Genomic DNA, 144,179 nt, shown 5'->3' with positions numbered 1-144,179 from the left:
ACTTACTCCCCAGTCTCCCTCATGTTCTCACCCCCAGCCCTCAAGGACTCTTCTGTCTCTCTCAGCTACACTCCGACCGTCTCCAGATTTCACCTGGAGTCAGCTTCCCGCACCCAGGAATCACCTACAAACTCACGGACCTTACTGCAACCCTCCCCCATTTCTTTCACCTCTTCACCCCCTGCCTTCAGGGACTCTCCTGGGTCTCCCAGCTTCTCTCCAGCCTTCCCCAGATTTCTGCCACAGTCAGCCCCAGGCACCCAGGACAACCCTAGACACTCACAGGCCTCACGAGACTATCTCCCTATGACCTGTACCTATACAGGGATGGCTCCCACGCATCCCTCAGTGACCCCAAACCCATCTCCACTTACACTCAGACACTCCCAGGGCCTGACAGCTACTCCCCGTTATTGTCCTTCAGTTCGAAGCCCTGGCCAATCTACTAGCCCACATGACGCAGTTACCTGGCCATTTCTCCACGGTTCCCGTGAGGGCCCCACACCCAGCCGCACAAGAGCCCCTCCTGCATTCCGTCCTCACACGCAGGCTTGTCCATCTACTTGCTACTGTCACACTCTTGCCAGCAGAAGAGGCCCCTGTAATGGGCGATATCACCACCCAGTCTATCCTCACCCCACAGCTGTGCAGCGGGACCCTCCTGCTGGCCCACGTGGCTGCCAGAGCCCATGCTGGCACGACGCTCCAGCAGGTCGGCGTCCCTGCGGGCCACACTACCGGTGACATGGCTAGCATGACCCTCCTTCCTGGCAGTGACACTGTTGATGTGAACCCCGGTTTCACATCTGTCATTTGTAAATAGGACCATTTTCCCTTTTCGCTCTCCCTTCCATTCACAGGGCTTCTCATTCTCTCTCTTTCTGCCTCCGTTTCAGATATTTACTCACCTTTTTCTCTCTCACTATGTCTGCCGTGGTCTCCATGAGAGTGCGCCACAGAAGATTCCCCCATTAAAAGTCATGAATTGAGTGGCTTTTAGTATACCTGTGGTGGTGCACATTCAATTTTAATTCGCAATCCATTGTAGAACGTCTTATCACCCCCGACCAGAGAAAAACCCTGTAGACATTAGTCACTCCTCATTCTGTCTCAAACCCTCTCCCTGACCCTCAGCCCTAGGTAGCAACTACCTAGTGCGATCAATCCCATATGCATAGATTTCCATATTGTGGACATTTCCTATCAACGGAATTGCACAATAGGTGAGCTGTTATGACTGACACAACACGTAGCACAATATTTTCAAGATTCATCCACATTGTAGGCTTACCCACAGGGGGAAACCATTTTTTGGGGGGTTTTAGTAACACCGGGTGTTTTCTCCTTCCTTTCGTCCTTCCTTCCTTCCTTCCTTCCTTCCTTCCTTCCTTCCTTCCTACCTTCCTTCTTTCTTTCCTTCCTTCCTTCCTTCCTCCTATTTCTCTCTTACTCCTTCTGCCCTCTCTCTTTCATATGCCTTAGGTGCATCCCACATTCTGCGTTTTTTGGGAGAAATCCTCCACAGGTGCAGGAAAATTGTGTTATTGTAACTATTTACCGCTATCTCTCTTTCACGGCTCTCCATCAGTTGTGAACATCTATTGGTTTATCCCAAGTCACTAAGCATATTTTTATTAGGTACACCTGTTTTTCCTTATACAGCTGTTTCTGGACTATAGGGTCGCATACTCATAAACCCACTGTAACTCAGAAACGCATCTAATATTCCAATAATCCCATCATAACGTTGAAAAATCATAAATCAAACCACCGTAAGTCACGGTGTGTCCGTGGATATGGGCGTCATCAATTCCATTGTATTCAGTAATGCTGTACACCATTAACAATGGCAGACTGATTGGGAGTGGATATTGATAGCATTATAAGTGTCAGTTATTAGAGGGATACTTCTTTAACCTGACTGAAGAACTGATCTAATGGCTTTAGTACAGTGCATGATTATGTGAGATGTTTTGAGACAGAGTAGTACATTTGTGAATGAAGTTTTTTCACTTAGTAGGAACCATTGTGTGTGGAAAAGTGAGAAAATTGCTTTCTGCTGTAGAGTCTGGCATTCATTGTAGACTTAAGCTTATTTTTCTGTGAGCAAATCTTATTCAATAAAATACTACTCTTTATACTAAAAAACAGAAACAGTGGTGATGTGTGGTCATTATGCTCAGCAAACTAATCCAGGGAAAGAAAACCAAACGCCACATTCTCACTTATAATGAGAGCTGAAAAATGAGATCACATGGACACAGGAAGGGGAACAACACTCACTGGGGCCTTTCGGGAGGCAGAGCGTTAAGAAAAACAGCTACTGCATGCTGGGCTTAATACCTAGGTGATGGGTTGACAGGTGCAGCGAACCACCATGGCACACGTTTACCTTAGTAACAAATCTGCACATCCTGCACATATACCCCAGAACTTAGAAACGAAACGAAACAAAAGAAAACGAAAAAGCAATAGCAAAACGCTAAAGGCAAAATAAAGTTTCAAACTCAGAACGTGACAGACCAATGTTTGGTTCAAATCATGGTTCTCAACCCAGGTGCCATAAGGCCAGGATAAAGAATTTGATTACATATTGTAAATAAGACATGCAGCAAATGACCAGAAAGATTATTCTCAACATATGTGTGTCTTCTAATTCAATGGTGACGCTATCTACCGGGACATAGCTTTAGATTCCAAAGGGCCGAGTCCCGCCAGACAGGCCTCCCACACTAATAACAATGGGAAGCCCCACGTTGTTTTACCTGTGCTTCTCAGCAACTGGCTATAAATCAGGTTGCCACCACTCCCAGATTTAGTTGCATTCATTGGCTGGAAGAGCTCACAGCACGCAGGGAAACACTTACATTTGCCGTTGTATTTTAGCGGACTTTGCCAAAAGTTCAGAAATAAATGCGGGGCCCGGCGTGTGGGGAGGGGTGCACTACCTTCCAGGAAGTGTTATCCACAAGCTCTCTGAACCCAGTCCTTTTGGGTTTTTATGGAGACCTCATTCTATAGGCATGACGGGTTAAACCATAGGCTATTGGTGATCAACTCCACCTGAGGCTCTCAACCCTCCCTGGAAATTGGGGTTGAGGCTTTGCCATTCTCAGTCTGACTAAAAGAATTTACCCAAACGGAATTTTAAAACAGATGAGCATAACTGGAATCTTAATTAGATGATTGGATTATCTGGAGCCACACCTTGATATTCCTAACCCGAGCACCCTCATCCAACGAATGCTCCTCCCAACTGGCTCCCAAGTCTCTACGTGGTTCCAGAGCAAAAGAATGTTTCTACAACGCATATCTCCACCTTTTCTTCAAAGTCTTTTCCCTTACACGGAAAGACTCCTTAAATTGCCATGCATCCGGATCAGGGGGAGGTATTGTTACACCGCAGATCTGTGGATCTCCGGGGTTTGATTGTGGCAAGGATGCTGCTGGTGTCAAAACCACAACGTGGGAACCACAGAACCACTAGTTGGTTTTCAGTGTTTCAGTGCATACAATTCCTAATATATCTGGCCAAGAAAACTTGTAAGTTCTTAGATTGTCCCAAAGGTGGCGCATGAAATCAAAGCAGGAGAACAGTTTCCTAGGAGGTGTAGCCTGGGAAAGTTGGGGGTGACTGATGGAAAGGAGGAGTGAAGCTCCGCCCTTTCCGCTGCTAGGCTGCGCCCGAGGCTATTTAAACCCACCCTGGCTGGCCTGTACTCAGATCTTCGCGGAGCGGATCAGCGGCCGGAGCGGTTGGCGGACTCTGCGTTGACTTGGAGCTCACAGCGTCTTGCGACTTGGAAGCGGATTCAGAGGACAGGACAGAACACTTGGGCAAGTGAATCTCTGTCTGTCTGTCTGTCTGTCTGTCTGTCTGTCTGTCTCATTGGTTGGTTGATTTCCATTTTCTTAAGGGGCACATACCTCACACCGCACACACACACACACGCACACACACTCCTTCCTTCTGCGAGTTAGAAAATTAGTAGGGGCCCCTGGGAGCTGCAGGTTTCCTAATCATGTCTGCACCTAAGAACAGTAGGGTCTTGTCCGGCTCTTCTTATGAACGGTCCCCCAGCACGGACTCCGCAAGGTCCATGCGAGCCTCACCCAGCTTCTCCCTCTCCCCTCTCAGAAACTCAGGCTTCAGGGGAAGCTCCTCACCAGGGATCCGGAGCTACCATTCACCATCCCCTAGGGCTTCACCACACTCACCTCTGTCATCACCAGAATCCCACAAGCTCCCATTTCCCTGTCCTCACCGTGATGGGCAATCAATGAAGCCATTGGGCTCCCCTGTGTCCTCCTCTGAGGATTCCTCAGAGTCCCCACGTTCATCAATAATATACCACATGTTCTTACTGCCATCACCCAGCAGCTCACCCCCAGCTCTCGGGGGATCTCCTGTGTCTCCCAGCTACTCTCCAAACAACCCCAGATTTCAGCTGGAGTCAGCCCCCCACACCCGGGAATCACCTACAAACTCACGAGCCTCACGGTGCTCCACCCCTGTGTCTTTCATCTCTTCACCCCCAGGCCTCAGGGACTCTCCTGTGGCTCCCAGTTACTCTCCAGCCATCCCCAGGTTCCTGCGGGAGTCAGCCCCATGCACCCAGGAGTCCCCCAGAGACTCACACGTCTCGGGAGAATATGAGCGGTCCCCCAGCCCTGACTCCTCAAGATTCATGCCTGCCTCACCCAGCTTCTCCCTCTCCCCTCCCAGAAACTCAGACCCAAGGGGCAGCTCCTCACCAGGGATGTGGAAGTACTCTACATCACCCCGCAGGGCTTCACCACTCTCACATCCATCATCAACAGAATTCCACAACTTTACGTTTCCCTTTCCTAACCAAGCAGGACAGTCACTCATGTCATTGTGTTCTCCCGTGTCCTCCTCTGGAGATTCTTCACAGTCACCTCATTCATCAATAATATACCATATGTTCTTACTGCCATCATCCAGCAGCTCACCCCCAGCCACCCATGACTCTCCTGTCTGTCCCAGCTACTCTCCAACTACGCCCAGATTTCAGCGGGAGTCTCTACCCCACACCCCAGAAACACCTACAAACTCACAGACCTCAGTGAGATCCTCGCCAGTCTCTCTCACGTCTTCACCCCCAGCCCTTACGGACCCTCCAGTCTGTCCCAGCTACTCTCCAACCACGCCCACATTTCAGCGCGGGTCAGTTCCAGGAACCCAGGGATCACCACCAAGCCCACCACTTTCACTGAGTTACTCCCCAGTCTCTAGCACGTCTTTATCTCCAACCCTCAGGGACTCGCCTGTCTGTCCCAGCTACTCTCCAAACACGCCCACACTTCAGCGGGAGTCCGTTGCAGGCACCCAGAAATCACCACCAAACTCACCAATTTCACTGCGTTACTCGCCAGTCTCTCTCATGTCTTCACCATCCCTCAGGGACTCTCCCGTCTGTCCCAGCGACTCTCCAACCACGCCCACACTTCAGCGGGAGTCAGTCCCAGGCACCCAGGAAGCACCACCAAACTCACCAATTTCACTCACTTACTCTCCAGTCTCTCTCATGTCTTCAGCAGCCCTCAGGGACTCTCCTGTCTGTCCCAGCTACTCTCCAACCACGCACACATTTCAGCTGGAGTCAGTCCCAGGCACCCCGGAGTCACCACCAAACTCACCAGTTTCACTGAGGTACTCCCCGGTCTCTCTCATGTCTTCACCCCCAGCCCTCAGGGACTCTCCTGTGTGTCCCAGCTACTCTCCAACCATGCCCAGATTTCAGCGGGAGTCAGTTCCAGGCACCCAGGTATCACCACCAAACTCAGCAGTTTCGCTGAGTTACTCCCCAGTCTCTGTCATGTCTTCACCCCCAGCCCCCTGGGACTCTCCTGTCTGTCCCAGCTACTCTCCCACCACGCCCAGATTTCAGCGGCACTCAGCCTCCCACACTCCGGAATCACCTACAGACTCACAGACTTCACTGAGGTCCTCCCTGGTCTCTCTCAGGTCTTTGCCCTCAGCCCACAGGGACTCCTGTGTCTCTTTCAGCTACTCTCAAAACTTCGCTAGATTCCAGCTGGAGTCAGTTCCAGGCACCCACGATACACCACCGAACTCACGAATTTCACTGACTTACTCCCCAGTCTCCCTCATGTTCTCACCCCCAGCCCTCAAGGACTCTTCTGTCTCTCTCAGCTACACTCCGACCGTCTCCAGATTTCACCTGGAGTCAGCTTCCCGCACCCAGGAATCACCTACAAACTCACGGGCCTTACTGCAACCCTCCCCCATTTCTTTCACCTCTTCACCCCCTGCCTTCAGGGACTCTCCTGGGTCTCCCAGCTTCTCTCCAGCCTTCCCCACATTTCTGCCACAGTCAGCCCCAGGCACCCAGGACAACCCTAGACACTCACAGGCCTCACGAGACTATCTCCCTATGACCTGTACCTATACAGGGATGGCTCCCACGCATCCCTCAGTGACCCCAAACCCATCTCCACTTACACTCAGACACTCCCAGGGCCTGACAGCTACTCCCCGTTATTGTCCTTCAGTTCGAAGCCCTGGCCAATCTACTAGCCCACATGACGCAGTTACCTGGCCATTTCTCCACGGTTCCCGTGAGGGCCCCACACCCAGCCGCACAAGAGCCCCTCCTGCATTCCGTCCTCACACGCAGGCTTGTCCATCTACTTGCTACTGTCACACTCTTGCCAGCAGAAGAGGCCCCTGTAATGGGCGATATCACCACCCAGTCTATCCTCACCCCACAGCTGTGCAGCGGGACCCTCCTGCTGGCCCACGTGGCTGCCAGAGCCCATGCTGGCACGACGCTCCAGCAGGTCGGCGTCCCTGCGGGCCACACTACCGGTGACATGGCTAGCATGACCCTCCTTCCTGGCAGTGACACTGTTGATGTGAACCCCGGTTTCACATCTGTCATTTGTAAATAGGACCATTTTCCCTTTTCGCTCTCCCTTCCATTCACAGGGCTTCTCATTCTCTCTCTTTCTGCCTCCGTTTCAGATATTTACTCACCTTTTTCTCTCTCACTATGTCTGCCGTGGTCTCCATGAGAGTGCGCCACAGAAGATTCCCCCATTAAAAGTCATGAATTGAGTGGCTTTTAGTATACCTGTGGTGGTGCACATTCAATTTTAATTCGCAATCCATTGTAGAACGTCTTATCACCCCCGACCAGAGAAAAACCCTGTAGACATTAGTCACTCCTCATTCTGTCTCAAACCCTCTCCCTGACCCTCAGCCCTAGGTAGCAACTACCTAGTGCGATCAATCCCATATGCATAGATTTCCATATTGTGGACATTTCCTATCAACGGAATTGCACAATAGGTGAGCTGTTATGACTGACACAACACGTAGCACAATATTTTCAAGATTCATCCACATTGTAGGCTTACCCACAGGGGGAAACCATTTTTTGGGGGGTTTTAGTAACACCGGGTGTTTTCTCCTTCCTTTCGTCCTTCTTTCCTTCCTTCCTTCCTTCCTTCCTTCCTTCCTTCCTTCCTTCCTTCCTACCTTCCTTCTTTCTTTCCTTCCTTCCTTCCTTCCTTCCTCCTATTTCTCTCTTACTCCTTCTGCCCTCTCTCTTTCATATGCCTTAGGTGCATCCCACATTCTGCGTTTTTTGGGAGAAATCCTCGACAGGTGCAGGAAAATTGTGTTATTGTAACTATTTACCGCTATCTCTCTTTCACGGCTCTCCATCAGTTGTGAACATCTATTGGTTTATCCCAAGTCACTAAGCATATTTTTATTAGGTACACCTGTTTTTCCTTATACAGCTGTTTCTGGAGTATAGGGTCGCATACTCATAAACCCACTGTAACTCAGAAACGCATCTAATATTCCAATAATCCCATCATAACGTTGAAAAATCATAAATCAAACCACCGTAAGTCACGGTGTGTCCGTGGATATGGGCGTCATCAATTCCATTGTATTCAGTAATGCTGTACACCATTAACAATGGCAGACTGATTGGGAGTGGATATTGATAGCATTATAAGTGTCAGTTATTAGAGGGATACTTCTTTAACCTGACTGAAGAACTGATCTAATGGCTTTAGTACAGTGCATGATTATGTGAGATGTTTTGAGACAGAGTAGTACATTTGTGAATGAAGTTTTTTCACTTAGTAGGAACCATTGTGTGTGGAAAAGTGAGAAAATTGCTTTCTGCTGTAGAGTCTGGCATTCATTGTAGACTTAAGCTTATTTTTCTGTGAGCAAATCTTATTCAATAAAATACTACTCTTTATACTAAAAAACAGAAACAGTGGTGATGTGTGGTCATTATGCTCAGCAAACTAATCCAGGGAAAGAAAACCAAACGCCACATTCTCACTTATAATGAGAGCTGAAAAATGAGATCACATGGACACAGGAAGGGGAACAACACTCACTGGGGCCTTTCGGGAGGCAGAGCGTTAAGAAAAACAGCTACTGCATGCTGGGCTTAATACCTAGGTGATGGGTTGACAGGTGCAGCGAACCACCATGGCACACGTTTACCTTAGTAACAAATCTGCACATCCTGCACATATACCCCAGAACTTAGAAACGAAACGAAACAAAAGAAAACGAAAAAGCAATAGCAAAACGCTAAAGGCAAAATAAAGTTTCAAACTCAGAACGTGACAGACCAATGTTTGGTTCCAATCATGGTTCTCAACCCAGGTGCCATAAGGCCAGGATAAAGAATTTGATTACATATTGTAAATAAGACATGCAGCAAATGACCAGAAAGATTATTCTCAACATATGTGTGTCTTCTAATTCAATGGTGACGCTATCTACCGGGACATAGCTTTAGATTCCAAAGGGCCGAGTCCCGCCAGACAGGCCTCCCACACTAATAACAATGGGAAGCCCCACGTTGTTTTACCTGTGCTTCTCAGCAACTGGCTATAAATCAGGTTGCCACCACTCCCAGATTTAGTTGCATTCATTGGCTGGAAGAGCTCACAGCACGCAGGGAAACACTTACATTTGCCGTTGTATTTTAGCGGACTTTGCCAAAAGTTCAGAAATAAATGCGGGGCCCGGCGTGTGGGGAGGGGTGCACTACCTTCCAGGAAGTGTTATCCACAAGCTCTCTGAACCCAGTCCTTTTGGGTTTTTATGGAGACCTCATTCTATAGGCATGACGGGTTAAACCATAGGCTATTGGTGATCAACTCCACCTGAGGCTCTCAACCCTCCCTGGAAATTGGGGTTGAGGCTTTGCCATTCTCAGTCTGACTAAAAGAATTTACCCAAACGGAATTTTAAAACAGATGAGCATAACTGGAATCTTAATTAGATGATTGGATTATCTGGAGCCACACCTTGATATTCCTAACCCGAGCACCCTCATCCAACGAATGCTCCACCCAACTGGCTCCCAAGTCTCTACGTGGTTCCAGAGCAAAAGAATGTTTCTACAACGCATATCTCCACCTTTTCTTCAAAGTCTTTTCCCTTACACGGAAAGACTTCTTAAACTGCCATGCATCCGGATCAGGGGGAGGTATGGTTACACCGCAGATCTGTGGATCTCCGGGGTTTGATTGTGGCAAGGATGCTGCTGGTGTCAAAACCACAACGTGGGAACCACAGAACCACTAGTTGGTTTTCAGTGTTTCAGTGCATACAATTCCTAATATATCTGGCCAAGAAAACTTGTAAGTTCTTAGATTGTCCCAAAGGTGGCGCATGAAATCAAAGCAGGAGAACAGTTTCCTAGGAGGTGTAGCCTGGGAAAGTTGGGGGTGCCTGATGGAAAGGAGGAGTGAAGCTCCGCCCTTTCCGCTGCTAGGCTGCGCCCGAGGCCATTTAAACCCACCCTGGCTGGCCTGTACTCAGATCTTCGCGGAGCGGATCAGCGGCCGGAGCGGTTGGCGGACTCTGCGTTGACTTGGAGCTCACAGCGTCTTGCGACTTGGAAGCGGATTCAGAGGACAGGACAGAACACTTGGGCAAGTGAATCTCTGTCTGTCTGTCTGTCTGTCTGTCTGTCTGTCTGTCTCATTGGTTGGTTGATTTCCATTTTCTTAAGGGGCACATACCTCACACCGCACACACACACACACACGCACACACACTCCTTCCTTCTGCGAGTTAGAAAATTAGTAGGGGCCCCTGGGAGCTGCAGGTTTCCTAATCATGTCTGCACCTAAGAACAGTAGGGTCTTGTCCGGCTCTTCTTATGAACGGTCCCCCAGCACGGACTCCCCAAGGTCCATGCGAGCCTCACCCAGCTTCTCCCTCTCCCCTCTCAGAAACTCAGGCTTCAGGGGAAGCTCCTCACCAGGGGGATCCGGAGCTACCATTCACCATCCCCTAGGGCTTCACCACACTCACCTCTGTCATCACCAGAATCCCACAAGCTCCCATTTCCCTGTCCTCACCGTGATGGGCAATCAATGAAGCCATTGGGCTCTCCCGTGTCCTCCTCTGAGGATTCCTCAGAGTCCCCACGTTCATCAATAATATACCACGTGTTCTTACTGCCATCACCCAGCAGCTCACCCCCAGCTCTCGGGGGATCTCCTGTGTCTCCCAGCTACTCTCCAAACAACCCCAGATTTCAGCTGGAGTCAGCCCCCCACACCCGGGAATCACCTACAAACTCACGAGCCTCACGGTGCTCCACCCCTGTGTCTTTCATCTCTTCACCCCCAGGCCTCAGGGACTCTCCTGTGGCTCCCAGTTACTCTCCAGCCATCCCCAGGTTCCTGCGGGAGTCAGCCCCATGCACCCAGGAGTCCCCCAGAGACTCACACGTCTCGGGAGAATATGAGCGGTCCCCCAGCCCTGACTCCTCAAGATTCATGCCTGCCTCACCCAGCTTCTCCCTCTCCCCTCCCAGAAACTCAGACCCAAGGGGCAGCTCCTCACCAGGGATGTGGAAGTACTCTACATCACCCCGCAGGGCTTCACCACTCTCACATCCATCATCAACAGAATTCCACAACTTTACGTTTCCCTTTCCTAACCAAGCAGGACAGTCACTCATGTCATTGTGTTCTCCCGTGTCCTCCTCTGGAGATTCTTCACAGTCACCTCATTCATCAATAATATACCATATGTTCTTACTGCCATCATCCAGCAGCTCACCCCCAGCCACCCATGACTCTCCTGTCTGTCCCAGCTACTCTCCAACTACGCCCAGATTTCAGCGGGAGTCTCTACCCCACACCCCAGAAACACCTACAAACTCACAGACCTCAGTGAGATCCTCGCCAGTCTCTCTCACGTCTTCACCCCCAGCCCTTACGGACCCTCCAGTCTGTCCCAGCTACTCTCCAACCACGCCCACATTTCAGCGCGGGTCAGTTCCAGGAACCCAGGGATCACCACCAAGCCCACCACTTTCACTGAGTTACTCCCCAGTCTCTAGCACGTCTTTATCTCCAACCCTCAGGGACTCGCCTGTCTGTCCCAGCTACTCTCCAAACACGCCCACACTTCAGCGGGAGTCCGTTGCAGGCACCCAGAAATCACCACCAAACTCACCAATTTCACTGCGTTACTCCCCAGTCTCTCTCATGTCTTCACCATCCCTCAGGGACTCTCCCGTCTGTCCCAGCTACTCTCCAACCACGCCCACATTTCAGCTGCAGTCAGCTCCAGGCACCCCGGAATCACCACCAAACTCCCCAATTTCACTCAGTTACTCCTCACTCTCTAGCACGTCTTTATCTCCAACCCTCAGGGACTCTCCTGTGTGTCCCAGCTACTCTCCAACCACGCCCACACTTCAGCGGGAGTCAGTCCCAGGCACCCAGGAAGCACCACCAAACTCACCAATTTCACTCACTTACTCTCCAGTCTCTCTCATGTCTTCAGCAGCCCTCAGGGACTCTCCTGTCTGTCCCAGCTACTCTCCAACCACGCACACATTTCAGCTGGAGTCAGTCCCAGGCACCCCGGAGTCACCACCAAACTCACCAGTTTCACTGAGGTACTCCCCGGTCTCTCTCATGTCTTCACCCCCAGCCCTCAGGGACTCTCCTGTGTGTCCCAGCTACTCTCCAACCATGCCCAGATTTCAGCGGGAGTCAGTTCCAGGCACCCAGGTATCACCACCAAACTCAGCAGTTTCGCTGAGTTACTCCCCAGTCTCTGTCATGTCTTCACCCCCAGCCCCCTGGGACTCTCCTGTCTGTCCCAGCTACTCTCCCACCACGCCCAGATTTCAGCGGCACTCAGCCTCCCACACTCCGGAATCACCTACAGACTCACAGACTTCACTGAGGTCCTCCCTGGTCTCTCTCAGGTCTTTGCCCTCAGCCCACAGGGACTCCTGTGTCTCTTTCAGCTACTCTCAAAACTTCGCTAGATTCCAGCTGGAGTCAGTTCCAGGCACCCACGATACACCACCGAACTCACGAATTTCACTGACTTACTCCCCAGTCTCCCTCATGTTCTCACCCCCAGCCCTCAAGGACTCTTCTGTCTCTCTCAGCTACACTCCGACCATCTCCAGATTTCACCTGGAGTCAGCTTCCCGCACCCAGGAATCACCTACAAACTCACGGACCTTACTGCAACCCTCCCCCATTTCTTTCACCTCTTCACCCCCTGCCTTCAGGGACTCTCCTGGGTCTCCCAGCTTCTCTCCAGCCTTCCCCACATTTCTGCCACAGTCAGCCCCAGGCACCCAGGACAACCCTAGACACTCACAGGCCTCACGAGACTATCTCCCTATGACCTGTACCTATACAGGGATGGCTCCCACGCATCCCTCAGTGACCCCAAACCCATCTCCACTTACACTCAGACACTCCCAGGGCCTGACAGCTACTCCCCGTTATTGTCCTTCAGTTCGAAGCCCTGGCCAATCTACTAGCCCACATGACGCAGTTACCTGGCCATTTCTCCACGGTTCCCGTGAGGGCCCCACACCCAGCCGCACAAGAGCCCCTCCTGCATTCCGTCCTCACACGCAGGCTTGTCCATCTACTTGCTACTGTCACACTCTTGCCAGCAGAAGAGGCCCCTGTAATGGGCGATATCACCACCCAGTCTATCCTCACCCCACAGCTGTGCAGCGGGACCCTCCTGCTGGCCCACGTGGCTGCCAGAGCCCATGCTGGCACGACGCTCCAGCAGGTCGGCGTCCCTGCGGGCCACACTACCGGTGACATGGCTAGCATGACCCTCCTTCCTGGCAGTGACACTGTTGATGTGAACCCCGGTTTCACATCTGTCATTTGTAAATAGGACCATTTTCCCTTTTCGCTCTCCCTTCCATTCACAGGGCTTCTCATTCTCTCTCTTTCTGCCTCCGTTTCAGATATTTACTCACCTTTTTCTCTCTCACTATGTCTGCCGTGGTCTCCATGAGAGTGCGCCACAGAAGATTCCCCCATTAAAAGTCATGAATTGAGTGGCTTTTAGTATACCTGTGGTGGTGCACATTCAATTTTAATTCGCAATCCATTGTAGAACGTCTTATCACCCCCGACCAGAGAAAAACCCTGTAGACATTAGTCACTCCTCATTCTGTCTCAAACCCTCTCCCTGACCCTCAGCCCTAGGTAGCAACTACCTAGTGCGATCAATCCCATATGCATAGATTTCCATATTGTGGACATTTCCTATCAACGGAATTGCACAATAGGTGAGCTGTTATGACTGACACAACACGTAGCACAATATTTTCAAGATTCATCCACATTGTAGGCTTACCCACAGGGGGAAACCATTTTTTGGGGGGTTTTAGTAACACCGGGTGTTTTCTCCTTCCTTTCGTCCTTCTTTCCTTCCTTCCTTCCTTCCTTCCTTCCTTCCTTCCTTCCTTCCTTCCTCCTATTTCTCTCTTACTCCTTCTGCCCTCTCTCTTTCATATGCCTTAGGTGCATCCCACATTCTGCGTTTTTTGGGAGAAATCCTCGACAGGTGCAGGAAAATTGTGTTATTGTAACTATTTACCGCTATCTCTCTTTCACGGCTCTCCATCAGTTGTGAACATCTATTGGTTTATCCCAAGTCACTAAGCATATTTTTATTAGGTACACCTGTTTTTCCTTATACAGCTGTTTCTGGAGTATAGGGTCGCATACTCATAAACCCACTGTAACTCAGAAACGCATCTAATATTCCAATAATCCCATCATAACGTTGAAAAATCATAAATCAAACCACCGTAAGTCACGGTGTGTCCGTGGATATGGGCGTCATCAATTCCATTGTATTCAGTAATGCTGTACACCATTAACAATGGCAGACTGATTGGGAGTGGATATTGATAGCATTATAAAAGTCAGTTATTAGAGGGATACTTCTTTAACCTGACTGAAGAACTGATCTAATGGCTTTAGTACAGTGCATGATTATGTGAGATGTTTTGAGACAGAGTAGTACATTTGTGAATGAAGTTTTTTCACTTAGTAGGAACCATTGTGTGTGGAAAAGTGAGAAAATTGCTTTCTGCTGTAGAGTCTGGCATTCATTGTAGACTTAAGCTTATTTTTCTGTGAGCAAATCTTATTCAATAAAATACTACTCTTTATACTAAAAAACAGAAACAGTGGTGATGTGTGGTCATTATGCTCAGCAAACTAATCCAGGGAAAGAAAACCAAACGCCACATTCTCACTTATAATGAGAGCTGAAAAATGAGATCACATGGACACAGGAAGGGGAACAACACTCACTGGGGCCTTTCGGGAGGCAGAGCGTTAAGAAAAACAGCTACTGCATGCTGGGCTTAATACCTAGGTGATGGGTTGACAGGTGCAGCGAACCACCATGGCACACGTTTACCTTAGTAACAAATCTGCACATCCTGCACATATACCCCAGAACTTAGAAACGAAACGAAACAAAAGAAAACGAAAAAGCAATAGCAAAACGCTAAAGGCAAAATAAAGTTTCAAACTCAGAACGTGACAGACCAATGTTTGGTTCCAATCATGGTTCTCAACCCAGGTGCCATAAGGCCAGGATAAAGAATTTGATTACATATTGTAAATAAGACATGCAGCAAATGACCAGAAAGATTATTCTCAACATATGTGTGTCTTCTAATTCAATGGTGACGCTATCTACCGGGACATAGCTTTAGATTCCAAAGGGCCGAGTCCCGCCAGACAGGCCTCCCACACTAATAACAATGGGAAGCCCCACGTTGTTTTACCTGTGCTTCTCAGCAACTGGCTATAAATCAGGTTGCCACCACTCCCAGATTTAGTTGCATTCATTGGCTGGAAGAGCTCACAGCACGCAGGGAAACACTTACATTTGCCGTTGTATTTTAGCGGACTTTGCCAAAAGTTCAGAAATAAATGCGGGGCCCGGCGTGTGGGGAGGGGTGCACTACCTTCCAGGAAGTGTTATCCACAAGCTCTCTGAACCCAGTCCTTTTGGGTTTTTATGGAGACCTCATTCTATAGGCATGACGGGTTAAACCATAGGCTATTGGTGATCAACTCCACCTGAGGCTCTCAACCCTCCCTGGAAATTGGGGTTGAGGCTTTGCCATTCTCAGTCTGACTAAAAGAATTTACCCAAACGGAATTTTAAAACAGATGAGCATAACTGGAATCTTAATTAGATGATTGGATTATCTGGAGCCACACCTTGATATTCCTAACCCGAGCACCCTCATCCAACGAATGCTCCACCCAACTGGCTCCCAAGTCTCTACGTGGTTCCAGAGCAAAAGAATGTTTCTACAACGCATATCTCCACCTTTTCTTCAAAGTCTTTTCCCTTACACGGAAAGACTCCTTAAACTGCCATGCATCCGGATCAGGGGGAGGTATTGTTACACCGCAGATCTGTGGATCTCCGGGGTTTGATTGTGGCAAGGATGCTGCTGGTGTCAAAACCACAACGTGGGAACCACAGAACCACTAGTTGGTTTTCAGTGTTTCAGTGCATACAATTCCTAATATATCTGGCCAAGAAAACTTGTAAGTTCTTAGATTGTCCCAAAGGTGGCGCATGAAATCAAAGCAGGAGAACAGTTTCCTACGAGGTGTAGCCTGGGAAAGTTGGGGGTGACTGATGGAAAGGAGGAGTGAAGCTCCGCCCTTTCCGCTGCTAGGCTGCGCCCGAGGCTATTTAAACCCACCCTGGCTGGCCTGTACTCAGATCTTCGCGGAGCGGATCAGCGGCCGGAGCGGTTGGCGGACTCTGCGTTGACTTGGAGCTCACAGCGTCTTGCGACTTGGAAGCGGATTCAGAGGACAGGACAGAACACTTGGGCAAGTGAATCTCTGTCTGTCTGTCTGTCTGTCTGTCTCATTGGTTGGTTGATTTCCATTTTCTTAAGGGGCACATACCTCACACCGCACACACACACACACGCACACACACTCCTTCCTTCTGCGAGTTAGAAAATTAGTAGGGGCCCCTGGGAGCTGCAGGTTTCCTAATCATGTCTGCACCTAAGAACAGTAGGGTCTTGTCCGGCTCTTCCTATGAACGGTCCCCCAGCACGGACTCCCCAAGGTCCATGCGAGCCTCACCCAGCTTCTCCCTCTCCCCTCTCAGAAACTCAGGCTTCAGGGGAAGCTCCTCACCAGGGATCCGGAGCTACCATTCACCATCCCCTAGGGCTTCACCACACTCACCTCTGTCATCACCAGAATCCCACAAGCTCCCATTTCCCTGTCCTCACCGTGATGGGCAATCAATGAAGCCATTGGGCTCTCCCGTGTCCTCCTCTGAGGATTCCTCAGAGTCCCCACGTTCATCAATAATATACCACATGTTCTTACTGCCATCACCCAGCAGCTCACCCCCAGCTCTCGGGGGATCTCCTGTGTCTCCCAGCTACTCTCCAAACAACCCCAGATTTCAGCTGGAGTCAGCCCCCCACACCCGGGAATCACCTACAAACTCACGAGCCTCACGGTGCTCCACCCCTGTGTCTTTCATCTCTTCACCCCCAGGCCTCAGGGACTCTCCTGTGGCTCCCAGTTACTCTCCAGCCATCCCCAGGTTCCTGCGGGAGTCAGCCCCATGCACCCAGGAGTCCCCCAGAGACTCACACGTCTCGGGAGAATATGAGCGGTCCCCCAGCCCTGACTCCTCAAGATTCATGCCTGCCTCACCCAGCTTCTCCCTCTCCCCTCCCAGAAACTCAGACCCAAGGGGCAGCTCCTCACCAGGGATGTGGAAGTACTCTACATCACCCCGCAGGGCTTCACCACTCTCACATCCATCATCAACAGAATTCCACAACTTTACGTTTCCCTTTCCTAACCAAGCAGGACAGTCACTCATGTCATTGTGTTCTCCCGTGTCCTCCTCTGGAGATTCTTCACAGTCACCTCATTCATCAATAATATACCATATGTTCTTACTGCCATCATCCAGCAGCTCACCCCCAGCCACCCATGACTCTCCTGTCTGTCCCAGCTACTCTCCAACTACGCCCAGATTTCAGCGGGAGTCTCTACCCCACACCCCAGAAACACCTACAAACTCACAGACCTCAGTGAGATCCTCGCCAGTCTCTCTCACGTCTTCACCCCCAGCCCTTACGGACCCTCCAGTCTGTCCCAGCTACTCTCCAACCACGCCCACATTTCAGCGCGGGTCAGTTCCAGGAACCCAGGGATCACCACCAAGCCCACCACTTTCACTGAGTTACTCCCCAGTCTCTAGCACGTCTTTATCTCCAACCCTCAGGGACTCGCCTGTCTGTCCCAGCTACTCTCCAAACACGCCCACACTTCAGCGGGAGTCCGTTGCAGGCACCCAGAAATCACCACCAAACTCACCAATTTCACTGCGTTACTCCCCAGTCTCTCTCATGTCTTCACCATCCCTCAGGGACTCTCCCGTCTGTCCCAGCTACTCTCCAACCACGCCCACATTTCAGCTGCAGTCAGCTCCAGGCACCCCGGAATCACCACCAAACTCCCCAATTTCACTCAGTTACTCCTCACTCTCTAGCACGTCTTTATCTCCAACCCTCAGGGACTCTCCTGTGTGTCCCAGCTACTCTCCAACCACGCCCACACTTCAGCGGGAGTCAGTCCCAGGCACCCAGGAAGCACCACCAAACTCACCAATTTCACTCACTTACTCTCCAGTCTCTCTCATGTCTTCAGCAGCCCTCAGGGACTCTCCTGTCTGTCCCAGCTACTCTCCAACCACGCACACATTTCAGCTGGAGTCAGTCCCAGGCACCCCGGAGTCACCACCAAACTCACCAGTTTCACTGAGGTACTCCCCGGTCTCTCTCATGTCTTCACCCCCAGCCCTCAGGGACTCTCCTGTGTGTCCCAGCTACTCTCCAACCATGCCCAGATTTCAGCGGGAGTCAGTTCCAGGCACCCAGGTATCACCACCAAACTCAGCAGTTTCGCTGAGTTACTCCCCAGTCTCTGTCATGTCTTCACCCCCAGCCCCCTGGGACTCTCCTGTCTGTCCCAGCTACTCTCCCACCACGCCCAGATTTCAGCGGCACTCAGCCTCCCACACTCCGGAATCACCTACAGACTCACAGACTTCACTGAGGTCCTCCCTGGTCTCTCTCAGGTCTTTGCCCTCAGCCCACAGGGACTCCTGTGTCTCTTTCAGCTACTCTCAAAACTTCGCTAGATTCCAGCTGGAGTCAGTTCCAGGCACCCACGATACACCACCGAACTCACGAATTTCACTGACTTACTCCCCAGTCTCCCTCATGTTCTCACCCCCAGCCCTCAAGGACTCTTCTGTCTCTCTCAGCTACACTCCGACCATCTCCAGATTTCACCTGGAGTCAGCTTCCCGCACCCAGGAATCACCTACAAACTCACGGACCTTACTGCAACCCTCCCCCATTTCTTTCACCTCTTCACCCCCTGCCTTCAGGGACTCTCCTGGGTCTCCCAGCTTCTCTCCAGCCTTCCCCACATTTCTGCCACAGTCAGCCCCAGGCACCCAGGACAACCCTAGACACTCACAGGCCTCACGAGACTATCTCCCTATGACCTGTACCTATACAGGGATGGCTCCCACGCATCCCTCAGTGACCCCAAACCCATCTCCACTTACACTCAGACACTCCCAGGGCCTGACAGCTACTCCCCGTTATTGTCCTTCAGTTCGAAGCCCTGGCCAATCTACTAGCCCACATGACGCAGTTACCTGGCCATTTCTCCACGGTTCCCGTGAGGGCCCCACACCCAGCCGCACAAGAGCCCCTCCTGCATTCCGTCCTCACACGCAGGCTTGTCCATCTACTTGCTACTGTCACACTCTTGCCAGCAGAAGAGGCCCCTGTAATGGGCGATATCACCACCCAGTCTATCCTCACCCCACAGCTGTGCAGCGGGACCCTCCTGCTGGCCCACGTGGCTGCCAGAGCCCATGCTGGCACGACGCTCCAGCAGGTCGGCGTCCCTGCGGGCCACACTACCGGTGACATGGCTAGCATGACCCTCCTTCCTGGCAGTGACACTGTTGATGTGAACCCCAGTTTCACATCTGTCATTTGTAAATAGGACCATTTTCCCTTTTCGCTCTCCCTTCCATTCACAGGGCTTCTCATTCTCTCTCTTTCTGCCTCCGTTTCAGATATTTACTCACCTTTTTCTCTCTCACTATGTCTGCCGTGGTCTCCATGAGAGTGCGCCACAGAAGATTCCCCCATTAAAAGTCATGAATTGAGTGGCTTTTAGTATACCTGTGGTGGTGCACATTCAATTTTAATTCGCAATCCATTGTAGAACGTCTTATCACCCCCGACCAGAGAAAAACCCTGTAGACATTAGTCACTCCTCATTCTGTCTCAAACCCTCTCCCTGACCCTCAGCCCTAGGTAGCAACTACCTAGTGCGATCAATCCCATATGCATAGATTTCCATATTGTGGACATTTCCTATCAACGGAATTGCACAATAGGTGAGCTGTTATGACTGACACAACACGTAGCACAATATTTTCAAGATTCATCCACATTGTAGGCTTACCCACAGGGGGAAACCATTTTTTGGGGGGTTTTAGTAACACCGGGTGTTTTCTCCTTCCTTTCGTCCTTCTTTCCTTCCTTCCTTCCTTCCTTCCTTCCTTCCTTCCTTCCTTCCTACCTTCCTTCTTTCTTTCCTTCCTTCCTTCCTTCCTCCTATTTCTCTCTTACTCCTTCTGCCCTCTCTCTTTCATATGCCTTAGGTGCATCCCACATTCTGCGTTTTTTGGGAGAAATCCTCGACAGGTGCAGGAAAATTGTGTTATTGTAACTATTTACCGCTATCTCTCTTTCACGGCTCTCCATCAGTTGTGAACATCTATTGGTTTATCCCAAGTCACTAAGCATATTTTTATTAGGTACACCTGTTTTTCCTTATACAGCTGTTTCTGGAGTATAGGGTCGCATACTCATAAACCCACTGTAACTCAGAAACGCATCTAATATTCCAATAATCCCATCATAACGTTGAAAAATCATAAATCAAACCACCGTAAGTCACGGTGTGTCCGTGGATATGGGCGTCATCAATTCCATTGTATTCAGTAATGCTGTACACCATTAACAATGGCAGACTGATTGGGAGTGGATATTGATAGCATTATAAGTGTCAGTTATTAGAGGGATACTTCTTTAACCTGACTGAAGAACTGATCTAATGGCTTTAGTACAGTGCATGATTATGTGAGATGTTTTGAGACAGAGTAGTACATTTGTGAATGAAGTTTTTTCACTTAGTAGGAACCATTGTGTGTGGAAAAGTGAGAAAATTGCTTTCTGCTGTAGAGTCTGGCATTCATTGTAGACTTAAGCTTATTTTTCTGTGAGCAAATCTTATTCAATAAAATACTACTCTTTATACTAAAAAACAGAAACAGTGGTGATGTGTGGTCATTATGCTCAGCAAACTAATCCAGGGAAAGAAAACCAAACGCCACATTCTCACTTATAATGAGAGCTGAAAAATGAGATCACATGGACACAGGAAGGGGAACAACACTCACTGGGGCCTTTCGGGAGGCAGAGCGTTAAGAAAAACAGCTACTGCATGCTGGGCTTAATACCTAGGTGATGGGTTGACAGGTGCAGCGAACCACCATGGCACACGTTTACCTTAGTAACAAATCTGCACATCCTGCACATATACCCCAGAACTTAGAAACGAAACGAAACAAAAGAAAACGAAAAAGCAATAGCAAAACGCTAAAGGCAAAATAAAGTTTCAAACTCAGAACGTGACAGACCAATGTTTGGTTCAAATCATGGTTCTCAACCCAGGTGCCATAAGGCCAGGATAAAGAATTTGATTACATATTGTAAATAAGACATGCAGCAAATGACCAGAAAGATTATTCTCAACATATGTGTGTCTTCTAATTCAATGGTGACGCTATCTACCGGGACATAGCTTTAGATTCCAAAGGGCCGAGTCCCGCCAGACAGGCCTCCCACACTAATAACAATGGGAAGCCCCACGTTGTTTTACCTGTGCTTCTCAGCAACTGGCTATAAATCAGGTTGCCACCACTCCCAGATTTAGTTGCATTCATTGGCTGGAAGAGCTCACAGCACGCAGGGAAACACTTACATTTGCCGTTGTATTTTAGCGGACTTTGCCAAAAGTTCAGAAATAAATGCGGGGCCCGGCGTGTGGGGAGGGGTGCACTACCTTCCAGGAAGTGTTATCCACAAGCTCTCTGAACCCAGTCCTTTTGGGTTTTTATGGAGACCTCATTCTATAGGCATGACGGGTTAAACCATAGGCTATTGGTGATGAACTCCACCTGAGGCTCTCAACCCTCCCTGGAAATTGGGGTTGAGGCTTTGCCATTCTCAGTCTGACTAAAAGAATTTACCCAAACGGAATTTTAAAACAGATGAGCATAACTGGAATCTTAATTAGATGATTGGATTATCTGGAGCCACACCTTGATATTCCTAACCCGAGCACCCTCATCCAACGAATGCTCCACCCAACTGGCTCCCAAGTCTCTACGTGGTTCCAGAGCAAAAGAATGTTTCTACAACGCATATCTCCACCTTTTCTTCAAAGTCTTTTCCCTTACACGGAAAGACTCCTTAAACTGCCATGCATCCGGATCAGGGGGGAGGTATTGTTACACCGCAGATCTGTGGATCTCCGGGGTTTGATTGTGGCAAGGATGCTGCTGGTGTCAAAACCACAACGTGGGAACCACAGAACCACTAGTTGGTTTTCAGTGTTTCAGTGCATACAATTCCTAATATATCTGGCCAAGAAAACTTGTAAGTTCTTAGATTGTCCCAAAGGTGGCGCATGAAATCAAAGCAGGAGAACAGTTTCCTACGAGGTGTAGCCTGGGAAAGTTGGGGGTGACTGATGGAAAGGAGGAGTGAAGCTCCGCCCTTTCCGCTGCTAGGCTGCGCCCGAGGCTATTTAAACCCACCCTGGCTGGCCTGTACTCAGATCTTCGCGGAGCGGATCAGCGGCCGGAGCGGTTGGCGGACTCTGCGTTGACTTGGAGCTCACAGCGTCTTGCGACTTGGAAGCGGATTCAGAGGACAGGACAGAACACTTGGGCAAGTGAATCTCTGTCTGTCTGTCTGTCTGTCTGTCTGTCTGTCTGTCTCATTGGTTGGTTGATTTCCATTTTCTTAAGGGGCACATACCTCACACCGCACACACACACACACACGCACACACACTCCTTCCTTCTGCGAGTTAGAAAATTAGTAGGGGCCCCTGGGAGCTGCAGGTTTCCTAATCATGTCTGCACCTAAGAACAGTAGGGTCTTGTCCAGCTCTTCTTATGAACGGTCCCCCAGCACGGACTCCCCAAGGTCCATGCGAGCCTCACCCAGCTTCTCCCTCTCCCCTCTCAGAAACTCAGGCTTCAGGGGAAGCTCCTCACCAGGGATCCGGAGCTACCATTCACCATCCCCTAGGGCTTCACCACACTCACCTCTGTCATCACCAGAATCCCACAAGCTCCCATTTCCCTGTCCTCACCGTGATGGGCAATCAATGAAGCCATTGGGCTCTCCCGTGTCCTCCTCTGAGGATTCCTCAGAGTCCCCACGTTCATCAATAATATACCACATGTTCTTACTGCCATCACCCAGCAGCTCACCCCCAGCTCTCGGGGGATCTCCTGTGTCTCCCAGCTACTCTCCAAACAACCCCAGATTTCAGCTGGAGTCAGCCCCCCACACCCGGGAATCACCTACAAACTCACGAGCCTCACGGTGCTCCACCCCTGTGTCTTTCATCTCTTCACCCCCAGGCCTCAGGGACTCTCCTGTGGCTCCCAGTTACTCTCCAGCCATCCCCAGGTTCCTGCGGGAGTCAGCCCCATGCACCCAGGAGTCCCCCAGAGACTCACACGTCTCGGGAGAATATGAGCGGTCCCCCAGCCCTGACTCCTCAAGATTCATGCCTGCCTCACCCAGCTTCTCCCTCTCCCCTCCCAGAAACTCAGACCCAAGGGGCAGCTCCTCACCAGGGATGTGGAAGTACTCTACATCACCCCGCAGGGCTTCACCACTCTCACATCCATCATCAACAGAATTCCACAACTTTACGTTTCCCTTTCCTAACCAAGCAGGACAGTCACTCATGTCATTGTGTTCTCCCGTGTCCTCCTCTGGAGATTCTTCACAGTCACCTCATTCATCAATAATATACCATATGTTCTTACTGCCATCATCCAGCAGCTCACCCCCAGCCACCCATGACTCTCCTGTCTGTCCCAGCTACTCTCCAACTACGCCCAGATTTCAGCGGGAGTCTCTACCCCACACCCCAGAAACACCTACAAACTCACAGACCTCAGTGAGATCCTCGCCAGTCTCTCTCACGTCTTCACCCCCAGCCCTTACGGACCCTCCAGTCTGTCCCAGCTACTCTCCAACCACGCCCACATTTCAGCGCGGGTCAGTTCCAGGAACCCAGGGATCACCACCAAGCCCACCACTTTCACTGAGTTACTCCCCAGTCTCTAGCACGTCTTTATCTCCAACCCTCAGGGACTCGCCTGTCTGTCCCAGCTACTCTCCAAACACGCCCACACTTCAGCGGGAGTCCGTTGCAGGCACCCAGAAATCACCACCAAACTCACCAATTTCACTGCGTTACTCCCCAGTCTCTCTCATGTCTTCACCATCCCTCAGGGACTCTCCCATCTGTCCCAGCTACTCTCCAACCACGCCCACATTTCAGCTGCAGTCAGTTTCAGGCACCCCGGAATCACCACCAAACTCCCCAATTTCACTCAGTTACTCCTCACTCTCTAGCACGTCTTTATCTCCAACCCTCAGGGACTCTCCTGTGTGTCCCAGCTACTCTCCAACCATGCCCACACTTCAGCGGGAGTCAGTTCCAAGCACCCAGGAAGCACCACCAAACTCACCAATTTCACTCACTTACTCTCCAGTCTCTCTCATGTCTTCAGCAGCCCTCAGGGACTCTCCTGTCTGTCCCAGCTACTCTCCAACCACGCACACATTTCAGCTGGAGTCAGTCCCAGGCACCCCGGAGTCACCACCAAACTCACCAGTTTCACTGAGGTACTCCCCGGTCTCTCTCATGTCTTCACCCCCAGCCCTCAGGGACTCTCCTGTGTGTCCCAGCTACTCTCCAACCATGCCCAGATTTCAGCGGGAGTCAGTTCCAGGCACCCAGGTATCACCACCAAACTCAGCAGTTTCGCTGAGTTACTCCCCAGTCTCTGTCATGTCTTCACCCCCAGCCCCCTGGGACTCTCCTGTCTGTCCCAGCTACTCTCCCACCACGCCCAGATTTCAGCGGCACTCAGCCTCCCACACTCCGGAATCACCTACAGACTCACAGACTTCACTGAGGTCCTCCCTGGTCTCTCTCAGGTCTTTGCCCTCAGCCCACAGGGACTCCTGTGTCTCTTTCAGCTACTCTCAAAACTTCGCTAGATTCCAGCTGGAGTCAGTTCCAGGCACCCACGATACACCACCGAACTCACGAATTTCACTGACTTACTCCCCAATCTCCCTCATGTTCTCACCCCCAGCCCTCAAGGACTCTTCTGTCTCTCTCAGCTACACTCCGACCGTCTCCAGATTTCACCTGGAGTCAGCTTCCCGCACCCAGGAATCACCTACAAACTCACGGACCTTACTGCAACCCTCCCCCATTTCTTTCACCTCTTCACCCCCTGCCTTCAGGGACTCTCCTGGGTCTCCCAGCTTCTCTCCAGCCTTCCCCACATTTCTGCCACAGTCAGCCCCAGGCACCCAGGACAACCCTAGACACTCACAGGCCTCACGAGACTATCTCCCTATGACCTGTACCTATACAGGGATGGCTCCCACGCATCCCTCAGTGACCCCAAACCCATCTCCACTTACACTCAGACACTCCCAGGGCCTGACAGCTACTCCCCGTTATTGTCCTTCAGTTCGAAGCCCTGGCCAATCTACTAGCCCACATGACGCAGTTACCTGGCCATTTCTCCACGGTTCCCGTGAGGGCCCCACACCCAGCCGCACAAGAGCCCCTCCTGCATTCCGTCCTCACACGCAGGCTTGTCCATCTACTTGCTACTGTCACACTCTTGCCAGCAGAAGAGGCCCCTGTAATGGGCGATATCACCACCCAGTCTATCCTCACCCCACAGCTGTGCAGCGGGACCCTCCTGCTGGCCCACGTGGCTGCCAGAGCCCATGCTGGCACGACGCTCCAGCAGGTCGGCGTCCCTGCGGGCCACACTACCGGTGACATGGCTAGCATGACCCTCCTTCCTGGCAGTGACACTGTTGATGTGAACCCCGGTTTCACATCTGTCATTTGTAAATAGGACCATTTTCCCTTTTCGCTCTCCCTTCCATTCACAGGGCTTCTCATTCTCTCTCTTTCTGCCTCCGTTTCAGATATTTACTCACCTTTTTCTCTCTCACTATGTCTGCCGTGGTCTCCATGAGAGTGCGCCACAGAAGATTCCCCCATTAAAAGTCATGAATTGAGTGGCTTTTAGTATACCTGTGGTGGTGCACATTCAATTTTAATTCGCAATCCATTGTAGAACGTCTTATCACCCCCGACCAGAGAAAAACCCTGTAGACAGTAGTCACTCCTCATTCTGTCTCAAACCTTCTCCCTGACCCTCAGCCCTAGGTAGCAACTACCTAGTGCGATCAATCCCATATGCATAGATTTCCATACTGTGGACATTTCCTATCAACGGAATTGCACAATAGGTGAGCTGTTATGACTGACACAACACGTAGCACAATATTTTCAAGATTCATCCACATTGTAGGCTTACCCACAGGGGGAAACCATTTTTTGGGGGCTTTTAGTAACACCGGGTGTTTTCTCCTTCCTTTCGTCCTTCCTTCCTTCCTTCCTTCCTTCCTTCCTTCCTTCCTTCCTTCCTTCTTTCCTACCTTCCTTCTTTCTTTCCTTCCTTCCTTCCTTCCTCCTATTTCTCTCTTACTCCTTCTGCCCTCTCTCTTTCATATGCCTTAGGTGCATCCCACATTCTGCGTTTTTTGGGAGAAATCCTCGACAGGTGCAGGAAAATTGTGTTATTGTAACTATTTACCGCTATCTCTCTTTCACGGCTCTCCATCAGTTGTGAACATCTATTGGTTTATCCCAAGTCACTAAGCATATTTTTATTAGGTACACCTGTTTTTCCTTATACAGCTGTTTCTGGACTATAGGGTCGCATACTCATAAACCCACTGTAACTCAGAAACGCATCTAATATTCCAATAATCCCATCATAACGTTGAAAAATCATAAATCAAACCACCGTAAGTCACGGTGTGTCCGTGGATATGGGCGTCATCAATTCCATTGTATTCAGTAATGCTGTACACCATTAACAATGGCAGACTGATTGGGAGTGGATATTGATAGCATTATAAAAGTCAGTTATTAGAGGGATACTTCTTTAACCTGACTGAAGAACTGATCTAATGGCTTTAGTACAGTGCATGATTATGTGAGATGTTTTGAGACAGAGTAGTACATTTGTGAATGAAGTTTTTTCACTTAGTAGGAACCATTGTGTGTGGAAAAGTGAGAAAATTGCTTTCTGCTGTAGAGTCTGGCATTCATTGTAGACTTAAGCTTATTTTTCTGTGAGCAAATCTTATTCAATAAAATACTACTCTTTATACTAAAAAACAAAAACAGTGGTGATGTGTGGTCATTATGCTCAGCAAACTAATCCAGGGAAAGAAAACCAAACACCACATTCTCACTTATAATGAGAGCTGAAAAATGAGATGACATGGACACAGGAAGGGGAACAACACTCACTGGGGCCTTTCGGGAGGCAGAGCGTTAAGAAAAACAGCTACTGCATGCTGGGCTTAATAGCTAGGTGATGGGTTGACAGGTGCAGCAAACCACCATGGCACACGTTTACCTTAGTAACAAATCTGCACATCCTGCACATATACCCCAGAACTTAGAAACGAAACGAAACAAAAGAAAACGAAAAAGCAATAGCAAAACGCTAAAGGCAAAATAAAGTTTCAAACTCAGAACGTGACAGACCAATGTTTGGTTCAAATCACGGTTCTCAACCCAGGTGCCATAAGGCCAGGATAAAGAATTTGATTACATATTGTAAATAAGACATGCAGCAAATGACCAGAAAGATTATTCTCAACATATGTGTGTCTTCTAATTCAATGGTGACGCTATCTACCGGGACATAGCTTTAGATTCCAAAGGGCCGAGTCCCGCCAGACAGGCCTCCCACACTAATAACAATGGGAAGCCCCACGTTGTTTTACCTGTGCTTCTCAGCAACTGGCTATAAATCAGGTTGCCACCACTCCCAGATTTAGTTGCATTCATTGGCTGGAAGAGCTCACAGCACGCAGGGAAACACTTACATTTGCCGTTGTATTTTAGCGGACTTTGCCAAAAGTTCAGAAATAAATGCGGGGCCCGGCGTGTGGGGAGGGGTGCACTACCTTCCAGGAAGTGTTATCCACAAGCTCTCTGAACCCAGTCCTTTTGGGTTTTTATGGAGACCTCATTCTATAGGCATGACGGGTTAAACCATAGGCTATTGGTGATCAACTCCACCTGAGGCTCTCAACCCTCCCTGGAAATTGGGGTTGAGGCTTTGCCATTCTCAGTCTGACTAAAAGAATTTACCCAAACGGAATTTTAAAACAGATGAGCATAACTGGAATCTTAATTAGATGATTGGATTATCTGGAGCCACACCTTGATATTCCTAACCCGAGCACCCTCATCCAACGAATGCTCCACCCAACTGGCTCCCAAGTCTCTACGTGGTTCCAGAGCAAAAGAATGTTTCTACAACGCATATCTCCACCTTTTCTTCAAAGTCTTTTCCCTTACACGGAAAGACTCCTTAAACTGCCATGCATCCGGATCAGGGGGGAGGTATTGTTACACCGCAGATCTGTGGATCTCCGGGGTTTGATTGTGGCAAGGATGCTGCTGGTGTCAAAACCACAACGTGGGAACCACAGAACCACTAGTTGGTTTTCAGTGTTTCAGTGCATACAATTCCTAATATATCTGGCCAAGAAAACTTGTAAGTTCTTAGATTGTCCCAAAGGTGGCGCATGAAATCAAAGCAGGAGAACAGTTTCCTACGAGGTGTAGCCTGGGAAAGTTGGGGGTGACTGATGGAAAGGAGGAGTGAAGCTCCGCCCTTTCCGCTGCTAGGCTGCGCCCGAGGCTATTTAAACCCACCCTGGCTGGCCTGTACTCAGATCTTCGCGGAGCGGATCAGCGGCCGGAGCGGTTGGCGGACTCTGCGTTGACTTGGAGCTCACAGCGTCTTGCGACTTGGAAGCGGATTCAGAGGACAGGACAGAACACTTGGGCAAGTGAATCTCTGTCTGTCTGTCTGTCTGTCTGTCTGTCTGTCTGTCTCATTGGTTGGTTGATTTCCATTTTCTTAAGGGGCACATACCTCACACCGCACACACACACACACACGCACACACACTCCTTCCTTCTGCGAGTTAGAAAATTAGTAGGGGCCCCTGGGAGCTGCAGGTTTCCTAATCATGTCTGCACCTAAGAACAGTAGGGTCTTGTCCGGCTCTTCTTATGAACGGTCCCCCAGCACGGACTCCCCAAGGTCCATGCGAGCCTCACCCAGCTTCTCCCTCTCCCCTCTCAGAAACTCAGGCTTCAGGGGAAGCTCCTCACCAGGGATCCGGAGCTACCATTCACCATCCCCTAGGGCTTCACCACACTCACCTCTGTCATCACCAGAATCCCACAAGCTCCCATTTCCCTGTCCTCACCGTGATGGGCAATCAATGAAGCCATTGGGCTCTCCCGTGTCCTCCTCTGAGGATTCCTCAGAGTCCCCACGTTCATCAATAATATACCACGTGTTCTTACTGCCATCACCCAGCAGCTCACCCCCAGCTCTCGGGGGATCTCCTGTGTCTCCCAGCTACTCTCCAAACAACCCCAGATTTCAGCTGGAGTCAGCCCCCCACACCCGGGAATCACCTACAAACTCACGAGCCTCACGGTGCTCCACCCCTGTGTCTTTCATCTCTTCACCCCCAGGCCTCAGGGACTCTCCTGTGGCTCCCAGTTACTCTCCAGCCATCCCCAGGTTCCTGCGGGAGTCAGCCCCATGCACCCAGGAGTCCCCCAGAGACTCACACGTCTCGGGAGAATATGAGCGGTCCCCCAGCCCTGACTCCTCAAGATTCATGCCTGCCTCACCCAGCTTCTCCCTCTCCCCTCCCAGAAACTCAGACCCAAGGGGCAGCTCCTCACCAGGGATGTGGAAGTACTCTACATCACCCCGCAGGGCTTCACCACTCTCACATCCATCATCAACAGAATTCCACAACTTTACGTTTCCCTTTCCTAACCAAGCAGGACAGTCACTCATGTCATTGTGTTCTCCCGTGTCCTCCTCTGGAGATTCTTCACAGTCACCTCATTCATCAATAATATACCATATGTTCTTACTGCCATCATCCAGCAGCTCACCCCCAGCCACCCATGACTCTCCTGTCTGTCCCAGCTACTCTCCAACTACGCCCAGATTTCAGCGGGAGTCTCTACCCCACACCCCAGAAACACCTACAAACTCACAGACCTCAGTGAGATCCTCGCCAGTCTCTCTCACGTCTTCACCCCCAGCCCTTACGGACCCTCCAGTCTGTCCCAGCTACTCTCCAACCACGCCCACATTTCAGCGCGGGTCAGTTCCAGGAACCCAGGGATCACCACCAAGCCCACCACTTTCACTGAGTTACTCCCCAGTCTCTAGCACGTCTTTATCTCCAACCCTCAGGGACTCGCCTGTCTGTCCCAGCTACTCTCCAAACACGCCCACACTTCAGCGGGAGTCCGTTGCAGGCACCCAGAAATCACCACCAAACTCACCAATTTCACTGCGTTACTCCCCAGTCTCTCTCATGTCTTCACCATCCCTCAGGGACTCTCCCGTCTGTCCCAGCTACTCTCCAACCACGCCCACATTTCAGCTGCAGTCAGCTCCAGGCACCCCGGAATCACCACCAAACTCCCCAATTTCACTCAGTTACTCCTCACTCTCTAGCACGTCTTTATCTCCAACCCTCAGGGACTCTCCTGTGTGTCCCAGCTACTCTCCAACCACGCCCACACTTCAGCGGGAGTCAGTCCCAGGCACCCAGGAAGCACCACCAAACTCACCAATTTCACTCACTTACTCTCCAGTCTCTCTCATGTCTTCAGCAGCCCTCAGGGACTCTCCTGTCTGTCCCAGCTACTCTCCAACCACGCACACATTTCAGCTGGAGTCAGTCCCAGGCACCCCGGAGTCACCACCAAACTCACCAGTTTCACTGAGGTACTCCCCGGTCTCTCTCATGTCTTCACCCCCAGCCCTCAGGGACTCTCCTGTGTGTCCCAGCTACTCTCCAACCATGCCCAGATTTCAGCGGGAGTCAGTTCCAGGCACCCAGGTATCACCACCAAACTCAGCAGTTTCGCTGAGTTACTCCCCAGTCTCTGTCATGTCTTCACCCCCAGCCCCCTGGGACTCTCCTGTCTGTCCCAGCTACTCTCCCACCACGCCCAGATTTCAGCGGCACTCAGCCTCCCACACTCCGGAATCACCTACAGACTCACAGACTTCACTGAGGTCCTCCCTGGTCTCTCTCAGGTCTTTGCCCTCAGCCCACAGGGACTCCTGTGTCTCTTTCAGCTACTCTCAAAACTTCGCTAGATTCCAGCTGGAGTCAGTTCCAGGCACCCACGATACACCACCGAACTCACGAATTTCACTGACTTACTCCCCAGTCTCCCTCATGTTCTCACCCCCAGCCCTCAAGGACTCTTCTGTCTCTCTCAGCTACACTCCGACCATCTCCAGATTTCACCTGGAGTCAGCTTCCCGCACCCAGGAATCACCTACAAACTCACGGACCTTACTGCAACCCTCCCCCATTTCTTTCACCTCTTCACCCCCTGCCTTCAGGGACTCTCCTGGGTCTCCCAGCTTCTCTCCAGCCTTCCCCACATTTCTGCCACAGTCAGCCCCAGGCACCCAGGACAACCCTAGACACTCACAGGCCTCACGAGACTATCTCCCTATGACCTGTACCTATACAGGGATGGTTCCCACGCATCCCTCAGTGACCCCAAACCCATCTCCACTTACACTCAGACACTCCCAGGGCCTGACAGCTACTCCCCGTTATTGTCCTTCAGTTCGAAGCCCTGGCCAATCTACTAGCCCACATGACGCAGTTACCTGGCCATTTCTCCACGGTTCCCGTGAGGGCCCCACACCCAGCCGCACAAGAGCCCCTCCTGCATTCCGTCCTCACACGCAGGCTTGTCCATCTACTTGCTACTGTCACACTCTTGCCAGCAGAAGAGGCCCCTGTAATGGCCGATATCACCACCCACTCTATCCTCACCCCACAGCTGTGCAGCGGGACCCTCCTGCTGGCCCACGTGGCTGCCAGAGCCCATGCTGGCACGACGCTCCAGCAGGTCGGCGTCCCTGCGGGCCACACTACCGGTGACATGGCTAGCATGACCCTCCTTCCTGGCAGTGACACTGTTGATGTGAACCCCGGTTTCACATCTGTCATTTGTAAATAGGACCATTTTCCCTTTTCGCTCTCCCTTCCATTCACAGGGCTTCTCATTCTCTCTCTTTCTGCCTCCGTTTCAGATATTTACTCACCTTTTTCTCTCTCACTATGTCTGCCGTGGTCTCCATGAGAGTGCGCCACAGAAGATTCCCCCATTAAAAGTCATGAATTGAGTGGCTTTTAGTATACCTGTGGTGGTGCACATTCAATTTTAATTCGCAATCCATTGTAGAACGTCTTATCACCCCCGACCAGAGAAAAACCCTGTAGACATTAGTCACTCCTCATTCTGTCTCAAACCCTCTCCCTGACCCTCAGCCCTAGGTAGCAACTACCTAGTGCGATCAATCCCATATGCATAGATTTCCATATTGTGGACATTTCCTATCAACGGAATTGCACAATAGGTGAGCTGTTATGACTGACACAACACGTAGCACAATATTTTCAAGATTCATCCACATTGTAGGCTTACCCACAGGGGGAAACCATTTTTTGGGGGCTTTTAGTAACACCGGGTGTTTTCTCCTTCCTTTCGTCCTTCCTTCCTTCCTTCCTTCCTTCCTTCCTTCCTTCCTTCCTTCCTACCTTCCTTCTTTCTTTCCTTCCTTCCTTCCTTCCTCCTATTTCTCTCTTACTCCTTCTGCCCTCTCTCTTTCATATGCCTTAGGTGCATCCCACATTCTGCGTTTTTTGGGAGAAATCCTCGACAGGTGCAGGAAAATTGTGTTATTGTAACTATTTACCGCTATCTCTCTTTCACGGCTCTCCATCAGTTGTGAACATCTATTGGTTTATCCCAAGTCACTAAGCATATTTTTATTAGGTACACCTGTTTTTCCTTATACAGCTGTTTCTGGACTATAGGGTCGCATACTCATAAACCCACTGTAACTCAGAAACGCATCTAATATTCCAATAATCCCATCATAACGTTGAAAAATCATAAATCAAACCACCGTAAGTCACGGTGTGTCCGTGGATATGGGCGTCATCAATTCCATTGTATTCAGTAATGCTGTACACCATTAACAATGGCAGACTGATTGGGAGTGGATATTGATAGCATTATAAGTGTCAGTTATTAGAGGGATACTTCTTTAACCTGACTGAAGAACTGATCTAATGGCTTTAGTACAGTGCATGATTATGTGAGATGTTTTGAGACAGAGTAGTACATTTGTGAATGAAGTTTTTTCACTTAGTAGGAACCATTGTGTGTGGAAAAGTGAGAAAATTGCTTTCTGCTGTAGAGTCTGGCATTCATTGTAGACTTAAGCTTATTTTTCTGTGAGCAAATCTTATTCAATAAAATACTACTCTTTATACTAAAAAACAGAAACAGTGGTGATGTGTGGTCATTATGCTCAGCAAACTAATCCAGGGAAAGAAAACCAAACGCCACATTCTCACTTATAATGAGAGCTGAAAAATGAGATCACATGGACACAGGAAGGGGAACAACACTCACTGGGGCCTTTCGGGAGGCAGAGCGTTAAGAAAAACAGCTACTGCATGCTGGGCTTAATACCTAGGTGATGGGTTGACAGGTGCAGCGAACCACCATGGCACACGTTTACCTTAGTAACAAATCTGCACATCCTGCACATATACCCCAGAACTTAGAAACGAAACGAAACAAAAGAAAACGAAAAAGCAATAGCAAAACGCTAAAGGCAAAATAAAGTTTCAAACTCAGAACGTGACAGACCAATGTTTGGTTCAAATCATGGTTCTCAACCCAGGTGCCATAAGGCCAGGATAAAGAATTTGATTACATATTGTAAATAAGACATGCAGCAAATGACCAGAAAGATTATTCTCAACATATGTGTGTCTTCTAATTCAATGGTGACGCTATCTACCGGGACATAGCTTTAGATTCCAAAGGGCCGAGTCCCGCCAGACAGGCCTCCCACACTAATAACAATGGGAAGCCCCACGTTGTTTTACCTGTGCTTCTCAGCAACTGGCTATAAATCAGGTTGCCACCACTCCCAGATTTAGTTGCATTCATTGGCTGGAAGAGCTCACAGCACGCAGGGAAACACTTACATTTGCCGTTGTATTTTAGCGGACTTTGCCAAAAGTTCAGAAATAAATGCGGGGCCCGGCGTGTGGGGAGGGGTGCACTACCTTCCAGGAAGTGTTATCCACAAGCTCTCTGAACCCAGTCCTTTTGGGTTTTTATGGAGACCTCATTCTATAGGCATGACGGGTTAAACCATAGGCTATTGGTGATCAACTCCACCTGAGGCTCTCAACCCTCCCTGGAAATTGGGGTTGAGGCTTTGCCATTCTCAGTCTGACTAAAAGAATTTACCCAAACGGAATTTTAAAACAGATGAGCATAACTGGAATCTTAATTAGATGATTGGATTATCTGGAGCCACACCTTGATATTCCTAACCCGAGCACCCTCATCCAACGAATGCTCCACCCAACTGGCTCCCAAGTCTCTACGTGGTTCCAGAGCAAAAGAATGTTTCTACAACGCATATCTCCACCTTTTCTTCAAAGTCTTTTCCCTTACACGGAAAGACTCCTTAAACTGCCATGCATCCGGATCAGGGGGAGGTATGGTTACACCGCAGATCTGTGGATCTCCGGGGTTTGATTGTGGCAAGGATGCTGCTGGTGTCAAAACCACAACGTGGGAACCACAGAACCACTAGTTGGTTTTCAGTGTTTCAGTGCATACAATTCCTAATATATCTGGCCAAGAAAACTTGTAAGTTCTTAGATTGTCCCAAAGGTGGCGCATGAAATCAAAGCAGGAGAACAGTTTCCTAGGAGGTGTAGCCTGGGAAAGTTGGGGGTGCCTGATGGAAAGGAGGAGTGAAGCTCCGCCCTTTCCGCTGCTAGGCTGCGCCCGAGGCCATTTAAACCCACCCTGGCTGGCCTGTACTCAGATCTTCGCGGAGCGGATCAGCGGCCGGAGCGGTTGGCGGACTCTGCGTTGACTTGGAGCTCACAGCGTCTTGCGACTTGGAAGCGGATTCAGAGGACAGGACAGAACACTTGGGCAAGTGAATCTCTGTCTGTCTGTCTGTCTGTCTGTCTGTCTGTCTGTCTCATTGGTTGGTTGATTTCCATTTTCTTAAGGGGCACATACCTCACACCGCACACACACACACACACGCACACACACTCCTTCCTTCTGCGAGTTAGAAAATTAGTAGGGGCCCCTGGGAGCTGCAGGTTTCCTAATCATGTCTGCACCTAAGAACAGTAGGGTCTTGTCCGGCTCTTCTTATGAACGGTCCCCCAGCACGGACTCCCCAAGGTCCATGCGAGCCTCACCCAGCTTCTCCCTCTCCCCTCTCAGAAACTCAGGCTTCAGGGGAAGCTCCTCACCAGGGATCCGGAGCTACCATTCACCATCCCCTAGGGCTTCACCACACTCACCTCTGTCATCACCAGAATCCCACAAGCTCCCATTTCCCTGTCCTCACCGTGATGGGCAATCAATGAAGCCATTGGGCTCTCCCGTGTCCTCCTCTGAGGATTCCTCAGAGTCCCCACGTTCATCAATAATATACCACATGTTCTTACTGCCATCACCCAGCAGCTCACCCCCAGCTCTCGGGGGATCTCCTGTGTCTCCCAGCTACTCTCCAAACAACCCCAGATTTCAGCTGGAGTCAGCCCCCCACACCCGGGAATCACCTACAAACTCACGAGCCTCACGGTGCTCCACCCCTGTGTCTTTCATCTCTTCACCCCCAGGCCTCAGGGACTCTCCTGTGGCTCCCAGTTACTCTCCAGCCATCCCCAGGTTCCTGCGGGAGTCAGCCCCATGCACCCAGGAGTCCCCCAGAGACTCACACGTCTCGGGAGAATATGAGCGGTCCCCCAGCCCTGACTCCTCAAGATTCATGCCTGCCTCACCCAGCTTCTCCCTCTCCCCTCCCAGAAACTCAGACCCAAGGGGCAGCTCCTCACCAGGGATGTGGAAGTACTCTACATCACCCCGCAGGGCTTCACCACTCTCACATCCATCATCAACAGAATTCCACAACTTTACGTTTCCCTTTCCTAACCAAGCAGGACAGTCACTCATGTCATTGTGTTCTCCCGTGTCCTCCTCTGGAGATTCTTCACAGTCACCTCATTCATCAATAATATACCATATGTTCTTACTGCCATCATCCAGCAGCTCACCCCCAGCCACCCATGACTCTCCTGTCTGTCCCAGCTACTCTCCAACTACGCCCAGATTTCAGCGGGAGTCTCTACCCCACACCCCAGAAACACCTACAAACTCACAGACCTCAGTGAGATCCTCGCCAGTCTCTCTCACGTCTTCACCCCCAGCCCTTACGGACCCTCCAGTCTGTCCCAGCTACTCTCCAACCACGCCCACATTTCAGCGCGGGTCAGTTCCAGGAACCCAGGGATCACCACCAAGCCCACCACTTTCACTGAGTTACTCCCCAGTCTCTAGCACGTCTTTATCTCCAACCCTCAGGGACTCGCCTGTCTGTCCCAGCTACTCTCCAAACACGCCCACACTTCAGCGGGAGTCCGTTGCAGGCACCCAGAAATCACCACCAAACTCACCAATTTCACTGCGTTACTCCCCAGTCTCTCTCATGTCTTCACCATCCCTCAGGGACTCTCTCGTCTGTCCCAGCTACTCTCCAACCACGCCCACATTTCAGCTGCAGTCAGCTCCAGGCACCCCGGAATCACCACCAAACTCCCCAATTTCACTCAGTTACTCCTCACTCTCTAGCACGTCTTTATCTCCAACCCTCAGGGACTCTCCTGTGTGTCCCAGCTACTCTCCAACCACGCCCACACTTCAGCGGGAGTCAGTTCCAAGCACCCAGGAAGCACCACCAAACTCACCAATTTCACTCACTTACTCTCCAGTCTCTCTCATGTCTTCAGCAGCCCTCAGGGACTCTCCTGTCTGTCCCAGCTACTCTCCAACCACGCACACATTTCAGCTGGAGTCAGTCCCAGGCACCCCGGAGTCACCACCAAACTCACCAGTTTCACTGAGGTACTCCCCGGTCTCTCTCATGTCTTCACCCCCAGCCCTCAGGGACTCTCCTGTGTGTCCCAGCTACTCTCCAACCATGCCCAGATTTCAGCGGGAGTCAGTTCCAGGCACCCAGGTATCACCACCAAACTCAGCAGTTTCGCTGAGTTACTCCCCAGTCTCTGTCATGTCTTCACCCCCAGCCCCCTGGGACTCTCCTGTCTGTCCCAGCTACTCTCCCACCACGCCCAGATTTCAGCGGCACTCAGCCTCCCACACTCCGGAATCACCTACAGACTCACAGACTTCACTGAGGTCCTCCCTGGTCTCTCTCAGGTCTTTGCCCTCAGCCCACAGGGACTCCTGTGTCTCTTTCAGCTACTCTCAAAACTTCGCTAGATTCCAGCTGGAGTCAGTTCCAGGCACCCACGATACACCACCGAACTCACGAATTTCACTGACTTACTCCCCAGTCTCCCTCATGTTCTCACCCCCAGCCCTCAAGGACTCTTCTGTCTCTCTCAGCTACACTCCGACCATCTCCAGATTTCACCTGGAGTCAGCTTCCCGCACCCAGGAATCACCTACAAACTCACGGACCTTACTGCAACCCTCCCCCATTTCTTTCACCTCTTCACCCCCTGCCTTCAGGGACTCTCCTGGGTCTCCCAGCTTCTCTCCAGCCTTCCCCACATTTCTGCCACAGTCAGCCCCAGGCACCCAGGACAACCCTAGACACTCACAGGCCTCACGAGACTATCTCCCTATGACCTGTACCTATACAGGGATGGCTCCCACGCATCCCTCAGTGACCCCAAACCCATCTCCACTTACACTCAGACACTCCCAGGGCCTGACAGCTACTCCCCGTTATTGTCCTTCAGTTCGAAGCCCTGGCCAATCTACTAGCCCACATGACGCAGTTACCTGGCCATTTCTCCACGGTTCCCGTGAGGGCCCCACACCCAGCCGCACAAGAGCCCCTCCTGCATTCCGTCCTCACACGCAGGCTTGTCCATCTACTTGCTACTGTCACACTCTTGCCAGCAGAAGAGGCCCCTGTAATGGGCGATATCACCACCCAGTCTATCCTCACCCCACAGCTGTGCAGCGGGACCCTCCTGCTGGCCCACGTGGCTGCCAGAGCCCATGCTGGCACGACGCTCCAGCAGGTCGGCGTCCCTGCGGGCCACACTACCGGTGACATGGCTAGCATGACCCTCCTTCCTGGCAGTGACACTGTTGATGTGAACCCCGGTTTCACATCTGTCATTTGTAAATAGGACCATTTTCCCTTTTCGCTCTCCCTTCCATTCACAGGGCTTCTCATTCTCTCTCTTTCTGCCTCCGTTTCAGATATTTACTCACCTTTTTCTCTCTCACTATGTCTGCCGTGGTCTCCATGAGAGTGCGCCACAGAAGATTCCCCCATTAAAAGTCATGAATTGAGTGGCTTTTAGTATACCTGTGGTGGTGCACATTCAATTTTAATTCGCAATCCATTGTAGAACGTCTTATCACCCCCGACCAGAGAAAAACCCTGTAGACATTAGTCACTCCTCATTCTGTCTCAAACCCTCTCCCTGACCCTCAGCCCTAGGTAGCAACTACCTAGTGCGATCAATCCCATATGCATAGATTTCCATATTGTGGACATTTCCTATCAACGGAATTGCACAATAGGTGAGCTGTTATGACTGACACAACACGTAGCACAATATTTTCAAGATTCATCCACATTGTAGGCTTACCCACAGGGGGAAACCATTTTTTGGGGGGTTTTAGTAACACCGGGTGTTTTCTCCTTCCTTTCGTCCTTCCTTCCTTCCTTCCTTCCTTCCTTCCTTCCTTCCTACCTTCCTTCTTTCTTTCCTTCCTTCCTTCCTTCCTCCTATTTCTCTCTTACTCCTTCTGCCCTCTCTCTTTCATATGCCTTAGGTGCATCCCACATTCTGCGTTTTTTGGGAGAAATCCTCGACAGGTGCAGGAAAATTGTGTTATTGTAACTATTTACCGCTATCTCTCTTTCACGGCTCTCCATCAGTTGTGAACATCTATTGGTTTATCCCAAGTCACTAAGCATATTTTTATTAGGTACACCTGTTTTTCCTTATACAGCTGTTTCTGGACTATAGGGTCGCATACTCATAAACCCACTGTAACTCAGAAACGCATCTAATATTCCAATAATCCCATCATAACGTTGAAAAATCATAAATCAAACCACCGTAAGTCACGGTGTGTCCGTGGATATGGGCGTCATCAATTCCATTGTATTCAGTAATGCTGTACACCATTAACAATGGCAGACTGATTGGGAGTGGATATTGATAGCATTATAAAAGTCAGTTATTAGAGGGATACTTCTTTAACCTGACTGAAGAACTGATCTAATGGCTTTAGTACAGTGCATGATTATGTGAGATGTTTTGAGACAGAGTAGTACATTTGTGAATGAAGTTTTTTCACTTAGTAGGAACCATTGTGTGTGGAAAAGTGAGAAAATTGCTTTCTGCTGTAGAGTCTGGCATTCATTGTAGACTTAAGCTTATTTTTCTGTGAGCAAATCTTATTCAATAAAATACTACTCTTTATACTAAAAAACAGAAACAGTGGTGATGTGTGGTCATTATGCTCAGCAAACTAATCCAGGGAAAGAAAACCAAACGCCACATTCTCACTTATAATGAGAGCTGAAAAATGAGATCACATGGACACAGGAAGGGGAACAACACTCACTGGGGCCTTTCGGGAGGCAGAGCGTTAAGAAAAACAGCTACTGCGTGCTGGGCTTAATACCTAGGTGATGGGTTGACAGGTGCAGCGAACCACCATGGCACACGTTTACCTTAGTAACAAATCTGCACATCCTGCACATATACCCCAGAACTTAGAAACGAAACGAAACAAAAGAAAACGAAAAAGCAATAGCAAAACGCTAAAGGCAAAATAAAGTTTCAAACTCAGAACGTGACAGACCAATGTTTGGTTCCAATCATGGTTCTCAACCCAGGTGCCATAAGGCCAGGATAAAGAATTTGATTACATATTGTAAATAAGACATGCAGCAAATGACCAGAAAGATTATTCTCAACATATGTGTGTCTTCTAATTCAATGGTGACGCTATCTACCGGGACATAGCTTTAGATTCCAAAGGGCCGAGTCCCGCCAGACAGGCCTCCCACACTAATAACAATGGGAAGCCCCACGTTGTTTTACCTGTGCTTCTCAGCAACTGGCTATAAATCAGGTTGCCACCACTCCCAGATTTAGTTGCATTCATTGGCTGGAAGAGCTCACAGCACGCAGGGAAACACTTACATTTGCCGTTGTATTTTAGCGGACTTTGCCAAAAGTTCAGAAATAAATGCGGGGCCCGGCGTGTGGGGAGGGGTGCACTACCTTCCAGGAAGTGTTATCCACAAGCTCTCTGAACCCAGTCCTTTTGGGTTTTTATGGAGACCTCATTCTATAGGCATGACGGGTTAAACCATAGGCTATTGGTGATCAACTCCACCTGAGGCTCTCAACCCTCCCTGGAAATTGGGGTTGAGGCTTTGCCATTCTCAGTCTGACTAAAAGAATTTACCCAAACGGAATTTTAAAACAGATGAGCATAACTGGAATCTTAATTAGATGATTGGATTATCTGGAGCCACACCTTGATATTCCTAACCCGAGCACCCTCATCCAACGAATGCTCCACCCAACTGGCTCCCAAGTCTCTACGTGGTTCCAGAGCAAAAGAATGTTTATACAACGCATATCTCCACCTTTTCTTCAAAGTCTTTTCCCTTACACGGAAAGACTCCTTAAACTGCCATGCATCCGGATCAGGGGGAGGTATGGTTACACCGCAGATCTGTGGATCTCCGGGGTTTGATTGTGGCAAGGATGCTGCTGGTGTCAAAACCACAACGTGGGAACCACAGAACCACTAGTTGGTTTTCAGTGTTTCAGTGCATACAATTCCTAATATATCTGGCCAAGAAAACTTGTAAGTTCTTAGATTGTCCCAAAGGTGGCGCATGAAATCAAAGCAGGAGAACAGTTTCCTAGGAGGTGTAGCCTGGGAAAGTTGGGGGTGCCTGATGGAAAGGAGGAGTGAAGCTCCGCCCTTTCCGCTGCTAGGCTGCGCCCGAGGCCATTTAAACCCACCCTGGCTGGCCTGTACTCAGATCTTCGCGGAGCGGATCAGCGGCCGGAGCGGTTGGCGGACTCTGCGTTGACTTGGAGCTCACAGCGTCTTGCGACTTGGAAGCGGATTCAGAGGACAGGACAGAACACTTGGGCAAGTGAATCTCTGTCTGTCTGTCTGTCTGTCTGTCTGTCTGTCTGTCTCATTGGTTGGTTGATTTCCATTTTCTTAAGGGGCACATACCTCACACCGCACACACACACACACACGCACACACACTCCTTCCTTCTGCGAGTTAGAAAATTAGTAGGGGCCCCTGGGAGCTGCAGGTTTCCTAATCATGTCTGCACCTAAGAACAGTAGGGTCTTGTCCGGCTCTTCTTATGAACGGTCCCCCAGCACGGACTCCCCAAGGTCCATGCGAGCCTCACCCAGCTTCTCCCTCTCCCCTCTCAGAAACTCAGGCTTCAGGGGAAGCTCCTCACCAGGGATCCGGAGCTACCATTCACCATCCCCTAGGGCTTCACCACACTCACCTCTGTCATCACCAGAATCCCACAAGCTCCCATTTCCCTGTCCTCACCGTGATGGGCAATCAATGAAGCCATTGGGCTCTCCCGTGTCCTCCTCTGAGGATTCCTCAGAGTCCCCACGTTCATCAATAATATACCACATGTTCTTACTGCCATCACCCAGCAGCTCACCCCCAGCTCTCGGGGGATCTCCTGTGTCTCCCAGCTACTCTCCAAACAACCCCAGATTTCAGCTGGAGTCAGCCCCCCACACCCGGGAATCACCTACAAACTCACGAGCCTCACGGTGCTCCACCCCTGTGTCTTTCATCTCTTCACCCCCAGGCCTCAGGGACTCTCCTGTGGCTCCCAGTTACTCTCCAGCCATCCCCAGGTTCCTGCGGGAGTCAGCCCCATGCACCCAGGAGTCCCCCAGAGACTCACACGTCTCGGGAGAATATGAGCGGTCCCCCAGCCCTGACTCCTCAAGATTCATGCCTGCCTCACCCAGCTTCTCCCTCTCCCCTCCCAGAAACTCAGACCCAAGGGGCAGCTCCTCACCAGGGATGTGGAAGTACTCTACATCACCCCGCAGGGCTTCACCACTCTCACATCCATCATCAACAGAATTCCACAACTTTACGTTTCCCTTTCCTAACCAAGCAGGACAGTCACTCATGTCATTGTGTTCTCCCGTGTCCTCCTCTGGAGATTCTTCACAGTCACCTCATTCATCAATAATATACCATATGTTCTTACTGCCATCATCCAGCAGCTCACCCCCAGCCACCCATGACTCTCCTGTCTGTCCCAGCTACTCTCCAACTACGCCCAGATTTCAGCGGGAGTCTCTACCCCACACCCCAGAAACACCTACAAACTCACAGACCTCAGTGAGATCCTCGCCAGTCTCTCTCACGTCTTCACCCCCAGCCCTTACGGACCCTCCAGTCTGTCCCAGCTACTCTCCAATCACGCCCACATTTCAGCGCGGGTCAGTTCCAGGAACCCAGGGATCACCACCAAGCCCACCACTTTCACTGAGTTACTCCCCAGTCTCTAGCACGTCTTTATCTCCAACCCTCAGGGACTCGCCTGTCTGTCCCAGCTACTCTCCAAACACGCCCACACTTCAGCGGGAGTCCGTTGCAGGCACCCAGAAATCACCACCAAACTCACCAATTTCACTGCGTTACTCCCCAGTCTCTCTCATGTCTTCACCATCCCTCAGGGACTCTCCCGTCTGTCCCAGCTACTCTCCAACCACGCCCACATTTCAGCTGCAGTCAGCTCCAGGCACCCCGGAATCACCACCAAACTCCCCAATTTCACTCAGTTACTCCTCACTCTCTAGCACGTCTTTATCTCCAACCCTCAGGGACTCTCCTGTGTGTCCCAGCTACTCTCCAACCACGCCCACACTTCAGCGGGAGTCAGTTCCAAGCACCCAGGAAGCACCACCAAACTCACCAATTTCACTCACTTACTCTCCAGTCTCTCTCATGTCTTCAGCAGCCCTCAGGGACTCTCCTGTCTGTCCCAGCTACTCTCCAACCACGCACACATTTCAGCTGGAGTCAGTCCCAGGCACCCCGGAGTCACCACCAAACTCACCAGTTTCACTGAGGTACTCCCCGGTCTCTCTCATGTCTTCACCCCCAGCCCTCAGGGACTCTCCTGTGTGTCCCAGCTACTCTCCAACCATGCCCAGATTTCAGCGGGAGTCAGTTCCAGGCACCCAGGTATCACCACCAAACTCAGCAGTTTCGCTGAGTTACTCCCCAGTCTCTGTCATGTCTTCACCCCCAGCCCCCTGGGACTCTCCTGTCTGTCCCAGCTACTCTCCCACCACGCCCAGATTTCAGCGGCACTCAGCCTCCCACACTCCGGAATCACCTACAGACTCACAGACTTCACTGAGGTCCTCCCTGGTCTCTCTCAGGTCTTTGCCCTCAGCCCACAGGGACTCCTGTGTCTCTTTCAGCTACTCTCAAAACTTCGCTAGATTCCAGCTGGAGTCAGTTCCAGGCACCCACGATACACCACCGAACTCACGAATTTCACTGACTTACTCCCCAGTCTCCCTCATGTTCTCACCCCCAGCCCTCAAGGACTCTTCTGTCTCTCTCAGCTACACTCCGACCGTCTCCAGATTTCACCTGGAGTCAGCTTCCCGCACCCAGGAATCACCTACAAACTCACGGACCTTACTGCAACCCTCCCCCATTTCTTTCACCTCTTCACCCCCTGCCTTCAGGGACTCTCCTGGGTCTCCCAGCTTCTCTCCAGCCTTCCCCAGATTTCTGCCACAGTCAGCCCCAGGCACCCAGGACAACCCTAGACACTCACAGGCCTCACGAGACTATCTCCCTATGACCTGTACCTATACAGGGATGGCTCCCACGCATCCCTCAGTGACCCCAAACCCATCTCCACTTACACTCAGACACTCCCAGGGCCTGACAGCTACTCCCCGTTATTGTCCTTCAGTTCGAAGCCCTGGCCAATCTACTAGCCCACATGACGCAGTTACCTGGCCATTTCTCCACGGTTCCCGTGAGGGCCCCACACCCAGCCGCACAAGAGCCCCTCCTGCATTCCGTCCTCACACGCAGGCTTGTCCATCTACTTGCTACTGTCACACTCTTGCCAGCAGAAGAGGCCCCTGTAATGGGCGATATCACCACCCAGTCTATCCTCACCCCACAGCTGTGCAGCGGGACCCTCCTGCTGGCCCACGTGGCTGCCAGAGCCCATGCTGGCACGACGCTCCAGCAGGTCGGCGTCCCTGCGGGCCACACTACCGGTGACATGGCTAGCATGACCCTCCTTCCTGGCAGTGACACTGTTGATGTGAACCCCGGTTTCACATCTGTCATTTGTAAATAGGACCATTTTCCCTTTTCGCTCTCCCTTCCATTCACAGGGCTTCTCATTCTCTCTCTTTCTGCCTCCGTTTCAGATATTTACTCACCTTTTTCTCTCTCACTATGTCTGCCGTGGTCTCCATGAGAGTGCGCCACAGAAGATTCCCCCATTAAAAGTCATGAATTGAGTGGCTTTTAGTATACCTGTGGTGGTGCACATTCAATTTTAATTCGCAATCCATTGTAGAACGTCTTATCACCCCCGACCAGAGAAAAACCCTGTAGACATTAGTCACTCCTCATTCTGTCTCAAACCCTCTCCCTGACCCTCAGCCCTAGGTAGCAACTACCTAGTGCGATCAATCCCATATGCATAGATTTCCATATTGTGGACATTTCCTATCAACGGAATTGCACAATAGGTGAGCTGTTATGACTGACACAACACGTAGCACAATATTTTCAAGATTCATCCACATTGTAGGCTTACCCACAGGGGGAAACCATTTTTTGGGGGGTTTTAGTAACACCGGGTGTTTTCTCCTTCCTTTCGTCCTTCTTTCCTTCCTTCCTTCCTTCCTTCCTTCCTTCCTACCTTCCTTCTTTCTTTCCTTCCTTCCTTCCTTCCTCCTATTTCTCTCTTACTCCTTCTGCCCTCTCTCTTTCATATGCCTTAGGTGCATCCCACATTCTGCGTTTTTTGGGAGAAATCCTCGACAGGTGCAGGAAAATTGTGTTATTGTAACTATTTACCGCTATCTCTCTTTCACGGCTCTCCATCAGTTGTGAACATCTATTGGTTTATCCCAAGTCACTAAGCATATTTTTATTAGGTACACCTGTTTTTCCTTATACAGCTGTTTCTGGAGTATAGGGTCGCATACTCATAAACCCACTGTAACTCAGAAACGCATCTAATATTCCAATAATCCCATCATAACGTTGAAAAATCATAAATCAAACCACCGTAAGTCACGGTGTGTCCGTGGATATGGGCGTCATCAATTCCATTGTATTCAGTAATGCTGTACACCATTAACAATGGCAGACTGATTGGGAGTGGATATTGATAGCATTATAAAAGTCAGTTATTAGAGGGATACTTCTTTAACCTGACTGAAGAACTGATCTAATGGCTTTAGTACAGTGCATGATTATGTGAGATGTTTTGAGACAGAGTAGTACATTTGTGAATGAAGTTTTTTCACTTAGTAGGAACCATTGTGTGTGGAAAAGTGAGAAAATTGCTTTCTGCTGTAGAGTCTGGCATTCATTGTAGACTTAAGCTTATTTTTCTGTGAGCAAATCTTATTCAATAAAATACTACTCTTTATACTAAAAAACAGAAACAGTGGTGATGTGTGGTCATTATGCTCAGCAAACTAATCCAGGGAAAGAAAACCAAACGCCACATTCTCACTTATAATGAGAGCTGAAAAATGAGATCACATGGACACAGGAAGGGGAACAACACTCACTGGGGCCTTTCGGGAGGCAGAGCGTTAAGAAAAACAGCTACTGCATGCTGGGCTTAATACCTAGGTGATGGGTTGACAGGTGCAGCGAACCACCATGGCACACGTTTACCTTAGTAACAAATCTGCACATCCTGCACATATACCCCAGAACTTAGAAACGAAACGAAACAAAAGAAAACGAAAAAGCAATAGCAAAACGCTAAAGGCAAAATAAAGTTTCAAACTCAGAACGTGACAGACCAATGTTTGGTTCCAATCATGGTTCTCAACCCAGGTGCCATAAGGCCAGGATAAAGAATTTGATTACATATTGTAAATAAGACATGCAGCAAATGACCAGAAAGATTATTCTCAACATATGTGTGTCTTCTAATTCAATGGTGACGCTATCTACCGGGACATAGCTTTAGATTCCAAAGGGCCGAGTCCCGCCAGACAGGCCTCCCACACTAATAACAATGGGAAGCCCCACGTTGTTTTACCTGTGCTTCTCAGCAACTGGCTATAAATCAGGTTGCCACCACTCCCAGATTTAGTTGCATTCATTGGCTGGAAGAGCTCACAGCACGCAGGGAAACACTTACATTTGCCGTTGTATTTTAGCGGACTTTGCAAAAAGTTCAGAAATAAATGCGGGGCCCGGCGTGTGGGGAGGGGTGCACTACCTTCCAGGAAGTGTTATCCACAAGCTCTCTGAACCCAGTCCTTTTGGGTTTTTATGGAGACCTCATTCTATAGGCATGACGGGTTAAACCATAGGCTATTGGTGATCAACTCCACCTGAGGCTCTCAACCCTCCCTGGAAATTGGGGTTGAGGCTTTGCCATTCTCAGTCTGACTAAAAGAATTTACCCAAACGGAATTTCAAAACAGATGAGCATAACTGGAATCTTAATTAGATGATTGGATTATCTGGAGCCACACCTTGATATTCCTAACCCGAGCACCCTCATCCAACGAATGCTCCACCCAACTGGCTCCCAAGTCTCTACGTGGTTCCAGAGCAAAAGAATGTTTCTACAACCCATATCTCCACCTTTTCTACAAAGTCTTTTCCCTTACACGGAAAGACTTCTTAAACTGCCATGCATCCGGATCAGGGGGAGGTATGGTTACACCGCAGATCTGTGGATCTCCGGGGTTTGATTGTGGCAAGGATGCTGCTGGTGTCAAAACCACAACGTGGGAACCACAGAACCACTAGTTGGTTTTCAGTGTTTCAGTGCATACAATTCCTAATATATCTGGCCAAGAAAACTTGTAAGTTCTTAGATTGTCCCAAAGGTGGCGCATGAAATCAAAGCAGGAGAACAGTTTCCTACGAGGTGTAGCCTGGGAAAGTTGGGGGTGACTGATGGAAAGGAGGAGTGAAGCTCCGCCCTTTCCGCTGCTAGGCTGCGCCCGAAGCCATTTAAACCCACCCTGGCTGGCCTGTACTCAGATCTTCGCGGAGCGGATCAGCGGCCGGAGCGGTTGGCGGACTCTGCGTTGACTTGGAGCTCACAGCGTCTTGCGACTTGGAAGCGGATTCAGAGGACAGGACAGAACACTTGGGCAAGTGAATCTCTGTCTGTCTGTCTGTCTGTCTGTCTGTCTCATTGGTTGGTTGATTTCCATTTTCTTAAGGGGCACATACCTCACACCGCACACACACACACACACGCACACACACTCCTTCCTTCTGCGAGTTAGAAAATTAGTAGGGGCCCCTGGGAGCTGCAGGTTTCCTAATCATGTCTGCACCTAAGAACAGTAGGGTCTTGTCCGGCTCTTCTTATGAACGGTCCCCCAGCACGGACTCCCCAAGGTCCATGCGAGCCTCACCCAGCTTCTCCCTCTCCCCTCTCAGAAACTCAGGCTTCAGGGGAAGCTCCTCACCAGGGATCCGGAGCTACCATTCACCATCCCCTAGGGCTTCACCACACTCACCTCTGTCATCACCAGAATCCCACAAGCTCCCATTTCCCTGTCCTCACCGTGATGGGCAATCAATGAAGCCATTGGGCTCTCCCGTGTCCTCCTCTGAGGATTCCTCAGAGTCCCCACGTTCATCAATAATATACCACATGTTCTTACTGCCATCACCCAGCAGCTCACCCCCAGCTCTCGGGGGATCTCCTGTGTCTCCCAGCTACTCTCCAAACAACCCCAGATTTCAGCTGGAGTCAGCCCCCCACACCCGGGAATCACCTACAAACTCACGAGCCTCACGGTGCTCCACCCCTGTGTCTTTCATCTCTTCACCCCCAGGCCTCAGGGACTCTCCTGTGGCTCCCAGTTACTCTCCAGCCATCCCCAGGTTCCTGCGGGAGTCAGCCCCATGCACCCAGGAGTCCCCCAGAGACTCACACGTCTCGGGAGAATATGAGCGGTCCCCCAGCCCTGACTCCTCAAGATTCATGCCTGCCTCACCCAGCTTCTCCCTCTCCCCTCCCAGAAACTCAGACCCAAGGGGCAGCTCCTCACCAGGGATGTGGAAGTACTCTACATCACCCCGCAGGGCTTCACCACTCTCACATCCATCATCAACAGAATTCCACAACTTTACGTTTCCCTTTCCTAACCAAGCAGGACAGTCACTCATGTCATTGTGTTCTCCCGTGTCCTCCTCTGGAGATTCTTCACAGTCACCTCATTCATCAATAATATACCATATGTTCTTACTGCCATCATCCAGCAGCTCACCCCCAGCCACCCATGACTCTCCTGTCTGTCCCAGCTACTCTCCAACTACGCCCAGATTTCAGCGGGAGTCTCTACCCCACACCCCAGAAACACCTACAAACTCACAGACCTCAGTGAGATCCTCGCCAGTCTCTCTCACGTCTTCACCCCCAGCCCTTACGGACCCTCCAGTCTGTCCCAGCTACTCTCCAATCACGCCCACATTTCAGCGCGGGTCAGTTCCAGGAACCCAGGGATCACCACCAAGCCCACCACTTTCACTGAGTTACTCCCCAGTCTCTAGCACGTCTTTATCTCCAACCCTCAGGGACTCGCCTGTCTGTCCCAGCTACTCTCCAAACACGCCCACACTTCAGCGGGAGTCCGTTGCAGGCACCCAGAAATCACCACCAAACTCACCAATTTCACTGCGTTACTCCCCAGTCTCTCTCATGTCTTCACCATCCCTCAGGGACTCTCCCGTCTGTCCCAGCTACTCTCCAACCACGCCCACATTTCAGCTGCAGTCAGCTCCAGGCACCCCGGAATCACCACCAAACTCCCCAATTTCACTCAGTTACTCCTCACTCTCTAGCACGTCTTTATCTCCAACCCTCAGGGACTCTCCTGTGTGTCCCAGCTACTCTCCAACCACGCCCACACTTCAGCGGGAGTCAGTTCCAAGCACCCAGGAAGCACCACCAAACTCACCAATTTCACTCACTTACTCTCCAGTCTCTCTCATGTCTTCAGCAGCCCTCAGGGACTCTCCTGTCTGTCCCAGCTACTCTCCAACCACGCACACATTTCAGCTGGAGTCAGTCCCAGGCACCCCGGAGTCACCACCAAACTCACCAGTTTCACTGAGGTACTCCCCGGTCTCTCTCATGTCTTCACCCCCAGCCCTCAGGGACTCTCCTGTGTGTCCCAGCTACTCTCCAACCATGCCCAGATTTCAGCGGGAGTCAGTTCCAGGCACCCAGGTATCACCACCAAACTCAGCAGTTTCGCTGAGTTACTCCCCAGTCTCTGTCATGTCTTCACCCCCAGCCCCCTGGGACTCTCCTGTCTGTCCCAGCTACTCTCCCACCACGCCCAGATTTCAGCGGCACTCAGCCTCCCACACTCCGGAATCACCTACAGACTCACAGACTTCACTGAGGTCCTCCCTGGTCTCTCTCAGGTCTTTGCCCTCAGCCCACAGGGACTCCTGTGTCTCTTTCAGCTACTCTCAAAACTTCGCTAGATTCCAGCTGGAGTCAGTTCCAGGCACCCACGATACACCACCGAACTCACGAATTTCACTGACTTACTCCCCAGTCTCCCTCATGTTCTCACCCCCAGCCCTCAAGGACTCTTCTGTCTCTCTCAGCTACACTCCGACCGTCTCCAGATTTCACCTGGAGTCAGCTTCCCGCACCCAGGAATCACCTACAAACTCACGGACCTTACTGCAACCCTCCCCCATTTCTTTCACCTCTTCACCCCCTGCCTTCAGGGACTCTCCTGGGTCTCCCAGCTTCTCTCCAGCCTTCCCCACATTTCTGCCACAGTCAGCCCCAGGCACCCAGGACAACCCTAGACACTCACAGGCCTCACGAGACTATCTCCCTATGACCTGTACCTATACAGGGATGGCTCCCACGCATCCCTCAGTGACCCCAAACCCATCTCCACTTACACTCAGACACTCCCAGGGCCTGACAGCTACTCCCCGTTATTGTCCTTCAGTTCGAAGCCCTGGCCAATCTACTAGCCCACATGACGCAGTTACCTGGCCATTTCTCCACGGTTCCCGTGAGGGCCCCACACCCAGCCGCACAAGAGCCCCTCCTGCATTCCGTCCTCACACGCAGGCTTGTCCATCTACTTGCTACTGTCACACTCTTGCCAGCAGAAGAGGCCCCTGTAATGGCCGATATCACCACCCAGTCTATCCTCACCCCACAGCTGTGCAGCGGGACCCTCCTGCTGGCCCACGTGGCTGCCAGAGCCCATGCTGGCACGACGCTCCAGCAGGTCGGCGTCCCTGCGGGCCACACTACCGGTGACATGGCTAGCATGACCCTCCTTCCTGGCAGTGACACTGTTGATGTGAACCCCGGTTTCACATCTGTCATTTGTAAATAGGACCATTTTCCCTTTTCGCTCTCCCTTCCATTCACAGGGCTTCTCATTCTCTCTCTTTCTGCCTCCGTTTCAGATATTTACTCACCTTTTTCTCTCTCACTATGTCTGCCGTGGTCTCCATGAGAGTGCGCCACAGAAGATTCCCCCATTAAAAGTCATGAATTGAGTGGCTTTTAGTATACCTGTGGTGGTGCACATTCAATTTTAATTCGCAATCCATTGTAGAACGTCTTATCACCCCCGACCAGAGAAAAACCCTGTAGACATTAGTCACTCCTCATTCTGTCTCAAACCCTCTCCCTGACCCTCAGCCCTAGGTAGCAACTACCTAGTGCGATCAATCCCATATGCATAGATTTCCATATTGTGGACATTTCCTATCAACGGAATTGCACAATAGGTGAGCTGTTATGACTGACACAACACGTAGCACAATATTTTCAAGATTCATCCACATTGTAGGCTTACCCACAGGGGGAAACCATTTTTTGGGGGGTTTTAGTAACACCGGGTGTTTTCTCCTTCCTTTCGTCCTTCTTTCCTTCCTTCCTTCCTTCCTTCCTTCCTTCCTACCTTCCTTCTTTCTTTCCTTCCTTCCTTCCTTCCTCCTATTTCTCTCTTACTCCTTCTGCCCTCTCTCTTTCATATGCCTTAGGTGCATCCCACATTCTGCGTTTTTTGGGAGAAATCCTCGACAGGTGCAGGAAAATTGTGTTATTGTAACTATTTACCGCTATCTCTCTTTCACGGCTCTCCATCAGTTGTGAACATCTATTGGTTTATCCCAAGTCACTAAGCATATTTTTATTAGGTACACCTGTTTTTCCTTATACAGCTGTTTCTGGAGTATAGGGTCGCATACTCATAAACCCACTGTAACTCAGAAACGCATCTAATATTCCAATAATCCCATCATAACGTTGAAAAATCATAAATCAAACCACCGTAAGTCACGGTGTGTCCGTGGATATGGGCGTCATCAATTCCATTGTATTCAGTAATGCTGTACACCATTAACAATGGCAGACTGATTGGGAGTGGATATTGATAGCATTATAAAAGTCAGTTATTAGAGGGATACTTCTTTAACCTGACTGAAGAACTGATCTAATGGCTTTAGTACAGTGCATGATTATGTGAGATGTTTTGAGACAGAGTAGTACATTTGTGAATGAAGTTTTTTCACTTAGTAGGAACCATTGTGTGTGGAAAAGTGAGAAAATTGCTTTCTGCTGTAGAGTCTGGCATTCATTGTAGACTTAAGCTTATTTTTCTGTGAGCAAATCTTATTCAATAAAATACTACTCTTTATACTAAAAAACAGAAACAGTGGTGATGTGTGGTCATTATGCTCAGCAAACTAATCCAGGGAAAGAAAACCAAACGCCACATTCTCACTTATAATGAGAGCTGAAAAATGAGATCAGATGGACACAGGAAGGGGAACAACACTCACTGGGGCCTTTCGGGAGGCAGAGCGTTAAGAAAAACAGCTACTGCATGCTGGGCTTAATACCTAGGTGATGGGTTGACAGGTGCAGCGAACCACCATGGCACACGTTTACCTTAGTAACAAATCTGCACATCCTGCACATATACCCCAGAACTTAGAAACGAAACGAAACAAAAGAAAACGAAAAAGCAATAGCAAAACGCTAAAGGCAAAATAAAGTTTCAAACTCAGAACGTGACAGACCAATGTTTGGTTCCAATCATGGTTCTCAACCCAGGTGCCATAAGGCCAGGATAAAGAATTTGATTACATATTGTAAATAAGACATGCAGCAAATGACCAGAAAGATTATTCTCAACATATGTGTGTCTTCTAATTCAATGGTGACGCTATCTACCGGGACATAGCTTTAGATTCCAAAGGGCCGAGTCCCGCCAGACAGGCCTCCCACACTAATAACAATGGGAAGCCCCACGTTGTTTTACCTGTGCTTCTCAGCAACTGGCTATAAATCAGGTTGCCACCACTCCCAGATTTAGTTGCATTCATTGGCTGGAAGAGCTCACAGCACGCAGGGAAACACTTACATTTGCCGTTGTATTTTAGCGGACTTTGCAAAAAGTTCAGAAATAAATGCGGGGCCCGGCGTGTGGGGAGGGGTGCACTACCTTCCAGGAAGTGTTATCCACAAGCTCTCTGAACCCAGTCCTTTTGGGTTTTTATGGAGACCTCATTCTATAGGCATGACGGGTTAAACCATAGGCTATTGGTGATCAACTCCACCTGAGGCTCTCAACCCTCCCTGGAAATTGGGGTTGAGGCTTTGCCATTCTCAGTCTGACTAAAAGAATTTACCCAAACGGAATTTCAAAACAGATGAGCATAACTGGAATCTTAATTAGATGATTGGATTATCTGGAGCCACACCTTGATATTCCTAACCCGAGCACCCTCATCCAACGAATGCTCCACCCAACTGGCTCCCAAGTCTCTACGTGGTTCCAGAGCAAAAGAATGTTTCTACAACCCATATCTCCACCTTTTCTACAAAGTCTTTTCCCTTACACGGAAAGACTTCTTAAACTGCCATGCATCCGGATCAGGGGGAGGTATGGTTACACCGCAGATCTGTGGATCTCCGGGGTTTGATTGTGGCAAGGATGCTGCTGGTGTCAAAACCACAACGTGGGAACCACAGAACCACTAGTTGGTTTTCAGTGTTTCAGTGCATACAATTCCTAATATATCTGGCCAAGAAAACTTGTAAGTTCTTAGATTGTCCCAAAGGTGGCGCATGAAATCAAAGCAGGAGAACAGTTTCCTACGAGGTGTAGCCTGGGAAAGTTGGGGGTGACTGATGGAAAGGAGGAGTGAAGCTCCGCCCTTTCCGCTGCTAGGCTGCGCCCGAAGCCATTTAAACCCACCCTGGCTGGCCTGTACTCAGATCTTCGCGGAGCGGATCAGCGGCCGGAGCGGTTGGCGGACTCTGCGTTGACTTGGAGCTCACAGCGTCTTGCGACTTGGAAGCGGATTCAGAGGACAGGACAGAACACTTGGGCAAGTGAATCTCTGTCTGTCTGTCTGTCTGTCTGTCTGTCTCATTGGTTGGTTGATTTCCATTTTCTTAAGGGGCACATACCTCACACCGCACACACACACACACACGCACACACACTCCTTCCTTCTGCGAGTTAGAAAATTAGTAGGGGCCCCTGGGAGCTGCAGGTTTCCTAATCATGTCTGCACCTAAGAACAGTAGGGTCTTGTCCGGCTCTTCTTATGAACGGTCCCCCAGCACGGACTCCCCAAGGTCCATGCGAGCCTCACCCAGCTTCTCCCTCTCCCCTCTCAGAAACTCAGGCTTCAGGGGAAGCTCCTCACCAGGGATCCGGAGCTACCATTCACCATCCCCTAGGGCTTCACCACACTCACCTCTGTCATCACCAGAATCCCACAAGCTCCCATTTCCCTGTCCTCACCGTGATGGGCAATCAATGAAGCCATTGGGCTCTCCCGTGTCCTCCTCTGAGGATTCCTCAGAGTCCCCACGTTCATCAATAATATACCACATGTTCTTACTGCCATCACCCAGCAGCTCACCCCCAGCTCTCGGGGGATCTCCTGTGTCTCCCAGCTACTCTCCAAACAACCCCAGATTTCAGCTGGAGTCAGCCCCCCACACCCGGGAATCACCTACAAACTCACGAGCCTCACGGTGCTCCACCCCTGTGTCTTTCATCTCTTCACCCCCAGGCCTCAGGGACTCTCCTGTGGCTCCCAGTTACTCTCCAGCCATCCCCAGGTTCCTGCGGGAGTCAGCCCCATGCACCCAGGAGTCCCCCAGAGACTCACACGTCTCGGGAGAATATGAGCGGTCCCCCAGCCCTGACTCCTCAAGATTCATGCCTGCCTCACCCAGCTTCTCCCTCTCCCCTCCCAGAAACTCAGACCCAAGGGGCAGCTCCTCACCAGGGATGTGGAAGTACTCTACATCACCCCGCAGGGCTTCACCACTCTCACATCCATCATCAACAGAATTCCACAACTTTACGTTTCCCTTTCCTAACCAAGCAGGACAGTCACTCATGTCATTGTGTTCTCCCGTGTCCTCCTCTGGAGATTCTTCACAGTCACCTCATTCATCAATAATATACCATATGTTCTTACTGCCATCATCCAGCAGCTCACCCCCAGCCACCCATGACTCTCCTGTCTGTCCCAGCTACTCTCCAACTACGCCCAGATTTCAGCGGGAGTCTCTACCCCACACCCCAGAAACACCTACAAACTCACAGACCTCAGTGAGATCCTCGCCAGTCTCTCTCACGTCTTCACCCCCAGCCCTTACGGACCCTCCAGTCTGTCCCAGCTACTCTCCAACCACGCCCACATTTCAGCGCGGGTCAGTTCCAGGAACCCAGGGATCACCACCAAGCCCACCACTTTCACTGAGTTACTCCCCAGTCTCTAGCACGTCTTTATCTCCAACCCTCAGGGACTCGCCTGTCTGTCCCAGCTACTCTCCAAACACGCCCACACTTCAGCGGGAGTCCGTTGCAGGCACCCAGAAATCACCACCAAACTCACCAATTTCACTGCGTTACTCCCCAGTCTCTCTCATGTCTTCACCATCCCTCAGGGACTCTCCCGTCTGTCCCAGCTACTCTCCAACCACGCCCACATTTCAGCTGCAGTCAGCTCCAGGCACCCCGGAATCACCACCAAACTCCCCAATTTCACTCAGTTACTCCTCACTCTCTAGCACGTCTTTATCTCCAACCCTCAGGGACTCTCCTGTGTGTCCCAGCTACTCTCCAACCACGCCCACACTTCAGCGGGAGTCAGTCCCAGGCACCCAGGAAGCACCACCAAACTCACCAATTTCACTCACTTACTCTCCAGTCTCTCTCATGTCTTCAGCAGCCCTCAGGGACTCTCCTGTCTGTCCCAGCTACTCTCCAACCACGCACACATTTCAGCTGGAGTCAGTCCCAGGCACCCCGGAGTCACCACCAAACTCACCAGTTTCACTGAGGTACTCCCCGGTCTCTCTCATGTCTTCACCCCCAGCCCTCAGGGACTCTCCTGTGTGTCCCAGCTACTCTCCAACCATGCCCAGATTTCAGCGGGAGTCAGTTCCAGGCACCCAGGTATCACCACCAAACTCAGCAGTTTCGCTGAGTTACTCCCCAGTCTCTGTCATGTCTTCACCCCCAGCCCCCTGGGACTCTCCTGTCTGTCCCAGCTACTCTCCCACCACGCCCAGATTTCAGCGGCACTCAGCCTCCCACACTCCGGAATCACCTACAGACTCACAGACTTCACTGAGGTCCTCCCTGGTCTCTCTCAGGTCTTTGCCCTCAGCCCACAGGGACTCCTGTGTCTCTTTCAGCTACTCTCAAAACTTCGCTAGATTCCAGCTGGAGTCAGTTCCAGGCACCCACGATACACCACCGAACTCACGAATTTCACTGACTTACTCCCCAGTCTCCCTCATGTTCTCACCCCCAGCCCTCAAGGACTCTTCTGTCTCTCTCAGCTACACTCCGACCATCTCCAGATTTCACCTGGAGTCAGCTTCCCGCACCCAGGAATCACCTACAAACTCACGGACCTTACTGCAACCCTCCCCCATTTCTTTCACCTCTTCACCCCCTGCCTTCAGGGACTCTCCTGGGTCTCCCAGCTTCTCTCCAGCCTTCCCCACATTTCTGCCACAGTCAGCCCCAGGCACCCAGGACAACCCTAGACACTCACAGGCCTCACGAGACTATCTCCCTATGACCTGTACCTATACAGGGATGGCTCCCACGCATCCCTCAGTGACCCCAAACCCATCTCCACTTACACTCAGACACTCCCAGGGCCTGACAGCTACTCCCCGTTATTGTCCTTCAGTTCGAAGCCCTGGCCAATCTACTAGCCCACATGACGCAGTTACCTGGCCATTTCTCCACGGTTCCCGTGAGGGCCCCACACCCAGCCGCACAAGAGCCCCTCCTGCATTCCGTCCTCACACGCAGGCTTGTCCATCTACTTGCTACTGTCACACTCTTGCCAGCAGAAGAGGCCCCTGTAATGGGCGATATCACCACCCAGTCTATCCTCACCCCACAGCTGTGCAGCGGGACCCTCCTGCTGGCCCACGTGGCTGCCAGAGCCCATGCTGGCACGACGCTCCAGCAGGTCGGCGTCCCTGCGGGCCACACTACCGGTGACATGGCTAGCATGACCCTCCTTCCTGGCAGTGACACTGTTGATGTGAACCCCGGTTTCACATCTGTCATTTGTAAATAGGACCATTTTCCCTTTTCGCTCTCCCTTCCATTCACAGGGCTTCTCATTCTCTCTCTTTCTGCCTCCGTTTCAGATATTTACTCACCTTTTTCTCTCTCACTATGTCTGCCGTGGTCTCCATGAGAGTGCGCCACAGAAGATTCCCCCATTAAAAGTCATGAATTGAGTGGCTTTTAGTATACCTGTGGTGGTGCACATTCAATTTTAATTCGCAATCCATTGTAGAACGTCTTATCACCCCCAACCAGAGAAAAACCCTGTAGACATTAGTCACTCCTCATTCTGTCTCAAACCCTCTCCCTGACCCTCAGCCCTAGGTAGCAACTACCTAGTGCGATCAATCCCATATGCATAGATTTCCATATTGTGGACATTTCCTATCAACGGAATTGCACAATAGGTGAGCTGTTATGACTGACACAACACGTAGCACAATATTTTCAAGATTCATCCACATTGTAGGCTTACCCACAGGGGGAAACCATTTTTTGGGGGGTTTTAGTAACACCGGGTGTTTTCTCCTTCCTTTCGTCCTTCTTTCCTTCCTTCCTTCCTTCCTTCCTTCCTTCCTACCTTCCTTCTTTCTTTCCTTCCTTCCTTCCTTCCTCCTATTTCTCTCTTACTCCTTCTGCCCTCTCTCTTTCATATGCCTTAGGTGCATCCCACATTCTGCGTTTTTTGGGAGAAATCCTCGACAGGTGCAGGAAAATTGTGTTATTGTAACTATTTACCGCTATCTCTCTTTCACGGCTCTCCATCAGTTGTGAACATCTATTGGTTTATCCCAAGTCACTAAGCATATTTTTATTAGGTACACCTGTTTTTCCTTATACAGCTGTTTCTGGAGTATAGGGTCGCATACTCATAAACCCACTGTAACTCAGAAACGCATCTAATATTCCAATAATCCCATCATAACGTTGAAAAATCATAAATCAAACCACCGTAAGTCACGGTGTGTCCGTGGATATGGGCGTCATCAATTCCATTGTATTCAGTAATGCTGTACACCATTAACAATGGCAGACTGATTGGGAGTGGATATTGATAGCATTATAAAAGTCAGTTATTAGAGGGATACTTCTTTAACCTGACTGAAGAACTGATCTAATGGCTTTAGTACAGTGCATGATTATGTGAGATGTTTTGAGACAGAGTAGTACATTTGTGAATGAAGTTTTTTCACTTAGTAGGAACCATTGTGTGTGGAAAAGTGAGAAAATTGCTTTCTGCTGTAGAGTCTGGCATTCATTGTAGACTTAAGCTTATTTTTCTGTGAGCAAATCTTATTCAATAAAATACTACTCTTTATACTAAAAAACAGAAACAGTGGTGATGTGTGGTCATTATGCTCAGCAAACTAATCCAGGGAAAGAAAACCAAACGCCACATTCTCACTTATAATGAGAGCTGAAAAATGAGATCAGATGGACACAGGAAGGGGAACAACACTCACTGGGGCCTTTCGGGAGGCAGAGCGTTAAGAAAAACAGCTACTGCATGCTGGGCTTAATACCTAGGTGATGGGTTGACAGGTGCAGCGAACCACCATGGCACACGTTTACCTTAGTAACAAATCTGCACATCCTGCACATATACCCCAGAACTTAGAAACGAAACGAAACAAAAGAAAACGAAAAAGCAATAGCAAAACGCTAAAGGCAAAATAAAGTTTCAAACTCAGAACGTGACAGACCAATGTTTGGTTCCAATCATGGTTCTCAACCCAGGTGCCATAAGGCCAGGATAAAGAATTTGATTACATATTGTAAATAAGACATGCAGCAAATGACCAGAAAGATTATTCTCAACATATGTGTGTCTTCTAATTCAATGGTGACGCTATCTACCGGGACATAGCTTTAGATTCCAAAGGGCCGAGTCCCGCCAGACAGGCCTCCCACACTAATAACAATGGGAAGCCCCACGTTGTTTTACCTGTGCTTCTCAGCAACTGGCTATAAATCAGGTTGCCACCACTCCCAGATTTAGTTGCATTCATTGGCTGGAAGAGCTCACAGCACGCAGGGAAACACTTACATTTGCCGTTGTATTTTAGCGGACTTTGCCAAAAGTTCAGAAATAAATGCGGGGCCCGGCGTGTGGGGAGGGGTGCACTACCTTCCAGGAAGTGTTATCCACAAGCTCTCTGAACCCAGTCCTTTTGGGTTTTTATGGAGACCTCATTCTATAGGCATGACGGGTTAAACCATAGGCTATTGGTGATCAACTCCACCTGAGGCTCTCAACCCTCCCTGGAAATTGGGGTTGAGGCTTTGCCATTCTCAGTCTGACTAAAAGAATTTACCCAAACGGAATTTCAAAACAGATGAGCATAACTGGAATCTTAATTAGATGATTGGATTATCTGGAGCCACACCTTGATATTCCTAACCCGAGCACCCTCATCCAACGAATGCTCCACCCAACTGGCTCCCAAGTCTCTACGTGGTTCCAGAGCAAAAGAATGTTTCTACAACCCATATCTCCACCTTTTCTACAAAGTCTTTTCCCTTACACGGAAAGACTTCTTAAACTGCCATGCATCCGGATCAGGGGGAGGTATGGTTACACCGCAGATCTGTGGATCTCCGGGGTTTGATTGTGGCAAGGATGCTGCTGGTGTCAAAACCACAACGTGGGAACCACAGAACCACTAGTTGGTTTTCAGTGTTTCAGTGCATACAATTCCTAATATATCTGGCCAAGAAAACTTGTAAGTTCTTAGATTGTCCCAAAGGTGGCGCATGAAATCAAAGCAGGAGAACAGTTTCCTACCAGGTGTAGCCTGGGAAAGTTGGGGGTGACTGATGGAAAGGAGGAGTGAAGCTCCGCCCTTTCCGCTGCTAGGCTGCGCCCGAAGCCATTTAAACCCACCCTGGCTGGCCTGTACTCAGATCTTCGCGGAGCGGATCAGCGGCCGGAGCGGTTGGCGGACTCTGCGTTGACTTGGAGCTCACAGCGTCTTGCGACTTGGAAGCGGATTCAGAGGACAGGACAGAACACTTGGGCAAGTGAATCTCTGTCTGTCTGTCTGTCTGTCTGTCTGTCTCATTGGTTGGTTGATTTCCATTTTCTTAAGGGGCACATACCTCACACCGCACACACACACACACACGCACACACACTCCTTCCTTCTGCGAGTTAGAAAATTAGTAGGGGCCCCTGGGAGCTGCAGGTTTCCTAATCATGTCTGCACCTAAGAACAGTAGGGTCTTGTCCGGCTCTTCTTATGAACGGTCCCCCAGCACGGACTCCCCAAGGTCCATGCGAGCCTCACCCAGCTTCTCCCTCTCCCCTCTCAGAAACTCAGGCTTCAGGGGAAGCTCCTCACCAGGGATCCGGAGCTACCATTCACCATCCCCTAGGGCTTCACCACACTCACCTCTGTCATCACCAGAATCCCACAAGCTCCCATTTCCCTGTCCTCACCGTGATGGGCAATCAATGAAGCCATTGGGCTCTCCCGTGTCCTCCTCTGAGGATTCCTCAGAGTCCCCACGTTCATCAATAATATACCACATGTTCTTACTGCCATCACCCAGCAGCTCACCCCCAGCTCTCGGGGGATCTCCTGTGTCTCCCAGCTACTCTCCAAACAACCCCAGATTTCAGCTGGAGTCAGCCCCCCACACCCGGGAATCACCTACAAACTCACGAGCCTCACGGTGCTCCACCCCTGTGTCTTTCATCTCTTCACCCCCAGGCCTCAGGGACTCTCCTGTGGCTCCCAGTTACTCTCCAGCCATCCCCAGGTTCCTGCGGGAGTCAGCCCCATGCACCCAGGAGTCCCCCAGAGACTCACACGTCTCGGGAGAATATGAGCGGTCCCCCAGCCCTGACTCCTCAAGATTCATGCCTGCCTCACCCAGCTTCTCCCTCTCCCCTCCCAGAAACTCAGACCCAAGGGGCAGCTCCTCACCAGGGATGTGGAAGTACTCTACATCACCCCGCAGGGCTTCACCACTCTCACATCCATCATCAACAGAATTCCACAACTTTACGTTTCCCTTTCCTAACCAAGCAGGACAGTCACTCATGTCATTGTGTTCTCCCGTGTCCTCCTCTGGAGATTCTTCACAGTCACCTCATTCATCAATAATATACCATATGTTCTTACTGCCATCATCCAGCAGCTCACCCCCAGCCACCCATGACTCTCCTGTCTGTCCCAGCTACTCTCCAACTACGCTCAGATTTCAGCGGGAGTCTCTACCCCACACCCCAGAAACACCTACAAACTCACAGACCTCAGTGAGATCCTCGCCAGTCTCTCTCACGTCTTCACCCCCAGCCCTTACGGACCCTCCAGTCTGTCCCAGCTACTCTCCAACCACGCCCACATTTCAGCGCGGGTCAGTTCCAGGAACCCAGGGATCACCACCAAGCCCACCACTTTCACTGAGTTACTCCCCAGTCTCTAGCACGTCTTTATCTCCAACCCTCAGGGACTCGCCTGTCTGTCCCAGCTACTCTCCAAACACGCCCACACTTCAGCGGGAGTCCGTTGCAGGCACCCAGAAATCACCACCAAACTCACCAATTTCACTGCGTTACTCCCCAGTCTCTCTCATGTCTTCACCATCCCTCAGGGACTCTCCCGTCTGTCCCAGCTACTCTCCAACCACGCCCACATTTCAGCTGCAGTCAGCTCCAGGCACCCCGGAATCACCACCAAACTCCCCAATTTCACTCAGTTACTCCTCACTCTCTAGCACGTCTTTATCTCCAACCCTCAGGGACTCTCCTGTGTGTCCCAGCTACTCTCCAACCACGCCCACACTTCAGCGGGAGTCAGTCCCAGGCACCCAGGAAGCACCACCAAACTCACCAATTTCACTCACTTACTCTCCAGTCTCTCTCATGTCTTCAGCAGCCCTCAGGGACTCTCCTGTCTGTCCCAGCTACTCTCCAACCACGCACACATTTCAGCTGGAGTCAGTCCCAGGCACCCCGGAGTCACCACCAAACTCACCAGTTTCACTGAGGTACTCCCCGGTCTCTCTCATGTCTTCACCCCCAGCCCTCAGGGACTCTCCTGTGTGTCCCAGCTACTCTCCAACCATGCCCAGATTTCAGCGGGAGTCAGTTCCAGGCACCCAGGTATCACCACCAAACTCAGCAGTTTCGCTGAGTTACTCCCCAGTCTCTGTCATGTCTTCACCCCCAGCCCCCTGGGACTCTCCTGTCTGTCCCAGCTACTCTCCCACCACGCCCAGATTTCAGCGGCACTCAGCCTCCCACACTCCGGAATCACCTACAGACTCACAGACTTCACTGAGGTCCTCCCTGGTCTCTCTCAGGTCTTTGCCCTCAGCCCACAGGGACTCCTGTGTCTCTTTCAGCTACTCTCAAAACTTCGCTAGATTCCAGCTGGAGTCAGTTCCAGGCACCCACGATACACCACCGAACTCACGAATTTCACTGACTTACTCCCCAGTCTCCCTCATGTTCTCACCCCCAGCCCTCAAGGACTCTTCTGTCTCTCTCAGCTACACTCCGACCATCTCCAGATTTCACCTGGAGTCAGCTTCCCGCACCCAGGAATCACCTACAAACTCACGGACCTTACTGCAACCCTCCCCCATTTCTTTCGCCTCTTCACCCCCTGCCTTCAGGGACTCTCCTGGGTCTCCCAGCTTCTCTCCAGCCTTCCCCACATTTCTGCCACAGTCAGCCCCAGGCACCCAGGACAACCCTAGACACTCACAGGCCTCACGAGACTATCTCCCTATGACCTGTACCTATACAGGGATGGCTCCCACGCATCCCTCAGTGACCCCAAACCCATCTCCACTTACACTCAGACACTCCCAGGGCCTGACAGCTACTCCCCGTTATTGTCCTTCAGTTCGAAGCCCTGGCCAATCTACTAGCCCACATGACGCAGTTACCTGGCCATTTCTCCACGGTTCCCGTGAGGGCCCCACACCCAGCCGCACAAGAGCCCCTCCTGCATTCCGTCCTCACACGCAGGCTTGTCCATCTACTTGCTACTGTCACACTCTTGCCAGCAGAAGAGGCCCCTGTAATGGGCGATATCACCACCCAGTCTATCCTCACCCCACAGCTGTGCAGCGGGACCCTCCTGCTGGCCCACGTGGCTGCCAGAGCCCATGCTGGCACGACGCTCCAGCAGGTCGGCGTCCCTGCGGGCCACACTACCGGTGACATGGCTAGCATGACCCTCCTTCCTGGCAGTGACACTGTTGATGTGAACCCCGGTTTCACATCTGTCATTTGTAAATAGGACCATTTTCCCTTTTCGCTCTCCCTTCCATTCACAGGGCTTCTCATTCTCTCTCTTTCTGCCTCCGTTTCAGATATTTACTCACCTTTTTCTCTCTCACTATGTCTGCCGTGGTCTCCATGAGAGTGCGCCACAGAAGATTCCCCCATTAAAAGTCATGAATTGAGTGGCTTTTAGTATACCTGTGGTGGTGCACATTCAATTTTAATTCGCAATCCATTGTAGAACGTCTTATCACCCCCGACCAGAGAAAAACCCTGTAGACATTAGTCACTCCTCATTCTGTCTCAAACCCTCTCCCTGACCCTCAGCCCTAGGTAGCAACTACCTAGTGCGATCAATCCCATATGCATAGATTTCCATATTGTGGACATTTCCTATCAACGGAATTGCACAATAGGTGAGCTGTTATGACTGACACAACACGTAGCACAATATTTTCAAGATTCATCCACATTGTAGGCTTACCCACAGGGGGAAACCATTTTTTGGGGGGTTTTAGTAACACCGGGTGTTTTCTCCTTCCTTTCGTCCTTCTTTCCTTCCTTCCTTCCTTCCTTCCTTCCTTCCTTCCTTCCTTCCTTCCTTCCTCCTATTTCTCTCTTACTCCTTCTGCCCTCTCTCTTTCATATGCCTTAGGTGCATCCCACATTCTGCGTTTTTTGGGAGAAATCCTCGACAGGTGCAGGAAAATTGTGTTATTGTAACTATTTACCGCTATCTCTCTTTCACGGCTCTCCATCAGTTGTGAACATCTATTGGTTTATCCCAAGTCACTAAGCATATTTTTATTAGGTACACCTGTTTTTCCTTATACAGCTGTTTCTGGAGTATAGGGTCGCATACTCATAAACCCACTGTAACTCAGAAACGCATCTAATATTCCAATAATCCCATCATAACGTTGAAAAATCATAAATCAAACCACCGTAAGTCACGGTGTGTCCGTGGATATGGGCGTCATCAATTCCATTGTATTCAGTAATGCTGTACACCATTAACAATGGCAGACTGATTGGGAGTGGATATTGATAGCATTATAAAAGTCAGTTATTAGAGGGATACTTCTTTAACCTGACTGAAGAACTGATCTAATGGCTTTAGTACAGTGCATGATTATGTGAGATGTTTTGAGACAGAGTAGTACATTTGTGAATGAAGTTTTTTCACTTAGTAGGAACCATTGTGTGTGGAAAAGTGAGAAAATTGCTTTCTGCTGTAGAGTCTGGCATTCATTGTAGACTTAAGCTTATTTTTCTGTGAGCAAATCTTATTCAATAAAATACTACTCTTTATACTAAAAAACAGAAACAGTGGTGATGTGTGGTCATTATGCTCAGCAAACTAATCCAGGGAAAGAAAACCAAACGCCACATTCTCACTTATAATGAGAGCTGAAAAATGAGATCACATGGACACAGGAAGGGGAACAACACTCACTGGGGCCTTTCGGGAGGCAGAGCGTTAAGAAAAACAGCTACTGCATGCTGGGCTTAATACCTAGGTGATGGGTTGACAGGTGCAGCGAACCACCATGGCACACGTTTACCTTAGTAACAAATCTGCACATCCTGCACATATACCCCAGAACTTAGAAACGAAACGAAACAAAAGAAAACGAAAAAGCAATAGCAAAACGCTAAAGGCAAAATAAAGTTTCAAACTCAGAACGTGACAGACCAATGTTTGGTTCCAATCATGGTTCTCAACCCAGGTGCCATAAGGCCAGGATAAAGAATTTGATTACATATTGTAAATAAGACATGCAGCAAATGACCAGAAAGATTATTCTCAACATATGTGTGTCTTCTAATTCAATGGTGACGCTATCTACCGGGACATAGCTTTAGATTCCAAAGGGCCGAGTCCCGCCAGACAGGCCTCCCACACTAATAACAATGGGAAGCCCCACGTTGTTTTACCTGTGCTTCTCAGCAACTGGCTATAAATCAGGTTGCCACCACTCCCAGATTTAGTTGCATTCATTGGCTGGAAGAGCTCACAGCACGCAGGGAAACACTTACATTTGCCGTTGTATTTTAGCGGACTTTGCAAAAAGTTCAGAAATAAATGCGGGGCCCGGCGTGTGGGGAGGGGTGCACTACCTTCCAGGAAGTGTTATCCACAAGCTCTCTGAACCCAGTCCTTTTGGGTTTTTATGGAGACCTCATTCTATAGGCATGACGGGTTAAACCATAGGCTATTGGTGATCAACTCCACCTGAGGCTCTCAACCCTCCCTGGAAATTGGGGTTGAGGCTTTGCCATTCTCAGTCTGACTAAAAGAATTTACCCAAACGGAATTTCAAAACAGATGAGCATAACTGGAATCTTAATTAGATGATTGGATTATCTGGAGCCACACCTTGATATTCCTAACCCGAGCACCCTCATCCAACGAATGCTCCACCCAACTGGCTCCCAAGTCTCTACGTGGTTCCAGAGCAAAAGAATGTTTCTACAACCCATATCTCCACCTTTTCTACAAAGTCTTTTCCCTTACACGGAAAGACTTCTTAAACTGCCATGCATCCGGATCAGGGGGAGGTATGGTTACACCGCAGATCTGTGGATCTCCGGGGTTTGATTGTGGCAAGGATGCTGCTGGTGTCAAAACCACAACGTGGGAACCACAGAACCACTAGTTGGTTTTCAGTGTTTCAGTGCATACAATTCCTAATATATCTGGCCAAGAAAACTTGTAAGTTCTTAGATTGTCCCAAAGGTGGCGCATGAAATCAAAGCAGGAGAACAGTTTCCTACCAGGTGTAGCCTGGGAAAGTTGGGGGTGACTGATGGAAAGGAGGAGTGAAGCTCCGCCCTTTCCGCTGCTAGGCTGCGCCCGAAGCCATTTAAACCCACCCTGGCTGGCCTGTACTCAGATCTTCGCGGAGCGGATCAGCGGCCGGAGCGGTTGGCGGACTCTGCGTTGACTTGGAGCTCACAGCGTCTTGCGACTTGGAAGCGGATTCAGAGGACAGGACAGAACACTTGGGCAAGTGAATCTCTGTCTGTCTGTCTGTCTGTCTGTCTGTCTCATTGGTTGGTTGATTTCCATTTTCTTAAGGGGCACATACCTCACACCGCACACACACACACACACGCACACACACTCCTTCCTTCTGCGAGTTAGAAAATTAGTAGGGGCCCCTGGGAGCTGCAGGTTTCCTAATCATGTCTGCACCTAAGAACAGTAGGGTCTTGTCCGGCTCTTCTTATGAACGGTCCCCCAGCACGGACTCCCCAAGGTCCATGCGAGCCTCACCCAGCTTCTCCCTCTCCCCTCTCAGAAACTCAGGCTTCAGGGGAAGCTCCTCACCAGGGATCCGGAGCTACCATTCACCATCCCCTAGGGCTTCACCACACTCACCTCTGTCATCACCAGAATCCCACAAGCTCCCATTTCCCTGTCCTCACCGTGATGGGCAATCAATGAAGCCATTGGGCTCTCCCGTGTCCTCCTCTGAGGATTCCTCAGAGTCCCCACGTTCATCAATAATATACCACATGTTCTTACTGCCATCACCCAGCAGCTCACCCCCAGCTCTCGGGGGATCTCCTGTGTCTCCCAGCTACTCTCCAAACAACCCCAGATTTCAGCTGGAGTCAGCCCCCCACACCCGGGAATCACCTACAAACTCACGAGCCTCACGGTGCTCCACCCCTGTGTCTTTCATCTCTTCACCCCCAGGCCTCAGGGACTCTCCTGTGGCTCCCAGTTACTCTCCAGCCATCCCCAGGTTCCTGCGGGAGTCAGCCCCATGCACCCAGGAGTCCCCCAGAGACTCACACGTCTCGGGAGAATATGAGCGGTCCCCCAGCCCTGACTCCTCAAGATTCATGCCTGCCTCACCCAGCTTCTCCCTCTCCCCTCCCAGAAACTCAGACCCAAGGGGCAGCTCCTCACCAGGGATGTGGAAGTACTCTACATCACCCCGCAGGGCTTCACCACTCTCACATCCATCATCAACAGAATTCCACAACTTTACGTTTCCCTTTCCTAACCAAGCAGGACAGTCACTCATGTCATTGTGTTCTCCCGTGTCCTCCTCTGGAGATTCTTCACAGTCACCTCATTCATCAATAATATACCATATGTTCTTACTGCCATCATCCAGCAGCTCACCCCCAGCCACCCATGACTCTCCTGTCTGTCCCAGCTACTCTCCAACTACGCCCAGATTTCAGCGGGAGTCTCTACCCCACACCCCAGAAACACCTACAAACTCACAGACCTCAGTGAGATCCTCGCCAGTCTCTCTCACGTCTTCACCCCCAGCCCTTACGGACCCTCCAGTCTGTCCCAGCTACTCTCCAACCACGCCCACATTTCAGCGCGGGTCAGTTCCAGGAACCCAGGGATCACCACCAAGCCCACCACTTTCACTGAGTTACTCCCCAGTCTCTAGCACGTCTTTATCTCCAACCCTCAGGGACTCGCCTGTCTGTCCCAGCTACTCTCCAAACACGCCCACACTTCAGCGGGAGTCCGTTGCAGGCACCCAGAAATCACCACCAAACTCACCAATTTCACTGCGTTACTCCCCAGTCTCTCTCATGTCTTCACCATCCCTCAGGGACTCTCCCGTCTGTCCCAGCTACTCTCCAACCACGCCCACATTTCAGCTGCAGTCAGCTCCAGGCACCCCGGAATCACCACCAAACTCCCCAATTTCACTCAGTTACTCCTCACTCTCTAGCACGTCTTTATCTCCAACCCTCAGGGACTCTCCTGTGTGTCCCAGCTACTCTCCAACCACGCCCACACTTCAGCGGGAGTCAGTCCCAGGCACCCAGGAAGCACCACCAAACTCACCAATTTCACTCACTTACTCTCCAGTCTCTCTCATGTCTTCAGCAGCCCTCAGGGACTCTCCTGTCTGTCCCAGCTACTCTCCAACCACGCACACATTTCAGCTGGAGTCAGTCCCAGGCACCCCGGAGTCACCACCAAACTCACCAGTTTCACTGAGGTACTCCCCGGTCTCTCTCATGTCTTCACCCCCAGCCCTCAGGGACTCTCCTGTGTGTCCCAGCTACTCTCCAACCATGCCCAGATTTCAGCGGGAGTCAGTTCCAGGCACCCAGGTATCACCACCAAACTCAGCAGTTTCGCTGAGTTACTCCCCAGTCTCTGTCATGTCTTCACCCCCAGCCCCCTGGGACTCTCCTGTCTGTCCCAGCTACTCTCCCACCACGCCCAGATTTCAGCGGCACTCAGCCTCCCACACTCCGGAATCACCTACAGACTCACAGACTTCACTGAGGTCCTCCCTGGTCTCTCTCAGGTCTTTGCCCTCAGCCCACAGGGACTCCTGTGTCTCTTTCAGCTACTCTCAAAACTTCGCTAGATTCCAGCTGGAGTCAGTTCCAGGCACCCACGATACACCACCGAACTCACGAATTTCACTGACTTACTCCCCAGTCTCCCTCATGTTCTCACCCCCAGCCCTCAAGGACTCTTCTGTCTCTCTCAGCTACACTCCGACCATCTCCAGATTTCACCTGGAGTCAGCTTCCCGCACCCAGGAATCACCTACAAACTCACGGGCCTTACTGCAACCCTCCCCCATTTCTTTCACCTCTTCACCCCCTGCCTTCAGGGACTCTCCTGGGTCTCCCAGCTTCTCTCCAGCCTTCCCCACATTTCTGCCACAGTCAGCCCCAGGCACCCAGGACAACCCTAGACACTCACAGGCCTCACGAGACTATCTCCCTATGACCTGTACCTATACAGGGATGGCTCCCACGCATCCCTCAGTGACCCCAAACCCATCTCCACTTACACTCAGACACTCCCAGGGCCTGACAGCTACTCCCCGTTATTGTCCTTCAGTTCGAAGCCCTGGCCAATCTACTAGCCCACATGACGCAGTTACCTGGCCATTTCTCCACGGTTCCCGTGAGGGCCCCACACCCAGCCGCACAAGAGCCCCTCCTGCATTCCGTCCTCACACGCAGGCTTGTCCATCTACTTGCTACTGTCACACTCTTGCCAGCAGAAGAGGCCCCTGTAATGGGCGATATCACCACCCAGTCTATCCTCACCCCACAGCTGTGCAGCGGGACCCTCCTGCTGGCCCACGTGGCTGCCAGAGCCCATGCTGGCACGACGCTCCAGCAGGTCGGCGTCCCTGCGGGCCACACTACCGGTGACATGGCTAGCATGACCCTCCTTCCTGGCAGTGACACTGTTGATGTGAACCCCGGTTTCACATCTGTCATTTGTAAATAGGACCATTTTCCCTTTTCGCTCTCCCTTCCATTCACAGGGCTTCTCATTCTCTCTCTTTCTGCCTCCGTTTCAGATATTTACTCACCTTTTTCTCTCTCACTATGTCTGCCGTGGTCTCCATGAGAGTGCGCCACAGAAGATTCCCCCATTAAAAGTCATGAATTGAGTGGCTTTTAGTATACCTGTGGTGGTGCACATTCAATTTTAATTCGCAATCCATTGTAGAACGTCTTATCACCCCCGACCAGAGAAAAACCCTGTAGACATTAGTCACTCCTCATTCTGTCTCAAACCCTCTCCCTGACCCTCAGCCCTAGGTAGCAACTACCTAGTGCGATCAATCCCATATGCATAGATTTCCATATTGTGGACATTTCCTATCAACGGAATTGCACAATAGGTGAGCTGTTATGACTGACACAACACGTAGCACAATATTTTCAAGATTCATCCACATTGTAGGCTTACCCACAGGGGGAAACCATTTTTTGGGGGGTTTTAGTAACACCGGGTGTTTTCTCCTTCCTTTCGTCCTTCTTTCCTTCCTTCCTTCCTTCCTTCCTTCCTTCCTTCCTTCCTTCCTTCCTTCCTTCCTCCTATTTCTCTCTTACTCCTTCTGCCCTCTCTCTTTCATATGCCTTAGGTGCATCCCACATTCTGCGTTTTTTGGGAGAAATCCTCGACAGGTGCAGGAAAATTGTGTTATTGTAACTATTTACCGCTATCTCTCTTTCACGGCTCTCCATCAGTTGTGAACATCTATTGGTTTATCCCAAGTCACTAAGCATATTTTTATTAGGTACACCTGTTTTTCCTTATACAGCTGTTTCTGGAGTATAGGGTCGCATACTCATAAACCCACTGTAACTCAGAAACGCATCTAATATTCCAATAATCCCATCATAACGTTGAAAAATCATAAATCAAACCACCGTAAGTCACGGTGTGTCCGTGGATATGGGCGTCATCAATTCCATTGTATTCAGTAATGCTGTACACCATTAACAATGGCAGACTGATTGGGAGTGGATATTGATAGCATTATAAAAGTCAGTTATTAGAGGGATACTTCTTTAACCTGACTGAAGAACTGATCTAATGGCTTTAGTACAGTGCATGATTATGTGAGATGTTTTGAGACAGAGTAGTACATTTGTGAATGAAGTTTTTTCACTTAGTAGGAACCATTGTGTGTGGAAAAGTGAGAAAATTGCTTTCTGCTGTAGAGTCTGGCATTCATTGTAGACTTAAGCTTATTTTTCTGTGAGCAAATCTTATTCAATAAAATACTACTCTTTATACTAAAAAACAGAAACAGTGGTGATGTGTGGTCATTATGCTCAGCAAACTAATCCAGGGAAAGAAAACCAAACGCCACATTCTCACTTATAATGAGAGCTGAAAAATGAGATCACATGGACACAGGAAGGGGAACAACACTCACTGGGGCCTTTCGGGAGGCAGAGCGTTAAGAAAAACAGCTACTGCATGCTGGGCTTAATACCTAGGTGATGGGTTGACAGGTGCAGCGAACCACCATGGCACACGTTTACCTTAGTAACAAATCTGCACATCCTGCACATATACCCCAGAACTTAGAAACGAAACGAAACAAAAGAAAACGAAAAAGCAATAGCAAAACGCTAAAGGCAAAATAAAGTTTCAAACTCAGAACGTGACAGACCAATGTTTGGTTCCAATCATGGTTCTCAACCCAGGTGCCATAAGGCCAGGATAAAGAATTTGATTACATATTGTAAATAAGACATGCAGCAAATGACCAGAAAGATTATTCTCAACATATGTGTGTCTTCTAATTCAATGGTGACGCTATCTACCGGGACATAGCTTTAGATTCCAAAGGGCCGAGTCCCGCCAGACAGGCCTCCCACACTAATAACAATGGGAAGCCCCACGTTGTTTTACCTGTGCTTCTCAGCAACTGGCTATAAATCAGGTTGCCACCACTCCCAGATTTAGTTGCATTCATTGGCTGGAAGAGCTCACAGCACGCAGGGAAACACTTACATTTGCCGTTGTATTTTAGCGGACTTTGCAAAAAGTTCAGAAATAAATGCGGGGCCCGGCGTGTGGGGAGGGGTGCACTACCTTCCAGGAAGTGTTATCCACAAGCTCTCTGAACCCAGTCCTTTTGGGTTTTTATGGAGACCTCATTCTATAGGCATGACGGGTTAAACCATAGGCTATTGGTGATCAACTCCACCTGAGGCTCTCAACCCTCCCTGGAAATTGGGGTTGAGGCTTTGCCATTCTCAGTCTGACTAAAAGAATTTACCCAAACGGAATTTCAAAACAGATGAGCATAACTGGAATCTTAATTAGATGATTGGATTATCTGGAGCCACACCTTGATATTCCTAACCCGAGCACCCTCATCCAACGAATGCTCCACCCAACTGGCTCCCAAGTCTCTACGTGGTTCCAGAGCAAAAGAATGTTTCTACAACCCATATCTCCACCTTTTCTACAAAGTCTTTTCCCTTACACGGAAAGACTTCTTAAACTGCCATGCATCCGGATCAGGGGGAGGTATGGTTACACCGCAGATCTGTGGATCTCCGGGGTTTGATTGTGGCAAGGATGCTGCTGGTGTCAAAACCACAACGTGGGAACCACAGAACCACTAGTTGGTTTTCAGTGTTTCAGTGCATACAATTCCTAATATATCTGGCCAAGAAAACTTGTAAGTTCTTAGATTGTCCCAAAGGTGGCGCATGAAATCAAAGCAGGAGAACAGTTTCCTACCAGGTGTAGCCTGGGAAAGTTGGGGGTGACTGATGGAAAGGAGGAGTGAAGCTCCGCCCTTTCCGCTGCTAGGCTGCGCCCGAAGCCATTTAAACCCACCCTGGCTGGCCTGTACTCAGATCTTCGCGGAGCGGATCAGCGGCCGGAGCGGTTGGCGGACTCTGCGTTGACTTGGAGCTCACAGCGTCTTGCGACTTGGAAGCGGATTCAGAGGACAGGACAGAACACTTGGGCAAGTGAATCTCTGTCTGTCTGTCTGTCTGTCTGTCTGTCTCATTGGTTGGTTGATTTCCATTTTCTTAAGGGGCACATACCTCACACCGCACACACACACACACACGCACACACACTCCTTCCTTCTGCGAGTTAGAAAATTAGTAGGGGCCCCTGGGAGCTGCAGGTTTCCTAATCATGTCTGCACCTAAGAACAGTAGGGTCTTGTCCGGCTCTTCTTATGAACGGTCCCCCAGCACGGACTCCCCAAGGTCCATGCGAGCCTCACCCAGCTTCTCCCTCTCCCCTCTCAGAAACTCAGGCTTCAGGGGAAGCTCCTCACCAGGGATCCGGAGCTACCATTCACCATCCCCTAGGGCTTCACCACACTCACCTCTGTCATCACCAGAATCCCACAAGCTCCCATTTCCCTGTCCTCACCGTGATGGGCAATCAATGAAGCCATTGGGCTCTCCCGTGTCCTCCTCTGAGGATTCCTCAGAGTCCCCACGTTCATCAATAATATACCACATGTTCTTACTGCCATCACCCAGCAGCTCACCCCCAGCTCTCGGGGGATCTCCTGTGTCTCCCAGCTACTCTCCAAACAACCCCAGATTTCAGCTGGAGTCAGCCCCCCACACCCGGGAATCACCTACAAACTCACGAGCCTCACGGTGCTCCACCCCTGTGTCTTTCATCTCTTCACCCCCAGGCCTCAGGGACTCTCCTGTGGCTCCCAGTTACTCTCCAGCCATCCCCAGGTTCCTGCGGGAGTCAGCCCCATGCACCCAGGAGTCCCCCAGAGACTCACACGTCTCGGGAGAATATGAGCGGTCCCCCAGCCCTGACTCCTCAAGATTCATGCCTGCCTCACCCAGCTTCTCCCTCTCCCCTCCCAGAAACTCAGACCCAAGGGGCAGCTCCTCACCAGGGATGTGGAAGTACTCTACATCACCCCGCAGGGCTTCACCACTCTCACATCCATCATCAACAGAATTCCACAACTTTACGTTTCCCTTTCCTAACCAAGCAGGACAGTCACTCATGTCATTGTGTTCTCCCGTGTCCTCCTCTGGAGATTCTTCACAGTCACCTCATTCATCAATAATATACCATATGTTCTTACTGCCATCATCCAGCAGCTCACCCCCAGCCACCCATGACTCTCCTGTCTGTCCCAGCTACTCTCCAACTACGCCCAGATTTCAGCGGGAGTCTCTACCCCACACCCCAGAAACACCTACAAACTCACAGACCTCAGTGAGATCCTCGCCAGTCTCTCTCACGTCTTCACCCCCAGCCCTTACGGACCCTCCAGTCTGTCCCAGCTACTCTCCAACCACGCCCACATTTCAGCGCGGGTCAGTTCCAGGAACCCAGGGATCACCACCAAGCCCACCACTTTCACTGAGTTACTCCCCAGTCTCTAGCACGTCTTTATCTCCAACCCTCAGGGACTCGCCTGTCTGTCCCAGCTACTCTCCAAACACGCCCACACTTCAGCGGGAGTCCGTTGCAGGCACCCAGAAATCACCACCAAACTCACCAATTTCACTGCGTTACTCCCCAGTCTCTCTCATGTCTTCACCATCCCTCAGGGACTCTCCCGTCTGTCCCAGCTACTCTCCAACCACGCCCACATTTCAGCTGCAGTCAGCTCCAGGCACCCCGGAATCACCACCAAACTCCCCAATTTCACTCAGTTACTCCTCACTCTCTAGCACGTCTTTATCTCCAACCCTCAGGGACTCTCCTGTGTGTCCCAGCTACTCTCCAACCACGCCCACACTTCAGCGGGAGTCAGTCCCAGGCACCCAGGAAGCACCACCAAACTCACCAATTTCACTCACTTACTCTCCAGTCTCTCTCATGTCTTCAGCAGCCCTCAGGGACTCTCCTGTCTGTCCCAGCTACTCTCCAACCACGCACACATTTCAGCTGGAGTCAGTCCCAGGCACCCCGGAGTCACCACCAAACTCACCAGTTTCACTGAGGTACTCCCCGGTCTCTCTCATGTCTTCACCCCCAGCCCTCAGGGACTCTCCTGTGTGTCCCAGCTACTCTCCAACCATGCCCAGATTTCAGCGGGAGTCAGTTCCAGGCACCCAGGTATCACCACCAAACTCAGCAGTTTCGCTGAGTTACTCCCCAGTCTCTGTCATGTCTTCACCCCCAGCCCCCTGGGACTCTCCTGTCTGTCCCAGCTACTCTCCCACCACGCCCAGATTTCAGCGGCACTCAGCCTCCCACACTCCGGAATCACCTACAGACTCACAGACTTCACTGAGGTCCTCCCTGGTCTCTCTCAGGTCTTTGCCCTCAGCCCACAGGGACTCCTGTGTCTCTTTCAGCTACTCTCAAAACTTCGCTAGATTCCAGCTGGAGTCAGTTCCAGGCACCCACGATACACCACCGAACTCACGAATTTCACTGACTTACTCCCCAGTCTCCCTCATGTTCTCACCCCCAGCCCTCAAGGACTCTTCTGTCTCTCTCAGCTACACTCCGACCATCTCCAGATTTCACCTGGAGTCAGCTTCCCGCACCCAGGAATCACCTACAAACTCACGGGCCTTACTGCAACCCTCCCCCATTTCTTTCACCTCTTCACCCCCTGCCTTCAGGGACTCTCCTGGGTCTCCCAGCTTCTCTCCAGCCTTCCCCAGATTTCTGCCACAGTCAGCCCCAGGCACCCAGGACAACCCTAGACACTCACAGGCCTCACGAGACTATCTCCCTATGACCTGTACCTATACAGGGATGGCTCCCACGCATCCCTCAGTGACCCCAAACCCATCTCCACTTACACTCAGACACTCCCAGGGCCTGACAGCTACTCCCCGTTATTGTCCTTCAGTTCGAAGCCCTGGCCAATCTACTAGCCCACATGACGCAGTTACCTGGCCATTTCTCCACGGTTCCCGTGAGGGCCCCACACCCAGCCGCACAAGAGCCCCTCCTGCATTCCGTCCTCACACGCAGGCTTGTCCATCTACTTGCTACTGTCACACTCTTGCCAGCAGAAGAGGCCCCTGTAATGGGCGATATCACCACCCAGTCTATCCTCACCCCACAGCTGTGCAGCGGGACCCTCCTGCTGGCCCACGTGGCTGCCAGAGCCCATGCTGGCACGACGCTCCAGCAGGTCGGCGTCCCTGCGGGCCACACTACCGGTGACATGGCTAGCATGACCCTCCTTCCTGGCAGTGACACTGTTGATGTGAACCCCGGTTTCACATCTGTCATTTGTAAATAGGACCATTTTCCCTTTTCGCTCTCCCTTCCATTCACAGGGCTTCTCATTCTCTCTCTTTCTGCCTCCGTTTCAGATATTTACTCACCTTTTTCTCTCTCACTATGTCTGCCGTGGTCTCCATGAGAGTGCGCCACAGAAGATTCCCCCATTAAAAGTCATGAATTGAGTGGCTTTTAGTATACCTGTGGTGGTGCACATTCAATTTTAATTCGCAATCCATTGTAGAACGTCTTATCACCCCCGACCAGAGAAAAACCCTGTAGACATTAGTCACTCCTCATTCTGTCTCAAACCCTCTCCCTGACCCTCAGCCCTAGGTAGCAACTACCTAGTGCGATCAATCCCATATGCATAGATTTCCATATTGTGGACATTTCCTATCAACGGAATTGCACAATAGGTGAGCTGTTATGACTGACACAACACGTAGCACAATATTTTCAAGATTCATCCACATTGTAGGCTTACCCACAGGGGGAAACCATTTTTTGGGGGGTTTTAGTAACACCGGGTGTTTTCTCCTTCCTTTCGTCCTTCTTTCCTTCCTTCCTTCCTTCCTTCCTTCCTTCCTTCCTTCCTTCCTCCTATTTCTCTCTTACTCCTTCTGCCCTCTCTCTTTCATATGCCTTAGGTGCATCCCACATTCTGCGTTTTTTGGGAGAAATCCTCGACAGGTGCAGGAAAATTGTGTTATTGTAACTATTTACCGCTATCTCTCTTTCACGGCTCTCCATCAGTTGTGAACATCTATTGGTTTATCCCAAGTCACTAAGCATATTTTTATTAGGTACACCTGTTTTTCCTTATACAGCTGTTTCTGGAGTATAGGGTCGCATACTCATAAACCCACTGTAACTCAGAAACGCATCTAATATTCCAATAATCCCATCATAACGTTGAAAAATCATAAATCAAACCACCGTAAGTCACGGTGTGTCCGTGGATATGGGCGTCATCAATTCCATTGTATTCAGTAATGCTGTACACCATTAACAATGGCAGACTGATTGGGAGTGGATATTGATAGCATTATAAAAGTCAGTTATTAGAGGGATACTTCTTTAACCTGACTGAAGAACTGATCTAATGGCTTTAGTACAGTGCATGATTATGTGAGATGTTTTGAGACAGAGTAGTACATTTGTGAATGAAGTTTTTTCACTTAGTAGGAACCATTGTGTGTGGAAAAGTGAGAAAATTGCTTTCTGCTGTAGAGTCTGGCATTCATTGTAGACTTAAGCTTATTTTTCTGTGAGCAAATCTTATTCAATAAAATACTACTCTTTATACTAAAAAACAGAAACAGTGGTGATGTGTGGTCATTATGCTCAGCAAACTAATCCAGGGAAAGAAAACCAAACGCCACATTCTCACTTATAATGAGAGCTGAAAAATGAGATGACATGGACACAGGAAGGGGAACAACACTCACTGGGGCCTTTCGGGAGGCAGAGCGTTAAGAAAAACAGCTACTGCATGCTGGGCTTAATACCTAGGTGATGGGTTGACAGGTGCAGCGAACCACCATGGCACACGTTTACCTTAGTAACAAATCTGCACATCCTGCACATATACCCCAGAACTTAGAAACGAAACGAAACAAAAGAAAACGAAAAAGCAATAGCAAAACGCTAAAGGCAAAATAAAGTTTCAAACTCAGAACGTGACAGACCAATGTTTGGTTCCAATCATGGTTCTCAACCCAGGTGCCATAAGGCCAGGATAAAGAATTTGATTACATATTGTAAATAAGACATGCAGCAAATGACCAGAAAGATTATTCTCAACATATGTGTGTCTTCTAATTCAATGGTGACGCTATCTACCGGGACATAGCTTTAGATTCCAAAGGGCCGAGTCCCGCCAGACAGGCCTCCCACACTAATAACAATGGGAAGCCCCACGTTGTTTTACCTGTGCTTCTCAGCAACTGGCTATAAATCAGGTTGCCACCACTCCCAGATTTAGTTGCATTCATTGGCTGGAAGAGCTCACAGCACGCAGGGAAACACTTACATTTGCCGTTGTATTTTAGCGGACTTTGCAAAAAGTTCAGAAATAAATGCGGGGCCCGGCGTGTGGGGAGGGGTGCACTACCTTCCAGGAAGTGTTATCCACAAGCTCTCTGAACCCAGTCCTTTTGGGTTTTTATGGAGACCTCATTCTATAGGCATGACGGGTTAAACCATAGGCTATTGGTGATCAACTCCACCTGAGGCTCTCAACCCTCCCTGGAAATTGGGGTTGAGGCTTTGCCATTCTCAGTCTGACTAAAAGAATTTACCCAAACGGAATTTCAAAACAGATGAGCATAACTGGAATCTTAATTAGATGATTGGATTATCTGGAGCCACACCTTGATATTCCTAACCCGAGCACCCTCATCCAACGAATGCTCCACCCAACTGGCTCCCAAGTCTCTACGTGGTTCCAGAGCAAAAGAATGTTTCTACAACGCATATCTCCACCTTTTCTACAAAGTCTTTTCCCTTACACGGAAAGACTTCTTAAACTGCCATGCATCCGGATCAGGGGGAGGTATTGTTACACCGCAGATCTGTGGATCTCCGGGGTTTGATTGTGGCAAGGATGCTGCTGGTGTCAAAACCACAACGTGGGAACCACAGAACCACTAGTTGGTTTTCAGTGTTTCAGTGCATACAATTCCTAATATATCTGGCCAAGAAAACTTGTAAGTTCTTAGATTGTCCCAAAGGTGGCGCATGAAATCAAAGCAGGAGAACAGTTTCCTACCAGGTGTAGCCTGGGAAAGTTGGGGGTGACTGATGGAAAGGAGGAGTGAAGCTCCGCCCTTTCCGCTGCTAGGCTGCGCCCGAAGCCATTTAAACCCACCCTGGCTGGCCTGTACTCAGATCTTCGCGGAGCGGATCAGCGGCCGGAGCGGTTGGCGGACTCTGCGTTGACTTGGAGCTCACAGCGTCTTGCGACTTGGAAGCGGATTCAGAGGACAGGACAGAACACTTGGGCAAGTGAATCTCTGTCTGTCTGTCTGTCTGTCTGTCTGTCTGTCTCATTGGTTGGTTGATTTCCATTTTCTTAAGGGGCACATACCTCACACCGCACACACACACACACGCACACACACTCCTTCCTTCTGCGAGTTAGAAAATTAGTAGGGGCCCCTGGGAGCTGCAGGTTTCCTAATCATGTCTGCACCTAAGAACAGTAGGGTCTTGTCCGGCTCTTCTTATGAACGGTCCCCCAGCACGGACTCCCCAAGGTCCATGCGAGCCTCACCCAGCTTCTCCCTCTCCCCTCTCAGAAACTCAGGCTTCAGGGGAAGCTCCTCACCAGGGATCCGGAGCTACCATTCACCATCCCCTAGGGCTTCACCACACTCACCTCTGTCATCACCAGAATCCCACAAGCTCCCATTTCCCTGTCCTCACCGTGATGGGCAATCAATGAAGCCATTGGGCTCTCCCGTGTCCTCCTCTGAGGATTCCTCAGAGTCCCCACGTTCATCAATAATATACCACATGTTCTTACTGCCATCACCCAGCAGCTCACCCCCAGCTCTCGGGGGATCTCCTGTGTCTCCCAGCTACTCTCCAAACAACCCCAGATTTCAGCTGGAGTCAGCCCCCCACACCCGGGAATCACCTACAAACTCACGAGCCTCACGGTGCTCCACCCCTGTGTCTTTCATCTCTTCACCCCCAGGCCTCAGGGACTCTCCTGTGGCTCCCAGTTACTCTCCAGCCATCCCCAGGTTCCTGCGGGAGTCAGCCCCATGCACCCAGGAGTCCCCCAGAGACTCACACGTCTCGGGAGAATATGAGCGGTCCCCCAGCCCTGACTCCTCAAGATTCATGCCTGCCTCACCCAGCTTCTCTCTCTCCCCTCCCAGAAACTCAGACCCAAGGGGCAGCTCCTCACCAGGGATGTGGAAGTACTCTACATCACCCCGTAGGGCTTCACCACTCTCACATCCATCATCAACAGAATTCCACAACTTTACGTTTCCCTTTCCTAACCAAGCAGGACAGTCACTCATGTCATTGTGTTCTCCCGTGTCCTCCTCTGGAGATTCTTCACAGTCACCTCATTCATCAATAATATACCATATGTTCTTACTGCCATCATCCAGCAGCTCACCCCCAGCCACCCATGACTCTCCTGTCTGTCCCAGCTACTCTCCAACTACGCTCAGATTTCAGCGGGAGTCTCTACCCCACACCCCAGAAACACCTACAAACTCACAGACCTCAGTGAGATCCTCGCCAGTCTCTCTCACGTCTTCACCCCCAGCCCTTACGGACCCTCCAGTCTGTCCCAGCTACTCTCCAACCACGCCCACATTTCAGCGCGGGTCAGTTCCAGGAACCCAGGGATCACCACCAAGCCCACCACTTTCACTGAGTTACTCCCCAGTCTCTAGCACGTCTTCATCTCCAACCCTCAGGGACACGCCTGTCTGTCCCAGCCACTCTCCAAACACGCCCACACTACAGTATATAAGATATATTTGGTGTCCTTTTGATATTTTATGTAAATTATATAATATATATTTGGTGTAGTATTTGATATTTCACACAGAGTGTAATATATATTTACTGTCCTTTTTCATCTTCTATTTAGAGTATATAATATACATTTGGTGTAATTTCTGATATTTTACGTACAGTATATTAAATATAATTACTGTAGTTTTTGATAGTTTCTTTACACTATATATAACAAATATTTGCTGTACTTTTTGATGTTTTATGTACAGTATGTAATATATATTTACTGTAATTTTTGATATTTTATTTGCAGTATATAAAATATATTTGGTGTACTTTTAGTTAATATTATATGTACAATATATGAAATATATTTACTGTACTTTTTGATATTTTATGTACAGTATATAAGATATATTTTGTGGCCTTTTCATATTTTATGTAAATTATATAATATATATTTTGTGTAGTTTTTGATATTTTACATAGGGTGTGTAATATATATTTACTGTACTATTTGATATTTTATTTAGAGTATATAATATACATTCGGTGGCATTTTTGATATTTTATGTACAGTATATTAAATATAATTACTATAGTTTTTGATAGTTTATTTACAGTATATATAACACATATTTGGTGTACTTTTTGATATTTTATGTACAGTATGTAATATGTATTTACTGTACTTTTTGATATTTTATTTACAGTATATAAAATGTATTTGGTGTACTTTTAGTTAATATATGTTCAATATATGAAATATATTTACTGTACTCTTTGATATTTTATGTACAGTATATAAGGCATATTTGGTGTCCTTTTGATATTTTATGTAAATTATATAATATATATTTGGTGTAGTTTTTGATATTTTACATAGGGTGTGTAGTATATATTTATTGTACTTTTTGATATTTTATTTACTGTGTATAATATACATTTGGTGTAATTTTTGATATTTTATGTACAGTATATTAAATAAAATTATTGTAGTTTTTGATAGTTTATTTACAGTATATATAACACATATTTGGTGTACTTTTTGATATTTTATGTACAGTATGTAATATATATGTACTGTATTTTGATATATTGTTTACAGTATATAAAATGTATTTGGTGTACTTTTAGTTAATAATATATGTAAAATATATGAAATATATTTACTGTACTTTTTGATATTTTATGTACAGTATATGAGATATATTTGGTGTCCTTTGATATTTATTGTAAATTATAAAATATATACTTGGTGTAGTGTTTGACATTTTACATAGAGTGTAATATATATTTACTGTCCTTTTTCATATTTTATTTGGAGTATATAATATACATTTGGTGTAATTTTTCATATTTTATGTACAGTATATTAAATATAATTACTGTAGTTTGTGATAGTTTATTTACAGTATATATAACACATATTTGGTGTACTTTTTGATATTTTATGTACAGTATGTAATATACATTAACAGTACACTTTGATCTTTTATTTACAGTATATAAAATGTATTTGGAGTACTTTTAGTTAATATTATATATACAATATATGAAATATAATTAGTGAACATTTTGATATTTTATGTACAGTATATAAGATATATTTGGTGTCCTTTTGATATTTTATGTAAATTATATCATATATATTTGGTGTAGTTTTTGATATTTTACATAGGGTGTGTAATATATATTTACTGTACTTTTTGATATTTTATTTACAATTTATATATACATTTGGTGTAATTTCGGATATTTTATGTACATTATATTAAATATAATTACTGTAGATTTTGATAGTTTATTTACAGTATATATAACACATACTTGGTGTTCTTTTTGATATATTTAGTACAGTGTGTAATATACATTTACTGTACTTTTTGATATCTCATTTACAGTATATAAAATGTAATTGGTGTACTTTTAGTCAATATTATATTTACAGTATATGAAACATATATACTGTACTTTTTGATATTTTATGTACAGTATATAAGATATATTTGGTGTCCTTTTGATATTTTATGTAAATTATATAATATATATTTGGTGTAGTTTTTGATATTTTACATAGGGTGTGTCATATATATTTACTGTCCTTTTTGATATTTTATTTACAGTATATAATATACATTTGGTGTAATTTTGAATATTTTATGTACAGTATACTAAATATAATTACTGTAGATTTGATAGTTTATTTACAGTATATATAACACATATTTGTTGTAGTTTTTGATATATTATGTACAGTATGTAATATATATTTACTGTACTTTTTGATATTTTATTTACTGTATATAAAATGTATTTGGTGTACTTTTAGTCAATAATATATGTACAATATATGAAATGTATTTACTGTACTTTTCGATATTTTATGTAGAGTATATAAGATATATTTGGTGTCCTTTTGATATTTTATGTAAATTATATAATATATATTTGGTGTAGTTTTTGATATTTTACTTAGGGTGTGTAGTATATATTTACTGTCCTTACTGATATTTTCTTTACAGTATATAATATACATTTGGTGTAATTTTTGATATTTTAGGTACAGTATATTAAATATAAGTACTGTAGTTTTTGATAGTTTATTTACAGTATATATAACACATATTTGGTGTACTTTTTGATATTTTATGTACAGTATGTAATATATATTTACTGAACTTTTTGATAACTTATTTACTGTATATAAAATGTATTTGGTGTACTTTTAGTTAATATTATATGTACAATATATGAAATATATTTACTGTACATTTTGATATTTTATGTACAGTATATAAGATATATTTGGTGTCCTTCCGATATTTTTTGTAAATTATAAAATATATATTTGGTGTAATTTTTGTTATTTTACATAGGGTGTGTAGTATATATTTACTGTCCTCATTGATATTTTATTTACAGTATATAATATACATTTGGTTTAATTTTTGATATTTTATGTACATTATATTAAATATAATTAATGTATTTTTGATAGTTTATTTACAGTATATATAACACATATTTGGTTTCCTTTTGGTATTTTATGTACAGTATGCAATATATATTTACTGTAATTTTTGATATTTTATTTACAGTATATAAAATGTATTTGGTGTACTTTTAGTTAATATTATATGTACAATATATGAAATATATTTACTGTATATTTTTATATTTTATGTACAATATATAAGGTGTATTTGGTGTCCTTTTGATATTTTATGTAAATTATATAATATATCTTTGGTGTAGTTTGTGATATTTTACATAGGGTGTGTAATATATATTTACTGTACATTTTGGTATTTTATTTACAGTAAATAATATACATTTGGTGTAATTTTTGATATTTTATGTACAGTACATTAATATAATTACTGAAGTTTTTGATAGTTTATTTACAGTATATATAACACATATTTGGTGTAGTTTTTGATATTTTATGTTCAGTATGTGATATATATTCACTGGAATATTTGATATTTTATTTACACTATATAAAATGTATTTGGTGTACTTTTAGTTAATATTATATGTACAATATATGAAATATATTTACTGTACTTTTTCATATCTTATGTACAGTATACAAGATATTTTTGGTGTCCTTTTGATATTTTACGTAAATTATATAATATATATTTGGCGTAGATTGCGATATTTTACATATGGTGTGTAATATATATTTACTGTACTTTTTGATTTTTATTTACACTATATAAAATGTATTTGGTGTACTTTTAGTTAATATTATATGTACACTATATGATATATATTTACTGTACTTTTGATATTTTATGTACAGTATATAAGATATATTTGGTGTCCTTTTGTTATTTTATGTAAATTATATAATATATATTTGGTGTAGATTGTGATATTTCACATATGCTGTGTAATATATATTAACTGTACTTTTTGATATTTTATTTACAGTAAATAATGTACATTTGGTGTAATTTTTGATATTTTATGTACAGTATATTAAATATAATTACTGTAGTTTTTGATAGTTTATTTACAGTATATATAACACATATTTGGTGTACATTTTGATGTTTTATGTACTGTATGTAATATATACTTACAGTAATTTTTTATATTTTATTTACAGTATATAAAATGTATTTGGTGTACATTTAGTTAATATTATATGTACAATATATGAAATATATTTACTGTACATTTTGATATTTTATGTACAGTATATAAGGTATATTTGGTGTCCTTTTAATATTTTATGTAAATTATATAATACATATTTGGTGTAGTTTGTGATATTTTACATAGGGTGTGTAATATATATTTACTGTACTTTTTGATATTTTATTTACTGTAAATAATATACATTTGGTGTAATTATTGATATTTTATTTACAGTATATTAAATATAATTACTGTAGCTTTTGATAGTTTATTTAGGGTATATATAACACATATTTGGTGTACTATTTGTTATTTTATGTACAGTATGTAATATATATTTACTGTACTTTTTGATATTTAATTTACAGTATATAAAATGTATTTGGTGTACTTTTAGTTAATGTTACATGTACAATATATGAAATATATTTACTGTACTTTTTGATATTTTACGTACAGTATATAAGATACATTTGTTGTCCTGTTAATATTTTATGTAAATTTATAATATATATTTGGTGTAGATTGTGATATATTACGTATGGTGTGTAATATATATTTACTGTATGTTTGATATTTTATTTACAGTAAATAACGTACATTTGGTGTAATTTTTGATATTTTATGTACAGTATATTAAATATAATTACTGTAGATTTTGATAGTTTATTTAGAGTATATATAACACATATTTGGGGTACTTTTTGATGTTTTATGTACAGTATGTAATATATATTTACTGTAATTTTTGATAATTTATTTACAGTATATAAAATGTATTCGGTGTACTTTTAGTTAATATTATATGTACAATATATGAAATATATTTACTGTAGTTTTTGATATTTTATGTACAGTATATAAGATATATTTGGTGTCCTTTTGATATTTTATGTAAATTATATAATATATATTTGGTGTATATTGTGATATTTTACATATGGTGTGTAATATATATTTACTGTACTTTTTGATATTTTATTTACACTATATAAAATGTATTTGGTGTACTTTTAGTTAGTATTATATGTACAATATATGAAGTACATTTACTGAACATTTTGATATTTTATGTACTGTATATAAGATATATTTGGGGTCCTTTTGATGTTTTATGTAAATTATATAATATATATTTGGTATAGATTGTGATATTTTACATATGGTGTGTAATATATATTTACTATAATTTTTGATATTTTCTTTACACTAAATAAAATGTACTTGGTGTACTTTTAGTTAATATTATATGTACAATATATGAAATATATTTACTGTACTTTTTGATATTTTATGTACAGTATATAAGATATATTTGGTGTCCTTTTGATATTTTATGTAATTTATATAATATATATTTGGTGTAGATTGTGATATTTTACATATGGTGTGTAATATATCTTTACTGTACTTTTTGATATTTTATTTACAGTAAATAAAATACATTTGGTGTAATTTTTGACATTTTATGTACAGTATATTAAATATAATTACTGTAGTTTTTGATAGTTTATTTAGAGTATATATAACACATATTTGGTGTACTTTTTGATATTTTATGTACTGTATGTAATATATATTTACTGTAATTTTTGATATTTTATTTACAGTATATAAAATGTATTTGGTGTACATTTAGTTAATATTATATGTACAATATATGCAATATATTTACTGTACATTTTGATATTTTATGTACAGTATGTAAGGTATATTTGCTGTCCTTTTGATATTTTATGTAAATTATATAATATATCTTTGGTGTAGTTTGTGATATTTTACATAGGGTGTGTAATATATATTTACTGTACTTTTTGATATTTTATTTACAGTAAATAATATACATTTGGTGTAATTTTTGATATTTCATTTACAGTATATTAAATATAATTACTGTAGCTTTTGATAGTTTATTTAGTGTACACATAACACATATTTGGTGTACTTTTTGTTATTTTATGTACAGTATGTAATATATATTTTCTGTACTTTTTGATATTTAATTTACAGTATATAAAATGTATTTGGTGTACTTTTAGTTAATGTTATATGTACAATATATGAAATATATTTACTGTACTTTTTGATATTTTACGTACAGTATATAAGATATATTTGGTGTCCTTTTAATATTTTATGTAAAGTATATAATATATATTTGGTGTAGAATTTGATATTTTACATATGGTGTGTAATATATATTTACTGTATTTTTGATATTTTATTTACAGTAAATAACGTACATTTGGTGTAATTTTTGATATTTTATGTACAGTATATTAAATATAATTACTGTAGTTTTTGATAGTTTATTTAGAGTATATATAACACATATTTGGTGTACTTTTTGATGTTTTATGTACAGTATGTAATATATATTTACTGTAATTTTTGATAATTTATTTACAGTATATAAAATGTATTCGGTGTACTTTTAGTTAATATTATATGTACAATATATGAAATATATTTACTGTACATTTTGATATTTTACGTACAGTATATAAGATATATTTGGTGTCCTTTTGATATTTTATGTAAATTATATAATATATATTTGGTGTAGTTTGTGATATTTTACATAGGTTGTGTAATATATATTTACTGTACTTTTTGGTATTTTATTTGCAGTATATTATACATTTGGTTTAATTTTTTATATTTTATGTACAGTATATTAAATATAATTATTGTAGTTTTTGATAGTTTATATACAGTATATATAACACATATTTGGTGTACTTTTTGATATTGTATGTACAGTATGTAATATATATTCACTGTAATTTTTGATATATTATTTACAGTATATAAAATGTATTTGGTGTACTTTTAGTTAATATTATATATACAATATATGAAATATATTTACTGTACTTTTTGATATTTTATGTACAGTATATAAGATATATATGGTGTCATTTTCATATTTTATGTAAATTATATAATGTATATTTGGTGTAGTATTTCATATTTTACATAGGGTGTGTAGTATATATTTACTGTCTTTTTGATATTTTATTTACAATATATATTATACATTTGGTGTAATTTTTGGCATTTTATGTACAGTATATTAAATATAATTACTGTAGATTTTGATAGTTTATTTACAGTATATATAACACATATTTAGTGTACTTTTTGATATTTTAAGAACAGTATGTTAAATATATTTACTGTACGTTTTGATAGTTTATTTACAGTGTATAAAATGTGTTTGGTGTACTTTTAGATAATATTATATGTACAATATATCAAATATATATACTGTACATTTTGATATTTTATGTACAGTATATAAGATATATTTGGTGTCCTTTTGATATTTTATGTAAGTTATATAATATATATTTGGTGTAGTTTGTGATATTTTACATAGGGTGTGTAGTATATATTTACTGTCCTTTCTGATATTTTATTCACAGTATATAATATACATTTGGTGTAATTTTTGATATTTTATGTACAGTATATTAAATATAATTACAGTAGTTTTTGAGAGTTTATTTACAGTATATATAACACATATTTGGTGTACTTTTTGATATTTTAAGTACAGTATGTAATATATATTTACTGTACATTTTGATATTTTATTTACAGTATATAAAATGTATTTGGTGTACTTTTAGATAATATTATATGTACAATATATGAAATATATTTACTGTACCTTTGATATTTTATGTACAGTATATAAGATATATTTGGTGTCGTTTTGATATTTTATGTAAATTATATAATATATATTTGGTGTAGTTTGTGATATCTTACATAGGGTGTGTAATATATATTTACTGTACTTTTTGGTATTTTATTTACAGTAAATAACATACATTTGGTGTAATTTTTGATATTTTATGTACAGTATATTAAGATAATTACTGTAGTTTTTGATAGTTTATTTACAGTATATATAAAAAATATTTGGTGTACATTTTGATATTTTATGTACATTATGTGATATATATTCACTGTAATTTTTGATATTTTATTTACACTATATAAAATGTATTTGGTGTACTTTTAGTTTATATTATATGTACAATATATGAAATATATTTACTGTACTTTGATATTTTATGTACAGTATATAAGATATATTTGGAGTCCTTTTGATATTTTATATAAATTATATAATATATATTTAGTGTAGTTTTTGATATTTTACATAGGGGGTGTAGTATATATTTTGTGTCCTTTTTGATATTTTATTTACAGTATATATTATACATTTGGTGTAATTTTTGGCATTTTATGTACAGTATATTTAATATAAGTACTGTAGATTTTGATAGTTTATTTACAGTATATATAACACATATTTGGTGTACGTTTTGATATTTTATGTACAGAATATAATATATGTTTACTGTACATTTTGATATTTAATTTACAGTATATAAAATGTACTTGGTGTACTTTTAGTTAATATTATATGCACAATATATCAAATATATTTACTGTATTTTTGATATATTTTGTACTGTATATAATATATATTTGGTGTGCTTTTGATATTTTATGTAAATTATATAATATATATTTGGTGTAGTTTTTGATATTTTACATAGGGTGTGTAATACCTATTTACTGTCCTTTTTCATATTTTATTTAGAGTATATAATATACATTTGGTGTAATTTTTGATATTTTATGTACAGTATATTAAATATAATTACTGTAGTTTTTGGTAGTTTATTTACAGTATATATAACACATATTTGGTGTACTTTTTGATATTTAATGTACAATATGTAATATATATTTACTGAACTATTTGAAATATTATTAACAGTATATAAAATCTATTTGTTGTACTTTTAGTTAATATTAAATGTACAATATATGAAACCTATTTACTGTACTTTTTGGTATTTTATGTACAGTATATAAGATATACTTGTTGGCCTTTTGATGTTTTATGTAAATTATATAATATATATTTGGTGTAGTTTTTTATATTTTAAATAGGTTGTGTAATATATATTTACTGGTATTTTTGATATTTTATTTACTGTATATAATATTCATTTTGTGTAATTTTTGATATTTTATATACAGTATATTAAATATAATTACTGTAGTTTTTCATAGATTATTTACAGTATATATAACACATATTTGGTGTAGTTTTTGATATTTTATGTACAGTATGTAATATATATTGACGGAACTTTTTGATACTTTATTTACAGTATATAAAATGTAATTGCTGTACTTTTAGTTAATATATATACAATATATGAACTATGTTTACTGTACTTTTTGATATTTTATGTACAGTATATAATATATATTTGGTGTCCTTTTGATATTTTACATAAATTATATAATATATATTGGGTGTACTTTGTGATATATTACACAGGGTGTGTAATATATATTTACTTTACTTTTTGATATTTTATTTGCAGTATAAAATATACATATGGTGTAATATTTGATATGATATGTACAGTATATTAGAGATAATTACTGTAGTTTTGATAGTTTATTTACAGTATATATAACACATATTTGGTGTACTTTTGATATTTTATGTACAGTATGTAATACATATTTACTGTACTTTTGGACATTTATTTACAGTATATAAAATGTATTTGGTGTACTTTTAGTTAATATTATAGGTACAATATATGAAATATATTTACTGTACTTTTTGATATTTTATTTACATTATATAATATATATTTCGTGTCCTTTTGATATTTTATGTGCATTATAAAATATATATTTGGTGTAGTTTTTGATATTTTACATAGGGTGTGTAACATATATTTACTGTAATTTTTGATATTTTATTTACAGTAAATAATATACATTTGGTGTAATTTTTGATATTTTATGTGCAGTATATTAAATATAATTAGTGTATTTTTTGATAGTTTATTTACAGTATATATAACACATATTTGGTGTACTTTTTGATATTTTATGTACAGTATGTAATATATATTTACTGTAATTTTTGATAATTTATTTACAGTATATAAAATGTATTTGGTGTACTTTTAGTTAATATTATATATAAAATATATGAAATATATGTACTGTACTTTTTGATATTTTATGTACAGCATAGAAAATATATTTGGTGTACTTTTGATATTTTATGTAAATTATATAATATATATTTGGTGTAGTTTGTGATATTTTACATATGGTGTGTAATATATATTTACTGTAATATTTGATATTTTATTTACAGTGTATAATATATATTTGGTGTAATTTTTCATATTTTATGTACAGTATATTAAATATAATTACTGTAGTTTTTGATTGTTTATTTACAGTATATATGACACATATTTGGTGTACTTTTTGATATTTTATGTACAGTATGTAATATATATTTACTGTACTTTTTGATATTTTATTTACAGTATACAAAATGTATTTGGTGTACTTTTAGTTAATAATATATGTACAATATATGAAATATATATACTGTACTTTTTGATATTTTATCTACAGTATTTAAGATATATTTGGTGACCTTTTAATATTTTATGTAAAGTATATAATATATATTTGATGTAGTTTTTGATATTTTACATAGGGTGTGTACTATATATTTACTGTCCTTTTTGAGATTTTATTTACAGCACATAATTTAAATTTGGTGTAATTTTTGATATTTTATATACAGTACATTGAATATAATTAATGTAGTTTTTGATATTTACAGTATATATAACACATATGTGGTGTACTATTTGATATTTTATGTACAGTATGTAATATATATTTACTGTAATTTTTGCTAATTTACGTACAGTATAGAAAATGTATTCGGTGTACTTTCAGTTCATATTATATGTGCAATATATGAAACATATTTACTGCAGTTTTTGATATTTTTTGTACATTATATAAGATATATGTGGTGTCCTTTTGATATTTTATGTAAATTATATAATATATATTTGGTGTAGTTTTTGTTATTTTACATAGGGTGTGTAATATATATTTAGCGTCCTTTTTGATATTTTCTTTACACTATATAATATACATTTTGTGTAATTTTTGATATTTTATGTGCAGTATATTAAATATAATTACTGTAGTTTTTGATATTTTATTTACAGTATATATAACACATATTTGGTGTACATTTTGATATTTTATGTACAGTATGTAATATATATTTACTGTACTTTTTGATATTTTATTTAAAGTATATAAAATGAATTTGGTGTACTTTTAGTTAATATTCTATGTACAATATATGAAATATATTTACTCTACTATTTGATATTTTATGTACTGTATATAATATATATTTGGTGTCCTTTTGATATTTTATGTAAATTATATAATATATATTTGGTGTAGTTCTTGATATTTTACATAGGGTGTGTCATATATATTTACAGTATTTTTGATATTTTGTTTACAGTATATAATATACATTTGGTGTAATTTTTGATATTTTATGTACAGTATATTACATATAATTACTGTAGTTTTTGATAGTTTATTTACAGTATATATAACACATATTTGGTGTACTTTTTGATATTTTATGTACAGTATGTAATATATATTTACTGTACTTTTTGATATTTTATTTACACTATATAAAATGTATTTGGTGTACTTTCAGTTAATATTATATGTACAATATATGAAACATATTTACTGTATTTAGATATTTTATGTACAGTATATAAGATATATTTGGTGTCCTTATGATATTTTATGTAAATTATATAATATATATTTGGTGTAGCTTTTGATATTTTACATAGGGTGTGTAATATATATTTATTGTAATTTTGGATATTTTATTTACAGTACATAATATACATTTGGTGTAATTTTTGATATTTTATGTACAGTATATTAAATATAATTACTGTATTTTTTGATAGTTTATTTACAGTATATATGAGAAGTATTTGGTGTACTTTTTGATATTTTATGTACAGTATGTAATATATATTTACTGTATTTTTGATATTTTATTTACACTATGTAAAATGTATTTTGTGTACTTTTAGTTAATATTATATGTACAATATATGAAATACCTTTACTGTACATTTTAATATTTTATGTACAGTATATAAGATATATTTGGTGTCCTTTTGATATTTCATGTAAATTATATAATATATATTTGGCGTAGTTTGTGATATTTTACATAGGGTGTGTAATATATATTTACTGTATTTTGATATTTTATTTACAGTATATTATACATTTGGTGTAATTTTTTATATTTTATGTACAGTATATTAAATATAATTATTGTAGTTTTTGATAGTTTATTTACAGTATATATAACACATATTTGGTGTACTTTTTGATATTGTTTGTACAGTATGTAATATATATTTACTGAACATTTGATATTTTATTTACAGTACATAAAATGTATTTGGTGTACTTTTAGTTCATATTATATGTACAATATATGAAATATATTTACTGTACTTTTTGACATTTTATGTACATTATATAAGATATATTTTGTGTCCTTTTGATATTTTATGTAAATTATATAATATATATTTGGTGTAGATTGTGACATTTTACATATGGTGTGTAATATATATTTACTGTACTTTTGATATTTTATTTAGAGTATATAATATACATTTGGTGTAATTTTTGATATTTAATGTACAGTATGTTAAATATAATTACTGTAGTTTTTGATAGTTTATTTACAGTATATATAACACATATTTGGTGTACATTTTGATATTTTATGTACAGTATGTAATATATATTTACTGTAATTTATGATATTTTATTTAGAGTATATAAAATGTATTTGGGGTACTTTTAGTTAATATTATATGTACAATATATGAAATATATTTACTGTATATTTTGATATTTTATGTACAGTATATAAGATATATTTGGTGTCCTTTTGATATTTTATGTAAATGATATAATATATATTTGGTGTAGATTGTGATATTTTACATATGGTGTGTAATATATATTTACTGTATTTTTGATATTTTATTTACAATAAATAACATACATTTGGTGTAATTTTTGATATTTTATGTACAGTATATTAAATATAATTGCTGTAGTTTTTGATAGTTTATTTAGAGTATATATAACACATATTTGGTGTATTTTTGATAATTTATGTAAAGTATGTAATATATATTTACTGTAATATTTGATATTTTATTTACAGTATATAAAATGTATTCGGTGTACTTTTAGTTAATATTATATATACAATATATGAAATATATTTAGTGGACATTTTGTTATTTTATGTACAGTATATATGGTATATTTGGTGTCCTTTTGATATTTTATGTAAGTTATATAATATATATTTGGTGTAGTTTGTGATATTTCACATAGGGTGTGTAATATATATTTACTGTTCTTTTTGATATTTTATTTACAGTAAATAATATACATTTGGTGTAATTTCTGATATTTTATTTACAGTATATTAAATATAATTACTGTAGTTTTTGATAGTTTATTTACAGTATATATGATACATATTTGGTGTACTTTTTGATATTTTATGTACAGTATGTAATATATATTTACTGAAATTTTTGATATTTTATTTACACTCTATAAAATGTATTTGGTGTACTTTTAGTTAATATTATAGGTACAATATATGAAATATATTTACTGTGCTTTTTGATATTTTATGTACAGTATATAAGATATATTTGGTGTCCTTTTGATATTTTATGTAAATTATATAATATACATTTGGTGTAGATTGTGATATTTTACATATGGTGTGTAATATATATTTACTGTATTTTTGATATTTTATTTACAGTAATTATACATTTGGTGTAATTTTTGATATTTTATGTACAGTATACTAAATATAATTACTGTAGTTTTTGATAGTGTATTTACAGTATATATAACACATATTTGGTGTACTTTTTGATATTTTATGTACTGTATGTAATAAATATTTACTGTACATTTTGATAGTTTATTTACAGTATATAAAATGTATTTGGTGTACTTTTAGTTAATATTATATGAACAATATATGAAATGTATTTACTGTACTTTTTGATAGGTTATGTACAGTATGAAATATATATTTGTTGTACTTTTGATATTTTATGTAAATTATATAATATATATTTGGTGTAGTTTGTGATATTTTACATAGGGTGTGTAATATATATTTACTGTTCTTTTTGATATTTTATTTACAGTATATTATAACTTTGGTGTATTTTTTTATATTTCATGTGCAGTATATTAAATATAATTATTTTAGTTTTTGATAGCTTATTTACAGTATATATAGCACATATTTGGTGTACATTTTGATATTTTATGTACATTATGTAATATATATTTACTGTACATTTCGATATTTTATTTACAGTACATAAAATGTATTTGTTGTACTTTTAGTTAATATTATATGCACAATATATGAAATATATTTACTGAACGTTTGATATTTTATGTACAGTATATAAGTTATATTTGGTGTCATTTTGATATTTTATGTAAATTATATAATATATATTTTTAGTTTTTGATATTTTACATAGAGTGTAATATATATACTGTCCTTTTTCATATTTTATTTACAGTATATAATATACATTTGGTGTAATTTTTGATATTTTATGTACAGTATATTAAATAAAATTACTGTAGTTTTTGATAGTTTATTTACAGTATATATAACACATATTTGGTGTACTTTTTGATACTTTATGTAGACTATGTAATATATATTTACTGTAATTTTTGATATTTTATTTACAGTATATAAAATGTATGTGGTTTAATTTTAGTTAATATATGTACAATACATGAAATATATTTACTTTATATTTTGATATTTTATGTACAGTATATAAGATATATTTGGTGTCCTTTTGATATTTTATGTATATTATAGAATATATATTTGGTGTAGCTTGTGATAATTTACATAGGGTGTGTAGTACATATTTACTGTCCTTTTGATATTTTATTTACAGTCTATAATATACATTTGGTGTAATTTTTGATATTTTATATACAGTATATTAAATATAATTACTGTACTTTTTGATAGTATATTTACATTATATATAACACATATTTGGTGTACTTTTTTATATTTTATGTACTGTATCTAATATATATTTACTGTACGTTTTGATATGTTATTTACAGTATATAAAATGTATTTGGTGTACTTTTAGTTAATATTATATGTACAATATATGAAATGTATTAACTGTACTTTCTGATAGGTTATGTACAGTATATAATATGTATTTGTTGTACTTTTGATATTTTATGTAAATTATATAATATACATTTGGTGTAGCTTTTGATATTTTACATAGGGTGCGTAATATATATTTACTGTCCTTTTTCATATTTTATTTAGAGTATATAATATACATTTGGTGTAAATTTTGATATTTTATGTTCAGTATATTAAATGTAATTACTGTAGTTTTTGATGGTTTATTTACAGTATACATAACACATCTTTGGTGTACTTTTTGATATTTTATGTACAGTATGTAATATATATTTACTGTATTTTTGATATTTTATTTACAGTATATAAAATTTATTTGGTGTACTTTTAGTTAATATAATATGTACAATATATGAAATATATTTACTGTACATTTTGATATTTTATGTACAGTATATAAGATATAATTTTTGTCCTTTTGATATTTTACGTAAATTATATAATATATATTTGTAGTTTTTAATATTTTACATAGAGTGTAATATATATTTACTGTCTTTTTTGATATTTTATTTACATTATATAGTATACATTTGGTGTAATTTTTGATATTTTATGTACACTATATTAAATACAATTACTGTAGTTTTTTATAGTTTATTTACAGTATATATAACACATATTTGGGGTACTTTTTGATATTTTATATACAGTATGTAATATATATTTACTGTAGTTTTTGATATTTGATTTACACTATATAAAATGTATTTGGTGTACTTTTAGTTAATATTATCTGTACAATATATGAAATATATTTACTGTACATTTTGTTATTTTATGTACAGTATATAAGGTATATTTGGTGTCCTTTTGTTATTTTATGTAAATTATATAATATATATTTGGTGTAGTTTGTGATATTTTACATAGGGTGTGTAATATATATTTACTTTACATTTTGATATTTTATTTACAGTAAATAATATACATTTGGTGTAATTTTTGATATTTTATTTACATTATATTAAATATAATTACTGTAGCTTTTGATAGTTTATTTACAGAATATATAACACATATTTGGTGTACTTTTTGATATTTTATGTACTGTATGTAATATATATTTACTGTACATTTTGATATTTAATTTACAGTGTATACAATGTATTTGGTGTACTTTTAGTTAATATTATATGTACAATATATGAAATATACTTACTGTAATTTTTGATATTTTATGTACAGTATATAAGATATGTTTGGTGTCCTTTTGATATTTTATGTAAATTATATAATATATATTTGGTGTAGGTTGTGATATTTTACATATGGTGTGTAATATATATTTACTGTACTTTTTGATATTTTATTTACAGTAAATATCGTACATTTGGTGTAATTTTTGATATTTTATGTACAGTATATTAAATATAATTACTGTAGTTTTTGATAGTTTATTTAGAGTATATATAACACATATTTGGTGTACTTTTTGATGTTTTATGTACAGTATGTAATATATATTTACTGTAATTTTTGATATTTTATTTACAGTGTATAAAATGTATTTGGTGTACTTTTAGTTAATATTATATGTACAATATATGAAATACCTTTACTGTACATTTTAATATTTTATGTACAGTATATAAGATATATTTGGTGTCCTTTTGATATTTCATGTAAATTATATAATATATATTTGGCGTAGTTTGTGATATTTTACATAGGGTGTGTAATATATATTTACTGTATTTTGATATTCTATTTACAGTATATTATACATTTGGTGTAATTTTTTATATTTTATGTACAGTATATTAAATATAATTATTGTAGTTTTTGATAGTTTATTTACAGTATATATAACACATATTTGGTGTACTTTTTGATATTGTTTGTATAGTATGTAATATATATTTACTGTACATTTGATATTTTATTTACAGTACATAAAATGTATTTGGTGTACTTTTAGTTCATATTATATGTACAATATATGAAATATATTTACTGTACTTTTTGATATTTTATGTACATTATATAAGATATATTTTGTGTCCTTTTGATATTTTATGTAAATTATATAATATATATTTGGTGTAGATTGTGACATTTTTCATATGGTGTGTAATATATATTTACTGTACTTTTGATATTTTATTTAGAGTATATAATATACATTTGGTGTAATTTTTGATATTTAATTTACAGTATGTTAAATATAATTACTGTAGTTTTTGATAGTTTATTTACAGTATATATAACACATATTTGGTGTACATTTTGATATTTTATGTACAGTATGTAATATATATTTACTGTAATTTATGATATTTTATTTAGAGTATATAAAATGTATTTGTGGTACTTTTAGTTAATATTATATGTACAATATATGAAATATATTTACTGTATATTTTGATATTTTATGTACAGTATATAAGATATATTTGGCGTCCTTTTGATATTTTATGTAAATGATATAATATATATTTGGTGTAGATTGTGATATTTTACATATGGTGTGTAATATATATTTACTGTACTTTTTGATATTTTATTTACAGTAAATAACATACATTTGGTGTAATTTTTGATATTTGATGTACAGTATATTAAATATAATTGCTGTAGTTTTTGATAGTTTATTTAGAGTATATATAACACATATTTGGTGTATTTTTGATAATTTATGTAAAGTATGTAATATATATTTACTGTAATATTTGATATTTTATTTACAGTATATAAAATGTATTCGGTGTGCTTTTAGTTAATATTATATATACAATATATGAAATATATTTACTGGACATTTTGGTATTTTATGTACAGTATATATGGTATATTTGGTGTCCTTTTGATATTTTATGTAAGTTATATAATATATATTTGGTGTAGTTTGTGATATTTTACATAGGGTGTGTAATATATATTTACTGTTCTTTTTGATATTTTATTTACAGTAAATAATATACATTTGGTGTAATTTCTGATATTTTATTTACAGTATATTAAATATAATTACTGTAGTTTTTGATAGTTTATTTACAGTATATATGATACATATTTGGTGTACTTTTTGATATTTTATGTACAGTATGTAATATATATTTACTGAAATTTTTGATATTTTATTTACACTCTATAAAATGTATTTGGTGTACTTTTACTTAATATTATATGTACAATATATGAAATATATTTACTGTGCTTTTTGATATTTTATGTACAGTATATAAGATATATTTGGTGTCCTTTTGATATTTTATGTAAATTATATAATATACATTTGGTGTAGATTGTGATATTTTACATATGGTGTGTAATATATATTTACTGTATTTTTGATATTTTATTTACAGTAATTAATATACATTTGGTGTAATTTTTGATATTTTATGTACAGTATACTGAATATAATTACTGTAGTTTTTGATAGTGTATTTACAGTATATATAACACATATTTGGTGTACTTTTTGATATTTTATGTACTGTATGTAATATATATTTACTGTACATTTTGATAGTTTATTTACAGTATATAAAATGTATTTGGTGTACTTTTAGTTAATATTATATGTACAATATATGAAATGTATTAACTGTACTTTTTGATAGGTTATGTACAGTATGTAATATATATTTGTTGTACTTTTGATATTTTATGTAAATTATATAATATATATTTGGTGTAGTTTGTGATATTTTACATAGGGTGTGTAATATATATTTACTGTACTTTTTGATATTTTATTTACAGTATATTATAACTTTGGTGTAATTTTTTATATTTCATGTGCAGTATATTAAATATAATTATTTTAGTTTTTGATAGCTTATTTACAGTATATATAACACATATTTGGTGTACATTTTGATATTTTATGTACATTATGTAATATATATTTACTGTACATTTCGATATTTTATTTACAGTACATAAAATGTATTTGTTGTACTTTTAGTTAATATTATATGCACAATATATGAAATATATTTACTGTACTTTTTGATATTTTATGTGCAGTATAAAAGATATATTTGGTGTCCTTTAGATATTTTATGTAAATTATATAATATATAATTGGTGTAGTTTTTGATATTTTACATAGGGTGTGTAGTATATATTTACTGTCCTTTTTGATATTTTATTTACAGTATATAATATACATTTGGTGTAATTTTTGATATTTTATATACAGTATATTTTATATAATTGCTGTAGATTTTGATAGTTTATTTACAGTATATATAACACATATTTGGTGTACTTTTTTATATTTTATGAACTGTATGTAATATATATTTACTGTATTTTTGATATTTTATTTACACTATATAAAATGTATTTGGTGTACTTTTAATTAATATTATAAGTACAATATATGAAATATATTTACTGAATATTTTGATATTTTATGTACAGTATATAAGATATATTTGGTGTCCTTTTGATATTTTATGTAAATTATATAATATATATTTGTTGTAGTTTTTGATATGTTACATAGGGTGCGTAATATATATTTACTGTCCTTTTTCATATTTTATTTAGAGTATAATGTATACATTTGGTTTAATTTTTGATATTTTACGTACAGTGTTTTAAATGTATTTACTGTAGATTTGATAATTTATTTACAGTATATATAACACATATTTGGTGTACTTTTTTATATTTTATGAACTGTATGTAATATATATTTACTGTACTTTTTGATATTTTATTTACACTATATAAAATGTATTTGGTGTACTTTTAATTAATATTATAAGTACAATATATGAAATATATTTACTGAATATTTTGATATTTTATGTACAGTATATAAGATATATTTGGTGTCCTTTTGATATTTTATGTAAATTATATAATATATATTTGGTGTAGTTTTTGATATTTTACATAGGGTGTGTAGTATATATTTACTGTCCTTTTTGATATTTTATTTACAGTATATAATATACATTTGGTGTAATTTTTGATATTTTATATACAGTATATTTTATATAATTGCTGTAGATTTTGATAGTTTATTTACAGTATATATAACACATATTTGGTGTACTTTTTTATATTTTATGAACTGTATGTAATATATATTTACTGTACTTTTTGATATTTTATTTACACTATATAAAATGTATTTGGTGTACTTTTAATTAATATTATATGTACAATATATGAAATATATTTACTGTACTTTTTGATATTTTATGTACATTATATAAGATATATTTTGTGTCCTTTTGATATTTTATGTAAATTATATAATATATATGTGGTGTAGATTGTGACATTTTACATATGGTGTGTAATATATATTTACTGTACTTTTGATATTTTATTTAGAGTATATAATATACATTTGGTGTAATTTTTGATATTTAATGTACAGTATGTTAAATATAATTACTGTAGTTTTTGATAGTTTATTTACAGTATATATAACACATATTTGGTGTACATTTTGATATTTTATGTACAGTATATAATATATATTTACTGTAATTTATGATATTTTATTTAGAGTATATAAAATGTATTTGGGGTACTTTTAGTTAATATTATATGTACAATATATGAAATATATTTACTGTATATTTTGATATTTTATGTACAGTATATAAGATATATTTGGTGTCCTTTTGATATTTTATGTAAATGATATAATATATATTTGGTGTAGATTGTGATATTTTACATATGGTGTGTAATATATATTTACTGTACTTTTTGATATTTTATTTACAGTAAATAACATACATTTGGTGTAATTTTTGATATTTTATGTACAGTATATTAAATATAATTGCTGTAGTTTTTGATAGTTTATTTAGAGTATATATAACACATATTTGGTGTATTTTTGATAATTTATGTAAAGTATGTAATATATATTTACTGTAATATTTGATATTTTATTTACAGTATATAAAATGTATTCGGTGTACTTTTAGTTAATATTATATATACAATATATGAAATATATTTACTGGACATTTTGGTATTTTATGTACAGTATATATGGTATATTTGGTGTCCTTTTGATATTTTATGTAAGTTATATAATATATATTTGGTGTAGTTTGTGATATTTTACATAGGGTGTGTAATATATATTTACTGTTCTTTTTGATATTTTATTTACAGTAAATAATATACATTTGGTGTAATTTCTGATATTTTATTTACAGTATATTAAATATAATTACTGTAGTTTTTGATAGTTTATTTACAGTATATATGATACATATTTGGTGTACTTTTTGATATTTTATGTACAGTATGTAATATATATTTACTGAAATTTTTGATATTTTATTTACACTCTATAAAATGTATTTGGTGTACTTTTAGTTAATATTATATGTACAATATATGAAATATATTTACTGTGCATTTTGATATTTTATGTACAGTACATAAGATATATTTGGTGTCCTTTTGATATTTTATGTAAATTATATAATATATATATGGTGTAGATTGTGATATTTTACATATGATGTGTAATATATATTTACTGTCCTTTTTGATATTTTATTTACAGTATATAATGTACATTTGGTGTAATTTTTGATATTTTATGTACAGTATATTAAATATAATTACTGTAGATTTTATAGTTTATTTACAGTGTATATAACACATATTTGGTGTACTATTTGATATTTGATGTACAGTATGTAATACATATTTACTGAAATTTTGATATTTTATTTACACTATATAAAATGTATTTGGTGTGCTTTTAGTTAATATTATATGTACAATTTTTGAAATATATTTACTGTACATAGTGATATTTTATGTACAGTATATAAGATATATTTGGTGTCCTTTTGATATTTTACGTAAATTATATAATATATATTTGGTGTGGTTTTTCATATTTTACATAGGGTGCGTAATATATACTTACTGTCGTTTTTCATATTTTATTTAGTGTATATAATATACATTTCGTGTAATTTTTGATGTTTTATGTACAGTATATTAAATGTAATTACTGTAGTTTTTGATAGTTTATTTACAGTATATATAACACATATTTGGTGTACTTTGTGATATTTTATGTACAGTATGTAATATATATTTACTGTAATTTTTGATTTTTTATTTACAGTATATAAAATGTATTTGGTGTACTTTTAGTTAATATTATATGTACAATATATGAAATATATATACTGTAATTTTTGATAGTTTATGTAATGTACATAAGATATATTTTGTGTACTTTTGATATTTAATATAAATTATATTATATATATTTGTAGTTTTTGATATTTTACATAGAGTGTAATATATATTTACTGTCCATTTTGATATTTAATTTACAGTGTATAATATGCATTTGGTGTAATTTTTCATATTATCTGTACAGTATATTAAATATAATTACTGTAGATTTTAAAGTTTATTTAAAGTATATATAACACATATTTGGTGTACGTTTTGATATTTTATGTACAGTATATAATACATATTTACTGTACTTTTTGATATTTTATTTACACTATATAAAATATATTTGGTGTACTTTTAGTTAATATTATATGTACAATATATGAAATATATTTACTGTAATTTTCGATATTTTATGTACAGTATATAAGATATATTTGGTGTCCTTTTGATATTTTATGTAAATTGTATTATATATATTTGGTGTAGATTGTGGTATTTTACATATGGTGTGTAATATATATTTACTGTACTTTTTGGTATTTTATTTACAGTAAATAATATACATTTGGTGTAATTTTTGATATTTTATGTACAGTATATTAAATATAATTACTGTAGTTTTTGATAGTTTATTTACAGTATATATAACACATATTTGGTGTACTTTTTGAGATTTTATGTACAGTATGTAATATATATTTACTGTAATTTTTGATATTTTACTTACAGTATATAAAATGAATTTGGTGTACTTATAGTTAATATTATATGTACAATATATGAAATATATTTACTGTAAATTTTGATATTTTATGTAGAGTATATATGGTATAATTGTTGTCCTTTTGATATTTTATGTAAATTATACAATATATATTTGGTGTAGTTTGTGATATTTTACATAGGGTGTGTAATATATATTTACTGTACTTTTTGGTATTTTATTTACAGTAAATAATATACATTTTGTGTAATTTTTGATATTTTATGTACAGTATATTAAATATAATTACTGTAGTTTTTGGCAGTTTATTAACAGTATATATAACACATATTTGGTGTACTTTTTGATATTTTATGTACAGTATGTAATATATATTCACTGTAATTTTTGATATTTTATTTACACTATATAAAATTTATTTGGTGTACTTTTAGTTAATATTATATGTACAATATATGAAGTATGCTTACTGTACTTTTTGATATTTTATGTACAGTATATAAGATATATTTGGTGTCCTTTTGATATTTTATGTAAATTATATAATATATATTTGGTGCAGATTGTGATATTTTACATATGGTGTGTAATATATATTTACTGTACTTTTTGATATTTTCTTTACACTATATAAAATGTATTTGGTGTACTTTTAGTTAATATTATATGTACAATATATGAAATATATTTACTGTACATTTTGATATTTTATGTACAGTATATAAGATATATTTGGTGTCCTTTCGATATTTTATGTAAACTATATAATATATATTTGGTGTAGATTGTGATACTTTACATATGGTGTCTAATATATATTTACTGTACATTTTGATATTTTATTTACAGTAAATAATATACATTTGGTGAAATTTTTGATATTTTATATACAGTATATTAAATATAATTACTGTAGTTTTTGATAGTTTATTTACAGTATATATAACATATATTTGGTTTACTTTTTGATATTTTATGTACAGTATGTAATATATATTTACTGTAATTTTTGATATTTTATTTACAGTATATAAAATGTATTTGGTATACTTTTATTTAATATTATATGTACAATATACGAAATATATTTACTGTACATTTTGATATTTTATGTACAGTATATAAGGTATATTTGGTGTCCTTTTGATATATTATGTAAACTATATGATATATACTTGGTGTAGTTTGTGATATTTTACATAGGGTGTGTAATATATATTTACTGTACTTTTTGGAATTTTATTTACAGTAAATAATATACATTTGGTGTAATTTTTGATATTTTATGCACAGTGTATTAAATATAATTACTGTAGTTTTTGATAGTTTATTTACAGTATATATAACACATATTTGGTGTACTTTTTGATATTTTATGTACAGTATGTAATATATATTCACTGGAATTTTTGATGTTTTATTTACACTATATAAAATGTATTTGGTGTACTCTTAGTTAATATTATATTTACAATATATGAAATATATTTACTGTACATTTTGATATTTTATGTACAGTATATAAGATATATTTGGTGTCCTTTTGATATTTTATGTAAATTATATAATATATATTTGGCGTAGATTGTGATATTTTACATACGGTGTGTAATATATATTTACTGTAATTTTTGATATTTTATTTACACTATATAAAATGTATTTGGTGTACTTTTAGTTAATATTATATGTACAATATATGAAATATATTTACTGAATATTTTGATATTTTATGTACAGTATATAAGATATATTTGGTGTCCTTTTGATATTTTATGTAAATTATATAATATATATTTGGTGTACATTGTGATATTTTACATATGGTGTGTAATATATATGTACTGTACTTTTTGATATTTTATTTACACTAAATAATATACATTTGGTGTAATTTTTGATATTTTATGTACAGTATATTAAATATAATTACTGTAGTTTTTGATAGTTTATTTACAGTATATATAACACATATTTTGTGTACTTTTTGATATTTTATGTACAGTATGTAATATATATTTACTGTAATTTTTGATATTTTATTTACAGTATATAAAATGTATTTGGTGTACTTTTAGTTAATATATGTACAATAGATGAAATATATTTACTGTACATTTTGATATTTTATGTACAGTATATAAGGTATATTTGGTGTCCTTTTGATATTTTATGTAAATTATATAATATATATTTGGTGTAGTTTGTGATATTTTACATAGGGTGTGAAATATATATTTACTGTACTTTTTGGAATTTTATTTACAGTAAATAATATACATTTGGTGTAAGTTTGGTATTTTATGCACAGTATATTAAATATAATTACTGTAGTTTTTGATAGTTTATTTACAATATATATAACACATATTTGGTGTACTTTTTGATATTTTATGTACAGTATGTAATATATATTTACTGTAATTTTTGATATTTTATTTACACTATATTAAATGTATTTGGTGTATTTTTAGTTAATATTATATGTACAATATATGAAATATATTTACTGTACTTTTTGATATTTTATGTACAGTATATAAGATATATTTGGTGTCCTTTTGATATTTTATGTAAATTATATAATATGTATTTGGTGTAGATTGTGATATTTTACATATGGTGTGTAATATATATTTACTGTACTTTTTGATATTTTATTTACAGTAAATATCATACATTTGGTGTAATTTTTGATATTTTATGTACAGTATATTAAATATAATTACTGTAGTTTTTGATAGTTTATTTAGAGTGTATATAACACATATTTGGTGTACTTTTTGATGATTTATGCACAGCATGTAATATATATTTAGTGAAATTTTTGATATTTTATTTACAGTATATAAAATGTATTCGGTGTACTTTTAGTTAATATTATATATACAATATATGAAATATATTTACTGTACATTTTGATATTTTATATACAGTATATAAGGTACATTTGGTGTCCTTTTGATATTTTTTGCAAATTATATAATATATATTTGGTGTAGTTTGTGATATTTTACATAGGGTGTGTAATATATATTTACTGTACTTTTTGATATTTTATTTACAGTAAATAATATACATTTGGTGTAATTTTTGGTATTTTATTTACAGTATATTAAATATAATTACTGTAGTTTTTGATAGTGTATTTACAGTATATATGATACATATTTGGTGTACTATTTGATATTTTATGTACAGTATGTAATATATGTTTACTTTAATTTTTGATATTTTATTTACACTATATAAAACGTATTTGGTGTACTTTTAGTTAATATTATAGGTACAATATATGAAATATATTTACTGTACTTTTTGATATTTTTTGTACGGTATATAAGATATATTTGGTGTCCTTCCGATATTTTTGGTAAATTATAAAATATATATTTGGTTTAATTTTTGATATTTTACATAGGGTGTGTAATATATATTTACTGTATTTTGGATATTTTATTTACACTATATAATGTACATTTGGAGTAAATTTTGATATTTTATGTACAGTATATTAAATATAATTACTGTAGTTTTTGATAGTTTATTTACAGTATATATAACACATATTTGGTGTACTTTTTGATATTTAATGTACAGTATGTAATATATATTTACTGTACTTTTTGATATTTTATTTACAGTATATAAAATGTATTTGGTGTACTTTTAGTTAATATTATATGTACAATATATGAAATATATTTACTGTACTATTTGATATTTTATGTACAGTATATAAGATATATTTTGTTTCCTTTTGATTTTTTATGTAAATTATAGAATATATATTTGGTGTAGTTTTTGATATTTTACACAGGGTGTGTAGTATATATTTACTGTCCTTATTGATATTTTATTTACAGTATATAATATACATTTGGTTTAATTTTTGATATTTTATGTATATTATATTAAATATAATTACTGTAGTTTTTGATAGTTTATTTACAGTAAATAACATACATTTGGTGTAATTTTTGATATTTTATGTACAGTATATTAAATAAAATTACTGTAGTTTTTGATAGTTTATTTAGAGTGTATATAACACATATTTGGTGTACTTTTTGATGATTTATGGACAGTATGTAATATATATTTACTGTAATTTTTGATATTTTATTTACAGTATATAAAATGTATTCGGTGTACTTTTAGTTAATATTATATATACAATATATGAAATATATTTACTGTACATTTTGATATTATATGTACAGTATATAAGGAACATTTGGTGTCCTTTTGATATTTTATGTAAATTATATAATATATATTTGGTGTAGATTGTGATATTTTACATATGGTGTGTAATATATATTTACTCTACTTTTTGATATTTTATTTACAGTATATAATATACATTTGGTGTACTTTTTGATATTTTATGTACAGTATATTAAATATAATTACTGTAGATTTTATAGTTTATTTAAAGTATATATAACACATGTTTGGTGTACTTTTTGATATTTTATGTACAGTATGTAATACATATTTACTGTCCTTTTTGATATTTTATTTACAATATATAATATACATTTGGTGAAATTTTTGATATTTTATGTACAGTATATTCAATATAATTACTGTAGTTTTTGATAGTTTATTTACAGTATATATAACACATATTTGGTGTACTTTTTGATATTTTATGTATACTATGTAATATATATTTACTGTATTTTGATATTTTATTAACAGTATACAAAATTTATTTGGTGTACTTTTAGTTAATATTATATGTACAATGTATGAAATATATTTACTGTACTTTTTGATATTTTATGTACTGTATATAATATATCTTTGGTGTCCTTTTAATATTTTATGTAAATTATATAATATATATTTTGTTTAGTTTTTGATATTTTACATAGGGTGCGTAATATATATTTACTGTCCTTTTTCATATTTTATTAAGATTGTATAATTTACATTTGGTGTAATTTTGATATTTTATGTACAGTATATTAAATGTAATTACTGTAGTTTTTGATAGTTTATTTACAGTATATATAACACATATTTGGTGTACTTTGTGATATTTTATGTACAGTATGTAATATATATTTACTGTAATTTTTGATATGTTATTTACAGTATATAAAATGTATTTGGTGTACTTTTAGTTAATATTATATGTACAATATATGAAATATATATACTGTACTTGTTGATATTTTATGTAAAGTATATAAGATAGATTTTGTGTAATTTTGATATTTTATGTAAATTATCTTATATATATTTGTAGCTTTTGATATGTTATATAGAGTGTAATATATATTTACTGTCCTATTTGATATTTTATTTACAGTGTATAATATACATTTTGTGTAATTTTTGATATTTTATGTAGAGTATATTAATTATAATTACTGTAGATTTTATAGTTTATTTACAGTATATATAACACATACTTGCTGTAATTTTTGATATTTTATGTACAGTATGTAATATATATTTACTGTAATTTTTGATATTTTATTTACAGTATATAAAATGTATTTGGTGTACTTTTAGTTAATATTATATGTACAATATACGAAATATTTTTACTGTACATTTTGATATTTTATGTACAGTATATAAGGTATATTTGTGTCCTTCTGATATTTTAAGTTAATTATATAATATATATTTGGTGTAGTTTTTGATATTTTACATAGGGTGTGTAATATATATTTACTGTAATTTTTGGTATTTTATTTACAGTAAATAATTTACATTTGGTGTAATTTTTGATATTTTATGTACAGTATATTCAATATAATTACTGTAGTTTTTGATAGTTTATTTACAGTATATATAACACATATTTGGTGTACTTTTTGATATTTTATGTAAACTATGTAATATATATTTACTGTACTTTTTGATATTTTATTTACACTATATAAAATGTATTCGGTGTACTTTTAGTTAATATTATATATACAATATATGAAATATATTTACTGGACATTTTGGTATTTTATGTACAGTATATGTGGTATATTTGGTGTCTTTTTGATATTTTATGTAAGTTATATAATATATATTTGGTGTAGTTTGTGGTATTTTACATAGGGTGTGTAATATATATTTACTGCACTTTTTGGTATTTTATTTACAATAAATAATGTACATTTGGTGTAATTTTTGATATTTTATGTACAGTATATTAAATATAATCACTGTAGTTTTTGATAGTTTATTTACAGTATATATAACACATATTTGGTGTACTTTTTGATATTTTATGTACAGTACGTAATATATATTTACTGTAATTTTTGATATTTTATTTACACTATATAAAATGTATTTGGTGTACTTTTAGTTAATATTATATGTACAATATATGAAATATATTTACTGTACATTTTGATATTTTATGTACAGTATATAAGGTATAATTGGTGTCCTTTTAATATTTTATGTAAATTATATAATATATATTTGGTGTAGTTTGTGATATATTACATAGGGTGCGTAATATATATTTACTGTACTTTTTAGTATTTTATTTACAGTAAATTATATACATTTGGTGTAATTTTTGATATTTTATGTACAGTATATTAAATATAATTACTGTAGTTTTTGATAGTTTATTAACAGTATATATAATACATATTTGATGTACTTTTTGATATTTTATGTACAGTATGTAATATATATTTACTGTAATTTTTGATATTTTATTTACAGTATATAAAATGTATTTAGTGTACTTTTAGTTGATATTCCATGTACAAAATATGAAATATATTTATTGTACATTTTGATATTTTATGTACAGTATATAAGGTATATTTGGTGTCCTTTTGATATTTTATGTAAATTACATAATATATATTTGGTGTGGTTTGTGATATTTTACATAGGGTGTGTAATATATATTTACTGTACTTTTTCGAATTTTATTTACAGTAAATAATATACATTTGGTGTAATTTTTGATATTTTATGCACAGTATATTAAATATAATTACAGTAGATTTTGATAGTTTATTTAGAGTATATATAACACATATTTGGTGTACTTTTTGATATTTTATGTACAGTATGTAATATATATTTACTGTAATTTTTGATATTTTATTTAAACTTTATAAAATGTATTTGGTGTACTTTTAGTTAATATTATATGTACAATATATGAAATATATTTACTGAAATTTTTGATATTTTATGTACAGTATATAAGATATAATTGGTGTCCTTTTGATATTTTATGTAAATTATATAATATATATTTGGTGTAGATTGTGATATTTTACATATGGTGTGTAATATATATTTACTGTATTTTTGATATTTTATTTACACTATATAAAATGTATTTGGTGTACTTTTAGTTAATATTATATGTACAATATATGAAATATATTTACTGTACATTTTGATATTTTATGTAGAGTATATAAGATACATTTGGTGTCCTTTTGATATTTTATGTAAATTATATAATATATATTTGGTGTAGATGGTGATATTTTACATATGGTGTGTAATATATATTAACTGTACTTTTTGATATTTTATTTACAGTAAATATTATACATTTGGTGTAATTTTTGATATTTTATGTACAGTATATTAAATATAATTACTGTAGTTTTTGATAGTTTATTTACAGTATATATAACACATATTTGGTGTACTTTTTGATATTTTATGTACTGTATGTAATATATATTTACTGTAATTTTTGATATTTTATTTACAGTATATAAAATTTATTTGGTGTACATTTAGTTAATATTATATGTACAATATATGAAATATATTTACTGTACATTTTGATATTTTATGTAGTGTATATAAGGAATATTTGGTATCCTTTTGATACTTTATGTAAATTATATAATATATATTTGGTGCAGTTTGTGATATTTTACATAGGGTTTGTAATATATATTTACTGTTCTTTTTGATATTTTATTTACTGTAAATAATATACATTTGGTGTAATTTTTGATATTTTATTTACAGTATATTAAATATAATTACTGTAGCTTTCGATAGTTTATTTAGAGTATATATAACACATATTTGGTGTACTTTTTGATATTTTATGTACAGTATGTAATATATATTTTCTGTACTTTTTGATATTTAATTTACAGTATATAAAATGTATTTGGTGTACTTTTAGTTAATATTATATATACAATATATTAAATATATTTACTGTACTTTTTGATATTTTACGTACAGTATATAAGATATATTTGGGGTCCTTTTAATATTTTATATAAATTATATAATATATATTTTGTGTAGATTGTGATATTTTACATATGGTGTGTAATATATATTTACTGTACTTTTTGATATTTTATTTACAGTAAATATCATACATTTGGTGTAATTTTTGATATTTTATGTACAGTATATTAAATATAATTACTGTAGTTTTTGATAGTTTATTTAGAGTGTATATAACACATATTTGGTGTACTTTTTGATGATTTATGCACAGCATGTAATATATATTTAGTGAAATTTTTGATATTTTATTTACAGTATATAAAATGTATTCGGTGTACTTTTAGTTAATATTATATATACAATATATGAAATATATTTACTGTACATTTTGATATTTTATATACAGTATATAAGGTACATTTGGTGTCCTTTTGATATTTTTTGCAAATTATATAATATATATTTGGTGTAGTTTGTGATATTTTACATAGGGTGTGTAATATATATTTACTGTACTTTTTGATATTTTATTTACAGTAAATAATATACATTTGGTGTAATTTTTGGTATTTTATTTACAGTATATTAAATATAATTACTGTAGTTTTTGATAGTGTATTTACAGTATATATGATACATATTTGGTGTACTATTTGATATTTTATGTACAGTATGTAATATATGTTTACTGTAATTTTTGATATTTTATTTACACTATATAAAACGTATTTGGTGTACTTTTAGTTAATATTATATGTACAATATATGAAATATATTTACTGTACTTTTTGATATTTTTTGTACAGTATATAAGATATATTTGGTGTCCTTCCGATATTTTTTGTAAATTATAAAATATATATTTGGTTTAATTTTTGATATTTTACATAGGGTGTGTAATATATATTTACTGTATTTTGGATATTTTATTTACACTATTTAATGTACATTTGGAATAAATTTTGATATTTTATGTACAGTATATTAAATATAATTACTGTAGTTTTTGATAGTTTATTTACAGTATATATAACACATATTTGGTGTACTTTTTGATATTTAATGTACAGTATGTAATATATATTTACTGTACTTTTTGATATTTTATTTACAGTATATAAAATTTATTTGGTGTACTTTTAGTTAATATTATATGTACAATATATGAAATATATTTACTGTACTATTTGATATTTTATGTACAGTATATAAGATATATTTTGTTTCCTTTTGATTTTTTATGTAAATTATATAATATGTATTTGGTGTAGTTTTTGATATTTTACACAGGGTGTGTAGTATATATTTACTGTCCTTATTGATATTTTATTTACAGTATATAATATACATTTGGTTTAATTTTTGATATTTTATGTATATTATATTAAATATAATTACTGTAGTTTTTGATAGTTTATTTACAGTAAATAACATACATTTGGTGTAATTTTTGATATTTTATGTACAGTATATTAAATAAAATTACTGTAGTTTTTGATAGTTTATTTAGAGTGTATATAACACATATTTGGTGTACTTTTTGATGATTTATGTACAGTATGTAATATATATTTACTGTAATTTTTGATATTTTATTTACAGTATATAAAATGTATTCGGTGTACTTTTAGTTAATATTATATATACAATATATGAAATATATTTACTGTACATTTTGATATTATATGTACACTATATAAGGAACATTTGGTGTCCTTTTGATATTTTATGTAAATTATATAATATATATTTGGTGTAGATTGTGATATTTTACATATGGTGTGTAATATATATTTACTCTACTTTTTGATATTTTATTTACAGTATATAATATACATTTGGTGTACTTTTTGATATTTTATGTACAGTATATTAAATATAATTACTGTAGATTTTATAGTTTATTTAAAGTATATATAACACATGTTTGGTGTACTTTTTGATATTTTATGTACAGTATGTAATACATATTTACTGTCCTTTTTGATATTTTATTTACAATATATAATATACATTTGGTGAAATTTTTGATATTTTATGTACAGTATATTCAATATAATTACTGTAGTTTTTGATAGTTTATTTACAGTATATATAACACATATTTGGTGTACTTTTTGATATTTTATGTAAACTATGTAATATATATTTACTGTATTTTGATATTTTATTAACAGTATACAAAATTTATTTGGTGTACTTTTAGTTAATATTATATGTACAATGTATGAAATATATTTACTGTACTTTTTTATATTTTATGTACTGTATATAATATATCTTTGGTGTCCTTTTAATATTTTATGTAAATTATATAATATATATTTTGTTTAGTTTTTGATATTTTACATAGGGTGCGTAATATATATTTACTGTCCTTTTTCATATTTTATTAAGATTGTATAATTTACATTTGGTGTAATTTTGATATTTTATGTACAGTATATTAAATGTAATTACTGTAGTTTTTGATTGTTTATTTACAGTATATATAACACATATTTGGTGTACTTTGTGATATTTTATGTACAGTATGTAATATATATTTACTGTAATTTTTGATATGTTATTTACAGTATATAAAATGTATTTGGTGTACTTTTAGTTAATATTATATGTACAATATATGAAATATATATACTGTACTTGTTGATATTTTATGTAAAGTATATAAGATAGATTTTGTGTAATTTTGATATTTTATGTAAATTATCTTATATATATTTGTAGCTTTTGATATTTTATATAGAGTGTAATATATATTTACTGTCCTATTTGATATTTTATTTACAGTGTATAATATACATTTTGTGTAATTTTTGATATTTTATGTAGAGTATATTAATTATAATTACTGTAGATTTTATAGTTTATTTACAGTATATATAACACATACTTGCTGTAATTTTTGATATTTTATGTACAGTATGTAATATATATTTACTGTAATTTTTGATATTTTATTTACAGTATATAAAATGTATTTGGTGTACTTTTAGTTAATATTATATGTACAATATACGAAATATTTTTACTGTACATTTTGATATTTTATGTACAGTATATAAGGTATATTTGTGTCCTTCTGATATTTTAAGTTAATTATATAATATATATTTGGTGTAGTTTTTGATATTTTACATAGGGTGTGTAATATATATTTACTGTAATTTTTGGTATTTTATTTACAGTAAATAATTTACATTTGGTGTAATTTTTGATATTTTATGTACAGTATATTCAATATAATTACTGTAGTTTTTGATAGTTTATTTACAGTATATATAACACATATTTGGTGTACTTTTTGATATTTTATGTAAACTATGTAATATATATTTACTGTACTTTTTGATATTTTATTTACACTATATAAAATGTATTCGGTGTACTTTTAGTTAATATTATATATACAATATATGAAATATATTTACTGGACATTTTGGTATTTTATGTACAGTATATATGGTATATTTTGTGTCCTTTTGATATTTTATGTAAGTTATATAATATATATTTGGTGTAGTTTGTGGTATTTTACATAGGGTGTGTAATATATATTTACTGCACTTTTTGGTATTTTATTTACAATAAATAATGTACATTTGGTGTAATTTTTGATATTTTATGTACAGTATATTAAATATAATCACTGTAGTTTTGATAGTTTATTTACAGTATATATAACACATATTTGGTGTACTTTTTGATATTTTATGTACAGTACGTAATATATATTTACTGTAATTTTTGATATTTTATTTACACTATATAAAATGTATTTGGTGTACTTTTAGTTAATATTATATGTACAATATATGAAATATATTTACTGTACATTTTGATATTTTATGTACAGTATATAAGGTATAATTTGTGTCCTTTTAATATTTTATGTAAATTATATAATATATATTTGGTGTAGTTTGTGATATATTACATAGGGTGCGTAATATATATTTACTGTACTTTTTAGTATTTTATTTACAGTAAAATATATACATTTGGTGTAATTTTTGATATTTTATGTACAGTATATTAAATATAATTACTGTAGTTTTTGATAGTTTATTAACAGTATATATAATACATATTTGATGTACTTTTTGATATTTTATGTACAGTATGTAATATATATTTACTGTAATTTTTGATATTTTATTTACAGTATATAAAATGTATTTAGTGTACTTTTAGTTGATATTCCATGTACAAAATATGAAATATATTTACTGTACATTTTGATATTTTATGTACAGTATATAAGGTATATTTGGTGTCCTTTTGATATTTTATGTAAATTACATAATATATATTTGGTGTAGTTTGTGATATTTTACATAGGGTGTGTAATATATATTTACTGTACTTTTTCGAATTTTATTTACAGTAAATAATATACATTTGGTGTAATTTTTGATATTTTATGCACAGTATATTAAATATAATTACAGTAGATTTTGATAGTTTATTTAGAGTATATATAACACATATTTGGTGTACTTTTTGATATTTTATGTACAGTATGTAATATATATTTACTGTAATTTTTGATATTTTATTTAAACTTTATAAAATGTATTTGGTGTACTTTTAGTTAATATTATATGTACAATATATGAAATATATTTACTGAAATTTTTGATATTTTATGTACAGTATATAAGATATAATTGGTGTCCTTTTGATATTTTATGTAAATTATATAATATATATTTGGTGTAGATTGTGATATTTTACATATGGTGTGTAATATATATTTACTGTATTTTTGATATTTTATTTACACTATATAAAATGTATTTGGTGTACTTTTAGTTAATATTATATGTACAATATATGAAATATATTTACTGTACATTTTGATATTTTATGTAGAGTATATAAGATACATTTGGTGTCCTTTTGATATTTTATGTAAATTATATAATATATATTTGGTGTAGATGGTGATATTTTACATATGGTGTGTAATATATATTAACTGTACTTTTTGATATTTTATTTACAGTAAATATTATACATTTGGTGTAATTTTTGATATTTTATGTACAGTATATTAAATATAATTACTGTAGTTTTTGATAGTTTATTTACAGTATATATAACACATATTTGGTGTACTTTTTGATATTTTATGTACTGTATGTAATATATATTTACTGTAATTTTTGATATTTTATTTACAGTATATAAAATTTATTTGGTGTACATTTAGTTAATATTATATGTACAATATATGAAATATATTTACTGTACATTTTGATATTTTATGTACTGTATATAAGGAATATTTGGTATCCTTTTGATACTTTATGTAAATTATATAATATATATTTGGTGCAGTTTGTGATATTTTACATAGGGTTTGTAATATATATTTACTGTTCTTTTTGATATTTTATTTACTGTAAATAATATACATTTGGTGTAATTTTTGATATTTTATTTACAGTATATTAAATATAATTACTGTAGCTTTCGATAGTTTATTTAGAGTATATGTAACACATATTTGGTGTACTTTTTGATATTTTATGTACAGTATGTAATATATATTTACTGTACTTTTTGATATTTAATTTACAGTATATAAAATGTATTTGGTGTACTTTTAGTTAATATTATATATACAATATATTAAATATATTTACTGTACTTTTTGATATCTTACGTACAGTATATAAGATATATTTGGGGTCCTTTTAATATTTTATATAAATTATATAATATATATTTTGTGTAGATTGTGATATTTTACATATGGTGTGTAATATATATTTACTGTACTTTTTGATATTTTATTTACAGTAAATAACGTACATTTGGTGTAATTTTTGATATTTTATGTACAGTATATTAAATAAAATTACTGTAGTTTTTGATAGGTTATTGAGAGTATATATAACACATATTTGGTGTACTTTTTGATGTTTTATGTACAGTATGTAATATGTATTTACTGTACATTTGATAATTTATTTACAGTAAATAAAATGTATTCCGTGTACTTTTAGTTAATATTATATGTACAATATATGAAATATATTTACTGTACATTTTGATATTTTACGTACAGTATATAAGATATATTTGGTGTCCTTTTGATATTTTATGTAAATTATATAATATATATTTGGTGTAGTTTGTGATATTTTACATAGGTTGTGTAATATATATTTACTGTAATTGTTGATATTTTATTTGCAGTATATTATACATTTGGTGTAATTTTTTATATTTTATGTACAGTATATTAAATATAATTATTGTAGTTTTTGTTAGTTTATTTACAGTATATATAACACATATTTGGTGTACTTTTTGATATTGTATGTACAGTATGTAATATATATTCACTGTAATTTTTGATATTTTATTTACACTATGTAAAATGTATTTGGTGTACTTTTAGTTAATATTATATGTACAATATATGAAATATATTTACTGTAATTTTTGATATTTTATGTACAGTATATAAGATATATTTGGGGTCCTTTTGATATTTTATGTAAATTATATAATATATATTTGGTGTATATTTTGATATTTTACATATGGTGTGTAATATATATTTAGTGTACTTTTTGATATTTTATTTACACTATATAAAATGTATTTTGTGTACTTTTAGTTAATATTATATGTACAATATATGAAATATATTTACTGTACTTTTTGATATTTTACATACAGTATATAAGATATATTTGGTGTCCATTTAATATTTTATGTAAATTATATAAAATATATTTGGTGCAGTTTGTGATATTTTACCTAGGGTGTGTAATACATATTTACTGTACTTTTTGATATTTTATTTACATTAAATAGTATACATTTGGTGTAATTTTTGATATTTTATGTACAGTATATTAAATATAATTACTGTAGTTTTTGATAGTTTATTAAGAGTATATATAACACATATTTGGTTTACTTTTTGATATTTTATGTACAGTATGTAATATATATTTACTGTAATTTTTGATATTTTATTTACAGTATATAAAATGTATTTGGTGTACTTTTAGTAGATATTATATGTACAATATATGAAATATATTTACTGTACTTTTTGATATTTTATGTATATTATATAAGATACATTTGGTGTCCTTTTGATATTTTATGTAAATTACATAATATATATTTTGTGTAGTTTTTGATAATTTACATAGAGTGTAATATATATTTACTGTCCTTTTTCATATTTTATTTAGACTATATAATGTATATCTGGTGTAATTTTTGATATTTTATGTACAGTACATTAAATATAATTACTGTAGTTTTTGATAGTTTATTTACAGTATATATAACACATATTTGGTGTACATTTTGATATTTTATGTACAATATGTAATATATATTTACTGTATTTTTGATATTTTATTTACAGTATATAAAATGTATTTGGTATACTTTTAGTTAATATTATATGTACAATGTATGAAATATATTTACTGTACTTTTTGATATTTTATGTACAGTATATAAGATATATTTGGTGTCCTTTAGATATTTTATATAAATTATATAATATATATTTGGTGTAGTTTTTGATATTTTACATAGAGTGTAATATATATTTACTGTACTTTTTGATATTTTATTTACAGTATATAATATACATGAGGTGTAATTTTTGATATTTTATGTACAGTATATTAAATATAATTACTGTAGTATTTGATAGTTTATTTACAGTATATATAACACATATTAGGTGTACTTTTTGATATTTTATGTACAGTATGTAATATATATTAACTGTACTTTTTGATATTTTGTTTACACTATATAAAGTGTATTTGGTGTACTTTTAGTTAATATTATATGTGCAATATATGAAACATATTTACTGTACTTTTCGATATTTTATGTACAGTATATAAGATATATTTGGTATCCTTTTGATATTTTATGTAAGTTATACAATATATATTTGGTGTAGTTTTTCATATTTTACATAGGGTGTGTAATATATATTTACCGTCCTTTTTGATATTTTCTTTACACTATATAATATACATGTGGTGTAATTTTTGATATTTTATGTACAGTATATTAAATATAATTACTGTAGTTTTTGATAGTTTATTTACAGTATATATAACACATATTTGGTGTACATTTTGATATTTTATGTACAGTATGTAATATATATTTACTGTATTTTTGATATTTTATTTACAGCATATAAAATGTATTTGGTGTACTTTTAGTTAATATTATATGTACAATATATGAAATATATTTACTCTACTATTTGATATTTTATGTACAGTTATAAGATATATTTGGTGTCCTTTTGATATTTTATGTAAATTATATAATATATATTTTGTGTAGTTTGTGATATTTTACATAGCTTGTGTAATATATGTTTTCTGTCCTTTTTGATAATTTTTTTACAGTATATACTATACATTCGGTGTAATTTTTGATATTTTATGTACAGTATATTAAATATAATTACTGTAGTTTTTGATAGTTTATTTACAGCATATAATACACATATTTGGTGTACTTTTTGATATTTTATGTACTGTATGTAATATATATTTACTGTAATTTTTGATATTTTATTTACAGTATATAAAATGTATTTGGTGTACATTTAGTTAATATTATATGTACAATGTATGAAATATATTTACTGTATATTTTGATATTTTATGTACAGTATATAAGGTATATTTGGTGTCGTTTTGATATTTTATGTAAATTATATAATATATATTTGGTGTAGTTTGTGTTATTTTACATAGGGTGTATAATATATATTTACTGTACTTATTGATATTTTATTTACAGTATATAAAATGTATTTGGTGTACTTTTAGTTAATATTATATGTACAATATATGAAATATATTTACTCTACTATTTGATATTTTATGTACAGTATATAAGATATATTTGGTGTCCTTTTGATATTTTATGTAAATTATATAATATATATTTGGTGTAGTTTGTGATATTTTTCATAGCTTGTGTAATATATATTTACTGTCCTTTTTGATAATTTTTTTACAGTATATACTATACATTCGGTGTAATTTTTGATATTTTATGTACAGTATATTAAATATAATTACTGTAGTTTTTGATAGTTTATTTACAGTATATAATACACATATTTGGTGTACTTTTTGATATTTTATGTACTGTATGTAATATATATTTACTGTAATTTTTGATATTTTATTTACAGTATATAAAATGTATTTGGTGTACATTTAGTTAATATTATATGTACATTATATGAAATATATTTACTGAAGTTTTTGATATATTACGTACAGTATATAAGATATAATTGGTGTCTTTCCGATATTTTTTGTATATTATATAATATATATTTGGTGTAATTTTTGATATTTTACATAGGGTGTGTAATATATATTTACTGTATTTTGGATATTTTATTTACACTATATAATGTACATTTGGAGTAATTTTTGATATTTTATGTATAGTATATTAAATATAATTACTGTAGATTTTGATAGTTTATTTACAGTATATATAACACGTATTTGGTGTACTTTTTGATATTTTATGTACAGTATGTAATATATATTTTCTGTACTTTTTGATATTAAATTTACAGTATATAAAATGTATTTGGTGTACTTTTAGTTAATATTATATGCACAATATATGAAATATATTTACTGTATTTTTGATATTTTATGTAATGTACAGAATATATATTTGGTGTCCTTTTGATATTTTATGTAAACTATATAATATATATTTGGTGTAGTTTTTGATATTTTACATAGGGTGTGTAATATATATTTACTGTCCTTTTTCATATTTTATTTAGAGTATATAATATACATTTGGTGTAATTTTTGATATTTTATCTACAGTATATTAAACATAATTACTGTAGTTTTTGGTAGTTTATTTACAGTATATATAACACATATTTGGTGTACTTTTTGATATTTTATGTACACTATGTAATATATATTTACTGTACTTTTTGAAATATTATTTACAGTATATAAAAAGTATTTGTTGTACTTTTAGTTAACATTATATGTACATTATATGAAACAAATTTCACAACTTTAGGTTTCCCTTTCCTAACCAAGCAGGACAGTCACTCATGTCATTGTGTTCTCCTGTGTCCTCCTCTGGAGATTCTTCACAGTCACCTCATTCATCAATAATATACCATATGTTCTTACTGCCATCATCCAGCAGCTCACCCCCAGCCACCCATGACTCTCCTGTCTGTCCCAGCTACTCTCCAACTACGCCCAGATTTCAGCGGGAGTCTCTACCCCACACCCCAGAAACACCTACAAACTCACAGACCTCAGTGAGATCCTCGCCAGTCTCTCTCACGTCTTCACCCCCAGCCCTTACGGACCCTCCAGTCTGTCCCAGCTACTCTCCAACCACGCCCACATTTCAGCGCGGGTCAGTTCCAGGAACCCAGGGATCACCACCAAGCCCACCACTTTCACTGAGTTACTCCCCAGTCTCTAGCACGTCTTTATCTCCAACCCTCAGGGACTCGCCTGTCTGTCCCAGCTACTCTCCAAACACGCCCACACTTCAGCGGGAGTCCGTTGCAGGCACCCAGAAATCACCACCAAACTCACCAATTTCACTGCGTTACTCCCCAGTCTCTCTCATGTCTTCACCATCCCTCAGGGACTCTCCCGTCTGTCCCAGCTACTCTCCAACCACGCCCACATTTCAGCTGCAGTCAGCTCCAGGCACCCCGGAATCACCACCAAACTCCCCAATTTCACTCAGTTACTCCTCACTCTCTAGCACGTCTTTATCTCCAACCCTCAGGGACTCTCCTGTGTGTCCCAGCTACTCTCCAACCACGCCCACACTTCAGCGGGAGTCAGTTCCAAGCACCCAGGAAGCACCACCAAACTCCCCAATTTCACTCACTTACTCTCCAGTCTCTCTCATGTCTTCAGCAGCCCTCAGGGACTCTCCTGTCTGTCCCAGCTACTCTCCAACCACGCACACATTTCAGCTGGAGTCAGTCCCAGGCACCCCGGAGTCACCACCAAACTCACCAGTTTCACTGAGGTACTCCCCGGTCTCTCTCATGTCTTCACCCCCAGCCCTCAGGGACTCTCCTGTGTGTCCCAGCTACTCTCCAACCATGCCCAGATTTCAGCGGGAGTCAGTTCCAGGCACCCAGGTATCACCACCAAACTCAGCAGTTTCGCTGAGTTACTCCCCAGTCTCTGTCATGTCTTCACCCCCAGCCCCCTGGGACTCTCCTGTCTGTCCCAGCTACTCTCCCACCACGCCCAGATTTCAGCGGCACTCAGCCTCCCACACTCCGGAATCACCTACAGACTCACAGACTTCACTGAGGTCCTCCCTGGTCTCTCTCAGGTCTTTGCCCTCAGCCCACAGGGACTCCTGTGTCTCTTTCAGCTACTCTCAAAACTTCGCTAGATTCCAGCTGGAGTCAGTTCCAGGCACCCACGATACACCACCGAACTCACGAATTTCACTGACTTACTCCCCAGTCTCCCTCATGTTCTCACCCCCAGCCCTCAAGGACTCTTCTGTCTCTCTCAGCTACACTCCGACCATCTCCAGATTTCACCTGGAGTCAGCTTCCCGCACCCAGGAATCACCTACAAACTCACGGACCTTACTGCAACCCTCCCCCATTTCTTTCACCTCTTCACCCCCTGCCTTCAGGGACTCTCCTGGGTCTCCCAGCTTCTCTCCAGCCTTCCCCAGATTTCTGCCACAGTCAGCCCCAGGCACCCAGGACAACCCTAGACACTCACAGGCCTCACGAGACTATCTCCCTATGACCTGTACCTATACAGGGATGGCTCCCACGCATCCCTCAGTGACCCCAAACCCATCTCCACTTACACTCAGACACTCCCAGGGCCTGACAGCTACTCCCCGTTATTGTCCTTCAGTTCGAAGCCCTGGCCAATCTACTAGCCCACATAACGCAGTTACCTGGCCATTTCTCCACGGTTCCCGTGAGGGCCCCACACTCAGCCGCACAAGAGCCCCTCCTGCATTCCGTCCTCACACGCAGGCTTGTCCATCTACTTGCTACTGTCACACTCTTGCCAGCAGAAGAGGCCCCTGTAATGGCCGATATCACCACCCAGTCTATCCTCACCCCACAGCTGTGCAGCGGGACCCTCCTGCTGGCCCACGTGGCTGCCAGAGCCCATGCTGGCACGACGCTCCAGCAGGTCGGCGTCCCTGCGGGCCACACTACCGGTGACATGGCTAGCATGACCCTCCTTCCTGGCAGTGACACTGTTGATGTGAACCCCAGTTTCACATCTGTCATTTGTAAATAGGACCATTTTCCCTTTTCGCTCTCCCTTCCATTCACAGGGCTTCTCATTCTCTCTCTTTCTGCCTCCGTTTCAGATATTTACTCACCTTTTTCTCTCTCACTATGTCTGCCGTGGTCTCCATGAGAGTGCGCCACAGAAGATTCCCCCATTAAAAGTCATGAATTGAGTGGCTTTTAGTATACCTGTGGTGGTGCACATTCAATTTTAATTCGCAATCCATTGTAGAACGTCTTATCACCCCCGACCAGAGAAAAACCCTGTAGACATTAGTCACTCCTCATTCTGTCTCAAACCTTCTCCCTGACCCTCAGCCCTAGGTAGCAACTACCTAGTGCGATCAATCCCATATGCATAGATTTCCATATTGTGGACATTTCCTATCAACGGAATTGCACAATAGGTGAGCTGTTATGACTGACACAACACGTAGCACAATATTTTCAAGATTCATCCACATTGTAGGCGTACCCACAGGGGGAAACCATTTTTTGGGGGGTTTTAGTAACACCGGGTGTTTTCTCCTTCCTTTCGTCCTTCTTTCCTTCCTTCCTTCCTTCCTTCCTTCCTTCCTTCCTTCCTTCCTACCTTCCTTCTTTCTTTCCTTCCTTCCTTCCTTCCTCCTATTTCTCTCTTACTCCTTCTGCCCTCTCTCTTTCATATGCCTTAGGTGCATCCCACATTCTGCGTTTTTTGGGAGAAATCCTCGACAGGTGCAGGAAATTTGTGTTATTGTAACTATTTACCGCTATCTCTCTTTCACGGCTCTCCATCAGTTGTGAACATCTATTGGTTTATCCCAAGTCACTAAGCATATTTTTATTAGGTACACCTGTTTTTCCTTATACAGCTGTTTCTGGAGTATAGGGTCGCATACTCATAAACCCACTGTAACTCAGAAACGCATCTAATATTCCAATAATCCCATCATAACGTTGAAAAATCATAAATCAAACCACCGTAAGTCACGGTGTGTCCGTGGATATGGGCGTCATCAATTCCATTGTATTCAGTAATGCTGTACACCATTAACAATGGCAGACTGATTGGGAGTGGATATTGATAGCATTATAAAAGTCAGTTATTAGAGGGATACTTCTTTAACCTGACTGAAGAACTGATCTAATGGCTTTAGTACAGTGCATGATTATGTGAGATGTTTTGAGACAGAGTAGTACATTTGTGAATGAAGTTTTTTCACTTAGTAGGAACCATTGTGTGTGGAAAAGTGAGAAAATTGCTTTCTGCTGTAGAGTCTGGCATTCATTGTAGACTTAAGCTTATTTTTCTGTGAGCAAATCTTATTCAATAAAATACTACTCTTTATACTAAAAAACAAAAACAGTGGTGATGTGTGGTCATTATGCTCAGCAAACTAATCCAGGGAAAGAAAACCAAACGCCACATTCTCACTTATAATGAGAGCTGAAAAATGAGATCACATGGACACAGGAAGGGGAACAACACTCACTGGGGCCTTTCGGGAGGCACAGCTTTAAGAAAAACAGCTACTGCATGCTGGGCTTAATACCTAGGTGATGGGTTGACAGGTGCAGCAAACCACCATGGCACACGTTTACCTTAGTAACAAATCTGCACATCCTGCACATATACCCCAGAACTTAGAAACGAAACGAAACAAAAGAAAACGAAAAAGCAATAGCAAAACGCTAAAGGCAAAATAAAGTTTCAAACTCAGAACGTGACAGACCAATGTTTGGTTCAAATCATGGTTCTCAACCCAGGTGCCATAAGGCCAGGATAAAGAATTTGATTACATATTGTAAATAAGACATGCAGCAAATGACCAGAAAGATTATTCTCAACATATGTGTGTCTTCTAATTCAATGGTGACGCTATCTACCGGGACATAGCTTTAGATTCCAAAGGGCCGAGTCCCGCCAGACAGGCCTCCCACACTAATAACAATGGGAAGCCCCACGTTGTTTTACCTGTGCTTCTCAGCAACTGGCTATAAATCAGGTTGCCACCACTCCCAGATTTAGTTGCATTCATTGGCTGGAAGAGCTCACAGCACGCAGGGAAACACTTACATTTGCCGTTGTATTTTAGCGGACTTTGCCAAAAGTTCAGAAATAAATGCGGGGCCCGGCGTGTGGGGAGGGGTGCACTACCTTCCAGGAAGTGTTATCCACAAGCTCTCTGAACCCAGTCCTTTTGGGTTTTTATGGAGACCTCATTCTATAGGCATGACGGGTAAAACCATAGGCTATTGGTGATCAACTCCACCTGAGGCTCTCAACCCTCCCTGGAAATTGGGGTTGAGGCTTTGCCATTCTCAGTCTGACTAAAAGAATTTACCCAAACGGAATTTTAAAACAGATGAGCATAACTGGAATCTTAATTAGATGATTGGATTATCTGGAGCCACACCTTGATATTCCTAACCCGAGCACCCTCATCCAACGAATGCTCCACCCAACTGGCTCCCAAGTCTCTACGTGGTTCCAGAGCAAAAGAATGTTTCTACAACGCATATCTCCACCTTTTCTTCAAAGTCTTTTCCCTTACACGGAAAGACTTCTTAAACTGCCATGCATCCGGATCAGGGGGAGGTATTGTTACACCGCAGATCTGTGGATCTCCGGGGTTTGATTGTGGCAAGGATGCTGCTGGTGTCAAAACCACAACGTGGGAACCACAGAACCACTAGTTGGTTTTCAGTGTTTCAGTGCATACAATTCCTAATATATCTGGCCAAGAAAACTTGTAAGTTCTTAGATTGTCCCAAAGGTGGCGCATGAAATCAAAGCAGGAGAACAGTTTCCTACGAGGTGTAGCCTGGGAAAGTTGGGGGTGACTGATGGAAAGGAGGAGTGAAGCTCCGCCCTTTCCGCTGCTAGGCTGCGCCCGAGGCTATTTAAACCCACCCTGGCTGGCCTGTACTCAGATCTTCGCGGAGCGGATCAGCGGCCGGAGCGGTTGGCGGACTCTGCGTTGACTTGGAGCTCACAGCGTCTTGCGACTTGGAAGCGGATTCAGAGGACAGGACAGAACACTTGGGCAAGTGAATCTCTGTCTGTCTGTCTGTCTGTCTGTCTGTCTCATTGGTTGGTTGATTTCCATTTTCTTAAGGGGCACATACCTCACACCGCACACACACACACACACACGCACACACACTCCTTCCTTCTGCGAGTTAGAAAATTAGTAGGGGCCCCTGGGAGCTGCAGGTTTCCTAATCATGTCTGCACCTAAGAACAGTAGGGTCTTGTCCGGCTCTTCTTATGAACGGTCCCCCAGCACGGACTCCCCGAGGTCCATGCGAGCCTCACCCAGCTTCTCCCTCTCCCCTCTCAGAAACTCAGGCTTCAGGGGAAGCTCCTCACCAGGGATCCGGAGCTACCATTCACCATCCCCTAGGGCTTCACCACACTCACCTCTGTCATCACCAGAATCCCACAAGCTCCCATTTCCCTGTCCTCACCGTGATGGGCAATCAATGAAGCCATTGGGCTCTCCCGTGTCCTCCTCTGAGGATTCCTCAGAGTCCCCACGTTCATCAATAATATACCACATGTTCTTACTGCCATCACCCAGCAGCTCACCCCCAGCTCTCGGGGGATCTCCTGTGTCTCCCAGCTACTCTCCAAACAACCCCAGATTTCAGCTGGAGTCAGCCCCCCACACCCGGGAATCACCTACAAACTCACGAGCCTCACGGTGCTCCACCCCTGTGTCTTTCATCTCTTCACCCCCAGGCCTCAGGGACTCTCCTGTGGCTCCCAGTTACTCTCCAGCCATCCCCAGGTTCCTGCGGGAGTCAGCCCCATGCACCCAGGAGTCCCCCAGAGACTCACACGTCTCGGGAGAATATGAGCGGTCCCCCAGCCCTGACTCCTCAAGATTCATGCCTGCCTCACCCAGCTTCTCCCTCTCCCCTCCCAGAAACTCAGACCCAAGGGGCAGCTCCTCACCAGGGATGTGGAAGTACTCTACATCACCCCGCAGGGCTTCACCACTCTCACATCCATCATCAACAGAATTCCACAACTTTACGTTTCCCTTTCCTAACCAAGCAGGACAGTCACTCATGTCATTGTGTTCTCCCGTGTCCTCCTCTGGAGATTCTTCACAGTCACCTCATTCATCAATAATATACCATATGTTCTTACTGCCATCATCCAGCAGCTCACCCCCAGCCACCCATGACTCTCCTGTCTGTCCCAGCTACTCTCCAACTACGCCCAGATTTCAGCGGGAGTCTCTACCCCACACCCCAGAAACACCTACAAACTCACAGACCTCAGTGAGATCCTCGCCAGTCTCTCTCACGTCTTCACCCCCAGCCCTTACGGACCCTCCAGTCTGTCCCAGCTACTCTCCAACCACGCCCACATTTCAGCGCGGGTCAGTTCCAGGAACCCAGGGATCACCACCAAGCCCACCACTTTCACTGAGTTACTCCCCAGTCTCTAGCACGTCTTTATCTCCAACCCTCGGGGACTCGCCTGTCTGTCCCAGCTACTCTCCAAACACGCCCACACTTCAGCGGGAGTCCGTTGCAGGCACCCAGAAATCACCACCAAACTCACCAATTTCACTGCGTTACTCCCCAGTCTCTCTCATGTCTTCACCATCCCTCAGGGACTCTCCCGTCTGTCCCAGCTACTCTCCAACCACGCCCACATTTCAGCTGCAGTCAGCTCCAGGCACCCCGGAATCACCACCAAACTCCCCAATTTCACTCAGTTACTCCTCACTCTCTAGCACGTCTTTATCTCCAACCCTCAGGGACTCTCCTGTGTGTCCCAGCTACTCTCCAACCACGCCCACACTTCAGCCGGAGTCAGTTCCAAGCACCCAGGAAGCACCACCAAACTCCCCAATTTCACTCACTTACTCTCCAGTCTCTCTCATGTCTTCACCAGCCCTCAGGGACTCTCCTGTCTGTCCCAGCTACTCTCCAACCACGCACACATTTCAGCTGGAGTCAGTCCCAGGCACCCCGGAGTCACCACCAAACTCACCAGTTTCACTGAGGTACTCCCCGGTCTCTCTCATGTCTTCACCCCCAGCCCTCAGGGACTCTCCTGTGTGTCCCAGCTACTCTCCAACCATGCCCAGATTTCAGCGGGAGTCAGTTCCAGGCACCCAGGTATCACCACCAAACTCAGCAGTTTCGCTGAGTTACTCCCCAGTCTCTGTCATGTCTTCACCCCCAGCCCCCTGGGACTCTCCTGTCTGTCCCAGCTACTCTCCCACCACGCCCAGATTTCAGCGGCACTCAGCCTCCCACACTCCGGAATCACCTACAGACTCACAGACTTCACTGAGGTCCTCCCTGGTCTCTCTCAGGTCTTTGCCCTCAGCCCACAGGGACTCCTGTGTCTCCTTCAGCTACTCTCAAAACTTCGCTAGATTCCAGCTGGAGTCAGTTCCAGGCACCCACGATACACCACCGAACTCACGAATTTCACTGACTTACTCCCCAATCTCCCTCATGTTCTCACCCCCAGCCCTCAAGGACTCTTCTGTCTCTCTCAGCTACACTCCGACCGTCTCCAGATTTCACCTGGAGTCAGCTTCCCGCACCCAGGAATCACCTACAAACTCACGGACCTTACTGCAACCCTCCCCCATTTCTTTCACCTCTTCACCCCCTGCCTTCAGGGACTCTCCTGGGTCTCCCAGCTTCTCTCCAGCCTTCCCCAGATTTCTGCCACAGTCAGCCCCAGGCACCCAGGACAACCCTAGACACTCACAGGCCTCACGAGACTATCTCCCTATGACCTGTACCTATACAGCGATGGCTCCCACGCATCCCTCAGTGACCCCAAACCCATCTCCACTTACACTCAGACACTCCCAGGGCCTGACAGCTACTCCCCGTTATTGTCCTTCAGTTCGAAGCCCTGGCCAATCTACTAGCCCACATGACGCAGTTACCTGGCCATTTCTCCACGGTTCCCGTGAGGGCCCCACACCCAGCCGCACAAGAGCCCCTCCTGCATTCCATCCTCACACGCAGGCTTGTCCATCTACTTGCTACTGTCACACTCTTGCCAGCAGAAGAGGCCCGTGTAATGGCCGATATCACCACCCAGTCTATCCTCACCCCACAGCTGTGCAGCGGGACCCTCCTGCTGGCCCACGTGGCTGCCAGAGCCCATGCTGGCACGACGCTCCAGCAGGTCGGCGTCCCTGCGGGCCACACTACCGGTGACATGGCTAGCATGACCCTCCTTCCTGGCAGTGACACTGTTGATGTGAACCCCAGTTTCACATCTGTCATTTGTAAATAGGACCATTTTCCCTTTTCGCTCTCCCTTCCATTCACAGGGCTTCTCATTCTCTCTCTTTCTGCCTCCGTTTCAGATATTTACTCACCTTTTTCTCTCTCACTATGTCTGCCGTGGTCTCCATGAGAGTGCGCCACAGAAGATTCCCCCATTAAAAGTCATGAATTGAGTGGCTTTTAGTATACCTGTGGTGGTGCACATCCAATTTTAATTCGCAATCCATTGTAGAACGTCTTATCACCCCCGACCAGAGAAAAACCCTGTAGACAGTAGTCACTCCTCATTCTGTCTCAAACCTTCGCCCTGACCCTCAGCCCTAGGTAGCAACTACCTAGTGCGATCAATCCCATATGCATAGATTTCCATATTGTGGACATTTCCTATCAACGGAATTGCACAATAGGTGAGCTGTTATGACTGACACAACACGTAGCACAATATTTTCAAGATTCATCCACATTGTAGGCTTACCCACAGGGGGAAACCATTTTTGGGGGGCTTTTAGTAACACCGGGTGTTTTCTCCTTCCTTTCGCCCTTCTTTCCTTCCTTCCTTCCTTCCTTCCTTCCTACCTTCCTTCTTTCTTTCCTTCCTTCCTTCCTTCCTCCTATTTCTCTCTTACTCCTTCTGCCCTCTCTCTTTCATATGCCTTAGGTGCATCCCACATTCTGCGTTTTTTGGGAGAAATCCTCGACAGGTGCAGGAAAATTGTGTTATTGTAACTATTTACCGCTATCTCTCTTTCACGGCTCTCCATCAGTTGTGAACATCTATTGGTTTATCCCAAGTCACTAAGCATATTCTTATTAGGTACACCTGTTTTTCCTTATACAGCTGTTTCTGGAGTATAGGGTCGCATACTCATAAACCCACTGTAACTCAGAAACGCATCTAATATTCCAATAATCCCATCATAACGTTGAAAAATCATAAATCAAACCACCGTAAGTCACGGTGTGTCCGTGGATATGGGCGTCATCAATTCCATTGTATTCAGTAATGCTGTACACCATTAACAATGGCAGACTGATTGGGAGTGGATATTGATAGCATTATAGAAGTCAGTACATATTTGGTGTAGTTTTTGATATTTTACATAGAGTGTGTAATATATATTTACTGTAATTTTAGATATTTTTTTACAGTATATAGTATACATTGCTTGTAATTTTTGAAACTTTATGTACAGTATATTTAATATAATTACTGTATTTTTTGATTGTTTATTTACAGTATATATAACAGATATTTGGTGTAGTTTTTGATATTTTACATAGAGTGTGTAATAAATATTTAGTGTAATATTTGATATTTTATTTACAGTATATAATATGCATTTAGTGTAATTTTTGATATTTTATGTACAGTATATTAAATATAATTTCTATACTTTTTATAGTTTATTTAGAGTATATGTAACACATATTTGGTGTACTTTTTGATATTTTATGTACAGTATGTAATATATATTTACTGAACAACTGGATATTTTATTTACAGTATATAAAATGTATTTGGTGTACAATTATTTAATATTATATGTACAATATATGAAATATATTTACTGTACGTTTTGATATTTTATGTACAGAATATAATATCTATTTGGTGTACTTTTGATATTTTATGTAAATTATATAATATATATTTTGCGTAGTTTTTGATATTTTACATAGAGTGTGTTACATATATTTACTGTAATTTTAGACATTTTTTTACAGTATATAGTATACATTTCGAGTAATTTTTGAAATTTTATGTACAGTAGATTAAATATAATTACTGTAGTTTTTATAGTTTATTTACAGTATATATAACACATATTTGGTGTACATTTTGATATTTTATGTACATTATGTAATATAAATTTACTGTACTATTTGATAGTTATTTACAGTGTATAAAATGTATTTGGTGTACTTTTAGTTAATATTATATGTACATTATATGAAACATATTTACTGTACTTTTTGATATTTAATGTACAGTATATAATATCTATTTGGTGTACTTTTGATATTTTATGTAAATTATATAATATATATTCGGCGTAGTTTTTGATATTTTACATAGGGTGTGTAATATATATTTACTGTAATTTTAGATTTTTTTTTACAGTGTATAGTACACATTTCGTGTAATTTTTGATATTTTATGTAAAGTATATTAAATATAATTACTGTAGTTTTTGATTGTTTATTTACAGTATATATAACACATATTTGGTGTACTTTTTGATATTTTATGTACAGTATGTAATATATATTTACTGTGCTTTTGGATATTTTATTTGCAGTATATAAAATGTATTTGGTGTACTTTCAGTTAATATTATATGTACAATATATGAAATAGATTTACTGTGCATTTTTATATTTTATGTAGAGTATATAATATATATTTGGTGTACTTTTGATATTTTATGTAAATTATATAACATATATTTGGTGTAGTTTTTGATATTTTACATAGAGTGTGTAATAAATATTTACTGTACTATTTGATATTTTATTTACAGTATATAATATGCATTTAGTGTAATTTTTGATATTTTATGTACAGTATATTAATATAATTACTGTATTTTTTGACAGTTTATTTACAGTATATATAACACATACTTGGTGGACTTTTTGATAATTTAGATACAGTATGTAATATATATTTACTGAAATTTGGATATTTAATTAACAGTATATAAAATGTATTTGGTGTACTTTCAGTTAATATTATATGTACAATATATGAAATATATTTACTGTACCTTTTGATATTTCATGTACACTATATAATATATATTTCGTGTACTTTTGATATTTTATGTAAGTTATATAATATATATTTGGTGTAGTTTTTGATATTTTACATAGAGTGTGTAATATATATTTACTGTACTTTTTGATACTTTATTTACAGTATATAATATACATTTGGTGTAATTTTTGATATTTTATGTACAGTATACTAAATAAAATTACTGTAGTTTTTGATAGTTTATTAACAGTATACATAACACATATTTGGTGTACTTTTTGATATTTTATGTACAGTAAGTAATATATATTTACTGAACGTTTGGATATTTAATTTACGGTATATAAAATGTATTTGGTGTACTTTTAGTTAATATTATATGTACACTATATGAAATATATTTACAGAACTTTCTGATATTTTATGTAAAGTATATAATATATATTTGGTGTACTTTTGATATTTTATGTAAATTATTTAATATATATTTGGTGTTGTTTTTGATATTTTACATAGAGTGTGTAATATATATTTACAATAATTTTTGATATTTTATTTACAGTATATAATATACATTTGGTGTAATTTTTGATATTATATGTTTAGTATATTAAATAAAATTACTGTAGCTTTTGATAGTTTATTTACCGTATATATGACACATATTAGATGTACTTTTTGATATTTTATGTACAGTAGGTAATATATATTTACTGTACTTTTGGATATATTATTTACAGTATATAAAATGTAGTTGGTGTACTTTTAGTTAATATTATATGTACAATACATGAAATATATTTACTGTGCATTTTGTTATTTTATGTACAGTATATAATATATGTTTGGTGTAGTTTTGATATTTTATGTAAATTATATAATATATATTTGGTGTAGTTTTTGATATTTTACATAGAGTGTGTAATAAATATTTACTGTACTTTTTGATATTTAATTTAGAGTATATAATATACATTTGGTGTAATTTTTGATATTTAATGTACAGTATATTAAATATAATTACTGTAGTTTTTGATAGTTTATTTACAGTATATATAACATATTTGGTGTACTTTTTGATATTTTATGTACAGTATGTAATATATATTTACTGTATTTTGGATATTTAATTTAGAGTATGTAAAATGTATTTGGTGTACTTTTACTTAATATTATATGTACAATATATGAAATATATTTACTGTGCATTTTGACATTTTATGTACAGTACATAATATATATTTTGTGTACTTTTGATATTTTATGTAAATTATATAATATATATTGTGTAGTTTTTGATATTTTACATAGTGTGTGTATAAATATTTACTGTACTTTTTTATATTTTATTTAGTGTATATAATATATATTTCGTGTAATTTTTGATATTTTATGTATAGTATGTTAAATATAATTACTGTAGTTTTTGATAGTCTATTTACCGTATATAAAACACATATTTTGTGTACACTTTGATATTTTATATACAGCTTGTAATATATATTTACTGTACCTTTGGATAGTTTATTTACAGTATATAAGATGTATTTGTTGTACTTTTAGTTAATATTATATGTACAATATATGAAATATATTTACTGTACTTTTTGATATTTTATGTACAGTATATAATATGTATGTGTTGTACATATGATATTTTATGTAAATTTTATAATATATATTTGGTGTAGTTTCTGATATTTTACATAGATTGTGTAATATATATTTATTGTAATATTTGATATTTTATTTACAGTATATAATATATATTTGTAGTAAATTTTGATATTTTATGTACACTGTGTTAAATATGATTACTGTAGTTTTTGATAGTTTATCTACACTATAAATAACACATATTTGGTGTACTTTTTGATATTTTATGTACAGTATGTAATATATATTTAGTGAAATTTGGATATTTAATTAACAGTATATAAAATGTATTTGGTGTACTTTCAGCTAATATTATATGAACAATATATGAAATATATTTACTGTAGTTTTTGATATTTCATGTACAGTATATAATATATATTTCGTGTACTTTTGATATTTTATGTACAGTGTATAATATATATTTGGTGTACTTTTGATATTTTATGTAAATTATATAATATATATTTGGCGTAGTTTTTGATATTTTACATAGAGTGAGTAATATATATTTACTGTAATTTTAGATATTTTTTTAATGTATATAGTATACATTTCGTGCAATTTTTGATATTTTATGTACTGTATATTAAATATAATTACTGTATTTTTTGATTGTTTATTTACAGTATGTATAACACATATTTGGTGTACATTTTGATATTTTATTTTCAGTATGTAATATAGATTTACTGTGCTTTTGGATATTTTATTTACAGTATATAAAATGTACTTGCTGTACTTTCAGTTAATATTATATGTACAATATATGAAATAAATTTACTGTGCATTTTGATATTTTATATACAGTATATAATATATATTTGGTGTACTTTAGATATTTTATGTAAATTATATAACTTATATTTGTTGTAGTTTTTGATATTTAACATAGAGTGTGTAATAAATATTTACTGTACCATTTGATATTTTATTTAGAGTATATAATATACTTTTTGTGTAATTTTTGATATTTTTTGTACAGTATATTAAATATAATTACTGTAGTTTTTATAGTTTATTTACAGTATATATAAAACATATTTGCTGTACTTTTTGATATTTTATGTACAGTATGTAATATATATTTACTGAACTTTTGGATATTTTATTTACAGTATATAAAATGTATTTGGTGTACTTTTAGTTAATATTATATGTACAATATTTGCAATATATTTACTGCACTTTTTGATATTTTATGTACAGTATATAATATATATTTGGTGTACTTTTGATATTTTATGTAAATTATATAATATATATTTGGCGTAGTTTTTGATATTTTACATAGGGTGTGTAACATATATTTCCTGTAATTTTAGATATTTTTTTACAGTATATAGTATACATTTCGTGTAATTTTTGATATTTTATGTACAGCATATTAAATATAATTACTGTATTTTTTGATTGTTTATTTACCGTGTATATAACACATATTTGGTGTACCTTTTGTTATTTTATGTACAGTATGTAATATATATTTACTGTACTTTTTGATATTTAATTTACAGTATATAAAATGTATTTGGTGTACTTTTAGTTAATGTTATATGTACAATATATGAAATATATTTACTGTACTTTTTGATATTTTACGTACTGTATATAAGATATATTTGGTGTCCTTTTAATATTTTATGTAAATTTATAATATATATTTGGTGTAGATTGTGATATTTTACATATGGTGTGTAATATATATTTACTGTAATTTTTGATAATTTATTTACAGTATTTAAAATGTATTCGGTGTACTTTTAGTTAATATTTTATGTACAATATATGAAATATATTTGCTGTACATTTTGATATTTTACGTACAGTATATAAGATATCTCTGGTGTCCTTTTGATATTTTATGTAAATTATATAATATATATGGTGTAGTTTGTGATATTTTACATAGGTTGTGTAATATATATTTACTGTACTTCTTGGTATTTTATTTGCAGTATATTATACATTTGGTGTAATTTTTTATATTTTATGTACAGTATATTAAATATAATTATTGTTGTTTTTGATAGTTTATATACAGTATATATAACATATATTTGGTGTACTTTTTGATATTGTATGTACAGTATGTAATATATATTCACTGTAATTTTTGATATTTTATTTACACTATATAAAATGTATTTGGTGTACTTTATTTAATATTATATGTACAATTTATGAAATATATTTACTGTACTTTTTGATATTTTATGTACAGTATATAAGATATATTTGGTGTCCTTTTGATATTTTATGTAATTTATATAATATATATTTGGTGTAGATTGTGATATTTTACATATGGTGTGTAATATATATTTACTGTACTTTTTGATATTTTATTTACAGTAAATAATATACATTTGGTTTAATTTTGTTGTTTTATGTACAGTATATTAAATATAATTACTGTAGTTTTTGATAGTTTATTTAGAGTATATATAACAAATATTTGGTGTACTTTTGATATTTTATGTACTGTATGTAATATATATTTACTGTAATTTTTGATATTTTTTTTACAGTATATAAAATGTATTCGGTGTACATTTAGTTAATAATATATGTACAATATATGAAATATATTTACTGTACATTTTGATATTTTATGTACAGTATATAAGGTATATTTGGTGTCCTTTTGATATTTTATGTAAATTATATAATATATATTTGGTGTAGTTTGTGATATTTTACATAGGGTGTGTAATATATATTTACTGTACTATTTGATATTTTATTTACAGTAAATAATATACATTTGGTGTAATTTTTGATATTTCATTTACAGTATATTAAATATAATTACTGTAGCTTTTGATAGATTATTTAGTGTATATACAACACATATTTGGTGTACTTTTTGTTATTTTATGTACAGTAGGTAATATATATTTACTGTAGTTTTTGATATTTAATTTACAGTATATAAAATGTATTTGGTGTACTTTTAGTTAATGTTATATGTACAATATATGAAATATATTTACTGTACTTTTTGATATTTTACGTACAGTATATAAGATATATTTGGTGTCCCTTTAATATTTTATGTAAATTATATAATATATATTTGGTGTAGATTGTGATATTTTAAATATGGTGTGTAATATATATTTACTGTATTTTTGATATTTTATTTACAGTAAATAACGTACATTTGGTGAAATTTTTGATATTTTATGTACAGTATATAAGGTATATTTGGTGTCCTTTGATATTTTATGTAAATTATATAATATATATTTGGTGTAGTTTTTGTTATTTTGCATAGGGTGTGTAATATATATTTACTGTACTTTTTGATATTTTTTTTACAGTAAATAACGTACATTTGGTGTAATTTTTGATATTTTATGTACAGTATATTAAATATAATTACTGTAGCTTTTGATAGTTTATTTAGAGTATATATAACACATATTTTTTGTACTTTTTGATATTTTATGTACAGTATGTTATATATATTTACTGTACTTTTTGATATTTAATTTACAGTATATAAAATGTATTTGGTGTACTTTTAGTTAATATATATACAATATATGAAATATATTTACTGTACTTTTTGATATTTTACGTACAGTATATAAGATATATTTGGTGTCATTTTAATATTTTATGTAAATTATATTATATATATTTGGTGTAGATTGTGATATTTTACAAATGGTGAGTAATATATATTTACTGTATTTTTGATATTTTATTTACAGTAAATAACGTACATTTGGTGTAATTTTTGATATTTTATGTACAGTATATTAAATATAATTACTGTAGTTTTTGATAGTTTATTTAGAGTATATATAACACATATTTGGTGTACTTTTTGATGTTTTACGTACAGTATGTAATATATATTTACTGTAATTTTTGATATTTTATTTACAGTATATAAAATGTATTTGGTGTACTTTTAGTTAATATTATATGTACAGTATATGAAATATATTTACTGTACATTTTGATAATTTATGTACAAAATATAAGGTATATTTGATGTCCTTTTGATATTTTATGTAAATTATATAATATATCTTTGGTGTAGTTTGTGATATTTTACGTAGGGTGTGTAATATATATTTTCTGTACATTTTGGTATTTTATTTACAGTAAATAATATACATTTGGTGTAATTTTTGATATTTTATGTACAGTATATTAATATAATTACTGAAGTTTTTGATAGTTTATTTACAGTATATATAACACATATTTGGTGTAGTTTTTGATATTTTATGTACAGTATGTGATATATATTCACTGTAATTTTTGATATTTTATTTACACTATATAAAATGTATTTGGTGTACTTTTAGTTAATATTATATGTACAATATATGAAATATATTTACTGTACTTTTGATATTTTATGTACAGTATACAAGATATTTTTGGTGTCCTTTTGATATTTTATGTAAATTATATAATATATATTTGGGGTAGATTGCGATATTTTACATATGGTGAGTAATATATATTTACTGTACTATTTTATATTTTATTTACACTATATAAAATGTATTTGGTGTACTTTTAGTTAATATTATATGTACAATATATGAAATATAATTACTGTTCTTTTGATATTTTATGTACAGTATAAAAGATAAATTTGGTGTCCTTTTGATATTTTATGTAAATTATATAATATATATTTGGTGTAGATTGTGATATTTTACATATGGTGTGTAATATATATTAACTGTACTTTTTGATATTTTATTTACAGTAAATAATATTCATTTGGTGTAATTTTTGATATTTTATGTACAGTATATTAAATATAATTACTGTAGTTTTTGATAGTTTATTTACAGTATATATAACACATATTTGGTGTACTTTTTGATATTTTATGTACTGTATGTGATATATATTTACTGTAATTTTTGATATTTTATTTACAGTATATAAAATGTATTTGTGTACTTTTAGTTAATATTATATGTACAATATATGAAATATATTTACTGTACATTTTGATATTTTATGTACAATATATAAGGTATATTTGGTGTCCTTTTGATATTTTATGTAAATTATATAATATATCTTTAGTGTAGTTTGTGATATTTTACATAGTGTGTGTAATATATATTTACTGTACATTTTGGTATTTTATTTACAGTAAATAAAACACATTTGGTGTAATTTTTGATATTTTATGTACAGTATATTAATATAATTACTGAAGTTTTTGATAGTTTATTTAGAGTATATATAACACATATTTGGTGTAGTTTTTGATATTTTATGTACAGTATGTGATATATATTCACTGTAATTTTTGATATTTTATTTACACTATATAAAAGGTATTTGGTGTACTTTTAGTTAATATTATATGTACAATATATGAAATATATTTACTGTACTTTTTAATATCTTATGTACAGTATACAAGATATTTTTGGTGTCCTTTTGATATTTTATGTAAATTATATAATATATATTTGGCGTAGATTGCGATATTTTACATATGGTGTGTAATATATATTTACTGTACTTTTTGATTTTTATTTACACTATATAAAATGTATTTGGTGTACTTTTAGTTAACATTATATGTACAATATATGAAATATATTTACTGTACTTTTGATATTTTATGTACAGTATATAAGATATATTTGGTGTCCTTTTGATATTTTATGTAAATTATATAATATATATTTGGTGTAGATTCTGATATTTTACATATGGTGTGTAATATATATTTACTGTATTTTTGATATTTTATTTACAGTAAATAACGTACATTTGGTGTAATTTTTGATATTTTATGTACAGTATATTAAATATAATTACTGTAGTTTTTGATAGTTTATTTAGAGTATATATAACATATATTTGGTGTACTTTTTGATGTTTTATGTACAGTATGTAATATATATTTACTGTAATTTTTGATAATTTATTTACAGTATATAAAATGTATTCGGTGTACTTTTAGTTAATATTATATGTACAATATATGAAATATATTTACTGTACATTTTGATATTTTACGTACAGTATATAAGATATATTTGGTGTCCTTTTGATATTTTATGTAAATTATATAATATATATTTGGTGTAGTTTGTGATATTTTACATAGGTTGTGAAATATATATTTACTGTACTTTTTGGTATTTTATTTGCAGTATATTATACATTTGGTGTAATTTTTTATATTTTATGTACAGTATGTTAAATATAATTATTGTATTTTTTGATAGTTTATATACAGTATATATAACACATATTTGGTGTACTTTTTGATATTGTATGTACAGTATGTAATATATATTCACTGTAATTTTTGATATTTTATTTACACTATATAAAATGTATTTGGTGTACTTTTAGTTAATATTTTATATACAATATATGAAATATATTTACTGTACTTTTTGATATTTTATGTACAGTATATAAGATATATTTGGTGTCCTTTTGATATTTTATGTAAATTATATGATATATATTTGGTGTACATTGTGATATTTTACATATGGTGTGTAATATATATTTACTGTAATTTTTGATATTTTATTTACACTATATAAAATGTATTTGGTTTACTTTTAGTTAATATTATATGTACAATATATGAAATATATTTACTGTACTATTTGATATTTTATGTACAGTATATAAGATATATTTTGTTTCCTTTTGATTTTTTATGTAAATTATATAATATATATTTGGTGTAGTTTTTGATATTTTACATAGGGTGTGTAGAATATATTTACTGTCCTTATTGATATTTTATTTACAGTATATAATATACATTTGGTTTAATTTTTGATATTTTATGTACAGTATATTAAATATAATTACTGTAGATTTTGATAGTTTATTTACAGTATATATAACACATATTTGGTGTACTTTTTGATATTTTATATACAGTATGTAATATATATTTACTATAGTTTTTGATATTTTATTTACAGTATATAAAATGTATTTCGTCTACTTTTAGTTAACATTATATGTACAATATATGAAATATATTTACTGTAGTTTTTGATAGTTTACGTACAGTATATAAGATATATTTGGTGTCTTTCCGATATTTTTTGTAAATTGTATAATAAATATTTCGTGTAACTTTTGATATTTTACATAGGGTGTGTAATATATATTTACTGTATTTTGGATATTTTATTTACACTATATAATGTACATTTGGAATAATTTTTGATATTTTATTTACAGTATATTAAATATAACTACTGTAGTTTTTGATAGTTTATTTACAGTATATATTCCAGGTATTTGGTGTACTTTTTGATATTTTATGTACAGTATGTAATATATATTTACTGTACTATTTGTTACTTTATTTACAGTATATAAAATGTATTTGGAGTACTTTTAGTTAATATTATATGCACAATATATGAAATATATTTACTGTACATTTTGATATTTTTGGTACACTATATAAGATATATTTGGTATACTTTTGATATTTTATGTAAATTATATAATATATATTTGGTGTAGCTTTTGATATTTTAAATAGGGTGTGTAGTATATATTTACAGTCCTTTTTGATAATTTATTTACAGTATATAATATACATTTGGTGTAATTTTTGATATTTTCTGCACAGTATATTAAATATAATTAGTGTAGTTTTTGATAGTTTATTTAAAGTATATATAACACATATTTGGTGTACTTTTTGATATTTTATGTACAGTATGTAATATATATTTACTGTAATTTTTGATATTTTATTTACACTATATAAAATGTATTTGGTGTACTTTTAGTTAATATTATATGTACAATATATGAAATATATTTACTGTACTTTTTGATATTATATGTACAGTATATAAGATATATTTTGTGTCCTTTTGATATTTTATGTAAATTACATAATATATATTTGGTGTAGATTGTGATATTTTACATATGGTATGTAATATATATTTACTGTACTTTTTGATATTTTATTTACACTATATAAAATGTATTTGGTGTACTTTTAGTTAATATTAAATGTACAATATATGAAATATATTTACTGTACATTTTGATATTTTATGTACAGTATATAAGTTATATTTGGTGTACTTTTGATATTTTATGTATATTATATAATATATATTTGCAGTTTTTCATATTTTACATAGAGTGTAACATATATTCACTGTCCTTTTTGTTATTTTATTTACAGTGTATAATATACATTTGGTGTAATTTTTGATATTTTATGTACAGTATATTAAATATAATTACTGTAGTTTTTATAGTTTATTTACAGTATATATAACACATATTTGGTGTACTTTTTGATATTTTATGTACAGTATATTAAATGTAATTACTGTAGTTTTTGATAGTGTATTTACAATATATATAACACATATATGGTGAACTTTGTGATATTTTATATGCAGTATGTAATATATATTTACTATACTTTTTGATATATTATTTACAGTATATGAAATGTATTTGGTGTACTTTTAGTTAATATTATATGTACAATATATGAAATATATATACTGTACTTGTTGATATTTTATGTAAAGTATATAAGATATATTTTGTGTAGTTTTGATATTTTATGTAAATTATATAATATATATTTGTAGTTTTGATATTTTACATAGAGTGTAATATATGTTTAGTGTCCTATTTGATATTTTATTTACAGTGTATAATATACATTTTGTGTAATTTTTGATATTTTATGTACAGTATATTAAATATAATTACTGTAGATTTTACAGTTTATTTACAGTATATATAACACATATTTGGTGTACGTTTTGATATTTTATGTACAGTATATAATACATATTTACTGTACTATTTGATATTTTATTTACACTATATAAAATGTATTTGGTGTACTTTTAGTTGATGTTATATGTACAATATATGAAATATATTTACTGAATTTTTTGATATTTTATGTACAGTATATAAGATATATTTGGTGTCCTTTTGATATTTTATGTAAATTACATAACATATATTTGGTGTAGATTGTGATATTTTACATATGGCGTGTAATATATATGTACTGTACTTTTTGATATTTTATTTACAGTAAATAATATACATTTGGTGTAATTTTTGATATTTTATGTACAGTATATTAAATATAATTACTGTACTTTTTGATAGTTTATTTACAGTATATGTAACACATATTTGGTGTACTTTTTGATATTTTATGTACAGTATGTAATATATATTCACTGTAATTTTTGATATTTTATTTCCACTATATAAAATGTATTTGGTGTACTTTTAGTTAATATTATATGTACAATATATGAAATATATTTGCTGTACTTTTTGATATTTTATGTACAGTATATAAGATATATTTGGTGTCCTTTTGATATTTTATGTAAATTATATAATATATATTTGGCGTAGATTGTGATAATTTACATATGGTGTGTAATATATATGTACTGTAATTTTTATATTTTATTTTCAGTAAATAA

Source organism: Pan paniscus, chromosome 15 (assembly GCF_029289425.2).
Source record: "Pan paniscus chromosome 15, NHGRI_mPanPan1-v2.0_pri, whole genome shotgun sequence".
NCBI classification, from domain to species: Eukaryota; Metazoa; Chordata; class Mammalia; order Primates; family Hominidae; genus Pan; species Pan paniscus.
The sequence above is the reverse complement of the archived record's forward strand: the minus strand, read 5'-3'. Positions refer to the sequence as shown.